This window comes from Haliotis asinina, chromosome 5 (genome assembly GCF_037392515.1).
Source record: "Haliotis asinina isolate JCU_RB_2024 chromosome 5, JCU_Hal_asi_v2, whole genome shotgun sequence".
In the NCBI taxonomy this organism is placed as follows: Eukaryota; Metazoa; Mollusca; class Gastropoda; order Lepetellida; family Haliotidae; genus Haliotis; species Haliotis asinina.
The window spans coordinates 52,192,013-52,311,461 of NC_090284.1; the positions used below are offsets into that span (position 1 = coordinate 52,192,013).

Here is a 119,449-nt window from a genome sequence, read left to right on the forward strand (position 1 = left end):
AACAAGAAGATACTAAAATGCATTAACAATCCCCGAGTACCGCTTAGTGCCAATCAGCTAGCTGTTCTTGTTTCATTTTCACATGTACATATACAGCTGTCTGTTTCCTAATACTTACATTCAACTGATGAAGGAGTATGAATATACTCCGAAATTTCGTGTCCATCACAATAAAGAGGCAGACATCCATAAAATTCTTGCCTTTATGTGTATCGCTTCTACATGTCATTCAAAGACTGTATATAGACAGCAACCTCAGCAGCTTTAAACCAACTGCCATCAATTCGAACTATAACTATTTCAGAACTTCAGAACAGACTGTCGTACAAAGCCATGGATTAATATACCTCCTATATTGGCCTCAGAAATATTATAATGTACAAAATGTGCGGTAACATCGTCGTTCTAATGCTGAGAACTGTTTGAAGTGGTGGCCATGTACCAGATAACATGAAGAGCAAAGTAATGGTATTGACTATAACGGTGCATCAAGTGCCGTATACCATGTCGAGTATATATTCTATACGCGCCCGGTAGCCCCTCAGTGTTAGATGTATGTTCGATATATTCATTAAATGGTGCATGCATTTCAGAGTCGTGCATCATGTACTCAAGTGCAATCGCATTTGTAACTGTCCATCGGCAAATGGCACATAGCAGCTTCCAGTTAGGTGGGGCAGGGCCTACCCCCAGTGTTATCAATCAATGCGCGCATACAACACATACGTAGAAACCCCTTATTCACATTTCTCCGAGTGTTTGGAACTAGGGAGTGTCTGTCAAATATGAGATTGTCGGGTATACCGTACGCTGGAAACATATATTGTGTTAAAACTATGTAGCTCCCGTTATGGTGAACTTTTGACGCCCATGTGCTCTGGTGCGGAATGTACTAATCATAAACTGCACTGTAGAGAAGGCACGTCTACTGAATACATACTTCAATGCTAGCACCAACAAATGCATTATATTCATGTGTCTCCATGTTAAATATCACTTTGGTGAAACTACGCCGTGGTGAAGAGAATCTGTCTTCCTATTTATAATGAATCTATATTTCTATCAGTCATAATCACACATAATTTGTAAATAAGTGTGACTATGGGCCTATGGACTCTCGGATTTATAGGTAAGCAGATTGAGTAAAGGAGTAAGAGAGTGTGGTTTCACCTTCACAGCAGACGACACATGACTACTAACTAGAATACACCGGCCTATAATTAAACTTGCACTTGAAAAAGTGACAAATGTTAACAGAAATAAATATATTATAATAAATGAATATTGCAATATTCCGATAATAAAGTATTAATGCATACACTATTACACTATTGTAAATAATACGAGTTTTTACGTCGATTGAGAAAATATCAAATATGTTTTCCCTGAATCACCACACGCCAATAATCGTCCTATATGTTTCAACCTTATCATCCGTGTTTGTGTACGTTCCCTCTCTCATTCATTTTTCATTCTCTCTCTCAAGCTCTCAAGCGTTCGTAAACCATTATTCGTTTCACGAATATGATTAAATAGCACCAGGTACATCAGAATTTACACTGTAAGGCAATATAAACAAATCAGAGGTTTGGAGGAGGGTCTGCAACCGAACACTTATTAACTTACCGTCTGAAGAGCCCCAGCAACTGTGAGGTACACGTTAAAGTGAGGTATGATGGCAAGAGGATCTGGAGGTGTTAATTAATCAGTGTCTCAGAAATTAGCTGACGCATAAACGATAGGTAGAAGTGTGACTTTCCTGTTCCGCTCAGTTGATGAACGAGGGATACATATGGTCAATGTCCAGCAGCCTTGAGCGAAATAGCCGCTGGGCAGCTCGTGACTTGTTGCACAACGTGTATGCTAATGATGTTAATTAAAACATAAAATCATACAAATTGGCTACCAGCCTCTTCGGACGAAACAGTATCAAATATCGCAAAATTGAATCTTTCAGGGTTGATCTTCAGTATCGGCCTTGAAACAATATCGTATGATCTACATAGTCTATCCCTATTTACTAGTTTGGTAGGGCGGGGAGAGCTACTAAACGTATTATACGCCTCGACCAAATAAGGTTGTTAAGGGGTTAAATAACACCTCTAACCTAACAAGACAGCCCCGAAAATGTTTAAACTCTTTATGCTTTAATATTCGGTTTCTGGTGAAATAGCACTGACGAAAAGATGGCACTAGAATAATTAAAAACATTTTCCAGTGCTATCAAAATGTTACCCAAACCAGACCCCGAATGACGTAAATTTGCGTTCGTGCTCATGCTGAATAACAAAACAGCTGCAGCGGTTCTTTCCTAAGCTGGGTAAATAGTTTTACTGAAGTGCAAGCTTTGAAAAGGTAATGAAGCACGAAACTGACTTAAAAACAGTAGCTCCGCAGTCACTTCCGTAATGCTCCCTGTGGAGAAAAGTGTATCCCTTTATTTTCCGCCCAGCACTACAGTTTAGCTCATTACAGTAAAACGCTTCCACAGCCAATGTCACATGTATATAGTCAAAGTCGAACCTCACTGGATGAAAGTTGTTGTTTAACATTTCGGATTTTAAATACTTTGACTATAAACGTGAATGGTTAATATATATTTATAGCATGGCATTGAAAAGAACCAGATGCAATAATATAAACGTTTAAAACACATCGCATGTCTCTTGTTTAAGGTATATAAACGTGAGTTCCGTTTAGCCCAGTTAAGCCTGGTCTCGGATTACATTAAAAGAAGCACGAACATATATATAAGTTATTATCTAACGGGAGCATACAGATGTGAAGTTGTAAGCGAGTTCTACGTATCAGACAAAAACAGTACATGTGTCCTATGTGCCTCATTGATTATTGCGTTATGTATTTTATTAATGAAATATTGGCTTGTCCTTATATCGTGCTGGTTGGACAGACCATAGACTTATTATATCATTTCCCTGTTCAAACTGAAATAATGCCAGTAATGGTACATTCATTATCTACTGGTCATATATTTAATGTGTTTATACCTTAGACTGTTCCTTGTGAACAGAATACATCAAATATAGCTAACCTCTGCAGTCCACGTGCCCAGCTGAAGTCTGGTGTATAACAGCCTAGAACAGGGTAGGATATGATTTCGTGACGGAATGTCCGTTACACTCAGTGTAAATATTTACTTACACTCCAGCTTCCTGCAACGCTCAAGAAATTGCTAACCGACAGATTTCTTACTATGTAGCCATTCATTCAATCAAGACATAAGTCACATGATTTCGTGCTGGTGGATTGTGTCGAGACAATAGCGAGTCGGGTTAAAGCCTTTTCTTGAAAGCCAGATATACTTCCCGTTCAACTCGAACCCCACCCGCGATTCAAGGTAGGAGCAGGATTGTGGGAGTGTTTAGGTGTTAGATGGACGTTAGTTGGTTCAGCATTACCACAGATCTGACTGCGAGACATATAGCTAACCGATATATAGGTCACAAGCACATGTGGTTACCGGCGAAGAAATGTTCTCGACAAAAATATATCTGCTGTTTCGGACAAGTAAAAAGTGTGTCGTTCATTTACGTCATCCTCTTTCGTTTTTTTAGCAAAAGATAAACAACAAACACTGCAATGAAACTTCTAACCTTTACCTGTGCCCGTTGAAAAAAGCATTGTTTGATAGTATAATATGTGTCAACTATTTATTCAGTCCATGCGTCTGTGGGTGTGCGTCTGTTAGTGTCTCTGTGTCTGTGTGTCTGTATCTGTTTCGGGAGAGAGTCTAACATTACATTTATGTAGTCTTACCTTGTTCAACCTAAGTCCTGCCTGCTGTTTGTGTAGAAATATCCGAGTATCCTTTACCAGTGGGTATCCATTGCTGGTCAATCAACAGGTTATCCAGGATGTCCAAACACTCTGATGGACGATAAGGGCTGTCAATTTGAACACACATATGAATCATGTGTACAAGAAAAATGCGTCTTCAACTTCATAACCCACAGTGTCAGATCTACCCTTTAAACAAACACTGATCCAGTCAAGGAGAGGCTGGTTTCGCCCAGGTCTACCCAACCACCATCTGTGTAGTTTTGGTGATCCAGAATTCAGCACGGAGAAAGAGATGTGTTATGATCACCCCTCCCCCGCCCTGTTGTGAGTTTGACGTTTCCACACACTTGGGTGATGGCCGGTTGGATGTCATTCACAAGTAAACGGATGTTGTCATGGTAATTAAGTGATAAGGATCTCTTCTCAAACACGGTATATATCCACGCCACGGAGGTACGTTATCAGAACGACTGTTTACACCATGTTAATGTCCCTCCTTGTCGGTGTAATGGGTGTTTCCGTGCGTTATAACTGGTGTCAGGAAACTTCTCAACTGTCGTCTGCTCGCACCACAAACTGCTCTAACAACTCCCCAAACCCGGCATTTGATGTTCATATGTTTGTCGAACTCAATACCCTTTCACGCGATCTATTGTGGGGGCTTACAGTTCGACCACCAGGTATGTGTCGCGGTTCATGTATGCCACCACAAACCCACAGGAACGCCACACTGAGATGGCGGGACGGTAATGTGAGATCGAGCGAGGGAGCGAATACCACTCGACCCGATTCAGGGGGATAACTGCAGACGGCCCGGGAGATTCACCCGCTGTGTTTTCTCAGTGTCGGATAAAGGAAAGCTGAAATTTGCCGGTTTGTTTCGCCAAGGGCAGGTGTGTCTCTGGTTATATGTACATTATAAACAACCGGCTTGGTCGTTAGATAATTAACAGCTGATATTACTCACGCACGCGAGTATATGACTGTAGGAGATGATCATATGTAATTTACAATCTCTAATTTATTATGTGTATATAACATGTTACATAATTAACGATCATCTCTGTAAGCGTCATGTAAGTGAATCGCATATAGAGGTATCATATTTGATTTCTTGTTGTTGTGTAAGTCTACGTACAAATACATGACATTTGTGGCAATAACGATAAGTTGATAAAGTTGGGACTAACAGTAAGCTGAGAACAAAGTAAAACATCTACTCAATGTGGCATGCATAATAACAACGTAAGCGTTTATAATATTATGACGTTATTACGTGAGTAAAGAAATTATATAATTACAATGCAAACATATGTACCACCGAGTCGAAAGGAAAGCGTATGCATGATTCCCAGAACAGAATTCTCGAGCCTAGTTTTGAAAATGAAATTTGAAAACATGAATTACTACAAAATTTTCATAAACATTTAATAGAAGTTAATGGCGGCCTTTCACATAAGAGATGACTAAACTGTACCGGCATAAGCACGTCGAACATTCGTACCTGTACCTGGCTTCTTGTAGAGTGTGCGAGTATGGTTTAACCTCGCTTTACCTAATATTCTAGGAATGTCATGACGGAGCACACCATAAACGAGTGAGTCTGTGTGTTGAGCTCAAACTTTGAAGCGTGCAGTGATACCAATATCACAGCGCGATTCACAAACAGACACAACCTGTGTTTGCGCACGCTTCGAGAAACAGGTCATGATTGATTGGAGATTTACAATCAATTACCCGCAAAATAACTGCTGACTTCCTTTACACGTGACAGAGGTTAAACACTAACACATGTCTGTCAACTGTTAGTGGTTAGGCTTCATGTCTGTCCAAGCGTCATTCACGTTAAATATCAAAACTATCTCATGAACCTGTGATAGATTCGTATGAATTCTTCACGGTTTCAGCTCTTTCCATATACATGTGGCCTTCGCTGAGGTTAGGCGTTAAAACCAGTGTACATATTCCTAAAACGTAAAAATGCAGATTAAATAGCATAATAACAACTGTAGACAACTGACTCAGGGCTGTCCATTGACCGCGGCTCAAAAGATTAAATGTACTGACGGATTGCTGGGACACGTGTTTGTGTTTGTACTAGCTTGTTTTCCATATGCAAATATAAATTCGAGAAGTATAGAAAACTTTTGTGACAACTTGTTCCGCATGATCATTCCCCTGATGCAGCGTGCAGTCCAGTCTAAGTAAACTTAGTTTCAGTGTATTTCGTTACACTCCACCACTGAGACTCAGTAGTGGTGTGTAACGAAAAGTACTGAGGATAAGTTTACTTAGACTGCATGCAGTCATACACGGAACCATTGTGACGATATCCAAATTGTGCTGCATATTTAAGTGACACGTGCAACAAGTGCGTTTGTTAGTAGAATTCAGCTCTGCAGACCTACTGTAAGTGTGCCAGAATACTATCATCGTCGTCGTCGTCGTCATCGTCGTCATCGTCGTCATCATCATCATCAACCCGTGGTTGCGACTGTCTTTGTGGTAATTAACTCACATAACCCACTTATAGGGCTGAATAGTCTCTGAAGCAAACATATTTTACAGAAAAAATGTCCATAAAAAAACAGTTATAAAATATGGTAAAGGGGCCCAGAGATTTTCGTCATGACCTGTGGAAATCTAGACTTAACACATATTCTGGACTTGTATGGGCTTTCTTGGATATATTTGTTTCAGGGTCTGTGTGACAGATTAGGGGGAGTGGTGACATGTTACATGCTGCATATTGAGTCACCAAATAGGTGGACGACCGCCAGAAACAGTTGAGCAAACAACTCATGTTTGTGACTGCCAATGATTTAAAACCTATAACACGGTAAACTTCAGTGGTCCGCGAGGAGGAACAACGACACGTGTCCCTCTCTGACACCGACAGGGAGGACATATTCTGGTGGAGGAATGGCCCAATTGTGTTTTTCCAATAATTTCAGAAAAGAGGTATATAGACCACTTGACTGATGGACTTTGTGCAGATAATTTGAGCGACATAGAAGCACACCCTAGATAGACTAATGTATATCCGGGGTGTTCAACAAAGGATCAATACACAAGTCTGAGAAAGAGACAATCATATACAGCCGCGTAAGCAGAGTACACACCCGACACAGTCTTGGGAGTGAGTGAGTGAGTAAGTGAGTTAAGTTTTACGCCGCACTTAGAAATATTCCAGCTATATGGCGGAGGTCTGTAAATAATCGAATCTGGACCAGACAATCCAGTGATCAACAGCATGAGCATGGATCTGCGCAATTGGAAACCGATGTCATGTGTCAACCAAGTCAGCGAGCCTGACCACCCAATCTCGTTAGTCACCTCTTACGATAAGCACAGTCGCCTTTTATGGCAAGCATGGGTTGCTGAAGGCCTATTCTACTCAGTGACCTTCATGGGTCTTGGGACTGAGCAAAGAAAATGAAAGCATTTATGTTCAGATCAGGGTAAGATGTAAAGGGCTCGTCTCCAATACACATAACCATTACCGTACCGTGAGACTCGATCCAAACAAACAACCTTACAGGGTTCGGTATCGCGGCTGCTTCATTTTGAGGGAGGTAAACTCAAGAACAAAATATTGCACTTTTGACTTGCGATTACACGCTTATGATTTTGTTTATTTGGTTTTTCACAATCACCAATGCATTTCATACATCATGAACAAGTGAAATTGTGTTTGTTTTTGGGTGTGTTTTTTTTTTTTTTGTTGTTGTTGTTGTTGTTGTTGTTGTTGTTGTTGTTGTTGTTGTTGTTGTTGCTGCATGTGACCTTTAACAAACTCTATGAACACATTTACTAATGTTTCTTGACACCGTTCTTTGGCCATCGCTTCTGCTAAACTGATCCAATACACTTATGACGATTTCACCTTCAACTGGAAAGCTTATTCCGTTTGATTCTCAGGACTGTGTTCGTGATTTTACGACGCCTCTTATTATATTTACTTTCCAAGTATTTCCAGTTGAAACATTCAGTACAGTTGGTCCGTGGGACAATCCGATTTTCGGCTGCGGAAGAAGGAGAGCGTTGGGGAACTAAGCACGGCAATCGTACTTACATACAAAGAACCCGAGATCCGAAACCAGGGTCTGAAATTGGTGGAACGCTCAAGGGGCACATTTCTCCACTGTGAACTGATACACTCTAGACGATTGGGTCATCCCCGGCTTGGGCTGTGTTGTTCCATGCCATAACAATGTGCATCCTTGAATCACCATGTCACAGAACTCTCCAGCCACTTCATTAACACTAAATTTAACAACAATACCCATGCACCTTTTAAGAAAATAATTTTATTACAAAAACAATTCACACCTTAACATAAATAAAATATGAAATACACAAACCATTGTTTTATGTTCCTAAGGGACACTATCACATTATATGATCATACCACGTTCATTAGGTTTGTAAGTAATGTGTAATCTGCGAGACTCCTACAGCTTCCTCTTTCACTGGGCCTGTTTGCTTTTATTGTTGTTGTTTTGTTTTGTTTTTTCTTGGGGGGGGGGTGTTATTATTATTTATTTATTTATTTTTATTTTTGCTGTTGTTGGTGATGGTGTTTTGAGGTTTTTTTGTTTGGTTTTTGGTGTTCTCGTTTTTCAGTACGCCTTATTATCCTTCATTTATTTGTATCATCCAGAGTTCTCAACACCCAAACAACCATCGTAAACACTGTTCGCTCCCTCTAGTCTGTTTTTCTGACAGGAGTCTTCTTCATCGCAGACCGCTTTTCCTCCAGCTTCTTCAGTTTCTCCTCCCTCGCCTGAAGCTGGTACTCCGCCTTCATTTTCTTGATGAACTCGCGACGTTTCTTCTCGTCCTTGACAGCTTTGTGTTTTATTTCTCTGTCCAGTTGTTTCCTTTGTACTTGTTCCACCAACCTGAAAAAACATGCAATCATTCATCAGATATAAATGAAAGGAAGATCAAGATAGGGACACGTTTAATCACAACTTTCAGTTCTGACATCCTTCGTCTAAAAGGTCTCACCTGTTAAATCGAAATAGATCCGCCTTCTGTCTCCTCCTCTCAGCTGTGTAGAAGCATCTCACTGGAATTTGCTCCAGACGTCGGGGAGCTCTGCGACGGGGAACGACCCCTTCCACGGCGGGGACAGAGAAGGCAACTCCTCCGCTGGACTGACGGTCGGGGACCAAGCCCTCATCTCGCAACTGTTGAAGAATCTCCTCCTCCGATAGACGGGGTGTGGGCCGTGTAACCTGACATTTTGCGTAGAACAGTTCGTGAGGACAGTTGATATTACCATTCAGAGCCTCCTCGGGAGATGTCTGTTTGAAAGGCTTAACCTTGGTCTGTTTGCATCCCATTTTAACAGATATATTTGGCAGTGCTGAAAACACAACTAGTCTGCTCGATTATGGGCGAAACAATTGCGTGACGACACAATAACATGACGTCATAACATAGTGACGCCACTGTCTGGATCATTCCATTAAGTCGGCTGTTCTCAGGCATCTCCATCTTTTAGAAAGTGTTACCAGGGTAGTGATGCCTGCACTGACGATAGTCAAACTCTGACAAGACAACTTGCAATGACGTAGCAACAAATTCATCTAAATGGAGTTTCGATCAGCTGGTCCCTGGCTCCTTTTGTGCATCGTGTATTGTTGTATGAAAGATATGGCCAAACTACGAGTTTCACTACCACAGCTTTATAGAACTTATGCTTGGGCTGCTGAAGGCCTATTCTACCCCAGACCTTCATGGGTCTTGGGACTGAGCAAAGAAAATGAAAGCATTTATGTTCAGATCAGGGTAAGATCTAAAGGGCTCGTCTAAAACACATTTCAACACACATAACCATTACCGTACCGTGAGACTCGGTCCAAACAAACAAACAAACAGTTGGGTCAGCACTGTTACTTTGTTACCACTGCATGTGTCAAGTATCTACAGACCTATCCAGACTTACAGTCGTATTTCATGAGAAGGTCTGTATATAGGTGCATGTGTAAGTGACGACTGTCTTGGCGGCGCCTGCATGGAATATGTGAGTTTCCTGTTATAGAAGTTGTCTTTGATAGCACCAAGATCAAACAATCACGTTCTACTGACAACTTTGTGAATGGGCCGCCTACCAGAGGAGATGGATTGTGTCAAAGAAACGTCAGTACAACTCTGAAACTATACAAGGACATATTTAATGCCACCCGCAGGTATCAATGAGTGCTACTGTATACGAGAATAACGAACGTCGATTTAATGAACATAGAACTCGGTACACAGGTATCTCAGTACAATGAAAACACAGAACAACTTGATATGTACTGAATAGCGAACAGCAAAATCGCGACTGTTTTTGTGGGGTTTTTTCTTTTCCTTTCTTTTCCAGAAACTGGTCCACCAGCCTAGCACAAAAGGGGACTGGGGTTACCATCAAGAAGAACTGTGGACCAACGGCACCAGAGTAGGGTCTCACGTACACATGAAGGATTTCATCCCTGTACCGAATGCCTGTCAGCGTGTCCCTCCTCATGACATGCAGATCAGTTTTTCCGTTACTGCTTAATCCTTCCCGGACAAAGATGGATCCTTCCCTATAACGGTGGTGTTCACTAAAGTTAACCTTTCCCCTTCTCTTCTCCACACCGGTTGCCTTCTGTCAGTGAAGTTCATACAGTATATAGACCCATCAGTAATAAAGACTGGTACCCAGTCGTTATGTGTCCAAGTCATATGATCATGAACCAAATCAAGCGTTCTCACACAGAGTCGACGTCTGTGGGATGCGAACACTTGCCCTCCTGGAGTTGAGGACAGTTGCATAAAGACTCCGAGGCGTTAAGGGGGTCATTTCGGAAACTGGTGGCTGTCCAGAATAGAAGACGTCGGGCCTGAACGGTGATTAAGCGGCCCTGTCGACCTTTGACGACCACCGCCTTGACTCTTTTCTGTCGTACCAAAGATTTGATGCCGGTTCCACCCTCTGTTCACAACTTCAGTTCAGTGCATTGGCAACGTTACGTTGTGAGAGGTCTGATTCGAGCATGCCGACGCATCCCCCAAACTAATCTGTTTGACGTTGAAGAGTGTTAAATGTAATGATAAACATATTGAAATGTCAAATTCCTATCACCAGTGAACACACGAGTGTGAGCTGACAACGTGACGTTCACATCAAAGCAAGAAAAGTGACGCTGCATGCTTATCTCATGTCATGGAATGCACGTGCATACCATTCATATACCCCATTTACATACAGTTTACATGCAACGCAAATCACAACTTTGCAAATTCTGATACCATTCGGTGTGGACTTACAGTAGCAAATTATCAATGATGCAAATTCAGCTTGTAACGGTAAAGTTCTTACGATCCACTAATTTCACGCTGTCAATTTCACAGCAGTTGGGGTGAAAAGTGGTTTCAGCTGCTCTGCTGCGCTGCGCACATAGCGTATGCATGGTGAATAGGTTAATAATCAGAAAAGGGATTTGTTTTAGAGAAAATGCCAATAAAACGTTTTTTTAAAAAAATCAAACAGCTACAGTGAATCCCAAAACAGAGACACAAAAATATTTCGCAAACTGAACATTCGTGTAACCTTGCTGTGATACACGTAGAATTTTAAATGAATTCTCTGCAAGGAGGTTTATCCCAAAACTTTCAAATCCCAAAACATCCACATCTCAATACTACCGCACATTGTTAAAACAACTCCTCCTCTCCCCTTTCTAGATAATAGAATAGCCCAGTTAGTGCAGTGGGCTGAAACAACAGATAATAATCCTGGTCACCTGATTGTTTTACTTGCAATGTCTTGTTTAGGTGTAACTGAATAGTCAAATGACAATGGAAGATGTGCACTTTCTTTTAAAGCCCTAAACATGTAAACACGGAACTTGTAGGAGAGGCTTGTCAAAGTAGAGATTTAGTAGAGTAGATATCAATTAGTTAATAGATCTGAAACATATATACATAAGTTTTGAAAGTGCTTAATTTTATCGTCATTGCAGGTTCAAAGTGGAGTTTGCATTGTCTCAAAACTGAACGCAACAGATCAGTGTGAACACCGATTTGTACAACAGCCGTGTTGTAAGACATTCGTGCAAACATTGGAGTGAGTGGGTTAAGATTTAATGTCACATCGGCAATATTACAGCCATATCGTGACTAAGCCTAGTTCTAAATACATTATACATATATTATTATAGAACCCTATAAACGAAGGACAGTAAAAGTACTTGATTATCACAAAGTGGCATATAAGCAGCTTGCAGATATCTTTAAAAGAAAGAAGAAAACTATTGTTGGACAATGCAATGCAAAGTTGGGCTGTTTAGCGCCAACAACTGACGGTAGATCACCATCCTAGGGCCCATGTGGACTTACATTACTTTTGGTACCTGCATGGACTCTAGCTAGCCAGACACTGGAAATGTTCAAGTACAAAGTATAAGGAGAGGTGTACCACTGCAGGTGAGTTGTTTAGGAATTCTACCGGACACTCCCATCCCCAGGAAGATTCCACATCAGATCACAAGCAACACAAGGAAGAGGCAGATGCACACTTCCAATGATGATGAAGTGGAAGTTTTCATTATGGTCAGGCTATATGAAGGCTAACACAACAGCTTGGTCTGTCTATAGAACCATATCTGTAAGTGTTCTAGATAGACCGGTATTTTAATGTATGTTTGTGTAATAACCATGCCTTACCAAAGTTCACAATATATTACTAAATAATTGTTTGTTTTCAATATTGATTAATGGGAAAAACCAGTCAGAGATAATCAGTATGCCAATGTGCGTGCAGTCAATCTGGAATGTTGTTATAAGCTGGGGAAGTTTTGGGAGAATACCCGCTTAAAAATATATGAATGGCCCCCAAAAGGCCAGATTGAAATATTCGTAGGGATATGAAAATATATGCCCAATGTTAAAGATTAAAGTTGAATAGTCACGTACAGATTCAATATCATTGCTTCATTGTTTGAAACTCAAAGCGATTTAAGAATTGCAGTCCTAAAACTGTTGGAACCGCACGTATAATCACCAACACAAGCCCACAAGGTTGTCAGAAATACACGCAGTTGCCGTTATGTCAATAAACGCACGTTCGTAGTTGAATCCCTCGCCGTCAATCGCATAATGCTTATCAAATCTTCAGATTAGACAGAACAATTCTGTTAGCTACGTTGTCAGTACTTTCAATGTGACGGTATATATTTTTCATGATTTTTGTGCCCCCGTTTTGTAAGGCTGGGGGCATATAGGGCTACCGTGTCCATACGAAACAGGGAATGAACTTTATCCACTTCTCGACTAAAACTGCTATGTGGAAGTCAATGACCTTCTACATGGGCTTTCTTGGGACCCTAATGGTGTGCGTCTCATATTTTGTTTTTACATTTTATTGGGGGTTTCTTTGTAAGTTTTGAGACATTTGAACATAACACATTTTGAATTTCTCTCTGATAATAGAGTATCTGTCTACTTCTCCACAAACACTGCTCAACAGAATTTGATTAAGCTTATAGATATGATTCACTGGGACCCGAAAGGTGTGCATCTCATAGTTGCATAGATGTTTATTCAACTTGAATTTTGTTCAATTCTTGATCTTTAGATGATAATAGGTTGTGTTATCTAACCCATTGTTTATAGTGTTTTCAAGTACATCAGTGGGACCCTGAATGTGTTAACTTCCAACCTGCCGTACTGAAAATGTTCCAGATTATGCCAAAACTTACCACTTTAGCTTCTACAGTCATCTATGGCCTCCTCGATGATATTGCTATTGCTAGTTAATTTACCCTTGTACCATGAACCTTCATGATACAGGTTTAATTGTACAGTGGTAAGTTCATTGTGACATACATTTACAAATACGTATTTACCTTGGACACTCTGGATGTATTTATTTTATAGGCAAACATGATATTTATTTAGTAGAAATTAATCACCAGAGCGCACTCTGTAGGGAACTCTACATACAGCAGCGGGGACATCCGCGTCCATGAACATAATTTTTTCTTGTTTAAACAATAACACAATGCCATAAACGATTGTTTATGATAGCTTTGTCGCATTTTCGCTCTTAACAAGCATCGAGAAGTGGGCAAGTCTTCTTGGAGGTTACGGAAAGGGACGAGTTTTGCCAAATGGATTATAAGGTCGTGGGCTCGAGTGGTCTTATTTTGACTGTGTACACAAAGAAGTAAATAATCTACTCGTTACATTAAAAGCCATGTTGATTGTGGTAAGCAGTCTCTGTTACAGACAAAACTCACTGTGTTTATTGGCACCTGTGTGTCTGCCTACCTGTCTGCTAATGACAATATGCAATATACAACTTCAACGTTTCAGTCTATCGTACAGAGCCTAAAACAATACACCGAGCGTAACCCATGCATGTGTAGAAGGTATAATGAAAGTCTCTGAAAGACCCCCTTTCATTGCATATCATTTTAATTTAAAACCGATGTATATTTCAGAGACTGTCTATCAACGAAGTGGCGGACATGCCAGTCAGAGAGACAAGTTCCAGCTTCAGTTCTGATGACAATCACAATAAAACACATTTGAGGCCTTGATTAGAGTTTAACAAACTCTATGACCACATATACTAATGCTTCTTGACACGTTCTGTGGCCATCGCTTCTGCTAAACTGATCCAATACACTTTTGACGATTTCACCTTCAACTGGAACGCTTATTTTGTTTGATTATCAGGACTGTGTTCGTGATTTTACGACGCCTCTTATTATATTTACTTTCCAAGTATTTCCAGTTGAAACATTCAGTACAGTTGGTCCGTGGGACAATCCGATTTTCGGCTGCGGAAAGAAGGAGAGCGCCTGGGGACTAAACACTGGAATACAGAGAAACTCGAGATCCGAAACCAGGGTCTGAAATTGGTGGAACGCTCAAGGGGCACATTTCTCCACTGTGAACTGATACACTCTAGACGATTGGGTCATCCCCGGCTTGGGCTAACGGAAAGATGAGGGCCAAAGGCTTGATACTGTGTTGTTCCATGCCATAACAATGTGCATCCTTGAATCACCATGTCACAGAACTCTCCAGCCACTTCATTAACACTAAATTTAACAACAATACCCATGCACCTTTTAAGAAAATAATTTTATTACAAAATCAATTCACTCCTTAACATAAATAAAATATGAAATACACAAACCATTGTTTTATGTTCCCAAGGGACAATATCACATTATATGATCATACCACGTTCATTAGGTGTGTAATCTGTGAGACTCCTACAGCTTCCTCTTTCACTGGGCCTGCTGCTTATATTTCGTTCCTGTTTGCTTTTATTGTTTTGTTTTTTTATATTTATCTATTTTTTTATTTTTATTTTTTGTTGTTGTTTTGATAGTGTTTTGGGTTTTTTGTTTGGTTTTTGGTGTTCTCGTTTTTCAGTACGCCTTATTATCCTTCATATATTTGTATCATCCAGAGTTCTCAACACCCAAACAACCATCGTAAACACTATTCGCTCCCTCTAGTCTGTTTTTCTGACAGGAGTCTTCTTCATCGCAGACCGCTTCTCCTCCAGCTTCTTTAGTTTCTCCTCCCTCGCCTGAAGCTGGTACTCCGCCTTCATTTTCTTGACGAACTCGCGACGTTTCTTCTCGTCCTTGACAGCTTTGTGTTTTATTTCTCTGTCCAGTTGTTTCCTTTGTACTTGTTCCACCAACCTGAAAAAACATGCAATCATTCATCGGATATAAATGAAAGGAAGATCAAGATAGGGACACGTTTAATCACAACAACTTTCAGTTCTGACATCCTTCGTCTAAAAGGTCTCACCTGTTAAATCGAAATAGATCCGCCTTCTGTCTCCTCCTCTCAGCTGTGTAGAAGCATCTCACTGGAATTTGCTCCAGACGTCGGGGAGCTCTGCGACGGGGAACGACCCCTTCCACGGCGGGGACAGAGAAGGCAACTCCTCCGCTGGACTGACGGTCGGGGACCAAGCCCTCATCTCGCAACTGTTGAAGAATCTCCTCCTCCGATAGACGGGGTGTGGGCCGTGTAACCTGACATTTTGCGTAGAACAGTTCGTGAGGACAGTTGATATTACCATTCAGAGCCTCCTCGGGAGATGTCTGCTTGAAAGGCTTAACCTTGGTCTGTTTGCATCCCATTTTAAACAGATATATTTGGCACTGCTGAAAACACAACTAGTCTGCTCGATTATGGGCGAAACAATTGCGTGACGACACAATAACATGACGTCATAACATAGTGACGCCACTGTCTGGATCATTCCATTAAGTCGGCTGTTCTCAGGCCTCTCCATCTTTTAGAAAGTGTTACCTGGGTAGTGATGCCTGCACTGACGATAGTCAAACTCTGACAAGACAACTTGGAATAACGTAGCAACAAATTCATCTAAATGAAGTTTCGTTCAGCTGGTTCCTGGCTCCTTTTGTGCATCGTGTATTGTTGTATGAAAGATAGGGACAAACATCTTTATCTGTGTAAAGATCAGCTTTTTTTGGCTCGCATATGACACAACAGTTCGTGGCTGAGAATTGTGCGCCGTTGTCAAAAAGGTTGATTTAATGTAATTAAAGATCAAAATGAGTATTATTCTTTAATTATACTTTATAACAATGAGAATGAGTGATTTATGTATTTGCACCCCCAAGAGTGTACGTGATCTTTAAGTAATTTTGAGCCAGTTCGTGTAAAATCAGTCAATTCCGTTGATATCCAAAATGCATGACATCTGTACAGATAGTATCAGGTATAATAAACAATGAAAATGATTTCATAAACAGATCCTCTTTGTTATGAGACATAAATCTGTACAACCATAACTTCAGCTCACTGAATATCAAGTGTGAACATTATATACTATAGCTGCCCAGCCATTTTGTCAGAAACATAAATAGACTATTAATATTGACTTCCAGATGCCACACAAATAGACATGTAATAGATAAATGAAGCTCAAGAAAGCCAAAACAGAAAGTACAAACCTGTTATTGATTAATGTGTAGTTCTTGCCCTAACTCAACCCTGCAGGGATGACACTTTAGCTGAATGTCAACCATCCTTGAATCCCACTTCTGAATAGATCCTCATCAACCTAAGCAATGGTCACCATGGTAACCTGACTGAAGATCTTCCTCACACACTCATAACAGGGCTCATTCCACAGAAATCTGCAAGTTAGCCTGGCCAAAGAGTGAGTTTGGTTTTACCGTGCTTTTAGCAATATTCTAGCAATGTCATGTTGGGGGACACCAGAGGTGGGCTTCACACTCATACTCACGAGTGAAATCGAACTCGGGTCTTTGTCATAACGAGCAAATGTTTCAACCACTAGGCTACCCTAACTATCTCCCTGGCCAAAGAGTTGAAGGTTGATATGATGCAGCAGAAACATTGAATCAACCAACACTAACTTACTCTTGTCACCGGATCATCTTGTCCTGACTCAGTTATTTACAAACCTCAGTCACACAGCTGGAAAATAGTTCTGTGCAGCAGAAAATAGCTAACAAACAAAACTCACTCACTATAACTATATCTTTTCTCCAATCAGTCCCCTTTCTGCCAGCTAAAAATACTGCTGCGCCAGATATAAAACACAAAAGATGTTATATACACAAAGGTTAAATATTTTATTACCATAGCACATTTGTTTAAACTGAAATGAAAGACAAAGTAAAAGACTGCATGTTGTTTGAACAGAGGGAATTTTGATTTACAATCCCTAGCATATTTTACACCGGATATACACACGTAGCACTATTTTAAACACAAACTCAATGTTAAGAATAAATAATTATTTCATAGTAACATCAAATAGAAATAATGATTCTCAAGGCATTGAATAGTTATACAATGTACTATTCATTGAATTGCAGTTATACTTACAATAAGAATCTCTACCCTTATTCTCGAAACGTTCGTATCCCTAAGAATTCTTAATTTTGAACGTAGCCAATGTGTTAAGAATGGGCTTGAGAAGTTTGTAGCGCTACGAATGTTTCGAGAATAGCTAGCCTGTTTCAGGCTTGTCTCAGGTTTCCATAAGCATGTTCAGGTAATTTTCTTAAGTCAAATTTTTCAAAAACATAAGGGCCATGGTAAACCCAAACATGACCCAACCAACCATAGAGGAATAACCAATTTGACTGTATTAAGTGACCTCTTTGAAAGACTTGGACTTAGGCATCACTATGGTTCTGAAAAAGCCATACTTATGTTAACGGAAAATACTGCATATTGCAATGAAAGGAAGATGCCTGTAATCAAGACATTTCATTTTTTTTCTGTCTATTGAATTGCAGTTATACTTAAAAAATGTGTTTCAGAATATTCTTAGACTTCCATAATCATGTACAGATCATAACTGTAACTCCACATACACAAAAGAAACAGAAACAACATAAATATTTAAATTACTGTTTCATGATCAGTACGAAAATAAATATTCATAAATTACAAAACTTAAAATAATTGTGCAAAAGATATTGTGTACACAATTCACAAACAGCATCAGTAAAACATAAAAGTGAAACATATCTGCAATTTAAAAATACAAAACAAAAACTGTCTCAAAATATAGAACTATTTTCATACATCATAGTAGGGCAATTGGGAACACTATCAACATAGTCAAGTTTTAAAAATTCCAATACATTCCATAAAATCTGTTTAAATAAAATAACATGAAAAATAAACTAAGTTAATGACTTTGTTATAATTGTTCCTGTTAGATATGGTACATGTACATGCTGATATATAGTTTGTCTGACTACAGGTTTACACTAAATCAGTATACATGTAGCTATTCATAGCCCTTGTAAGAGAAAGACATTCGTGCCAGTCAATCTTACATCTATGATGACCACTGAAAGGGGTCCAGGTCTTGATAATGTACTTTGTGCCATTTTAAAACTGAGACCATCGTTTGATGTTATTTGGGCAATGCTAAACAGCAAGAGATCATGACATACAAGAGAATACTTGGTCTTGCAGGCAAACTAAAAAGAGAACAACTTGAGGTGGTGACTCACTCTTAAAGGTTTCAGCAAATTAATAACTCAGGCTTTTAATTTTTTTATCAACTACTTGCATACTGATCATTCTGATGCACAATGTCAAGACATTTGGCTTGAAAACTGTGTAAAATCTACCCATGATTGAAAGGAGAGAAACTGTTTGTTGTCTAGTGCCCCAATATTAGCATTATTATACCACCAAAAGAACTTAACCATAATTACAAAAACATTATATTTATGCATCAATTTAAATATATTATGTAAACAACATGTATATTATACATCAAACATTAATACATGAGCTAAATAATTACGAGTAAAATGTAAGTGAATTACTTTACATGATATATACACCTATTTACAAATGATTGTTATGAAAAAAATTAAAACAAATTTTCTTGCTTTCACTTAAAAAAAACCCCATCAAAATTCATCAATATCAAAAGGCATTAAAATAATTATTTATCCCGCAGTTAATTCCAATCATTCATTTGGAGTTAAAGTTACATTCTAATATTCAAAGTTCAGGAAGTAACCCTGGCCAAGCATGGAACAACCTGCTCACTTTCATCCTCAACACAAAAAGAAACAATCTTACACATTAACTTAAAAAATCATATTTTACTTTGGGATTTATTGAGGAAGAGCTTCAATATTTCTTAGGATATCAAAAAATGTGCTCAGTTGAAAAAAACTTGTGTATACATCAGTCAGTAAACATGTGGAGCCTCAAAATGCTTCAGCTGAATCCAAAGAATGAGGAAATCCGTTCTACAGAAACAGTCAATCCTGAAAATCCATGCAATCACAAACATGAGACCATATGCTCCAACAGACAAGATGGGCTAAATCCTATCCATTTCTTCCAAACAAAGAGCAAGCACATATTATAGTCTGTTTGTGTCAAAAGTGGACCGATGAATTGCAATGTACCTCGAAAACTAATAAACATAACATACTCAATGAAACACTGATCATAATCAGAACATCACACCAACTCTGTGACGTTTTTGCAGAATATCTTTCCTCAAAATAAAAAAGTTGTTTAACAAACTATTATTAAAATAATGACACAGTTCACTGTTGGTTCTAAGGGAAGAATGCTGAGAAAGGGACAGCCAGGTGTGCGAGAAAGCATGGAGACAACACAGCACTGGTTAATGAATATATAACTTTCTCGGCATTTGTGCATGTGCTACTCCAACATCTGACAATTCATCGGTGGGCTTTTGAGCCAAAGAGACTATACAAAAGATCGACATGGAATAAAACAATAACAAAATGGATTTCTTACATTATCACAGGAAAGGGAGCAGTACTAAATGATAAGGTAGAATGAACTGGAATCCATCTATGACTAGGTTGTTTAATCAGTGGGGCTACTCCAATGCCCTACAAAGCTGGAGTGAGTAAGTATGGTTTTATGCCACTTTCAGCATATTCCAGCAATATTATGGCAGGGCACACCAGAAATGGTCTTCACACATGGTACCCATGTGGGTCATCGAACATGTGTCTTTGGTGTGACGAGCAAACACTTTCACCAGTAGGCTACCCTACCTCCTACTCCTACAGCTGGAGTATATGTAATGTATAGTAAGTGTTAAATTTATCATCAATTCTGTCTCAGTGGTCATGGAATATGTCCAACTCACCAAGTGACCAGTTGGACAGTTACTGTTCTTCTTTCATGTCAGTCATGATAATCCAAACAACAGAAAATGTACAGTTCATCATCATACTAAACGTGATTAGAACATACATCAGCAATAAATTCTAGAAATGGAAAAAAATATTTTAACGAGGCGAAATGGAATATTTTAGCATTACTCATGTACAAACATTTACAAATCCTACTCAAGTATACACCTAAAAATGAACATAACTGAAAAAACAATGACATACAATTTCAGATTTTATCTAACAATGTCTATTTCTCTGAACAATATGAACGCATTGATAAAATAGCAAAAAATTTAACCTACACATGAGCAGTTTACCAAAGCATGTTTCATCCTTAAACTGTTAAATGTTCCATATCAGCTTCTGCCAACGTCAAAATGCCCCTAAGATAAGTAAATAAAATCAGGGGACATAAATATCCCTTATATACACTTACTACATGCAGTGACTAAAACATGGCAAAGATTAAGAAGTAGCAACCGTTCAACAAAAACCATATCACATCCTAAACAATATGAAGTAAACAAAGCAACCTATCACTGTTGTTAGCAGACATACACCACACATGTACTAAACATCCCAAACTGCACTACGACAGTCAGAAGATATTGCATGGGGTCATGGGTATTAACTTGTGAATATGTACAATTTCTGACAAATTAAAAATACTGTTTATGACAAGCCACCAATTACCATGCTTCAGTACAGCAAGATATGTATTGATGAACAAGTTGGGCAACAATAGCACTGATAATGTAAAATCAGGAATGTAGTTCCACTCACTACTACTGAAACAAAAACGATTGTGTTCCTTGTTTCTGGCGAATTCTTGTGCAGGACAGTGGAAGCTGTCTCAACCGGCACTCATCGGGACTGAAGAAATAATCCATTTTAGATAACATGCCGGTTTGGAGAGCCCTGAACTGTATATTGATATCACATAGATGATGATTTGATATGATCACGGTAATTGTAGCATAGTACTGCGGTACAAAGTTCACCTAGCTCAGGATGTACTCACAAATGAGAGAGGGAATTATTTTTAAAGATATACAATATCCAAGGGGCCAGTCTGCTCAACATGATTACAGACAATCATTAACCAACAACCAAACCACACAGTGAGGACAAGTGTGGGATTTTAACTCCATCCTGGCAAGCAGATCCTGGTAGCTAAAGGGGGGAAAACTCTGCATGTGCATATCAGTCAACTAGATTACTATGCCACTGTGTTTCCTGATCCAGTTCAGTATACTTAGATCATTTCAACCAAATCACTGAAATCTTTAAAACAAGGATTAACATGACAAACAGTAAAACCACAGAGTTAGATTATTAGTTTTCAAGCTCCTGAGTCATTGTTCATTTCAATGTTAAATACACTCTCAAGATACAGGATGAAATGACATGAACCACATTATATGAATTCACAACAACCTGGACCATAAATAAATGCCCATTAGTGTGTTTAAGCTGATAGTCCTTCGCACTTATTCAAGAGAAGAATATTGTGGAATGAAGATGGTAATAAAAAAATAAGAGAGATAATCAACCAACAACAAAAGCTCACTCTGCTTTGTGATATTAAAACTGTACCAAAATAACAGTTTGTGTTGATGCACTGAACTAAAAAACACAAAGCACAAATGCAAGAAAACACTTGACAGTACTCACTAATTTTCAGTTTACACAACCTCTTGTCATGGTCCAATGGTGAATAATCACAAGTGTGTACAGTCAGTGAGGAACACATAGGAAAACAGAAACATGAAAACTTTGAGAAACCAGATGTTTGTTCCCTCTGTTCATCATGATGTCCTCCCATGTTCATATAAAAGACAGATATCAAAAACCCTAACCTCAAGCTTCAACCATGTAATGAAATAGAAGGTGTTTACTGAACATGCAAAGCATGGTATCTTCCATCCAAACGTATCTTACCTCACACATGAATGTCGTTTTCTGATTGGCTAAGCGCTATTCGATTATTGTCAATGTACCCCACTTACAGGCAAAGTACTATTTTCAATGTACACCGCAGGGAATTCTGAACTCTTCTGGTGCTTCATGGTAGTACTTCTTTACCTTGAGTGACACTGAATCACACATCAAGATCGGAAATAACCGATGTTTTGCAATTGAAAATCGATGGAAGGGAGATAACTCTAAATCAGTTTAACTTGTGTCGTCTGCAAAATGGCAATTCGCCTCGCATTCAACAGAAGTGCTTGAAAGAGTTCAAAATAAAAATTCAGATGTTGGGTAAGATAAGTATGTTGTTCACTTGTCGTGAGGTCACGTGAGGTACCCCGTGGACTCGGGGAAAATAAACAAACCTCAAGGGTACATGAGCCCAGGGCCCCCTCTCGACCAGTGAACAGCTTATAATGTAAAGTATACATGAAGATGCCTTAAAGTTCTTTCGATTGTATGAAGTCACAACAAAAGTTACCCATTCGGTATCTATTTCCAAAAATATCCCAAACATACTTTGCAACAACAAAACATTTTCAACTCCAAACTCATGTAATCCCTAACCATGTTTAACAGTAATTGTCACATTCAGTTCAGTGAACTATAAAAGGAAGTGCTTAAAATTAAGTACAAATCAGAATTACGTAAAAAGACAATTTAACACTGAAAATGGTTACTCACATTGAATTACATTATGGGTGAATGAGTGTGACTTTATCATCCAAAATTGTGTTCCACAGGAGATATCGCTTATGGGAGATCAAACAATACCTCCTAGGAAATATTGATTTGACAGTAGATTTTGCACAATGCCCAGACAATGCTATGACATCATGAACTTGATGATGTCACAATGCTATGACATCGTTTCACTACAAATCTAATGCCAGTGCTGTGTTCAGAGATGTACATTTTTCATTGAAAACTAATGAAGAATGATTTTGGATGATAAATAGAATCTCGCCCTCGTGTCTACTAATAACAATTATATCAACACTCATTGATAAAGGTAAAGATATCCTGGGCAAGCCTCAGATATTTGTTACTTTTATCAACTTGTGTTGACATATTTGATATCAGTAGACACTTGGCTGAGATTTTCTATTTACCACACTTTTAGTAATATTTCAGCAATATCACAGCAGGGGACACCAGACATGGGTTTCACACATTGTGCCCATGTGGGGAATCAAACACGGATCATCAGCACAACAATGAAATGCCTCAACCACTAGGCTATCTTATCTTCCCTCAGATTATGACTTAATGCCAGTTTGAACACAACCTGGTCAGTACTAGCAACACAGCAACACAAGTACAAACACTTGGCTCCTCCAAGTAGCCCTATGAAATGTCAGCAGATCAGTGATGTCTCCTCTCAGCTCCAGACCATGTCAAGGTCTGTCCTCTATGTAGGGTGGCAAGGGGTCAGCTATGTCATCATACTTGGGAGGTAGGACCATAACGGTTGGGTCAGATTCTGAACCTCCGTCCGAGTCTAACACAACCCGGGGATGGCCAGGAGGGAGGGGCATCAATACAAGGGAGTCATATGCTGGAGGCGGTTCACCACACCCTACCTGGGTCAGCTGATCTTGGGATGGAGTGTAGATAACTGAAATTACAGTTATACATGACTAACATAGATGTCCAACAGGATTATCATATTTATGATGAGTACAGCCATGAAATAAATCTTGAGAAAATATTCAGAAATATAATGGATTCTAATTTCTTAATTTTTACAGCCTCTGAATTCTTAACCCTCTAATATAAGAAAACAACATTAACATGTTAACCACAGCTTGCGTATCTTGGGGAAATGTTGCAAAAAATGTACAAATTAGTGACTTACCATTTATTATGAGGGAATGGGATAAGATATCGTATATTTGCCACCCAACCCATGTAATTATCCCTCCCTCTCCCTAAAATAAATTATCAATAGTATTCAATTTATTTACAAAATTAGAAATGTGTTGGTTTTTTTCTGCACCTCTCCCAGATGTGACAAGGTTTGAATCATGTTACATGGAGGGAGGTGCTTTATAATGAAATGTTTGACAAGGAAGAATACTTTATGGATGAAAATAGTCTTGTCTACCTGAACATGTATGAAAGCAAGCAGCTGGAGGATGCTCCAGTTCCCTCCCTTGAGACTTCCTCCATTTTCTAGATATAAACAACTTGCCCAGGATAATTGTCCCAACAACAATTATCAAGCCACAAACTGCAATAAAAATTATAACTCAAAATATCAAATATATCGATAAACATCAAAACAATAAAAAAATTTATGTCTTACACAAATATTTTACGTGCGTGTGTGTGCACACATATGCATGTGTGTTTCAACTTTCATGTTAACACTAATACATCTTTGCAAGAAAGGAACATAGTAGTTAACTATTACTTATTTTTTCACATTATACATTTGGACTACGTGTTTACTCATGTTTCTGTAGATGAAATAACACTTCACCATGACCACGATGACCATCACCATAGTCAAAATCTTTATCTGTTTTATCCATTTTCACTGAATTTCACTGATTTCGCAGGTACGAAAGGTGCCATTAGAATATATCTTACCTCATACATAAATGTAATTTTCTGATTGGCTAGGCGTTCTTCTATGATTTCAATGAACTCCACTTACAAGTGAGGTACATTTCATTATCTAGCTTCATGTAAGAATTCGAGTTTTGATTGGTCCACGTGACTCTGATAAAATACCATGTACATCCATCACGATCCATTTATAAAAGTCGTACACTCCCGCTGTGAAAGTCATATCACCCCGCTATGCCTCGGTGACGACGCGAAGTAAGAAAAGTGTGCATCGACAAGCCTTTAGTAACATGCGGTGCACTGAGGTCAAACGATCAGCTGGTGTCAACATTGCAGCAAGTCAATTCGATGCGTGTTGTTTTGTTTTGATTTAGTGAAAACATTCAGCTAGATAAATGCATTATCACATCGTGTTGAGGGAAATACAGCCGTTTTATCAGTCCAGAGTAAGGCTGTATTCCCCAAGCCGGACGAGATAAAACCCTGTGTTTCCCTCGACACAATGTTATAACTTGAACAAGTACTGAGGGTAGATCAACCCAACATGGTCACATGTCACTCTAGTGAACAACTTACAATGTAGATTTTTGCATGATTCAGCAACTTTCAAGAATGATTGACAAGACACCTCTTCATGTAATTGCCACTGAACAATTGAATCTTTATGAGACAATAAAGTGACTGATATCATGAGCATCTATTTATGCAACTGTAAAAATCTGACATGTCTCTGCCAAGTCATCAACGTTCACAACCCAATTCCATTAGGTAAAAAAAAACAAAAATAAAATATTTCCTTGGCGCATTTTTTTTAAAAGTGATGAGGGTGGTAGGACTTTGCTTTGAATTTTTCTTAGAAAAATAAGTGACATATTTTTGGGGGTTTTTTTTACCCAGAAATACAGTTTGGGAAGTTTAGCAGCTGCTAATGGGTTGAAGATTCATGCACACTCGTTCTTACAGACACTCACAGTACACAAATGGATGATCAAGACGCGGCCAAGTCATAATTATTTTTCAAATGGCAATAAAAAATTGTCACATGCACAAATAAAACATTTCACTTGTTTACTTAGCCTTAGTTGCCTCTAAGCATGGGTTGCTTAGACCATCTCAAAACAAGATCTTCAAATAAAAACAGAGAATATGGACTGACTGAGGAGGAGGCATGTTCAGTCATGTTCCTGCTTCAGTCAAGGCCAAATGTTGAGACAGAGTGAGCAACGGTGAGTGTGGAGGAAGAGGCATCTTGAAATCATAGGCTAGAAAGCATGCTGTGGAACTGTTAAATAGGAACGGAAGTTCACGCCCAGTACGTTGAGTTTTTTTTAGGTTCAGTGAAAGTTAACTGCCAATGAAATGGTATACCATGGTATTAGAACCACAGCATTTTGTCTTCGGTTGGGTGCACCGTAAAGCAGTAAAAAAATTCAGATGTTGGTTTTTGGTTACAGATTAACCTTTTTAAACCTTTTCTGAAATGTCCAGAAAACTATTCATTTTGTCAAATTCTATCCCTCTCTGTAACTGTGTGTGTGAGGATTAGCTCTTCTTGTCAGTTTTCTGCACTGCGATCACATCTCATATAACAAACCAAACCGATGGCTTTGTACCACAATATGTAAAATTGTATTGTGGTAACAGCATACCGTTTTACCTGTATAAATGCTTTCACCTTGAATCAAAAGTAAACATACTTACCCATGCCCATGACACACAACATGATTGTTGCAGAATACTTCAAGGAAATTGCTTCTGAAATGAAGATGCTTCCAAGAATGAACATAATGAAGCCCACACATGCCGCACAGATGAATCCTATCACCATTTGACGCCACAACTTAGGTCCATCAGGGTCCTCGCGTTTCAGGGCCAACGCCCTCTGTTGTTCAACATAGGCTCGATAAGACCTGGCTTGAGGTCTTGGAGATACTGGTGAAGACTGTATGCTGTCTGCACCTGCCATGTTGATTTATCACTGTGTGTATCTACCAATAGAGTAGATAAAGTCTTGAGGAAGATTATTTCCAAACAGATCTTCTCTGCTTTCTAGTTAGGTCTCATCATCAAGACTGTAAAATCTGAAAATAATAATAAAGTCAATTGAAATTTTTGGTTCAAAAGCAGTTGAAGAACACACAATTGTTTTGCATCACTATGGTTAATCTGTCATGCTATGTGCAATAGCAAGATGCACCTTAGTACATTCAGTTTCAAGCTAAACAATGCTTCTCCTCATATTTTCTCATCCACTAATGAACTTTATGAGTGTGATTTGGGTGTTCAGCATATTCATGCATGGCATACACCAGTTTCACTTTCATTACATATGAGAATAATAATGTGAATCAATGGTGATTTCAAAACTGATATAGAAACCTTTAGGAATCAAATTCACATGCAAACAAAACCTTACACATCAGCAACCAAAAGAACACACAATTATCCCAACCAAACAGTATAAGGGTATCAAACCAGGGCCTAGATTTTCAAAGCTCTCTTAGCACTAAGATAGTCATAAGCTACAGTCCATTTTAGCCAGAAATGGACCGATGAATTGCAAATTTTATCATTGTCCAAAATTGCAACATAAGTACAAATAGTAATTGTTTCAACACGCTGTGACAGAAAAAAAACTTTTGCGTTTTCAATGATGATAGTTTCTTTAACAACTTTTTAGGTGCAGTCCAGAAAATATTCAAATATCAGAAAGCTGTTGGGTATCAGTAAATGAAAAACATGTACTATTTATATTTATGTGGCAGTTTTGTACAATGATACAATTTGCAATGCATCGGTCCATTGCTGACTCAAATGGACTGTAGTGTTAATGTATGGCACTTACGACAATTTTAGCGCAAAGAGAGCTTCAAAAACCTAGGCCCTGGATAACAAGAACTGTTTTTTTTGTTAACATTATTAGCCAGCACTCCATGTTCTTTATCAAGTGATCAGTATCCCATTGTTATCTTTATCATTTATACTGTACATATCTGCAGTAGCCATTTTGCACACTGAACTCTAAAATTGATACAAATGCTACAGATTTCCTCACATTCCATTGGAATAATTCAATAAAACTGTGAACCCTTACTGAATAACCTTCAGTTTTGAGAGGTAGTACCAAACTTTAAACAGAGAGTGATTTATTACCGCTTTATATGCAATAATCCAACAAGGACACCGGATACATAATGAGATATCGCACATAAGTGGGGAATCAAACAAAGGTCTTCAATGTCACAAGCAAAAGTTTAACCACAAGGTTCACTGCACCAAACCCAATGGATCAAGAAAGAGTTAATTCAGTGGCACAGTTATTATGGGGTGTATTGGTTTGTGCATAATGAAACAGTTTGGAAACCTTAAAAAATTGTGACCAGGTTACCAAAAAACCACGACCAGCATTTCACTTTGCAAACTTATTACAACGTAAGACCCATGAAGGTCCAGAGTAGAATAGGCATTCAGCAACCCATGCTTGCCATAAAAGGCGACTGTGCTTGTCATAAGCATGATAAGAGGCGACTGCTGAGGTAGGGTGGTCTGCTCGCTGACTTGGTTGACACATGTCATCAGTTCCCAATTGCGTAGTTCAATGTTCATGCTGGATTGTGTGTTCCAGGCTCAATAATTTACAGACCTCTGCCATACAACTGGAATATTGCGTAAAACTAAACTCACTCACTCATTACCATGTAAACTAGCTTGGGGTTATAGCTGAAACGGTCCCACAACTGAACTGGTACAGGTACAGATAATATATAAACATCTAGCATGTCCGGTGTAGAGTCAAAATGTAAAATATGAATTACATTAATAATCTGGTAACAACAGCATGCATCATGGTTCCGGTTTCAATGAAAAGATATTTTCTGTGCTGTGACTGTTTTTCGGAAATGATTGTTGTTTGTCACAGCGCAAGATCAAGAGCAAAACGTTCGCAAAAATGAATATCTGACATCGGAATAAGATACAACCAAACATATATCCCTCCAATCCATTGATGATTCATGCGTGTCAACAATGAAATGACAGTGGCAAGTGCAGGGGGATGTTTTATAACATTTGGCCTAGTTTTGAACCCCACTGATTTTTTCATTTCTCGATGACCACTTACGAAAAATCACTATGCAAAGTGAAACTTTGAGCAAACGGTGTGATTAAAGATCGCTGGAACAACAGAACCTACTTTACTAATGTCCTGTTTCATTCAGCGACTCTCGTGCTCCAGTTTTCACTGCCTCCATCTTGTAAACATTTTCGCAACGCCACCTGTCAGGCTTCGCAAAACGAAATATTTTAAAGGTTGGTTGTATTTCCGGAAAAATATGCAGAACTGAAAGTAACTAAAACATCACTTACGTGTACATATTTGGTGTATAATGTCAATGTTACACAGCAATTAACTCACATATTTTTTGTTTAGCAGATGCACGTTGTGGTTCGAGGATAAACGCAGGATTTGATGACGTCAGGATTGTGTTTACGCAATACTAGACAGACTTGATAACAAAATGTCGCTGAATACAGCTCATGCGAACGGCGGAGTGCTTATTTTTGCTGGGGAAAGGTAATATTTGGAACGTCAACATGTTTCACGTTTTAGGAGCAGTCTTTGGAATATTCAGAGTAATAGTGGTGTATAAGCTACTTGTGACTGAAGCTAACGTCAGTATGATCAAACACATCTATCCAGCAATTTCGAAGTTCCTGTTTAGTGCTTGACTTTGGACGTGGTCACAGATGTTGGTGATGACAAGTCATCATCACGAGAAATGAATCTAATTTCATATTGGGACTCCGGTGATTGTTATGAACTCGAATTATTTTGTGTTATTGTAGTGAATGTGACGGTAGAGGAGAGCCTTGACGGTGTCCAACCATTGGGTTGATGCTGGATTATAGATGATATTTTAGTTAATGAGTGAATAAAGAAATAATGGAAAGATTTCCGTCCGTGACCCCCGTTTATTTTATCATTCTATGATAAAGAACAAATGTTTATTTATCAAAAATCCTTAACATTAACCATTACTCGAACCCTAGACCACATTCTTGCCCTAAACCTATAGCCTCAAAATAATCCTAATAATCCAATAAGATACATTTCAAACATTTCAAGCGTGGGTTACTGGCTGAACTCTTGCCGAACTAATTATTGCTAACAACTTCTGGTTTATTTAAAATAGCGATGTTTCAATGTTGATTCTTACAACATCATCAAGTTTGAGTGACGACAATCAAGTGATGAGGGATAATATTATGTGAACTGAAAAGAGATCATAGAAAAATCAGGTTAATATAGATGTCATCTCTAGTGATGAGGCCACTTTGTGACTGCAAAATCACAGAAATTTATTGGCTAGAATGCAGTTTACTGGGCACAAACACCACCCTTTACGATCCTTAGGATTTGAGGTTAGCATAAGGTGAATACACCCGAACTGGCCTCTGGATATTTACTAATTTAGCCCGGACCGGCCCCTGGATATTTAACCCAAACCGACCCCTGGGTGACGGTAACAATGGTTATGGTAATTATCTTTAATGGCTAAAAATTACAATCTATTCCTTTTCGTAAGACTCAAATGACAATACAGACATATAAAGATTTCAATTCATTTGTTATACATAAAACATAGACTTTTTTTTTTGGTTTAAACATTATTTGTTTTCCATTGATGGCAGATCTGAATAATTTTACAAAGGACATGGTTTTGAGAGATTGGCAACAGACAAAGTTGCCCATATTAATGCCTCTCCCCCAATAATATGGATACACACTCAGACATCACACATTAATTAAGGAAAGCGAAACACATCCCGACTGATGGTGGTGGCTTCCAAGTGAATTTTCTTGGACTTAGACTGATAATAATGGTACAGTTTTAATAAGGTTGTTAAATATCAGTGTTCAGTTCTATATTTAGTGAATCGATTTTTTTCTTGAAAAAAACATTATAGACTGATGTTGCTAGATTATTACCTTCAATGTTATTAAATCGGCTATCATTGTGCAGAATAGTTTTGATGTCAAATCCTTTGGTGTTAAACTTAAAGTATTTGCTTAGTCTGATATGATTAAATCGAGGACACACCAGAAAAAATTCAACGTATACATACAGACAAAATGATTTAAATTAATATATGTTTTTTTTATAAAAATATACGCAAAGGGGAAGATAAGAATATACAGTAAAGCTGACATTGAGTGAACATGATAAGTGTCCAGTAAAAGCATATGCTTAAGACAACATGCATTTTTTCCCTCATGATAATCCATTCAAAGAAATATGAAAACAACTCATGTGTTATTAGTGTTTAACATTGTATCATTTTTGCAATCAACCCGTGAAGGTCCCGGGGTAGAATAGGCCTTCAGCAACCCATGCTTGCCATAAAAGGCAACTATGCTTGTTGTAAGAGGTGGTTAACGGGATCGGGTGGTCAGACTCGCTGACTTGGTTGACACATGTCATCAGTTCCCAATTGGGCAGATCAATGCTCATGTTGTTGATCACTGGATTGTCTGGTCCAGACTCGATTATTTACAGACCGCTGCCATATAGCTGGAATATTGCTGAGTGCGGCGTAAAACTAAACTCACTCACTCACTTGTTTTGCAATCAATCGTTTAGATTCTTACAAGAATTGCATAAAATTTCCCCTACCACAGTATTTCCATGATCAGCAGCACTTGCATCTTCGCTCGCCTCTCATCGACACTAATATTCACAAATGTATATTTTCCAACATTGATATTACATGTAAAGACATATAAATAATATATATTTCAACATTTATCTTAAAGGAACTTCAATTTATATGTCAGTGTAGAAATGTTTACTTCTCAGGGCCGGTTAGGGTCAATTATCAGGGGCCGGTTCGGGTCAAATATCAGAGGCCTGTTCGGCTTGGGGACGGCTCGGGGGTAATTCAGATGAGGCACCCTTTACGATCCTTAGGGTTTGGGGTTTGGGGTTAGGGTCTGGTGTGGTACCCTTTCCATTGGTACCCTTTCCAATCTTTACAGAGCGCTATTTAGCCTGAAAAAGTGCGCCTGGTAAAGTGCAATACTCCCAGTTGATTGATTCATGACAAAAATTGACAGACTTTGAAACAATTTCTTGATTGAACATTAAGCAACTAATGAGTGAAAAAATGATTTAATGAAAGTCAGGAAGTATAATGAATGAAATTGGGAAATATAAACTTATTATATGTTGGAAATGGTAACAGCACTATGAATATTACTGTGAAACTGGAGGTTAGAATTTAATGGAGAACACATGATTGGAAACATGGTATTTTGTCATTATTGCTGTTTGTACCAGTTAAAGGAATTCAACTGATAGACTTTTATCATGATGAATAATCTGAAACAAATAGCATAGAGACAAATGAATGAAGGTAGATATTGTGTAATACTAACAAATAAAACATGCAGTCAGGCCAGATGTATATCAAAGATCAGGATTAAACATTTCTAATAAAGGGAGTTATGTCATATTTGCCACTTTACTTATGTTTTCACAAGCTAAATAGAGGTGTTTCAGTCAGGTTATATACTGTAACCATGGTAACGTAAAATACCTATTGTTTTATTCCTGGTTGATGGATCTGTCAGTGTCACAATATCGTCATAAGCTGAGATGCTATGTTCATCAAGAAGCAGGCAGTCATGATTATAAAGGTGACAGAAATACTAAGATATCCGTGTGTAGTTGATCAAATGACTTAATGAGAATATAACTAAGATTGTTTTGTGTACGATGAAGTTTGTTGGACTATCCAACAATTCAGAGTAAACTGGAATTACTATGTAACTAAATGGCAACAAGCTTGAACAGTAACAACTTGCAATTCATTTCCTTTCTTGGAGCCATTTTTTCACCACATTTCGCACACTACATATTTATCTTTAATGATGAAGACAGAATTGATATGAACAATACTGGCCAAATGCACAAAATTTACCAACTGCAAAGTCACATAGTCTACAATTGTTTTAGTATATAATATAAAACTTACAAAAGGAGATTAAGCATACCCTACCAGATTCATATGAGTTTAGAAAATGCCACATTCGTGGAATTGCCATACATTACTTGATTTTAGTGAGTCAAGTCAGCAGGTTAAAATATCATATCCAACTTGGCGTCATTAAGTGTTTCTGACAAATTATGTGACTGCTTCTTAGCCAGTGTAAATGGTGGAACACTGGAGGTCATTGTACTATATAAAGTATCTCCATACTGCTGTAATAGTACTCTGTCAACTAAAGTTTTATTTTACCAGCATTTCTTAATCTAAGATCTGATTGGTTCATTTGGTCTTGTTTCATGCATGGGAGGAAATAATTTCTCAGCAAGAAAGAATCATGCTGCACATGGATATCTCGGCTAGAGAAAAACTTCATAATGTTGCATGACACGTCATAACTAAACCTCTGCCTACTATAATCAGACAACTAATTCCTATCAATTTGTGGGGTTTTTTTTAATTCTTATAGTTGTACAAGGTCAGATTGAAAAATAATTGCAGTCTCATACTGTCTCTTAGATTATAGACCACACGCCTCTGGCTGTAAGAGCAATTTGTCATTCTTAGTATTAGAATAGTAAGAGGATAGATCATTTTAGAAAGAATTCATTCATTGTAAGTACATTATAAGTTTTCTCATATCTGATCACAGTAAGTATTGACTTGGACTTGTCAGGTTCTTGTTCTTTAAACGGTCGAAAATCAAGAATATACTGTCACCAGTATTAGCATTGGTTTGGTATGAATAGCAGCGTCATTTGAAGTTTAGGTGTATTGCATTGCTTTCTGGTTATTTTCAGAATCCTGATCTTTTATGATGGAATTGAAATGTCCTTTGATGGCCCGAGTGGTACGCCTCACTTCAAAGGGAAGAAGAAGGGGAATGTCTACCTAACTACTCATAGGGTAAGAAATGATTTTAAGTCTGTTTTCAAAGTTCTTGAGGGCTTATTTTTTTATTCCTGTGCAGTTTTTGTACCATTGGGATAGTCATCATGAATCGGATGGATGAAGGCTGTGCTATTTTGGTGTGTACCTCAACTAGACATTTGCAGTAGTGCATCAGAATCTGTGTTTATTTTGTTTGTTGTTAGCATCATGCTCAGCAATAGTATAGCTATATGTTGGAAACCTGTTAATAATTAGGGATGTCACCATTCACCAGTACACTGATGCGTGATTTTATGTGATGTTATATCCATTCATTCCTTTTACAGATATCAATTGCTATTTTCAGTCATAACACATTTGTGTCTTCTATTTTTTACACAAAATGGCAAACATGACTTGTTGAGAGTGAGTGATGGGTACATGGCTAATGGGTAGTAGTCCTTTATCTATTAATCTACAAATAATTATCCTTTCAATGCACAACACTACAAAAACAAAATAAGTCCCAGTAGTATGTGGAACATAATGTGGAAAATATTGATGACTGAGTAGGATCATGCAGGTTTGTAAAAACTTCTGTACTGCCAAGAGGATGTAATGGAGATTTGTACTGACTATGTCTGTTTTGTGACAGGTGATTTTCAACTGCACTGACCCAAAAGACCAGATGCAGTCCTTCAGTATGCCCTTCCTGAGTATGCGAGACCTGGAGCTGGAACAACCCATCTTCGGTGCCAACTACATAAAGGGCCGTATCCTGGCAGAGGAGGGAGGTAGGCAAACACTTTGAAGTTCAAAGAACAGAACAATTATTGCACTGCATGTGACTATGATTGATGGTGATATATCAGTTTTGTGGCTTGTTAAAATATCAAATGATAATACTCCTAATGCATATTGTTTGAAGATTGAGGTGATATGAGAGTACCCATTCAGTGCTGCTGCTGAATAACAATGAATAATAAATGATTCTACATCATTCGAAGGGAATAAAGATTGATATCTATGTATGTCAGATACCATTTACTTTAAATTAACTTCAGAAGCAACATCAGGCTAGATACCTTAAAACAGATTGTAAGGAAGGTGGTATCTGACAGACTTGAGTGCATAATAAGCGTAGTGTTTCTTCCACAAGAAAATCGTGTTGTTTTAGCATCATAACAACAAACATTTTATCTGTTCTCATGGTCACAGTGGCACATAAAACCTAGCAACCATTTCACAAACCTCTTGTAAGCATAAGATCTTGTAACTTTACTCCAAGCATTCTTACTTTTTAAGTTACAACTCTGAAGCCAGCTGACAGGTCAGACACAAATGGACGCCTGTACTAAGTAAGGGAGATAACTCTAAGTGAAGCTTTTGGACAAGGACATAACTTTCGAGCAAACATGAACTAAGAAGAAAACAATGCATCCGGGAATGCTGACACTTTGACCTAATACCTGAAGCAGGGAATCAAGTGCTGAGAGATACGGCAGTCAGTTAATCAATAAAAGATAGGGTTAAAGTCTTTAACTATGTCATTGGAAGGGAACTGTTTCATGTTTCCACATGTTATCCACATTTGATGATTCATTCATCTGTGTTGTAGGTAACTGGACAGGTGAAGCTAAATACAAGATGTACTTCACAAATGGTGGAGCAATAGAGTTTGGTCAAGCCATGATGAAAGCTGGGCAACTGGGTTGGTATTTATATGGTCATTCTTCCAAGCCTATAAGCAAATGGGTTGCTGATTTAGATATATTTCTTAGATATTAACAAATCTTCTTTATATACATGCTTTATGAGATTATGATGATACTAAATGATTGATCTTCATGAAACTCTGGTAATTCATGTGCCTATATTATATTGTACATCATTTCATCTACTTTTTATCCAAACACTCCAGGGTTTTAGTAATTAAATATTAACGTTGATAGTTGCTATTAAAATGTGACTCCTGTGGTTCAGATATGTTTTCTTAAGAGATATTATGTTGTGAATCATTTTCACATTTAATGTTACTTGGACCTCAATTCGTTTCAGCTTCACGCAACAGGCCACCTCAGCCACCACCTTACACTCCACCAATGGGCAATGTGTACCAGGCCCCACCCCCAGCCTATGCCCCACCCCATACTCCATACTATGACTGGGTCCCATATCAAACATTCCCTACAGCTCCCCCACGTAAGTACTGCTCATAAAAACACTTTGTTACTGAAGTGCTTTATCAGTTATTATTTTTATCTTATATATTTCCTTATCCTGACTCATGCTTAATTGCTTATCACCTCTTCCCTGGCGAAGGTAGTGGAGTACCTGAAATCACTTGAAGTTCCCTTCTAAAAGAAGCAGACGTAAGAAACACTCACCCATGAGTAGTCTGCCCTTTCCCACATAATTGGTCAGCTGACCGACCATGCTGGAGTTACCTGGGGTCTACACTATGGCAATAAGTTTTTCAACTATTTTGGTCCTATAACTATATTTATGTCGAATACATATTTGGTTTATGTATATATGTCACAACTCATTTATTTGTGATTATTGTGTGTTGATATAGCACATATTTTGTCAACCAAGACTTAATCTCAGTGGATGAAATCGTGTTTACAGTGTAGATTATGGTTGACCTGCTCTTAGTTTTTCCAGAGTGTAAGCCCTTATGTTCTTCCACTATTTCCTGAGAAATTTGCAGAAATTTATCATGTTCAGAATTTATTGTATAAATTTGTTCCTTTAACAGGTGTGCGAGGGACAGGCAACGCCGACTTTCATTAGTCATGCATGTCTAATCGGGTGATTTAGCTTTGGGTTACCCTTTCTTCATTAACTGCTGAATTTCATTTCACTTACCAGTCAGGCGTCTCTCCGGGGTTATACCTTGGGCCCAGCGAGTCATCCCCTAGACCACAGAAGAGTACTTCATCAGGAACGGGGCTGTCGCAGCCTAAGAAGTCCAGATCACCATCGTCGTCGTGGATGCAGTCGTCTGCAATGAAGTCGTCGCAGAATCAACATTCTTCAACGAAGAAGTCCTTCGGTGACAAGATCAGCCCTCTACAGGAATGACATTTCTATGATAAGTCGGCGTTGATGCTACTCTTCGTACAGAATGTCAACTGGCATAGACAACTCCAGGTTGTCAGACAACGTATCCTTTGTCAGCAGCCACGGTTATCACCGCAGATATCTCTATGAGTTAGCCATGACTGCACTCAACACAGCCGTTTGACACAGATGCCTTCATGCAACATGAGTCTGGAAAAGGTCATGTTGAAGAAGAACGAAGACTATAATCTTAAACTACATCGACTGATACTCCAGGTGAGCACTCAACTAGATCTGCTCTCACTCCAGAGGATGAAGAGGAGGCGTATGCACGCACATGTTCAGGAATATTGTCACCGTCCTTATCATCCCGTCGCAGTTCAGAGAGAGATTCTCCCACGTCGAGTGAGTGCACAGGCTCACGTGGGTGAGTGCTCTCACAGGTCTACTCGTCAGCCGAGAAGATCTTCAGCAGTCTCCCCAGCTCATTGAAGACGCCGTCAGCACTTGTTGTCCGCTTCAGACCTGGACTCACATGAGAAGGATCATCGGCATCCATCAAATAGTCACACTCACGGAAGGATGAAGACAGATATTACAGATCGTCTAGGACTCGGAAGTCACATCGTAAATCACGAATAGTCTGGACTTAAACTCACCATCCAAGGACTCCAACGAACCCAACACTTATAGGATGAAGAAGGAGGGCATACGTTTACGTTTCTGCCGATAGATCCGATATCTACGATTTCTGAGAAGTTATCTACGGCATTCAAGTGAGCAACCAAGTTTCAACAACAACCTTTGCCACCTTTCAATGCTCCATCAGAGCACCATATGTAGACGAGACATACAAGATCATCAGCAGTCCCCACAACAGATCTTACAAGATAAACAAAAAGCGGCATGCTCAGCTGGACACCTCTACGAGACACACCTTTTTCGGATGGGCTCGATTTAGAGCCATCAATGAGACTCTCATTTCAAGTTCAGCAATCATGTGAACGAGGAAGAGTGAATGATCCTATCAAATTTCGCCACTCAGAAGAAGGATCAGGAGTTTACGTCAGAACACCTTGTCTCAACCTTGCGGGACTGAATCTACTTCAAGATTGAAGAGCTAGCAGAGATGATCGCCCAAGACTTCAGAGAAGTCATGATGATCAAGTCCATCTACCTTTTGACAACGGTGCTCAAGCACACAAGTCAGCGTTACACTGACAAGTCCAAGTTCAGATAACGAGAGATAAGAAGTCTAATACCAGAGCGTCCAGGAGGTAAATATTGAAGATCAGGGTCGGAACGACTGGAGTTTTCCACCCTCAGCCGTTCCCATACAACCGTCTCCAGTGTTGGGATGTCTTCAACTCGACTGGAAGAATTGGGGAATTCTCAACGATGAATACGTCATGAAGATTCTTCGAGACGACTACAACATACCACTGCAAATGACACCTCCGATCAGTTGTCTGCTACACTGGTGATGTCACGGCTACAATCTGATTGGTCCCCAAGAGACAACGCCCTACAAAGAAAGCCGGTGACGTTACATCTACAATCTGATTGGTCCCTGAGAGATAACGCCCTGCACAGCCAGCTATAAATAGACTTCCTTAGAATGTCAACTCGTTCATAATGTACAATGTTGATGACCTGAAGATGGAGAATGACGCATCTTCACAGCATACAGGCTCAGCATGAGAGAAGTCACCTCAGTCTACAGTTGGACTTCACCATCAGGCTACTAACTCAGCTCGGATGACTTGAGAATCTAACTCCTAGGGATTTGATTCATCACTACGTTGAAATGCATCGCTGTCCCAGAGGATCGGTGGTTATCTACGTCAGTGATAATGGCTTCTCGAACTGCTTACGTCACCTCAGGATATGACTAGACGAAGAAGCCTACTACTACATCTATGACAGCGGTTGCTGTGTCACTGTTTCACGTCATGACCGGTTTACGACGCTGGACATCTTGAGACCATACCCTCTATGGTAGACTCGCCAGTCAATGTCTGCGCAGGAACTTACATGTTAGAGCCGGCATTCAACAACCATCTTTAGGGAGGCACACCTCTCCAAGGATGGAGTGCCCATCTGAACAATGAGGTTGCAGCAGGATTCTGGAAGAAGGGAGATCGAACTCTTCACATCAACCAGTTGGAGATGAAAGTGGTGATGCATGTTATTCCTCATTGGTCGACAACACTGAGAGAAAGCTACTGATGATCCACACAGACAACTCAACAGTAGCCTTCTACATAAACAAGGCTGAACGAGACCTCCATCTCGACTACACCGGACGTTTCTACTCTTCGACATGGTCGACAGTCTGAATCTCCAAATAAAAGCATCTCACATACCAGGAGCCCGCAGCATCATGGCAGACACCTCGTCGTCTTCGTCCATCGCCAACGGAGTATATGCTGCATCGAGAGACGTTTCAACTAATCAGCTGGAGGTCCGGATCACTGCAAGTAGACTTATTTGCAACAAGGCTCAAATAACAGACAGCAACCTTTGTGTCACCAGTATTAGATCCATTAACTTGGGCATCAGACGCTCTCAGCATCTTGTGGGAAGGACTAGATGCATTCACATTTCCACCTCCAGTGCTGCTACCAAGAGTCATTGAGAAAATCAGACAGCTGCCAGATCAACCAGACAGACAGTTCTGCATACCGGCCTTGTCTTCAATCGTCTGACCTCATAATACGCAAGACTTATCATTATGTCCAGTCAGAGCATTGAAGATATACATTGCCTGTACCAAGTCTAGAAGACGAGGTTTCAAGCACTTGTTCATCCTTTTATCTACTGAGACACCTACGGAAGTATCCCACAACACTACCTCAGTGTGTATCAGAGCTGTTATACTGATAGCCTACAAAGCAGCAGGATTGGAACCTCAGCAAGCCTCCAACCCACATGGAGTCAGAGCCTTGGCCTCTACACTAGTGCCACATGGGAATTGCTCGCTATCAACTTTAATGGAGAGCTGCTTTTGGAAATCCCTGTATATGTCAACCATTACCTACAAAACATAGTCACAGAGGACATCACTGGCATTCACCAATTTGGGCCTCTTATAGTTGTGCAGCAACTAACGGCTCCCCGGAGGCACTCAGTTCACTGACCCATTTTGTCACGTGACTGGTGGAACTCTGCGGAGTATAATGGTGGAGAGTCCATGCACACGTCTATAACAGACAAGCATGAGTGATTATGACCCTGTACTCGTAATGAAGATACTTGTACATGAAGAAGGGTCTTGATGGGAATATCTTCACATTCAGTTGCATCAGACTCTAGCAGACCGCTACTTATTTTGGATACCATCACATTCCAGTCAACGAAGCCTTCTGCAGAAGATAAGTTCGACTGGATGTGATCCCCCCCCCCCCCAGAATCTGCTATGAATATCAGAAGAACAGGACCGAATTATCGCCATAACAAGTTCCTGTTGGGGGGACAGCCAGCAGAATCCAGCGTTGCCTGACCCACCGCTGTTTCTGATGGATTCTGTAAGCAATTAAGCATGAATCAGGATAAGGAAAAATATGTAATTTTCTGAATAAAACTGATATTTTATACGTATCCTGACTCATGACAAAAGCCCTCCCAGCCACCCATCACAGGCACGCTGAACTCCTATGATTCTCGTGTCAGGCGATTTGCAGGAGAGAATGACAAGCGTGGTCAGTCAGCTGACCAATTTCGCGGGAAAGGGGAGGCTACACATGGGTTAGTGTATTTTTACATCCACTTCTTTTAGAAGGGAACTTCAAGGGATTTCAAGCATTCCATTACCTTCGCCAGGGAAGAGGAGATAAGCAATTAAGCATGAGTCAGGAAAAGTGTAAAATATCAATTTTATTCAGAAAATTACATTATTTACTTGAACTTGTGTATTTGGGAAATATTTTCTGATAAACACAACAGAAATAAGACTTATATAACCAGTGTATCAGACATGAAAACATTAATTGGCTGAGAAACTTTCACAATTAATAGAGAACCCAAGAGACCATTTTCTGATGTTGCAAAGGACATAACTCTTGACAGTGTTTAATTGTCAGTGTTGAAAGTTGTAGCAGTAACCTGTCATTCTTTGTGTCTCCTTGTTTTACTCCATCTTTGGTTTGTGACAACAGAGAATGGAGTGTACATGTCAGAAGCTCCCCCACCATACCCTGGAGTGGACCCCAATGCTGCCCTTTACCCCCAACCTCAGGCTAATGGCCATGGTATGTATTACATATGCTGTTTATGTAGTGACTTTGTACATTGTAGGCTGGTAGGGATGTTCCCTTCAGTTAAGTAATAAGAGAGAGTCATTGCTTTGAAGCAGTGTGTGAAATTTTCCAAAGTTTCCAAATTTTGCTAGCCAGCCAGGATAGTTATGCCTGAAAGTTCCTAGCCCTCAGAATAATTCACTAGTCCAACATTTGAATGTAGAGACACGTGTTTCATCATTGAGCATTTTAATTAGGCCATAATCTTTCATGATTTAAAAGTGTATTATAACTTAACATGTTCCCTGCCATGATATTGCTTGAATGTTGCTAAAACTCACTCACTCAAGTGCTCACTGAAGAGCAGTTCTAAGATGGAGTCATCACAGCTTCATGAAATATTCTCTTTTGATGGAACCTCATGGGTGATACTCTGTTTCATATGAAGTGTGAACTAAATATTCTATGTTGGTACTTGGATATCTAGAAGATAGAACTGAAATCCAGACACTGGGCAACCAATGCTATGTAGTACCGTAGAGACTAACGTCCGATGTGTCTGTTACAGATGCGAAGGCAAGGGAGGCAGCTGCCAGTGCGTACTACAGCCCAGCCAATCCCCACAATGTCTACATGCCCTCGGACCCTCCTCCATCATATGACGAGGCATCCAAGAAAAAAAACTAGATCACTTCATGGCTCAGAGTAAAATGTTCTCTGGAAAATCATGACTGAAATTAAATGAAAGTTGTATAGTTGCAAGGTGCAAAATACTGTAAACAGGAAATATTCTGTGTGCGTGTATATTTTGCGAATTTTGCGTTTCTCTTCCCCACGCAAAAAATTCTCTGCATAGTAATATTACGTGACGTAAATTTACTTCAACAACTATTTAGACATTCCTTCAATATTTATCTATACACACACCACAAAAGAAATATTTCTGATGACTTATATACTTTATTCCTTAAATACACCGACAAATTCTACACAAAATAATAACAAATTGGATGCAGCACTCCCAGACAGTTTAATCAGTGTCACATAACAAATACTTTAATTTTGACAAATAAACTTACTGGTGGATTATCGCATCGAGAAGACCGGATGCCCTCCTTTCACGAATGATTGAGTCTTTGTTTTTCTTCACACCATCCAAGCTGGACAGGATCCACCTGGCATGGAGAGGTTTCAATGTGCTAATGCGTAGATCAACATGTTGATCACCCCCGTACTTTAGATTCTTGGCAACACAATCAGCATACCTGCTCTCATTAAGAAAGATTCTGCCCATGTTTTACTTAAGGAAACACGTTTAGTAATGGTTGTGTCATGACTACCACTATTTAAAGACTTTGTTCAATGGTCTGATTAACAGCAGCCATCCTCTTGGCCTTCTCTGGTGTCGAGGCCTTCGAGGGATCTGGTAGGCCCATCTCTCCACACTTCTGTACAGTTACAAACTTCCACATTTCGATTTTGTGAGAGATTGACCAATCTGCCGTTTATAGTCACATGCCGACTGACACTGAGTTGATACTGTTCAGATCAAAGGGATCAACAAGAAGCGATGTAGTTTAAGTTAACAATGTTGGTTTTGCAAAGCCTCCTACTCACAAAAATAATACGTCGCAGAACAGGCTGGTGGTATGTTGACGCAAAATTTTCAAGACGCAGAATATTTCCTGTTTACAGTATGACCTGGAAAGATTGCAAGTATTCATACTCTGGTTTTGCACATTAATGTGATATGAGAAATAAAACATTAAGATATTTATCAAAAGTATTATTTAGATTGTCCTTTACACCTGTGATCTGGTTTCCAATTCTCATCATTGTATACTTACATGTTTAGTATGCTGATATTCTTTCTTCTTTAGTGACAGCATCTACTATTTAACATGCACTAAAATGCAGTCTCGTTTAGTGTTTGCTGTGTATTGTTCCATCAATATTTCAATAATTTGATAAAATGAACTGAATTTTATCCTAGATTCTGTTCTATCTCTTCTTGTTCATTTAGTACATTTATTACTTTTAAACCATTCTCTATTGTATAATTGTTTATTGTTTTGGCTGTTGGCCTGTAGGGATATCTGGATTAGCCCACCTGTTGTCGATGTTGTACATTGTGTATATATGCCTCTGTACATTACTTTGTTTGTGTGACACAAGTAAAAGTATGTACACAAAAGACCAAGATTCCTGAATTACTTGTAAATAATGCTGTTAATATTTTCTGCTTTTGTTGGGTTAATCACAATACAGTTTGCGAAAATAGATCCAGTAGATTATGTCCAGTCATTGCCTTTTTAGAGATTTAACTTTGTGATCACTTGATTGATAGTATAGTAGATGATCTTCTTTATCAAATACAGCAACAACACAGAATATCATCCGTATCTTCCGCCTATTGAACACTTGAATTTATATAATGAAATCTTTGAGTTTGACCTAAAGTTTGTTCATGCTTTTTCTATTGTGTTTCTAAGTACTAGTTGTGTTTGTCAAATATAACATGCATAGTGAATTCAAGGGCTTCATTAATTAGTATTTGCTGAGCCTTTGTTTCCCATTTTTGGAAATAACTGCATCAAAATTAACGTCAGGAACTCATGAAAACCTCACATATACAATACATGTGTCTATGTCATAAGCTGTGACAAATAAATGCTATTGTTACATGATGAATTCATTTTTTTCTTATAGTTGTTATTTGAGCTTGTTGATGTTATAAATCAAATTTATTGTCAAAATCGTACAAAAAGATGGACATGCAATGTAAGAGAGGTTGTAGTTACTGCATTAACACCCTGACTTGACGCCCGATTCCCATGGAAGCTGAAAACTGGGTTACCACCTGACCTGTGCTTTGATGATGAATCATGGTGTCTAACACACTGTAATGGATGACAGTGCGTCATTCCATAACTGTTATAACCATTGCCATGACAACCATAATGCAAATATCAGTCTTTCGGTGCATGTAATAATGTTTTCATACTCTTCTGTCATTTTTGAAAATATTTTCTGCAGGAATTAACACCAGCACTAGTTATCAAATTTGATGTGTGTGAAAAATGATAACATGTCATGTTACATTATTATTATTGGTGACGTGTGAAGTAACTAGGTACCAGTTGAGTCCAGCTCACTGTGCCCACCCCTGCACCGACTTACTGAAGCTCATTATTTTCTGTGTCATGTCAGAAGAAGAATTGTTTGACAACAGTTTCTTTCTTTTTGTCAAATAGTTCATTTGTAATTGTCTGGTTCAGTAAATGACTATGTAGTTTTTGATATCAGCCCCAAATTCTTAATGCATTTTTTTAATAGTTACTGTAAAATCATCTGTTTTCATAAAAGACAATGTAGTTTTCAATAATGCATAGAGGTGATCTGTGTGAAAACATTGCATGTTATTGTACACATCTTGATGTGCCTTTGTTGATATTCTCAGTAAATGTGACTGAAGCTGAATTACCTTGTTGTTTACATAACTTAATATTTTGCTGAGTTGGTTTGTGAGCTGTTCCATATTCATTTGTTTTTTATCACAGGTTTCTCTGCACCATCAAGCATTACCTCTCCAGGGATTTCAATGATCCCCTTTATGGCTTGACCAGCATGTGACGGTGAAGGTAGTGCTAGAAATACTTATATAAGACAAATGTTCTGGATGTCATGTTATTTTTGGTTTACACGTTTCTCGGCTATTCCTTGCCACTTCATCAGGTGGATGGCTTACCAACAGTTAAACAGGATATATATACTGGTAATGTACATGAAGCAAGAGTTATGATTTTAAGCATGTACATACAATAAAAAACAGCAGATAAAAGAGAATTAAAATATACAAAACTCGGTACGGTGTTGTTACGGTGGATTAAGCATTAGAAGCCAATGTGTCTGATTGGGGTACAATAGCCCTCACTAGTGTACACCAATCAGACACATTGGGAAAACAAATCATCTTGTAGCAGAGGAGGCAGTGTCGATACGTTCCTGGATGTCACTGACAGGTTTGCTCACTTCCATTCAGGACTTTAAAACGAGAGGCAGAATACAGCTACGAGAGACACAAATGTGGCTAAATCAGTTTTGGCATCTGGACCTAAAAGATGCAAATATTCCCCCCCAACATAATGCATCAGGAACTCTTATGGTGGACAGTTGACAGCAACATCCTTTCGGGTATCCACTTGAGTCATCCCCCTCCAGAGGTCATGATTTATTCAGACACTTCAACCACAGTGTAGGGCATTCATTTGAACTCTCATCAGGTTCAGGATCTTTGTTCTGTGGAAGAGAGAAAGCTACATATCAACTGTCTCAATGTGTTGGCTCTTCAGAAGGCTCTTTCACAATGATCCTGGAATCTGCACCTGAAAAGTATGATGTTAGTTACGGACAACAGTGCAGGAGTGGCGTACATAAACAAAGATGGAGGAACGAGATCTTATCAGCTTCTTCAGATCACCCAGTAGTTATTAAGAATAGTGGACAGGATGAAATGTGTTATCAGAGCACATCACATTCCGGGAAAAATAAACATTTTGGTAAACTCGCTATCCAGACAAGATAGGATTGTGTCGACAGAATGGACACTCAATATGGAAGCATTCAAGCTTATTTCAGACACTTGGGACACTTCATCGATTTTTTTTTCTGTTGTTGTGTGTTTGTGTGTGTGTGTGTGTGTGTGTGAGAGAGAGAGAAAAAGAGAGGTTCCTCGAACAAATGATGGGTGACATAACATCAAGTGAGGTAACACTGTAGTGTAGGTTAGGATTACACCAATAGATAGCTATGACTTAGGGTTAAAATGGTGTAAGGAATTGCCTGCTTATATCTTCATTCTTACACACCTACAATTCCGCTCCCCAATACCAACACAATTTTGATATGAGGTATAATAATAATAATAAACATAATTTATTACTGTGTCCTATGTTACATGTAATAATAAATGAAACCAGATTGTCAATGGGAGGAATTATTAAAGATCTTTGTACATGAAGACTGTCATTGATAAAATTCACCTAAACTAATGTGATGAAATTAAAGATAATTTTACACAATACAAGAAGTTATGTCTCTTTGTGGACAGCTTCTAAAACATATTCAAGATGCTACCAAGATGATATCCAGACACAAATATGGCACCTCTCACCAGTGGTGTAGACTATGTTTTCTTTTGGACGTTTTTAACATTTTGGTAAAACTTTCTTCTCAGATATTTATCAAATGTGGATAATTTTTTTATGAATGGTTATTGAGTGAGTGAATTAAAATTTAGTCACTTTGGCAATATTTCAGCCATATCATAACTAGAATGGTTGATGATCTTTACAGTTAACATTGATATGCCATCTCGAACAATAAGCATGATGCTACTGAGGATCGACTCCATGCAATGTATCAATGGGAAATCAAACAGTGTAACTATGTGACATGGACAAAGTGTTAATTTGTAGGTAGTCTAAACGTTTTTAAGATTGTAATTCAAAAGTATGGATTCGAACTCGCAATGGGATTGTTCAAAGACCATAACTGTTGAAAGCCAGCAAAATTACTAAGTTACCTCCCTTACACCGTGGGGGCAAATCATGCTTCATTTTTTTCCCCCACGTACTGACAAGACACCAGCATTACAAATTATTTCAAATGAAAATTGTTGATTTATTTACCCAGTGTACATGAGAAGCATCATCTGAAGACATATCGCACGTAAATACTAAACTATCACAAACAGCTTTACTTGGAACATCCAAGATGGCAGCCTCCATGGTTAACATGCATGCCAGACGAATCGGATGTCAGTTTGTGAGGTAAACTGTCATTCAAAACTAAAAAAGTGGTGCATATCTTTTCTAGGACTATTTCAATACTACGTAAATGAGTCCTCATTAATGACAGTTCTGTATGTATTCAAAGGTGGCACTGGCAAGTTTGCAAAAGACACTACAGCAGTCAAAACTCCAGGAACATATTGACGTTACACGAAAGAGGTATTTTCCAGACAGTTTTTCCAGAAGGAAGGTAACGTTATCTCGTTTCCACAGAGCATGATAACAGTTCGAATGTAATTGTCATGATATCTGAAACTGGGCAGTTCATGAAATGTTGTATAAATCACTTTATCATGTTTATCTCATCCTGATCATGGATTTTATGACACCTATAATCATCTCTGTTGTCTCAAATATCACGATAACAGGGCATTGACTGTTGCATTTTTAAAAGAGAACAAAATGATTTGGTAGTACTTTATTGTATTGTATTGTTTATGTTCTTTAAGTTTAACCTTTAAAGTGTAATTTTACAGCACTGCAGAATTGCTTCGTCGTCTGTCAAGCCAACAGTGTATATACTGTGGCTTTGACCCAACAGCAGACAGTCTCCATGTTGGGAACCTTCTGGCTATCACCGCACTTATTCATTGTCAGAGAGCTGGACATACTACAATTGCACTGGTAGGTCAATGCAGGAGTTATTCCCCTCCAGATGTACAGTCAAGTCCCGTTAATCACACTTCCATTTATCCGAAAGTTGGCTTTTTTCAATGGCTTTGTTGGTAACAAATTGAATCAACTAAATATAATCTTGTTAATCCAGCATTCCTGTGTTCCAATTAAGAACTGACTATCATAATTACACAGTAATTAGTCCCGTTAGTCTAACACTGAGATTAGCAGCACATGTGATCAGATACCCATGAATACACTGTCACATGTCACTCAAGATGTTGAGTTTCACACTTCACTAATCGTTTGAAATGACAAATGTTTAAAGGTATGAAAGGATAAAAGAAAATATTATGTAACTAGGTAAAGTTCATATAAACCTAGTTTCATGTCAAGTGGTTTATAAATATGTGAGAATGATTTACCTTACACAGCCAGCAAAGTGTCTTGTTCTACTCCGACCAAGCATGTGAGAGCAGAGTTAATGCCATAGAAAAAGTATAAGGTTAAATGTCACATGCAACCAAAAAAATCAAACATAATTAAGACACAGTTATCACATTTTCATGATATATGAAATGCATTGGTGATTGTGAAAAAACAAGCAATATTATAAGCGTACAATCACCAATCAAAAGTGCAATATTTTGTACTTGGGTTTACCTCCCTTGAAACAAAGAAGCCGCAATACCGAACCCAGTTATGGCCAGTGTATATGCACTCTTGTGTAATGATGCCTTGTCATTGGCCAGTGGTTCATTTGCCGATACGCTTCGCCGGCTCTTTGTTTATGGTGTATAAGCATGACAGGTTTTAATTTCAAATTGCAAATAGTCAGTTGTGCATTGCATATTGTCATTAGTAGACAGGCAGGCAGACATATAGGTGTGAATAAACCAGACATTGAGTTTTCTCTATGACAGAGTCTGCTTAACAGAATCTACATAATTTTTTTATGTAACGAGTAGATTATTTACTTTTTATATACACAACCAAGATTAGACTACTGTTCACGACCTCATACTCCAAGAAGGCATACTGTTTCAAGCTCCGCAAACCTACTCACTACGATTACACGATGCCATTTAGAAAGTGGTCAGATGCAACATATGTCATATTTGAGATTTCACTTTCTTAGTAAAGTACAAATTCTAGTACTTTTTTTCGGTTGAGTCCCATCCGGGATTCATGCGTTATGAGCACAGCGTAGCATAGATGTTGAAACCAGTTTTTCCCCCAGTGCTGCGGGAAAATTAGTGAATCATTTGAACTCCAATTTCAAGGGCTTTTTACATCTCATTTTATTTTTTCAACTTTTTAGGTTGAATTGGCATTTTTGATGATTTGTTTCGGTATGTGCATACCAAAAGTTATCAGAATCTGCAAAGTTATTTTTTACGACGTTGCATGTGACCTTTAAGTCAAAGACATCTTTAATAAGAGTGACTAGTATGCAGCGTAGTGTAGTTACAGAAGTTTGTATTACTATCAGTGGAGAAACTCATCTGAGTAAATGCCATTTTTAGATGGATTTACATTGGTTTTATTGATTAAATTTACATGCTATGTTAACATTGAAACTGGTCATATTGTTGTGCATTTTTTATATGGCTAATAAAAGGACCAGAATTCTGAATTAATTGTTGTTTTAGTTTTATGTCCATACACACTTGAATCACAGTTGTCCTGTTTTTCACCATGAATGTGATCTCTACTCAGAAGTCAATAAACCGACATCCTTGTTAATCCAACAATTTGTTGTGCAACAGGCAATGTCAGATTAACAACACATAACTGTTTTTAGGGAAGGGATACTGAAAGATATGATATACAGAATCACAAATAAATATTAGTACCTACTCATGCCAAACAAGTTATTAAAAAATGCAAACCAGAGGGATTTTAGTTTAACTCACATATATTAATAACTGAAAAGTAACTCAAATTTCAGATAATGGAATTCACATAGATTCAATCCCTGCTGACCATGAAATTTCTGTTCAGGCTGAAATCATTGATATGAACAAATTATGTCTATGTATTTGTGTTTCTTGAAATATAGAAATCACAATATTTGAGGGATGTAATAGTTAAGAGGTAGGTCAACAGCTTGTGTGTCTCACAGACCCAAACTACATTATTTTCCCAACAGCCTAGCCCTTTACACAACAGTTGTTGAACAAAACTTACTAAGTACTGACAATTAGCACTGTAGAGTTCACTAATGGTTGTATATACACCAGGTTGGAGGTGCGACGGCCCAGATTGGAGACCCAAGTGGGAAGACAAAGGAGAGAATACCAATGAAGCTTCACCAGGTGGAGGAAAATGTGGTTAAAATAACTGAAAACTTGCAACGCGTCTTCTCCCACCACCAAAATCTGTTGTGGAAAAATGACAAGCCCTTGCCAGAAGTAAGGTAGGATGGCAAAGAAGCATGACTGACTCACAGTTTCAACAGGTTCACACTATATATGTTTCTTGGTTTGTCAACACTTTGTGCGAAAATAACATTTATGATTTAAGAAGCATAACATTGATATTTATCCTAAAGACCTGACTGACAAGACCTAAATCGTTACATGAATGCCCTGTAAATCTTATGGGTTTTGTTGTTTCAATAATGTGTGAAAATAATTTGAAGATAATTGTTACTATCTTGAAAGAGTATGCAGTCCAAGAAGGTAAATTGCACAATGTACAGGGAACTAAAATTCCTGTCGACCTATCAGGAATCCAGATTGCACAGACAATACATTCTTGCACAGTTTCATTACAAGTGTTGTATCTATATGTATAAATACGGATGGAGGGTGTATGTCAAAGCCTGTTTTGTTAGTTGCAAAAACAACATGCCTTTCCATATTTACAGGATACTGAACAATTTGGACTGGTACAGAAATGTGAACATTGTAGACTTCTTATCAACAACTGGTCGACATTTTAGAATGGGGCAGATGCTGTCCAGACACAGGTACATGGTTGTCATGGTTACTTGGTATATATCTGTAAAAGCTGATAAAACACAAAATATCAGAATTTGATATTAGAGGTATGGTGACTGTAACAAAAACACTGAGGGTGAAGCTAATCCTGTTGCTTCACAACACTATTGATGTGATGGTAGTTACCTCCCTTGGACCATTGTTTGATTGCATGATGATAACCATTAACAAACCTTTGAGTGTTTGATATTTCACATTTTTAAAAAAAGGGTTCATTAGAGAGACAGATCTATCAATTGACATATGTAAATTACAACAGGGAGGGAAATCACCTGGTCTTGTCTGCTGTTTCAGTGTGAAGAACAGGCTTAAGAGCGCAGATGGAATGAGCTTCACAGAATTTACGTATCAGATATTTCAGTCCTATGACTGGCTCCACCTGTACAGACAATACCAGTGTGCAATACAGGTAAATCTATTATTAACTGATTAAGGTTTCAGTACAGGTAAATCTCTGATCTAGGTTGCAGTACAGGTAATTTTGTGGTGTTGGTTGCAGTGCAGGTAAATTTGTCTTACACACTGTAGTACAGGTAAAACAGTCATATAGGTTGCAATGCAGGTATATCTATGATATAAGTTGCAGTACAGGTAAATTAACCTAGAAAGTTTTATTATGAGAAACAACATTTCAGAGAATATCCTTATGAGATGAAGGAGTATTAACTTACTCCTTTATCAGGTGAGTGAATGGTATGAAGCAGAGAGACTATAAATCTACATGTAAGAAACACATAGTAGTAAGACAACAGGCTAAACCATGTAGGCCAACAGTTAACTGGCTTTGATGTGTGACTGACAAAGGAGAAATTAAACCTGCATTAACAGTTGATTAGCACTGAATAGATGTTACATATGTGATAGGTTAAATGGTGTTGATAGGTATTGAACAGTGGATAGAGGGAAGCAGGGATTTAGTTATAGGGCATGGACAAAGGGCAGATGGGATGTATCAAGTAATAGCATTAATATTTAAATGCAATAGAGATTGACAAATTGAGGCCAGAACAAAATAATTAGTACCAATATTGATCAAGCAGTAAATACACACAACAATCAAACACGATCAAGGCAGAAGTCCCAGGTGCTGGGTAGGTGTGTTCCCTGGTCGTATTTCACAGTTGGGATTATCCTTTGCCAATTACACATAAACACCAGTGAACTGTTGGCTTCCACTGTTTCTTTGTTGTCTTATTACTTTTGTTGTATACAGTGACACCCTGGATACCTGGAGCCCAAATATACTGAGTCAAAAAAGAATCTTCACATTTTTTCGCCAGGGCACTATAGAAGAACAAGAGATGGTATGATGGTTAAACTGTTATTATTGCATTGCTGAGATCTGTGTGATGTACTGGATACACTGACAATGCCACAATCAGTTCCATTAGGCTACACCACCATTCCAAAACATGGGTATACAGAATGTCAAGTCACAAGAATAAACATTCGGATGGAGATTGGCAGCCCGCAACAGATTTTGAATGGTCTGTGAGGACAGTTGACCTCTAAACATATCAGCACTGGTTCGTGTAGCCGGCAGAAATCTGTCTTCCGGTCAATTCTTCTGAAAAAAACAATCTCTTGCACTATAAAAGAGACCAGCTATAACAGATATTTGGTTTCCCAACGATAAATTTTAGAAATGAACCTGCTAAATCAACACAAAATTGATCTACTGCTGACCATGTGAGTGAAGCTTTTTGAAACAAACCAAGGTCTGATAATCCGTATTAATGACTGATCAGCAGGGTATTGGTGGTGATAAGGAAGGCTATCTGATACTGAGTGAATTGTAATTGGCATATCAAAATGACCACGTTGTTTTGGAAGTGATTTTAACCAAGAAGTGTGTACTTGCTACTGATTCAATAATGAAGCCTGGGTGACAGAAATCCAGATTTCCAGATATTAGTGTTCCAGACTAATTACGCAAAAATGAATGTGTCCGGAAATCCGACGTCTCACTGTATATGCTCTGCTTCATACTATTCATTCAAATGATGAAGAAGAAAGAAAATGATTTCATGAATTTGTATCTCATAGATAAGCCGAACCCCTTCTACAGATTGTATTTAGTGGTCTTCAAAATTCGGATTGTACACAGTAATACACGGTACTCTGAAATATTGTGTTCCTCATAATAATGAAGTTGACATCCATAAAAAACCTCTTCCTTACGTGTATCATGTCTAAATGCCATTCAAAGACCAACTATATCCCTGGTTGCAATATAGGTAAATATATCATACAGGCGTCGGTACTAGCAAATATATCACGTTCCACCCACAGAGAGGGGTGACTGAAATGGCGAAACGTCAACAGTTCTTTAGTTGATCATCATGTTTTAATATTCTACAAAATGGCATAGATGACAAAGATGTCTGACATCATTCTGTGACGTCATATTTTGTGATGCTAGCTGAGACAACTACTTATCACTATAGCAGACATGTAACCCAATTGCAAGCTTCTGCTGACTTTTAACTAGATCAGTCAGTTACCAATTTTTTTATGGGGCACCTGACATAGCATAATTTAACTTATACTTACTGAAAATATGTATGTCAATTCTACAGGGCTAACTGCAAAACAGTTAAGTCTATCATTTAGGCTGCAATACCGGTAAATTTGTCATCAAGTTTGTAGTATTTGTAAGTCAGTCATATCAGTTGCAGTTCAGCTACCATTTCCCAATCCAGATTATAACAATACCATGATAATCTTGTTCAGAGACGTAGTGGGACTTAAATGCCGATTTGATTATGTGATTTGATTGTCCTTGAATGTGACCTACTTAAAAACTGTATGGATGCATGTCTTTCTTGTATTGGATAAATTAAACTGAGCACTTTCAGAGCTGCTTGGTGTCTCAGGCAATGTGTTTCTCACATCACTACTGTCACCTGTTATTGCACTCAGCAATATTCAAGCTCTGTGCAGGTAGTCTGATTTTGGACCTGACGATCCAGTGATCAATGAATAAGACGACACTCACTGAAACAAATTTTTACTGCTTTGAGACATATGAAAATCACAGGTGGTTAGGTAACTAAGTTATAAGCAATACCACGAATGATGACACAAGAAATGTGATTACCCTAGAATTGTTTAAAGGGGTGTTGTGATGAAGACCTGTTCTTTTGTTGATAGATCGGAGGAAATGATCAGCTTGGGAACATGACAGCAGGATATGAGCTTATTTCTCGCCTCACAGATAACCCAGTGTTTGGTAAAATCACTTCTTCTTGCATTGCAATAATTTTAATTGGTTCCACTCTTAACGTTACTGTATATTGAGATTCCTCCTAAATGACAAGTTCTGTGTTGATATCTGAGTGCCTTAAGTCTTGCATGACACTGAAAGTTTATAACAGATAACAACAGAAAGGACATTAAAACATATTAGATACAGCTTGCCATATCAGTGCAGTTTTGACCACGTGCAGGTTTGACTGTTCCCCTGATCACCAGCTCCATGGGAGACAAGCTAGGAAAGACAGCTGGCAATGCTGTGTGGCTGTGTCCCACGAAGACCTCACCCTACCTGCTGTATCAGGTGCAGTGCTAATTGTAACAATGTTCCCCACCCTACCTGCTGTATCAGGTGCAGTGCTAAATGTAACAATGGGCCTCAGACTACCTGCTGTATCAGGTGCAGTGCTAAATGTAACAATGTTCCCCAGCCTACCTGCTGTATCAGGTGCAGTGCTAATTGTAACAAATGTGCCCCAGCCTACCCAGCCTACCTGCTGTATCAGGTACAGTGCTAAATGTAACAATGTTCCCCAGCCTACCTGCTGCATCAGGTGCAGTGCTAAATGTAACAATGTGCCCCAGCCTACCTGCTGTATCAGGTGCAGTGCTAAATGTAACAATGTGCCCCAGACTACCTGCTGTATCAGGTGCAGTGCTAAATGTAACAATGTGCCCCAGCCTACCTGCTGTATCAGGTGCAGTGCTAAATGTAACAATGTGCCCCAGACTACCTGCTGTATCAGGTGCAGTGCTAAATGTAACAATGTGCCCCAGACTACCTGCTGTATCAGGTGCAGTGCTAAATGTAACTATGTGCCCCAGCCTACCTGCTGTAACAGGTGTAGTGCTGAATGTAACTATGTGCCCCAGCCTACCTGCTGTAACAGGTGTAGTGCTAAATGTAACATGTGCCCCAGACTACCTGCTGTATCAGGTGCAGTGCTAAATGTAACAATGTGCCCCAGCCTACCTGCTGTATCAGGTGCAGTGCTAATTGTAACAATGTGCCCCAGCCTACCTGCTGTATCAGGTGCAGTGCTATATGTAACAATGTTCCCCAGCCTACCTGCTGTACAGGTGCAGTGCTAAATGTAACAATGTTCCCCAGCCTACCTAGCTGTAACAATGTTCCCCAGCCTACCTGCTGTATCAGGTGTAGTGCTGAATGTAACAATGTTCCCCAGCCTACCTGCTGTATCAGGTGCAGTGCTAAATGTAACATGTGCCCAGGCCTACCTGCTGTATCAGGTGCAGTGCTAAATGTAACAATGTGCCCCAGCCTATCTGCTTGAATAAATATCTTAGAGAGCCAGTTACTGGAGGACAATACACTAACTTATAGATAGATGCTTAGCATGTCAACAAATGTGTGTACTTTTTGTTCCAGTATTTTCTGAATCTCCCAGACACAGATGTTGAAAAGTATCTCAAACTGCTGACCTTTCTTCCAGACCAAGAAATACAGGATGTTTTGAGAAAACACAAGGCAAGAGTCACCCACACGATATGAGGAATAAAATCCCACACGTACCCACTCCCGAAAGTTGTTACTGTCAGCATTTCACAGGCCCCTTTCCTCTATAAAAGATGCCAGTTTAACATACTTTGTAAATTTTCTATTACAGCAAATGGTTCATAATATTTGTCATCTGGATAATTCAAAAGAAATATGCTGTAAATAATAACAGGGGAACATATGATTTACCTCCCACTTCATGCCTGACTTGTGTTATTTCCAGAGGAACCCAGAGCAGCGTCCAGGGCAGAGGAAGATCGCAGAACAAGTGCTACTGTTGGTGCATGGTGGTAGGTACATTGTAACTTGTACGCTTCTCTCAAGGGAAATATGGTCTCGTGTGCGCCACTTTGTAGCAGTGTCACCCGAGTCAGTGGGTGAAGCATGGCACTGCTACAAAAAGGTGTGCAAGACACATGCTTGAAAATGGTTTCAGAAGCTAAACTGAAACACTGCTAATGTGAAAATAAAGAAGTTGGTCATCCATAAAGTTTTGTCATGTCACTTGGTTTTGATATTTTGATATACCATCTTAGGATTGTTGATGTCACAAGTCAAAGACCAGTGTGTTTTTTTCAACTTCATATGAAGCATAGGTGTCGTGGTAAGTTTTTGGGATATGGTTATGCCTAAATAGTTTTACATGTATCTTAAAATATTAAACAACTTGCATTGTTGCTTTGTCAATTAAAGTTGAAGGTCATCTTTTAGGTTATTGTGAAACATGTTTGTATGATTTATTGCCTAGTGTACTTCATAGTTTACAAGTGAACACACTTTTGTAACAGTCCTATAATTGACATCATACACACTTTTGTAACAGTCCTATAATTGACATCATAGCCTTGTGATATCCTTTAACTTGTATCTTTTATTGGTGCAGAGCAAGGCTTGTGTGAAGCTATGCGTTGGACAGATGCTCTCTTCAGTGGCAACATTGAGAGCCTTGCACGTCTGACTGGCACAGAACTGCAGCAACTGTTTAACAACGCAGACACCACTGAGATGCTGTTGGAACCGGGCATGTCTGTCCTCGACGTCTGCATGAAGGCTGGCTGCTTCGACAGAGATGGTGAGTCGAAGCATGCAACATCTTTTGACGTCCAGGGGATGAGTACTTGCACTGGATGGTCACATATGTCTTTGTATATTCGTATTGTGAGTCGGTGGCGATGGGGTAGCCTAGTGGTTAAAGCGTTCGCTCATCACGCCAAAGATCCGGGTTCGATTCCCCACAGGGGTCCAATTTTCTGGTGTCCCCAGCCGTGATATGGCTGGAAGTGGCGTAAAACTAAACTCACTCACTCGTATTGTGAGGAAAGGGGTAGATAGAAGTACAGTCCTACATTAGATAATAATCACCATGAAGAGTGAGTTTTGTTTTACGCCGCCTTTAGCAATATTCCAGAAGGCATCTATCATGGCAGGGGACATCAGAAATGGGCTTCACACATTGTACCCATGTGGGAAATCGAACTCGGGTCTTCAGCGTGACAAGTGAATGCTTTAACCACTAGGCTACCCAACTGCCCCAATCAGGGTGAAGAAAGCATGGATGTCTTGTCAAGTGCAGCAATTAGATGTGCAGAGTTTTGTCTCCTAGGCAGGTCACTGACCTATGATTATGGGTTTGAATCCCAGTTTGCCTCGATGTTTCTAGGTTTGTCAGCACCATACCCTTGCTTGTGAGTTTCACTGAAGTGTCAAATGTCCAACATCTGCCTAACCTCCCTCATTAAGTTGACATTCCACTACAAGAATACTGTTCAAGGCAGTGTCAAACCCCAAACACTCACTTATTATAAGTTTGTCATACAGACCGTGAAACTAATACACCCGTGAAGGTTCAGTGTAGAACAGGCCTTCAGCAACCCATGCTTGCCATAAAAAGCTACTATGCTTGTCGTAAGAGGCGATCAGGTGGTCAGGCTCGCTGACTTGGTTGACACACGTCATCGGTTCTCATTTGCGCAGATCATGCTCAGGCTGTTGATCACTGGATTGTCTGGTCCAGACTCTATTTACAGATTGCTGCCATATAGCTGGAATATAGCTGAGTGCGGCGTAAACCTAAACTCACTCACTGAAACAAAGAAGTCCATGCAGGTCTAGAATATGTGTGGCAAGACTAGATTTCCAGAGTTTCTGAAAACATAGAAAGACTCAGAGCTTTTTTCTCTCTTTTTTATTGACTGTTTTATCTGTAAAATATATTCATTTCGGAGACTACTTGTTAATTTTACTCATCATGGTGAAGCTTAGAAGGGAGACAACTCTACACTGTTATGGTGATTTTGGTCCTGCAGAGATCTTTCTTAAAAACTGGATCTTTCTATTAAAAGCAAGTTAAAGACAAACCCAGTTTATTCCAGCTATAACGGCAGTCACTAAATAATCCTGTCTGAACCGGACAGTCCAGTGATTCATGAGCATTTACATAGGTTTATATTGAAAATAACTAAGTTGCCTCTTACAACAAGCATGGATTGCTGAATACCAAATCTAACCCAGATCTTTGAGATGACAGATGATGGAATTAGAATAGCCCTCGTGTTGATTGGAAATGGACACAAATGTGATTTTGTTTGCTGAAGTTCAATAATGAAGATGTCCTAAACAAAAAGGTTCCATGTTTGATCCCTTTACACCTTGTGTTGTGTTCTGTCCACAGTTGATGCTGAGAGAATCATCCAAGCTGGAGGCGTCCATATCAACCACAGGAAGGTTCAAAAGCCTGACTATGTCCTTATAGCAGGGGAACACATCTTACCTTCAAACATCACTCTTATCAGAGTTGGTATGTTCATAGGATTCTCCAGCTCCTTTCTACCTCCAAGAACTTCTAACCTTTGACTTTGTCAAATTGTCATTTTATGAAAAGGTATACGTAGGTAGAAAATAACAGGTTTCATATCATTCAAAACATATTTATTGACCTGCAGTATAAATTATTGCACTGTTTATTAAATGTGTTCTTTTTTTCTGCAGGTAAGAAGAACTACTATATTGTGAAGTGGGTGAGGTGACGTGTCAAGTTCTGTGGAAATGTAAATAGGATGAAAATAAACAAAATATAAACATTACATGTATTTGCTTTCTGTCAATAAATAAGACATAATAAATCTCTTTGTGAAGAGTCTCATTATGATAACTGGTCACACAGAGACAGTTATCTGCAGACCACCTGGATATTGCTGGACAAAAAACAGTTCACTCCATCTTCAACCTTAAACATACATCTGTGGTAAATAGGACTAATATCCAGGGTAGATCATGACATCTAAGTGAGATAACTCAATCTCTAACTCTGAGATGTAGGTATTTCACATATTTATTTTATAGTCAACTAATTACTGAACTTCTCAACACTAAATCGGGTTCGATTCAAGTGGGTTCGATTACTGACTTTGTGACCAAGTGACTAGGTGTCTGTCTCCGATGGTGAGGGTTCAAATCCTGGATGGGTCTCAACTTAACAAAAGTACTTGAATCTGTACTTAACCGAGAAAGCATAATCTGAGATACATGTATAACATATGTTAGATAAAGGTATTTTTCAAATAGGAACTGAAAAAGCAAAATGACAATGGCTGATATCCGACCATTTTCTTGATTTTTTTACATGTTCCAAAATCAACACACAATGAAACCCCATTAACAAACTAAGGCTTATATTACACAAGACACTGCTTGTCGCTTTACACAATATTGTTAAGTACATGTATACAGTTGATGTTGGTCAGTGGATTAATCACATTAGCAATGTCCAATGGAATGAGTCATGCAGGATAGCTCAGACACTGTTTCAAGATCACACAACTACAGCTGCGCGGTATCCCAGATACCGCTGGCTGCTGTAAATATCATGATGTACATCTGATGAATGTAGGGGCAGATAACCGTGTTACAAGAGACCCAGTCAGGAGTACTTGAGTAGAGTTTCAAAGTTTGGTGTACAGATGAGTCGGTCTCGCACATGGCCAAGTATTGTCAAGTGTCCTGAGTTGCCCTCCACACGCACTGACACCAAGTCCTGTAACAATCACCACTTGTAACATGTGTTTGTTTGTTTGCACCTCACTGACACTTTTAGTAATATTTCACTCATTAAAAGTAAATATTGCAGTCTGGAAGATATAATACAGTGGTTGAGAGTCCTAGCAATGATTCACAGTATCAGAGTATGATGACCCTGTATCAAGTAGGGGTGAAGGGGTAATCTAGTGGTTAAAGTTTTAACTCTTCATGCTGAAGACCCAGGTTTGACTCCCCTATGGATTCTGTGTGTGAAAGCCCATTTCCGGTGTCCCTTGCCATGGTATTGCTGGAATACTGCTGACGGGCATAAAACTAAACTCTCTCTCTCTTTCTCTCTCTCTCACGCTCTCACTCACTCACTCAACATATGCAAATCACCAGTCATGACTCCCAACCTTCACAACCAACACCAAGGAGTCTGACGCATATTTACGTATATTTCACATTACTATATTTACTGACCTGGAGAAATCCACATGGTGTACCAACAGACACATCCAGAGTGACATTGCCCAGCACAAGTTCTGCCCGACCAGATTTACGAATCTGCAGCTTGCCAATAAAGCCCTCTGAGAAATCTGATAGAGAGCATGTCTTCACCTGAGAAGCAAGTTTGTCCTGCAACAAACAATAATGGACTATGCATGAAATGAATGATAAATACAGCAAAGTTTATGGGTTCAAAATCAGTCCACAAATAGTGTCAAATTAGACGTATTCCACCAAAATAAAACTACAATCTCATGTGACTAAATGCACGCAATAAACATTCTACCTCTTCAGACTTTGATTCCTCCTTCTTTGCTTCTGTGCCTGGCTCAGTCTTGATCTTTGTTTTGGCAACCTCGTCCCGACCTGGTGGCAGGCCAGGCAGGACATCTGGGAGCTGGAAAAACAGCAGTCTATCCTCATCTGCAACATTGAACATTCAGATATTTACCATAATCACACCCTTGCAAGACATTAGACCCCAATACATGGCCTTGACCTTCAAAAACATTTCACCTTAATACCCTTACCTAATACCTTTCACCTTTACCTCACCCTGCCAAGACATTTCACCTCCCTACATGAATTCACCCTACAGCATTTCACCTCCCTACATAAACTCACCCTGCCAAGACATTTGACCTCCCTACACGAATTCACCCTACAGCATTTCACCTCGCTACATAAACTCACCCTGCCAAGACATTTCACCTCCCTACATAAACTCACCCTGCCAAGACATTTGACCTCCCTACATGAATTCACCCTACAGCATTTCACCTCGCTACATAAACTCACCCTACCAAGATATTTCACCTCGCTACATAAACTCACCCTGCCAAGACATTTCACCTCCCTACATAAACTCACCCTGCCAAGACATTTCACCTCCCTACATGAATTCACCCTACAGCATTTCACCTCCCTACATAAACCCACCCTGCCAAGACATTTCACCTCCCTACATAAACTCACCCTACAGCATTTCATCTCCCTACATAAACTCACCCTGCCAAGACATTTCACCTCCCTACATAAACTCACCCTACAGCATTTCATCTCCCTACATTAACTCACCCTGCCAAGATATATGTTCTTACTATTGTACCATTCAGTGGTTCACATTCCCCTTAAAAACAAATGTGGAGATGTCTCATTGTCTTCTTGTGCATTCCCATGATTTTCCCATAGAATTACTGAATGGCAAACTAACACCTATTCAAGAGGGTTATTCCCTACTAACTCATGAATTATCTCCCCTTAGAACAGATCAGGGCTTGCTCTTCAAGCAATCATAATCATAAATCATAGCAGAAATGCATAGCAGAAAATACAGGAAGTACCAGATTTGTTCACTTTCATGTAGAGTTATGTGCCCCTGTTACGTCCTAACAAAACATGTTGGCAAACAAGGCATACTACTCAGAGTTTCACAATGTGAATAAGAGTAAGTTTATGTTTTAACTGCGTACTTGATCTTGATTTCAACTTTCTTGTCACTTATTACAAGAGACTGACACTACTGCAACTTGTTAACTATATATTCATTTTGCAAACTCAAGAAGAAAAAGCCTTCTCAACCTGTTGCAATAGTATCGCTATTGCAAGAGTATCTTGCAATATTATGTTGAAATCAAAAGGTGTTTCCCCCTTAATGGTCACCCCTTCCTAGAGTAGCACTATGATCACTTTGTGTGTATTGTCTGCTTTGTGGTCCTCTTTCCATACTAAATGTCCAGGTGTTTACCTCCACCAGAAAATTATTTCCTTGGAATATTTTAAAATTGTAAAGTTATTATACAAATAGAGCATTACAAATATTGCTACCTGAACTACTGCATTTTGACAGCAGGTCTTTACATGTAAACACAGCATCCTCCATTTTGACCACAGAAATATCAGCAGAAGCAGATTTTGGCTTCTCTGCCGCATTTCTATCAGGATAGTCAACCTCCATTTCTGTGCCTGGTTCAACTGAAATTATAACCAAGTGGTTTATAGAGCAACCAGTCTGTGAAATCTCATTAACATATTTCCTTCATTATCATGATTGCTTCTTTTCAGTCCCAAATAAAAACCAGAATTTGACAGAATCTAAATTTCGAATTCTCCGTGCCTTGTGATTTCTGGCACAAAAAAATTATCTCATAGACTTTGATATTATACTGCTGCTATTATCAATTTGGAAATTTTAACTATAAATTGTACATTTATATAGTAATTTATATAGTGTTAACAAGCTATGTGGTGTACGCAATTTTCACTTACTTTCAATCAACGGTTTTTTTCATGTAATGAGTAGATTATTTACTTGTTTATGTACACAACCAAGGTTAGACAACTGATCATGACCTCATATTGCGGGCATGCATACTGCTTCAAGCTCCATGAACCTACTCCCTGCGCATGTGTTATGAGCGCAACGCTGCGTAGTTGTTGAAACTAGTCTTCCCCCCAGCACTGGGGGAAAAATAGCAAATCGTCTGAACCCTGATTTCGCTGGCTTTTTTTCATCGCATTTGTTTTTTCAACTTTATTGGTTGGATTGACATTTTTGATGAGTTGTCTCGGAAAGTGCATACCAAAAGGTATCAGAATCTGCAAAGTTGTGTTTTACATTGCATGTGACCTGTAATATGCCTTGAAATCCTCAGAAGACAATCAGGCACACATCTCACAACACTTTTTCCAAGTGCGCTCACCAATACAATCCATGCACGAAAAGTAAGGGTCTATCATCAACCAGGAAGCTGTCCTATAAGGGGACCAGCAGTGTGATGGGTGATTGGACAAGGAGGCATTAGGAAGAAGTTTTCAGTTGTTCCATTCAGTGTTGAAGTAAGAGAGCGAAATGCAAGTAGTGAGGTACATTACAAAAAATTGAAAGAAAATCAGAGTCTGATTGTTACGGTTAAGAATTTGACTTAAGAAATCCCATGTGAACCAGCAAAACAGAATAAAGACATTAAGAAAGTCTAAAACATTCAAATATTGTATTACTAAGCAAAGAGAGCAAGTTATACAAAGTCACAAGTCAATTTCACAATACTGATTTCAAATACAGTACAAATGAGACAAAATCTTCGGCAGTGGGTCACAAAATGCATAGCAAATTCACCAAGGTCTTGATTTACACAGAGAGTGAGAAACAGTTATGCAGAATGTAAAAGTGAGCGTTCAGGCACTGGCTATGTAGATCAGGCATTGTCAGAGGCAGTTTGTTCGGAGGCAGAGTCATCCATTCAGCTTTTCATGTTACTGGTAGTCATTTTAGGGTTTCTTATCAGCAGAAACAAACATCCAGTTCACTTTTTCAGTTTGACACCTACCCTTAATACCATCAACTGTGTCTTTGACCTTTTTCCGCTCTTCCTCCTTAACTTCCTTCTTGGCAACCATATCTCCGGCAGCAGAAAGAGGCAACACCACGGGGATGAGATTGGGATCATCATCATCCAGATTGTCTGTGTCAATAAACTGTAAACAAAGTAAGAATTGGTATTCTCAACTCTCAACACCTTTACCTTAATCCATTATGCTATTGTGTTATCAATAAGGCTGCAACAATTAGGTCTGATTCATCAAAAATTGAATCTGACACCTTAGTTTCAGTATTCGATAACCATATTATCTATTTTGATTTGATATTTCAAAATCTAGATACTTGTAAATTATTTCCACACAAAGAGAACATTAGTTTTACACAAACTCTAGCAGGTTCATGAACTGAATAAGGTGAAACATGATTGTTGATACTAGGCTTATAATCCAATGAGAAATGTTGTACATAGACATTGCCAAGTTGACAATGGATTTCACGCTGACAGTCTGACCCTGAGAGTTAAAATGAAATCTGATCTTTTAACATACAATATAAACTCAATAGAAAATGATCAAAACGAGGGTCCAATATCGTAAATCAAATTGAGGTCTGGATGAATTGTTGCAGCCCTAGTTATCATTGATAAAGTGACCCTCTTGATACGAAATATTTTCCACAAAATCAATCCGGTCTCAAATACACATTAAATAAAAGGTCTAAACAACTTTTTCCTCATTAATTCCTATGTTAATTAATACTGAATGTTTGTAATATTTCCTCACATCATCCCGGAGGATTTGATCCAGGACTCTCTTTGAGTTGTCCTTGTCCGATTTCTCCATCTTGATACTCATCCTGGATGTTGACACTCGATCACCACTGTCCCATGACGAGCCTCCTACAACAACATCGCATTCCATCATTTACTGATGTTGGAGTGAGTAGGTTTAGTTTATGCACTTTTAGCAATATTCCAGCAATATCACAAAGGGGGACACCAGAAATGACCTTCACACATAATACCCATGTGGGGAATCGTGCCTGTAGCCTCAGCATCATGAGCGAATGCTTATACCACTAGGCTACTCCAATGCTGGAGTGAGTGAGTATAGTTCGATGACACTGACACAGATAGCCCAAAGTCAAGCTGACCAAAAACATTGATATCTCAATGGTATATAACCATTTGGATTTAAATGTTTTTTTTCAAGTTGTTCTGAAGGGTCCATAAAAAACAGATATTCTCGGACACCATTGTTTCATAGCACAAACACAACCGGTTCGCATAAACTTTTCATGCTGCTCAAGACTCTGTGCAACATTCTATGATGTACAGTTGACAAGTGTTACATGTTGAGTTGTAAGCGCTAGCAACAGGTGAATAGGTAGCTCTCTCGAAATGATATGTTTCAAACTAGAATAGCAGAAATAGAATTAAAAATAGGCATATTTAAAACAATTACACACTAACATCTAACATTTGATAAATAGACAGTTATTTTTCATATTAAACTTAAATGCTTGTATGTATAGTTTGCACTTCTCATGACATTAAAAAGGGAATTCAGTATAAGTAAACTTAGTCTCAGTGTATTTCGTTACACTCCACCACTGAGTCTAACAAAACCTAGTAGAAGGTCGCGTCAGGTAACCTTTGAGCAACCAATGACCGTCCAATCAAACGCAAGACGGTTAAATAGATTTATCCCATAAATCAGACAACGGCTACTATTGTGAGATTGGGGGGACTTTCAAAATATTCAGGTCACTAACACAGATCTCTCCTCAAACAAAAATCCACATATAACACAACTATGCAGTAAATGGGGTTTGGGGTTTCTGTTGACATGGTTACCATTAGCTAATGTTCCCACAAGATGACGTCCTTGAATATTGCCAAAAACACCATTTTCAGCGACTGTTTACTCACCGCTATCATGGTTGTACGTACGCCGTGCACATCACCCGGAAGCGAGCATACGCTAAATAGCATTCAGAATCGTTCGGGTATGAACATTTTTGAGATAAAAAGTTCAAAAGGTATGTGTGAATGTCCACTTTCACGATTTGGTAACCTGTGTTCTAATTGGTCAATCTTAAAGGTTACCTGACGCAACCTCCCATAAGGTTTTGTTAGTGGAGTGTAACGAACAGTACTGAGGATAAGGTTACTTAGACTGAAAGGGGGTTTTATGTTCAGTTGGTCAAAAAGGGGACTTCACCTTTAGATGGTTGAAAGGTAAGTTAAAATTATGTAAGTTTTTAAGTTCAATTTCCACTACATACCAGTTATTTGATTTAAATACTCTCAAATACAAACAAATCTTAAATGAGGCATTGTTAACATTTAAGAAAGACAGTTTGAACATTTGATGTTCCATACAGCAGATAAATCTGATAACAACTGACATCTTAGACTGCATGAAAAAAAATGTTTCTCAGGCACATTTTTTTCAAAAGTGACGAGGCTGGTAGGACCTTTTTTTTAAATTTTTGATAAGAAAAAAAGATGACAAGGGACGAACACATTTTTATTTTTTTCTCTCAAACAAAGCTTGGGAAGTTTAGCATGCATTCATGAGTTGTAGATTCAGTCACACTCATTTTTACAGACGTTCATTCTTATAGTGGACAAAAATGGCAATAAAAAATTCTTATGCATTCAGGATACAAACCCAAGATATTTGCATGTGATTTCTCTTTCTCAATCAGCTCTGTGTAGCTTAAGTCAATTCATCATGTCTTCCCCTTGCACAATATTGAGCTCATTTCTTGTGTACCTAGCCATGACAAATGGCAAAACACCATACTCACTTACTCATCCACAGACATAACATGTTCATGGCTGTCCACAAGAATTCTTGGTGACAACTTCACAAGTCCAGATAGAAGTACATTATGTTACATACCAACTTTAGGAACAAGTCTATCTGCAGGTCCTTGCTCAAAGATAGACTGAGACTGGATGACATTGTCATGACCTCTTCCTCGACCTCTACCCCGTTCACGACCTCCACGACCTCTGCTTCTCCCTGAGTCTTTGGCAGTAGATTGATGTTTTGGTGTACCACTGCCAGAGTCACTGAGAGAAACATATTACAAACAAATCACAAACAAATCACAAATGGTGCACCGAACAAAATATATGGTAGTTGACTCCAGTTATTCAGCATTAACAAGGGTTGTACAATAGGACGGGGATGGAATACCCATGACAGGAGGGTAATGAGATGGACCCAGGTACCCATCTCAATACCCAGATCCGTTATGATCACATGACTAATGGATTAAGCAATGTAATATGTTATTTTTTCATGATTAAAAGGCTGTATTGTCTTTGAACATTTAGACATAATTACAGCTTGTTCAGCTTGACCTGATTAACTGAATACTGCTTGGGTCTATTATTGTGAAGGGGTGAAGAATACACTGCCATTTTCTACAAATTTCATGTCAGAAATTCAAATAACAGATATCCGCGCTGGTTGAGGTAATAGGGCGGGGTACACGGGTAGACAATGTGGACTCGTCCTAGCCCACAGTCCACTCAGTGCATTTAATTCAAGCCAGAAGAAATAGGAATGCTTTGTAACTGGCATCAAATTCTGGTCATGCCAAAATGCACTTCCGTGTAAGTACTAGAGACAGCCATAACCCTCTGTGGGGTCAATTCAAATAATGTTTATGCCATGTGCAGCATGCTCATGTCAGTACACTTACTCAGATATTTACAGAACGCCATTATACAGCTGGAATGCTGCTGAGTGTGGTGTTAAACAATAAACACACAAAACACTTTTTCCACATGTGTCAGATACAATAGTAAACAATAAGGTCATGATGCACCCAGGCATTCACTAAGAATAAAATCGGCAGAAATAATATGACTACAATACATTTTCATTTTGGCAGACTCACTACACTAAACGTCAGTAGATCTGTGCTGTGATCATCTTAATGTATAAATGATTTCATTTAGTTTCAAGTCCACAGGATACCCAAGAAAAGCAGAGTGCACTTTACTTTCTTCACTTTACTTTCTCAAATTTATCTCAAATTATGGCGTTAATGTGCCAAATTAAAATTTGTGTCGTAGTGAGTGCCCCATTGCTTCTGTATCAGTCGAACCCCATTGTCTCGAGCTCGGTTGAGACGAATTCTCAGATGTGTCGAACTGACATCTCGGTCCCTGCCGATTTCCTTATATTTATCATTATTTTTACCCTGATGTGTCGAACTAGATGTGTCGAATTCCCGGTTGTGTCGAACTCATTTTAGGGTCCCCAAAGGCTTTAACATGTACAAATTTACCCCTTTGTCTCGAACTGTCAAAGCTGGTTGTTGCAACTGAAAACTTCAGTCGCGCAATCGGAAGTCATCCTCATAAATGTGCTACCTAAAGATCAAAAGTAACGATTAACGGACTCAGCAATCAAGTGACATGTTTAACTACGCATCTATACACACATTGTCAGCACACTTACCAACTGAACTTTACTCAAACAATTAACCATAATTAAGTTGTTACCAGTGACACGTTGATCACGGACCGACAGGATATCTCTAAACAAACAATGGCGCATGTTGTTGTCATGTGACAGTCTATGTTAGCGGTCATGTGATTTCCTTGAAAATACAAAATGAGAAGTGAGGAAAACGGAGTTGGATTATCTAAATTGATGTTTTGTTTTTAGTTTAGTATTTAAGGTATAGGATGAATTTTTTAACCAGTACGGTTAGTAATATGGCAGAGCGATTCAGCGAAGGACCCGATCAGCCCGGGGGGATAACTGGATCGCATGTTACACCCAAAAAGCAAAAATTATCTGTGAAGACAACAGAGACAAAATACGAGGCTGTCATAGCTGTGGAGTCGGGTGGAAAATCCAAAGCAGAAATTGCAACTGAATTTGGATTAATAATGCTGATAAAATCAAAGAGGCATTTGTTCAGTCAAGCTTTTCACCTTCTCGTAAGAGAATGCGTACTGCTAAATTTGATGACGTTGAGGAAGCACTTTTGAAATGGTTCAAAATGGTTAGGGATTCCGATTCCGTTTGTATGAACTATACAACTTTTTATACTGACTGAAAATGAATTAGTGCTGTCAACTAAATGGGATCGCTTGTGAGTTTGTTAAATTATTCTTGTTCTTATCTTTTTGTATGCATATTTATTTGCCATGACGAATGAAGTGATTGAATTGATTTATATTTGTATCTGTTGTAATTTAAAGATCAATACTGCCGTAAACGTTTATTGCAAAGATATATTGTTCGTATGTGTATCCTACTGCAAAATAACGATGTGTTAAGCACCGTGGTCGTGTTGGTTCTTGGTCTTTTCAATGCTGACGGATGTGTCGAACACTCGGATAAGTCGAACTTTCCCCTTGGACCCGACGAGTTCGACACAACGGGGTTTGACTGTACTTTGGGTGACCACTGACTGCTGGATTTTTTAAAATATACATTTCACAAAGATGTGCTTGCACGAAAACAATGCTGAATTTGAATGAGTAGGCTCAATTTGACTGCTCGCTGGGTTGCACTGAATCTTCCACTTATTAGTTGTAGTGTTTGTATCTAAAGTACAACACTTTCTCAATTTTCAAAGCAGACTAAACAATCTCCACTTCAGGAATAGTCATAAATACATACTCATCCTTTGGTTTATCCCTTCTTGATGGAATATTAGGTGTGAATACCTTCTTGGGCACACCACCAAGAGTTAAATCTCTGGGTCCCCTCAGAGATGGCAATCTGAAATTTGAAGTAGAAGAAAAACAACATCACTGATTGGGTTTGTTGACAAGGGCCTAGATTTTCAAGGCTCTCTTAGTGCTAGATAGTCGTAAGTTAATGTTAATGTATGGCACTTACGCTAAGAGAGCTTCAAAAATCTAGGCCAAGGTTAGTGAAAGAGTTGGTTTTATGGTTACTAAGAAAAGCATTTCAGATATGTCACTGCAGGTCTACTTATGGGTGAGGTGAGGTGAAACGGGGTTTAATGTTGCATCTAAGAATATTTTGCTAATATGACAATTTGCATGTGATTGTACGTTGGGCTGCTTGTACTAACCCAGACTTCTGTTGGTTTCATTGTGTTAGCTCACTGAGATACCATGCCTCAGGTAAGCATGAATACTGTACTAAGACACATTATGCTGCCTCCAATCCAAACAGTCCTTCTTGTAACTATTAATGTCAGGGACCAACAAGTACCATATTTTAATGTCTTTTGGTATGATCGAACTCACAACCTTCCGCTCTCATAGTTGACGCTTAACTTATGGGAGAAAGTCCAATCTGATGCAGGTATCAAATTTTCACTTTGGTGAAATCCAAAGCTTAGATATGGTGCAGACAACCAAATAATCATGGCAAAACCAGGACTTGAACCCACAACAGGCTTCTGGTAAACCTTAGGGATGCAACTCTGGACACCAGTTTGCAACACATTTAGTTGCGTCACCCTAACCCTCAACTAATTTAGCAGCAGGATGTTAATCAAATCATTACATATATGGCATCAACACTTGTGGAACTTACTGTTTATGATAGAGATGAGGATTTCTTAATACTAATATGAATGTCATAAACATCTCAATATGAAGTTAGTCTATATAATTAATAAAGAACAAATGTTAACAATGGTCATTTGCTACATGATTTGAGGAGGTTTGGTTGAAACAATAAATGGGGTACTGTTGTCCAATATAAGGCCCTATTTTTCTCAAACATCAAGACATCTTTCAAAGACAGTTTTGCAAGGAGTTCCCATGGCCCCATGGCTACTATTTCAGTTTTCACTCATCTCCCCAAAAATAAGTTTAAAATCAGCTATACATAGTTGTTTTCTCACAAAATGTGCCCAATTATTAGTTCATATGAATGAACTCGTATTCCAGCCAAGGCTTACATCACCTTGGCATAGTGCGAAGTCGTCTAGTTATATGCTGGACTACCCAATTATAAGACCCAAAATAAGCCGTTCATGGATTGATAAAAATATCTACCAAAATGGAATATCAAAGTCAACGCCTAAAACAAGAAGAGTATTTAGTCTCCATGGTGAGTACTGTAGCTGGCAACTTATCCTTCTCGTCTACAAATCCATGGTCATAATCTGATTGGATTAGTGCCACTAATTGACCTATTCAGACTGACCTTCTTCCTCTCCTCCATGTAGAGGCATGCATCATAGATGTCATTTAATTCTATTTAATCAATTTTGTTATCCAAAATCTAGCTGTAGCTTGTTATTTTTAAAAAAAACTAGCCATAAGCCACGACAGTGTCGCGGCCACCTGAACATACCTTGCTGCTTTGCCTGTAGGAGCACCTCTCCTCCCAATCAAGCCCCGAGGCAAACCTTGGTTCTTAGAATCATCAGACATTATCTCGTTCTAAAACTAAAACCAGAATGTAAACGTTTCGTCATGGGCTGTATCTTGTCATCAGCTTAGTGACGATACTGTCATTAAAGAGTCCAATTTAGTTCAACACAGGTCTTTTATTTTCAGTAACTATGAGAACGAAAATACATACACTTCTTTTCTCCTGACTTAGTGTAAATGTGTCATAGTGAACAGAAAATGATATGTACACTCGACTATTTCATGCGATTACAAGCACCTGCTCCACCATGTTGGTTAGCATTTCTAAACGTAACGTTCATTGGCTTACATATTACTTGAGCCAATGAAACGTCTTGTAACAAAATCAAGAATGATAACTCTTGTACTGCACGTCCTGGAAGTGTTTTTCGGTAAACATCCCAAACGTCCCTTGTATGAGAACGTCAGTTCACGGTGCTCATGGCAAATCCGCGTGGTTCTATACAAACAAAGCGGAAGTCCAATCAACTGATGATATTGGTTCTCACATTTAGCTATGTTCCAATACCGGTTTGATATGCCGTATGCACATATTATCATTCTAAAGTGGATCTTTAAATTGACGGAAATTGTTATTTGAGGTCATGACTCAAATGAAAAATGTGTTCTTCAAGAGTGTATAGAGTATGTGCACACTACATGAGAAAATTGGGAATGCTAGTTTTCAGTCTTTAACGAAAACACATACAAGTGAAACCAAAATTCGCAATGACTTGAACAGATAAACAGCCACAGTGGCTGCTGACCTTATACGGTATTTAATGATTAAATTGAAACATTGTTTTAAAGTGGCCTTTTCTAAACTCATGTTTAGATCAAGGAAGCGTTTAATGTGATGGATTCCGTTGGTTTCAAATGTTTACCAGTTTTGTTAAGTGAGTGAGTCTGGTTTTACGCCTCTTTTTAGCACAATATTCCCGCAATGTCACGACAGGGAACTCAAGAAATGGCTTCACTCATTCACTTGTAGACAATCAAACCCGGGTTGAGGAGTAACGGGCGAACGCTTTACCCATTAGGCTAGCATGAGAATTCAAAATGTAGCAAATCTGCAGATATCTTGATCAAATTATAACAAGGAACGTAGAAAACATGGTGAATTCAACAACCTCTTACAACAAATAACAAATAATCGCGACTGTTTTAGATGTGTAATTAATACATTTACACGTAACATAGTGTGACAATTTATGTATCAGTATATTTATATATTTTACGGTCGTGATACAAGCATCTATATACTTCCTATGATGTTTAATAGATTAGAGTATACTGCAGGTTACAGTGGACAGTTAAGATTGTCTAAAGTAGACGTGGATATTGTTGATTGTATACACGACATTGTGTGATGCCCATTTTATCTGGCCGATAAAATTTTATATTGTAGATGAGCGTGTGTATTGTGGATAATATTGTATATTAATTGGCTTACATTGTAGATTTGAGGTGATTTTTAATAGGATGCATGTATATTGCAGGTTATATTGAATATTTACGATGGGTGGATGATAATGAATATTTTAGATATTGTTGTATGTTGTACATAATAATCTTCGGAGGAAATGTTGTATCCTGCCGTGATATAAGTGATAATCTACGTAAATAAATGTATAGTGTATGTCACATTGTTCAGTGTAGCCACAACCTCGTACGGTCCGTTTGAGCCAAAATCGTCCAAATGAATTACACTCTAACCCAATTAGAAATAATCATAAATGAGTCAAACGTAAATGGGTAAAAACACACCAACTCTGCAGAACTTTGGCACAATTTTTGATCTTCTTATTCTCTTACAGCAAAAATATATGCCTATCCTTACGCATAATGAAAAACGAAATGGAAACTTATACTTCCCTCTCAGTATCTAAGTGCCATCATTGGAATTCGAAATTGCTTCATATTGGAATTTGAAATTGCTTCATAAGTTCGGGGATGCGCAAGACACGTGGCCGGAATCCATGAACTCAGCTTCTGACAGCCCTCATTCAGTGGCAAAGTTCAGCAGAGTTGGTGTGTTTTTGCTATTTACTTAGGCGTTGGTTTGATTTATTTACGATTATTTGTATATCATTGGGGAGATTTTGACTCAAACGGACTGTAAGGTGTGGATGAGACGTACACGTTTAAAATAACATGTCTATAAATGCGACACGACAAAGGCACAGGTTCGAGTCCCACAATGTGCGAAACCTATTTCTGGCGTGCCCCGCCGTGACAATGCTGGAATCGTGATAAAACTCACTCATTCACTCACATATTAGGCACTGTGTTGTTAGCGTGTGCATCCTGACTGATTTGCATACAGATGGGCTTGTTTATACAGATAACAGATATGAGACACTACGGGTACTGTAAACCCCATAGTGGAAGTGAGTATATTTTCAACCAGGGAGACTATATATTGTAGATCATCCCCGATTCAACTCATGTTTTTTACGTGACGCTTATCCATTACCGCCAAAAGACGGTTGAAGATGGTACTTGTTCTTACGCTGTCTGGTGTTTTTGTGTTTTGAAAACATTTTATTGTGATATAACTGATACGTAGATATAGGAAGCTTCCATTCAGTAGCCATGACCTTCACAGCGTGCATTCAAGCGTTAATGAATAATGCAACGAGCAAGACATATCTGTAAGGGCGTATATACTGTATGGATTACAGCCCTTTGTCGGACCAGGATAGGTGTCCCTTCACAAGTATATACCCTCCTGTCAATGAATGTTCCACTCAAACTGAGATACATACACAGCAAAGGTTGAATTTGAATCCCCTTTCGAAAACCAAAGCCCCGTCCTTTATGTCTCCTTTCGCGGACAGCCATAAATGACACAGTCTTTCTTCCACGCTAAACGCTCGGCCTCACTGGTACAGACCTGCAACAAAAGATGACCGATATTGACTCGCTTTCATATTATTCGAATAGTAAGCATGAAGAACTTTCGGTTTGTGGACAGGACCTGCAGGTTCAATATCTGTACTACCTGGGAGCGGGAATGGAATTCTTGTGCCTCATGTTCTCTTTGTTCATACCTTCACGTACTACTAAATGTGTGTGCAGACCGTTTGTGTCCGGACGCTTAAGACAGGCACAGACATCAATACTACCGACATCTCTCTCTCTCTCTCTCTCTCTCTTTCTCTCTCTCTCTCTCTCTCTCTCTCTTTCTTTCTCTCTCTCTCTCTCCTTTTGCACGCATGCATACATACACACGTAGGCGCGCACATACAAGCGAAATACACCTTTTCGTCCAGCCGGGAAGAATGACTGAATAAAAAAATCAAAATCATAAATTTTAAATATTTAATCGGAATTGAAGCAAATAGTATTTCACGGACGATGTGGTGTTTGATCATCAAGGTGTTTCAAGGCCGTGGGCGATCTGTCACAAAATCATCACATGACCCGCCTCGTCACGGTTGTAGATGATTTATGACTCGAATGTTTATACTTCAATAACCCATGCACCTATAACCCGTGTGGGTTGTTGTCACTGACCTCGACGCCACCTTCTGACGACATTTAGATAACTATCAGTATTTCCAATGTTCTTTCAATTCATATACACACTTCACATGTCGCCATTATGTAAGGCAGTGTATTTTTATTTTTGTTTCTTAATGATAATGGTTCACGTTCGGGTTTCAAATGAAGGCTGTGTGATGCATAAACACATTAATGTATATCTTCGTTTGGTTTAACGTGTACCGCCAGTCACGTAGAGACACTCATTAGGGATAATCTATCAACAGGGATAATCTACGTACAGCATCCACGTCCGTCTCATATTCTCCCTGTTAGGGGTATATAGGCTATCAAATGTCGTATGCGTGTACCAGTGTACGTGTTTTTCAATACCGACATATAGTTAAAGAACCAATTGCTAACTATATTATTATTTACATTTTATGATGAACAGATTTTGTAGAATACAGAAGAAATGTTTGTTGTTAGAGTAAATTTCACATACAGGTTGGTCTTGAAACATGTGTAAGGTTAACGGTGAGACTGAAGGACACAATTTCGAATAAGGAGTTGAATTAACTCTCTTTACATGTTGATTATTTGTCTGGTTTTCAAACCACTTTTTTCAATCGACCTAGTAACGTCTAGAGCTTTAGGAAAAGAATGGAAAAAACACTAATTCGTGTAGATAATGTGTATACTTCAGGAAGGTGACGTCACCATTCACTATCAGAGGAATATATATCCTGGAATCGTGTGACAATTATGCCACTTCAACACAAATATCCAGTAGCGAGGCTCCTTCGACGTACGTGTCCCCACTGAAGGTCAATATATCAATATAATAGTAAGATATGCATGTCAGGGAGCCTTACTGTAGTAAATGAAAATCAAACTGTTTAATGATCACTGTTTTTTAAAAATATTTTTAATTATTTTGTGATCTCAGTGACCGTCATTACCATCATTAACTTTAAAATTGCCGAAAAAAATATGACACAAGTTATCAAACCCTTTGAGGAATTAAACAAGGAAGACAATTCAGAACATTCCATACATCGGGATTAACTAGAATATGAATGTTTATTTCTCCATCATGATCGCGTTGGAAAGTCGGTTTAATTCCATCAATTATGTGGAATAGACTTCGTGTGTCTAATACTTGAGTACTACAAAAGGCAGACAGTAGATTTTACTCTTTTACAACTAGTGATGAATTACAGAAAAATGTGCATTTTGAGCTGATATTTTGTATGTACATGAGAAATATGACCAAATTACGTAACGCATCTCTAAAACACAAATTACTTTTTCTCTCATTATGTCAGAAATTATGCCCTTTTATGCTAAGAAATATGTTTGCGTCATCCAGGAGTTTCACAGGAAGTGGATGCATCGCGCCTGCGTAGTATGTCAAGCAACCAACCGATGGAAGTAAATAATGGCGGTGCTAGGGTCAAAATGGAACGAATTATAATCGGACGCATCTATCAAGTACAGTCCGAAATAACCGAGTCTGTTTAGTACCTAGCAAAGGCTTAATGTCTTAGGTTTCTAATGAGACAATTTTTGTGAAGCCTACACAGAACAGGTAAGTGAGGCGGCTTGGATTGTAACGCAACCCTTTCTGGTAGTTTTTGTTTATCAGTGGAAAATGTTTCTCCAGCGACCTGGTTGAGAATACCTAATTATCCCATTCCCGTCTTGTTTTCAGCGGAGATGGAGCTTCGGGTTGGCAACAAATATCGTCTAGGGCGAAAGATAGGCAGTGGATCATTCGGCGATATCTATTTGGGTAAGTATGTGTCAAACTGCAGTTTGACAGATCAGACGAAGGTGGAGCTCTTGTCTGACTGGTAGCCATTGTCGAAACAACAGATGATCGTGTAGACGAAATATTACTCATGTTCAGATCATTCTGTTGCAACCAAATCTATTTCTTATGCGTAATCATAACCTTATGGTCGTCAAGTTAGTTATATATTCAAAAGAATTGAATCATAGATGGAATGTGGTATAATGTTGGTCATTTGACGTTTGTTTATCCCCGGAGGAAACTCACTGGACTGTTGTCAATCTAGATTATGTTTCCCTCGCGCATGTTTTAACAGGAGGTCAATGAAGGATTGGTATTTTGCGCTTTTTTCTTTTATACATATATATTAGAAATAATCATGTTATTCTAACTTTCTCAAATTCTGAAAAAATAGCAAAAATTATTATGATAATGTGTAAAGCTTCCAAGTCTAATTGCTTGTCCAAGTGTCATTCCCCTTATTATGACAGCTGTCGTGTACAATGTAAAATTTGAAGAAAACATTTTTTCTTCAAACTTGCTCCTGTGCATGACAGCAAGAACTCGTTCTTTGTTTTCTCAGCTGTTAAAAAGTAAGTGGAGAAAATATAATTTAAGTGTAGGTCAGATTATTTACAGGGAAACTAGCCTGAATTGACGGAAGAATTGCCCCTAACAAGTACTTACCTTAGATACTTGTAACAAGACAAAATTCAGTTATCCGAGTAGCAGGTTGTGGAAATTGTTTTTTATATTATTCAGTAATTACAACAGTTTGATTATTTCCTGGTAACCTATGCATGTGAAAAGTGCTGACTAATTTCATTATGTGTCCACTTGGCCTAATACTGGATTTTATATTCAGAGGATTTTTTTGATTTACTTACTGCTGTAACAAAGTTAATGCAAAGAAAATCAAAATTATCCTTGGAACATTTCGCTGTCAGCTTACTAATATTTTGTCACCAAAAATGAACCGCTCAAGACTTGACAGGTACCAGATTCTAAGAGTCAGCATCATTTTTCCAGAACTTTATTAGTCTTTAGGCCAGGAGACTTGTGTGAAGGGTCAGTATCCTGACAGTTCGAGTTGTTTCGTAAGTCATGCACAAATGTCACACCTTTAGTTCATGCACAGTCCAGTTCTCCAACCAAACCGATACGGTTCTCCTTAAAGTTATTGCAGAGTAACTCTCTTCAGTCACGATTTTTATGGAGCCTTATTTGAGAGAAAATCTGTGATTTTGTCCTACAGAGAAATTACTATATATTAATTGCAAGCTCAATTGGATATGATGCAAGTGTTTATCAAATCCTAGATTAGAGAAATATAGCATAAAGTTTTATGAAGATTGCTATATTAACTGCCCATATCCTGAGTTGCTTGTGACCGACCTACTACCTCTACCACATATTCACATTTTACACAGTCCTTTCAAAGTACTGTACATATGGTGATAAACAAGTTATTTTCACTTTAGTGAGAAAATGCCCTCGAACGAGTATATCCTCAGGGTTCGAAATTAAAATTTTGGGTTAGCGAATTTGCCATTTAAAATCCAAATTTGCTATCTGAAAGGAAAACACAGTAGCACCAACTTGCTACCTGGTACCCATGCTTGCCATAAAAGGCGACTCAGCTTGTCGTAAGAGGCGACTAACGGGATCGGGTGGTCAGGCTCGCTGACTTGGTTGACGCATGTCATCGGTTCCCAGTTGCGCAGATCGATGCTCATGTTGTTGATCACTGGATTGTCTGGTCCAGACTCGATTATTTACAGACCGCCGCCATATAGCTGTAATATTGCTGAGTGCGGCGTAAAACTCAACTCACTCACTCACTGCTACCTGGTATTTGTTTTAGTGAAACTGGATGTGTTCATCAGTTAGCCATCATTTTCAAAGGATAGATCTCCACTTCACTGGAGATGGATTTTGGATTTTGCTACCTTTTTTTAGACCAGGTAGCAAGTGCTTGCCACAAGCTAAAAAAGTTAATTTTGAACACTGATCCTTTAGTTGTATGACTGCACATGCTGAAATCTCTGCTCAGAGCTACGGTATGATTTCTTACACATGTAAAGCTTTATCAGTGTACAATAGTAATTACATAATTCCAAAACAATAAATGAAGCACCACAAAAGGCGTGCATTGGGAACATTAGTTTTGTATTTCAGAGTAGGTTTGTTTACAGTTTGGAGAAAGGTCATGTGATAATCTGAACCCGTGATATTGTCTGGTGAAAGAGCTTGAAAGCAGAGCAAAATGAACTTTGGAGGTAGTTGGCTATTGTGTGCGAACTAAATGTTATCGGGTACACTTAGTTGCCCTTTTTTTTTGAAAGTTTTGTAATTAATGTACTGGTAATGACATCTAGAGCTCTTACTGTGTACTTGTAGAGCAAAAGAATTACCTTTAAATTCTGAAATAAGTATCTGTTACATACATGGTTCCCCTTGTAAGGTTAAACTTTTGTATTAGATAAATTGGCAAGTTTCAGTTTCTCTTCCTGTTAGAAAAGGGTCATGTACATTGATCTATGCACAATTTCAATACCATGAAAACAGATGTATGTGTGGATTTGCCATTGTATTATCATGAAAAACATTCAGTTGTGTAGGTTTAAAAGCAAACCTTGAGCCAACATAGACATAACAATACCTTTTCTTATCTGTTACATAGTTTCTGAATGACATTATTTTCCCTTCTTTCCTTTTTTACTTGCTAAAGCTACAAATGAAGCAAGTGTAGGTATCTTCAGGCTCTAAATCTCCTACATCACAAGGGCTCCTTTTCAATTTAATCCATTTAAAAGGAATTGTTTGCTTTTATCAAGATTATATATTTTCAGAGACTAAACATTATTCTATACTTGTTAATGATACCCGTATATAGTCGATACCAAAATGTAGATGTTCTATTCCTTTGTGCATGTTTGTCAACTACCCAGACAAACAGATAATGTACCCAATCACTTAAAGGTATACCTTCCAACTTACCTCAGACTAAATTAATGTTATTGAGAGCTTTATTTAAGGAACATGATTTCAATGGAATGGATGACAATCTCTGATGACTGTCATCATCAACTCACTCCAGGGTTAACTACTTGTATAAACTCTCAGTCAGATATCCACTAAATGTGACCTCTGTTTTTTTCTTTGCATGCAAGAACAAAAGTGGTATTGAAACAGAAGTAGCCACCAAAAGTAGCCACTAAAAGGTGATTGGAAAACATCCTGAATTCAGTTGCTTAAGGAATGTGCGTTTTATAGCCTTAGTCGCATATAGTTGATTCTCCTTGTCATATGATTGGATGAAATCTCACAACTGATGATTGCTTCATTACCAAAGAACAATCATTGAAAAAAATATTTAGCGTTATTTTATTTTTCTAGTCCAGGTTGTTATTGCAGATATGCATAACATCATGCAACATGCTACTTAAAAGTGATGACTCAGGGATTGAGAAAGGCAGGGGCCATGGGTCATTTTGGACATTGTAATGAAAAATGGCCCATTGAAATTTTGAAGTTTACTATTGATACAAGGGCAGTGGCCCATTCTAAATTCAGAAATGCCTACTAATCCTGAAAATCCTCTAAAACCATAATTGATTATTGATGTCTTCTGTCAATCAGTTAATCAATAAATGATTGATTACAAGTGTGGATTTACGAACACAAGACCAGCTGATGGAACGACTGCTACATGATCGCTTGAGACAAAGATATACTTTATGACACAAGATCATAAACCATTCTTAGAAATAGCATTAAATAACACTTTGACAAAAAAATATCAAAAGTCATGGAGTATTTGACAACTAGAATTTAGATTACTATTTTACTGTTATTACGATACGTACATCAATTATTTGTGTGAACAAAAATTGAGAAAAGATGAACTCAAAATCAAGATGTCAAATTTAATACAGAAATTGAACGGCTGTGCATCTAAGAGTAGATGTGAAAATATCAATAATGCAATCCATTTCCAACCATGTTTGTGATTTCAACGTGAATTGAGACTTCACAAATGCAAAATGATTTCTCAAAGCAAACGGTCAAAACACAAAACAAGTGCAAGAAAGCTTGCATTTTGTTGACGGTCTGGCCAACCATTCAGATGGCTAGTTTTGATCACGTGTTATGTTCCCAGAAGTATGCATTGTTTTTAGAACCATGTTTTCATAGCAAAACTGCAATTAAGAAACATTATCCAATGCTTGCATCTTCAAACATGTAATTAAAAAACTGTTATTATTCTGTAAGCCAGTACCTGCACAAGAAGAAAATGATTGCTCCCATGGCAAGCTATAAATAGACTTAACTTTTTGTATTGTGACTGGGATCGGGAGCATATTTGATCAATTGGTGCAACACTAGTGATGACTAATATGTCATGAACATGAACTTTGGAGTCTTCAAGACATTTTCACGTTTTCAGGCCCTGACAACTTTGAAGATATGTTCCATTATCAAGTAGTTCCAAAGATCAAAACAGTAGTTCCAGAATCATTTGTGTTCAATTGTGAGAAAATTTGATCGATTGCTTGGTCGTTTGGTCACTGTGAAGATGTTTGATTATTTCAATTACTCGTAACACCCCTAATGATCATTTAGATTTATCCCTGTAGGTTTTGTGATAAATGAAAGTAAAATATTAATAAAATACCTGGACTTTTATCTGGAAACGTTCATAGCCCTGATAATTGTTGATTTTGATCCTAGTCAATGTTGGAAGAATGTGTTAAAGAAGTTTGCTATGAACATTTCGAGAATAGTTTGCCTGAAGCATATGCATGTGTAGTATGTCAACTCAAGGATTTTTGAGATGATTCATGAGGATTTATCATTCCATATTGGTAATAATTGGGGGAGTGTTATTATTTCAATCCATGGTACATGATAGACTCTAAGACAATAGTTTTTTTGTCTCCATTATCATTTTAGTTGAGATCTCAAGTTTGACATCCAGTGTCAAGTGTTTTCTTCCAATACTGAAACAAACAGCAACATCGCCAGTTGTTACAACTTAGGCATGGCACCTTAGAGACAAATGGAACATTTTGATTTTCCTACACCTATTACAGTAGTAAGTCATCACTTCAGGCATTCCTCCCACATTAAGGTGACACACGAGTGTAAGAGAATGCACGGCTTTGAACCCAGCTCTCATGGTCTGACAAAAAAAAAGAGTGATATTAATGGGAAATATCGTCAGTGGAAAAAAATAATTATCAATCATCACTACAAAATTGCCTCTCAAAGATGTGATGAAAATTGTCTTTGATATTCTTATTCATAAACTGATGTGATGAAATTATCATTTTAATTTACTCACACAGTACAGTAACTTGTGTCTTTATTCATAGGCTGCTATTAAACAGTGTTCAAGATGGTTTGTTTGTAATCCAAGCCTAAATATATCTACATGTTGATTTCTTTTAGGTTTTGAGTGGGAATGTTTGCTCAAAGTTACTTCTGGTTTTAATCAATATTCAGTTGATGATTATTGATCTGTATGATCTATGTCAGTAGAAATCCCTACAGAAAAAAACATCTTTTTATCATAAGAAGCATTTAGGTGTATGAATTTCATGAACATTGTGAATAAGAGAAATTCTGTTCTTAGCAATCTTGGCTAAACTTAGAGGCTGTTAGCTCATATTTGGGTTCGGTTTCATGGTAAAGACTTTCATTGGTGACTTCAGCTGGTGACATTTTCAAAGGTTAATTTTGTTGGTGAGTAGAGTTAGAGAAAGGGATTTTTCATGCACTAAATGAGGAGTGAGCGAAGTTGACATCAATTTGAGTGTAAAAGTACATTCTTGTAATGTTTCATATAATTTTATTTTATTGTTGTTTCAAACAGTTTACATTCAGCCTTACCAGGGATTTATCTTGAGTCCTGTATTTGAACGTCCTCATCTCATCCTCTCAATTTTCAAGGGTCCAGGACTACAAGATGGGGTTCCCAGATGCCAATCTATTTCGTTGCATTCATTGTCAAATTTTATGCATATAGGATGCAGGAATTTGTGTCTTGTAAATCCCTGCTTACAGACAAGAATACTTTGTTTTTGTTGTTTTGAACAAAAATTTATGCCTACAGCAATCATAATTATACCTCTGCTATGTGAGGTAATGTAACTCTTTGATGCAGAACAACTGTATCTGATAGTTCTGTCAATGTTTGCCTTTACACTTAGTGGCATCTCAGACATAAGTACATGGCAGTATATTATTTGAATAAAATGCTTATGTGTATTTTGCCAAATGTTGCCTGTGAAGTACTTTAAAAGCCATACAATTGTTAACAATCAATTGCCCCACCATGTGACACTACAATAATGTCTTTGGGGCACTGTTTAGAGTAAAGTTTTGTTTCAGAAGTACTATGTTATGTAATCACATGTAGTTGTAAATTTGCCCTTTATGTACAAAACCCCGAAAGTTGGTATTTTTGTTCAGTTATTTCTTTGATTCCATTCATTTTGACAGCTGTATATCAGGAATATTGCTGAGAATGGAGTTTAACAACCCTAAACCCACACATTTTGCAATGTTTTAATTTGACATGATTCTGTAACACCTTCTAGCATCAATGCGTTTTTTTTTGTTGATTAAGCCTTTTGTCTTACATGATTTTTACAGTATGCAGTTATGTCATTAAAAAGCGAAGGAAAATATCTGTTATCAGGGAGAGTATAGCTCAGAGCAAAAAAAAAGAAATGAGGGTTGAGGGAGGGGTGTTCTGTCGCTGTGTGATGAATTTAAACTTGTTTGGGTGATAATTTGCAGCACTGACACAGTATGACATATTTGGCATTATCTCACCTTTAATTGGGCCAGGTCATGTGATTACGCTGTGGCAGACAATTTCCTAGTTACTGATATGTCGCTTTATATGAAGCAGGGTGCAGATCAGTTCAGAAGTTACAGGAAAATATTTAGGCTTCCTCGGAGTACCATTTACTGACTTCTTGCCCTATTTCAAGCTACCGGCAGTTTTCAGTGTAGGCTGTGATTGGGACGTCCTTGCAAACTTGGTGGAAATGAAAGGTGATGATCCGCACAACTGGTGGCGGTGCATCCAAACCGATCAGGTAAAACAACTGGGTGAGCATGCCAACCCTTGAAGGAGTACTGGAGTATCTGAAGGAACTGTAAGGCGGAGTTTTAAAAAGAAGAATTGTGAAGAAAGTGAGGACAAAGTTTCTGTTCATAGTGCAAGAAGAAAAGACTAAATTGGTGTGAGCAAAATGATGACGTTGACTTTTCAAACTGGAAATTTACAGATGAATCGAAATTACAATTTTTCAGGATCACAAGGGACAAGTGGTGTCAGAATGAAAAATGCAAAATAATGTGCCCCAAGTTCTTCCCTTCAGTGATGGTGTGGGGTGGGATCAGGAAATCTGGGTTTATACCAGTTCTTGAAATTACAGGCCACATTGATTCAAGGAAGTACTCTAAACGTTTGCAAGAGGAGATTCAAATGTATGACAGTGGAATTCCCTGTGTAGTGCAGCAAGATAATGCCTACGTTCACTCATCCGCCCACACCAAAGCTTGGCCACGTCAGAACTGCTTTCAGGTAGTCGAATTTCTGGCTACTTCACCAGATCTGAATCCCATAAAAAATGTCTGGCAAATCATCGAGGACAAAGTGGAAAATTTGGAACCAAAAGACATTGCAGATAGGAAACGAGTGATTCATGAAAGGTGGTCCGAGCTAAATGAGGACCTCACGGACAATCATATAAATTCCATGCCTCAGCGGATTGAAGAGTCTTATCTAATGAAAATGGTTGACTGACTGACTGATTGTGAATGATTTAGCGTAAATTTTCTATGCAATTATTGAATCAGGATGAATCAAAACTTGTCTCATTTTTTTTTTTTTTTTTTTTTTTTTGCTCAACACTATACATGTAGATTTTGACCTAACCATAAATATAATGTTCCTTAGTTCAATATACGGGTTCTCAGGAAAAGTATTGCAATACAGATAGTTTGAAAAGGGTATTGTGGTATATCGGTATACCAGTAATACTGAGCAGCCCTAGCAGAGATACTTTCTTAGTGGCATATAATGTCCTGTTTTCAAGCTGATAAATGCTTAAAATATTTAATGATACTAATGAAAACACGAAGTCACAAGACATTAGAAAATGCACATTAAGTTGTGAGAAACTATATCAAGTCATTCAAAATATATCAGCTTTACATCTACTTTATTGATGTTCCTATTCAGATATATGATACATGGTATAAGCTGTGGTCAAGTCCAATTTTCATTACTCGATACATTTGTAATCATTAATATTAATTACAGTCAACCATCCCTAGTATATTGATTTTTAGGTTAGTTTTAGTTTGTAGTTTGGAAGTGACATCTGTTTCTTTGTAGTGTTTAAAAGTTACATTTTGCTTACTTTTTCTCTCTGTTTTTAAGGTACTGACATTTCCAATGGAGAAGAAGTAGCTATCAAGTTAGAATGTGTGAAGACCAAGCACCCACAGCTCCACATCGAGAGCAAGATTTATCGGATGATGCAGGGAGGTGGTAAGAGTTTCTCATTTCTTTGTAGTGCTGCATGGACTAACCTTAGGGTGATCTAATCAATGTTTTGGCTGGATGGACTGGTGACAGCCTGGACCTTGGCAGCCCGAGAGGCAGCATTGGCCAGCCCGTTACTGGAAGCATGTCAACGCTTGTCTCTCTGGTCAGGATTAATTGGAATATGTCAGTGGCCAGGAATTCCATGAGAATACATGTTAATTTTTTTTATTACATGTTTACAGGGTTGGAATTATTATTTCTGTAGGAAAGAGTTTGGACCAACAAACATAGCAAATTTATTTATCTGTGTATTTATTTTGATGTAATGGTGAGATCTTTGTGAGTTTGTCCTGTATTTAGTGCTGTCTTGAATAAAATATTGATCAAAATCTCAAATGCAGTATAGCTTTCTTCAGCAAGTGATCTATGTAACCACACTCTATTAAACAGTTTGTGGGTACAGCTTGATTATTTTTCTATGGACAGGCTATCATGAAAAAGAGCCCCCAGATGTTGTTTATTTTTTTTCAAAAAGAATTTTGTCTAAGAATACTAACATTGTTCGCATGTACAGTCGAACCCTGTTTACTCGGACCTGACCCCACATATCCAGAAACTTACGTTCATTAATTGTACTCGCTTCACCGGACCCGCGCTTCTGGATGCGGACAATGAATTTTCAAACTGTTCCTATAGATTTCCCTTGAAAGATTATCCAGTTATCTGGATGGAGAGGTCTGTGCAACATGCATGTGTATGTGTCACGTCACTACCGTTTACCACACAACTAGGTGATTTCACTCTTAATCTATCGGAAGGTATTTGATGTGAACTCATTATTTAGCCATCAAAACACTAGGGAAGCGTGTCACTCAGGTTGTTCATTAGGATTTGGCGCCTGTGGGAACATCTCATCACTAACGAAAACACATGTTAAGTAGGATTAAGGTAAACTACACTGTAATTGTACTGTATATAACAATTATTTATCGCCCTTTACTATCTGTCGCGGTGCAGGTTAAAAATAGCCTGCTACATGATCTAAGTCGTGATCCCATCCAGAAGTTTAATTTTCTGCAGACAGCATAAGTTCGACGCTGTGTCATATGTTTTTGGGTCACTTAACATTAAAGAAAGAGATTATGCAGTTGTCAAAAAAGAGATTTTTTTTTCATCGATTTACGTTTTTCATCTAACTTACCACCTGAAGCTCCACGCGCTACATGATTACGTACGAGACAGCCTGACAAATGGCAACCTGCGTGTCCATGTATTATCGGTACACATATATGTTATGATGATTTGCTGTTATTGCTATTGACTGTTGATTTATTGATATATGTACATGAAAGCTTTTTTGCTTTCATTTAATTTTCACGTTTTGCTTGTTTGGTCCAATTAACTGGGCGTCTTGCTATCTGAACGTTTTGGTTTCACTCGAAAAACAGGGTTCGACTGTATTATTAAAGCACTTGAGGAATTGGGAAGGGGATGGGGGAATACAAGATTTTCAGCAGTTTTCAAAACAGTTTTGATATCACTGAAAAAATTTGTGAACGGCGTGCTGATAATTTCATTTTCCTCAGTTGCTTGTGAATAGGTTTTCAATTTTGCATGAGCGATTTAGCATGAAACAATTCAAGATGCAAAGTAATTGACAGGATGATCCACGTAAATGTCATAGCATTTTTGTGTATATTTTGGTTAACATTTATTTAATATTGCATTAAGTTTCAATGAATGGTTGTCAAATGTAAAGTCGAAGCTTCTTTCAAATTTATTTACATGTTTATTGTATCAATCTCATAAAAAATATATAATTTGTCTGCAAGGTCTGAAACTTTAGATTGTTGTTGTTTGTTTTATGCATTGATTGTTGTCCAGTCCCCCACATTTCCTATTAACTTGAATTTTTGGTTGTGCATGACATTAACAGTAACAAAATCATTTATAGTAAGAAGATAGTAAGAAATAGTCATTAGATAGTAAGAAATAGGAAGTGTATGTTATCATAATTCTTCTTAAAGTAGATTTGACAAAGGAGATTTTCATTAGTTAATAGGAATCATTAAGTGAAGTTACTATTGGAACATTGATGTGATATATCTGATCACCATTTATGATTATTTTACACTTAGACTCACAGTCAGATGTTTTTGTAATTGTGATGCTATCTGTGACTTGTTTGTTACTATTGTTTATTTGTTATTGATTAGTGGAGGAATGCATTCTATTCTTATGAAAGGATTGTTTTGGAACATGTTAATATCTGTTTTTGTAAGGGTGTCCTCATTTGTTAGTTCCTGGTTATGTTTGATTCAATTCATCATTACTTCATGAAAGAATTGTCCTTATACTCCTCCCAGATAAATTATTCCATACTCCCATAGATTTTCATTGATTATCCTTTCACAAATGCTTGTTATATTTCCTGTGGAATAGTCATAGGATCGGGGAAACCTTCCTTTTCTTGTATGAGGATATCACAAAATTTGTGTTCATCGCTTGATATGTGGCCATGTAAATGGAAACTATTACAGGAGTTCTTTGGTTGAAAGTTTTTGGTGTCTGATCTGTCAGTGTACCCGCAGTCATTCATTTTGTTTGAATATCTTTCATGTTTTTTCACTGATGTTTGTAAGGTACGTGAAGCATGGTCCGCTTGACTCTGTTTCAGTGGGCATACCGACAATCAAGTGGTGTGGGGCAGAGGGAGATTACAATGTCATGGTGATGGAGCTTCTTGGTCCAAGTTTGGAGGACCTTTTCAACTTTTGCTCACGGAAGTTCAGTCTTAAAACAGTGCTATTACTGGCAGATCAATTGGTGAGATTGGATATTTGTTTGCAGACAGCATTACTGAACATTTTATAAAAGGTTACTTAAAAGAAATTTTTTAGGATAAGTGGTGATGGAAAAGTATTTTCGTTGACGTTTAAATGACCATTGAAGTAAAACCGTTGAAGGTATGTCAGATATGGTTAATGCCTTTAATCAGAATGGTCCTGTTTTCTGCCAGTCATCTGGGGGTCTAACCTATATGGACAAGTGAAACCATGGGTTGGCATGAAGAGTTGCCGCCCTTATCAGTGATCTGATGTAAAGATAAAGTGACACTACTGCTTGACAGGTATTAGATGAGCCAGCACAGTGAACGCGTATGTAACAAGCAGGCGGGACAAGTAATCCAGACGAATACACTTGGTTGTTACAGGTAGATTGGCAATTAAGCACATGCAATACATGCTGACTGGCGTGAAATCAATAAAGCTGGTATTTAACATGTTTCTTGTAGAGTAATTTAGTTGAGCAAAACACCGTCACAACACAAATTGCACGAGGACATTGAATGTTCCAATATTTAGATGACAACCTACTTCCCTCTTGTTTCAAATGGAATGTTCTGGAGAGCGTTCCCATATATGCAAATTCGGGTCATTTGTCAGATTATGACTCGTCTAATGCTTGTCAAGCAGGAGTTATGATAGGTGTGAAAATATCTATAAATCAATTAATGTGTGCAATATAAATACAAATAAATTAGACTTCATTCTTTTGTCCAATTTCTACATAGCATTTAAAGTCAATACTTCCAATACTGGTGTTACCCATATCAAATCTTGTGAATTGATCAGGTGAGGTTATTGTCAGTTTACAATGTATATTGCAGCTGTTTTACAGCTGCGGACCATCAAGTTCCAGAAACTGAATTTAGAATGACTGTTATGTAAACCACTCTTTCATATACAAAGAGCTGCATCCTGAATAGTGAGCTATTTTCAGATTGAAATAAGTTTATTTGGATGTTATAACCTTTGCTTCATTCTCTTTTTTACTTAATTTTCAGATCAGCAGAATTGAATACATACATTCAAAAAATTTTATTCATCGAGATGTTAAGCCAGACAACTTCCTGATGGGTCTTGGCAAGAAAGGCAATCTTGTATATATTATAGACTTTGGTCTTGCCAAAAAGTATCGAGATGCTCGTACACACCAGCACATACCGTACAGGGAAAACAAGAATCTCACTGGAACTGCACGATACGCCAGTATAAACACACATTTAGGAATAGGTAGGTTCCAGTTACTTAAATATCATACTGGTGTGATAACAAAAAAATAAGTTCTCGTCTTTCCATTGTGTTTCACAAAATATTAAGAGTATGGATTTCTGCCACAAATAAAGCCATTCAGTGTTGTAAATATTGTGGATACATCAAAACTTTCAAATGTAGATGTATAGTTAGGTGATTTTCAGTGTTGTCAACTATCATATATATTTTTTATTTTTTCTTTCAGAACAAAGTAGAAGAGATGACATGGAATCATTAGGATACGTGTTCATGTATTTCCTTAGAGGAAGTCTGCCCTGGCAGGGCTTGAAAGCAGCCACCAAAAGACAAAAATATGAAAGAATCAGTGAAAAGAAAATGTCTACGCCAATCGAGGAACTGTGCAAAGGATTCCCTTGTAGGTTTAATTGATCATGTTGTCTTGGGCAGTTGTCTTAAATTTGTTGTTTGTTTTATAGGTATCTTTAGTGTTGAAGTTTTAAAGCAATAGTTTTAGAAAGTAACAGAAACTTGACAATTTGAAACTACTTATTCTTCTGTGACATGGATATAGTTTGTTTCTCCATATCAGTTCATAAAAAATAGATATCTTTTTTTTTTCTTTTTCATTTTTTTAATAAAAAATGTTGGTTATTGTGATGGGAATGGTTATGGAGGTAGAAACAAATGTAATGCTTATGTTTTGACTTTTATACTTTCAGCGGAATTTGCCACATACCTGAATTTTTGTCGGTCTCTTCGGTTTGATGACAAACCTGACTATTCATACCTACGGCAGCTATTCCGTAATCTCTTCCACAGACAGGGTTTCACATATGATTACGTCTTCGACTGGAATATGTTAAAATTTGTAAGTGTAAGTTATATCATTCATTACTTTATTCAACCTTCAAGTTCATAATTTAATCATTAAATTTCTATCCATGAGAAATATCATTACCTGTCGTTCACATTTATGCCTAAATATTAAATGCTTAATGCCAAAAAGGACTGAAAACCATATCAGTAAGATAGAAATTCCTGGAAAACCCAGTTGTAATGCTATGTTCACATTGTCACGATTTACGCCACCATTGAAAATTTGGTCTTAAATAGCAAAATGGTCATGGTGATCCTATTGGATCATATCAGATCTTGAAGTCAGTCTTTTCAATCATGTTGATTGTAGAAAATATTAGGATCACATTGCATCATAACAAAACTCAACATATCGCTGCTAATCATGCTTCCAAATTGTGGTGAATCTATCATGGACAAGACAAACACCACAGTGGTTGTGGGTTGTATTGTTCACTCTGAACAAGTTGAAAAAACAGTCAAGTCCATGGTCAGTTGCATTGTGTAAATACCTTTCTGGTCCAGTTGTAACTCAAATCATGGTCATCACGATCACAATTGTATTCAATTGCAAAAGTGTGCATCAATTTGTGAATAACATATTGGACCGTACCTGCACGTACCTGAACATCCCAAATTGGGAACCCAGATCATGATGATCCTATCATATAGGAGCATCCTATCACAATGTATAGTGGTGGATATCTTGTGTCACCTTATTTGACCACTTGTGACAATATGGCTTCCAGCCACAACAAATTGTATGAGACCATGTTGACACACATCACCTCGAATCCAAAACTTTCAGAGAAGTTGTAACTGATCGCACGACAGTATGAACCTAGCATAAGTAATGCCATGAAATCAAGCTTTTCCTCATTCCATAATATATATTTAAATAGTAAGTCACAAACTTCATATAGTATGTGACCCAGGGTAGAAGACCCAGGGTAGAATAGGCCTTCAGCAACCCATGCTTGCTGTGAAAGGCAACTCAGCCTGTTGCAAGAGGTGACTAACGGGTTCTGTTGGTCAGGCTCACTGACTTGTTGGCACATGTCATCTGTTCCCAATCGCACAGATTAATGTTCATGCTGTTGATCATTTGATTGTGTGGTCAAGACTGGAATATTTACATACTGCCACCATATAGCTGGATTATTGCTGTTGCATAAAACTAAACTCACTCGCTCAGGCTGTTCAGGTTCTTTTGCCCCCTTTGTCATCTTCGACAAACAATATTTATTTGTGTAATAGACAAAACTTTGGGCCACATGAATCTGTAATAGGTAAAGTCTTGCATGTTCATTCAATTGTTTTTAGGCTATTCTTACTGCGTAGCATTTGTTTTATAGGGAGGTCGAGGAGCTGAGGACCTGGATAGAGACAGGAAGTTACATAGCTCAACATCAAGGGCATTGCAGGGCACAGCACTTCCAGGTCGAGTCCGTAGTGATCAGTTAGGAGTTGGGGCAGTGCCACCTGCAGGGGATTTCAATTGTGAGTACCAACATCCTTTCTGTATTCATGCATGCTACATAATCTTCATACTCTATTTTCTCAGTCTGTCATTAAGTACACACTTTGTGAAGGTCAGATTATGTTCATCCATCAGATTTTTACTGAATCGCTAAACATAACTCGTCATTTGTATTAGCCTCGGTGAGAGGGGCAATGGTTCTGTTCATATGTTGAACTTGAGCTAAGAAACCTACTCTTGCCATTATGTTTGTGCTGAGAAAAAGGTAAACTTTGTACAACTGCTCAACTTGAAAGGAAAAAAACGTTATGTCAATAAGAGCAGAGCATTGAGGATAACTTTCAGTTTTCTGTCTCTAAGGTTCAGTGTTTTCTGTTTTGGCATGTTAAAACGTCTATACATTGCAGTTGACGAATCTGACCTTCATATTAAGATATCAAGATACTTTCAAGCACATTTCGATAGTGCTTTACTTCATGTGCACATACTAAGTGCGTACATCTGATACTCATAAATTTGCTGACATGTTCAATTTTGAACATTCCTATTTTCAATCAACACTTGAAAAATGCATCTAAATGAAATATGCAGCAGCACATACATTAAACTACAGTTATATAGGAGTTATTCTTGCACTTCATACATTTAACTGTGTATGAGGACAAAATTTAAGGTATACCTTTTTTGCTGACATATGTATTTTTCCGCTCATCAGCAACACATCCCAAAAGAAAGTGATAGCGTGGCCTAGCTATCATCACATATTAATTTCATTTTGTTACAGCTTTCACAAAGTTCATTCTATAACTGAACAACCTAATATAGATACTTTTGGCAATGAAGTTTACCATGGCTGCCACCAGACATTTAATTCTAAAAAACGTATGTTACTCCGTGTGTCAAGAATATATCTTTGGAAAGAGTATCAGGAATACCTGTACTTGCTAGCAACCAGTTATCACTGAGGGTCTGTTTCCTACATCCATCCATCCCCTTTTGTAAATATTGCCAAAATTATCAATAGTCGGAAAAATAGTTGATGGGAAAAGTTATCACTGAATATCAAAAAGAAGAAGAATGTTTCATTATTATGATGGATTAAATATAGTACTAGTGTACTCACTGACTACAAATGGTTAGGTCCTTATTCATGGGATGTTTCTAAATCATGCTCAGAACGCTGTTTTGTTAGTATTCCATGCTTAAATAGGCCCCTACTCGCTAGTGATATGAAATAGGCACATGATTTGGCAATGGGTCCAAGTTGTCAAAAGTAAAATAACAAGGTTTCTGCCAGAGGAAGGAAAACATTTTCTTATGTAATTAAATGTACAAAATTGTGGAATCGAATATTAGAAATAATATTAGGTGTAATCTGTGTAATTGAAATGACGCCTGTGATCACATCATATGCAGTTCAAATGGTGGTACAGTTAGTCAAGGGGGAAGTTCAGTCTCCTCCCTCTCATTGCTTTATGACAGAAATACGGGCAAATCCTGAGGAGTCGAATAGCTGGGGAACAAGTAATAGATTTGACTTGCCAATGTATTCAAGACATAGGTATGTCTGAGGGTAGAAAAAAGATGATAAAATATTGAACTATTCCTATATTCAGCACATTGTCTCAAAATATAGCACAACAATACATTAGGTGATTGAGAGAATGAAAACAAATATAAAAAATGTGAACTCGTTTGAATACTATCACAATGAAATGCAATGTTTATAGATCTCACTAATCCGCCTTTATGATTATGGGAAGGCATGAGCCGTACTGGTTTGTTAATTGGATCAGTTAGTTAAGCCAGTTAACTTCTCATTGACTTTGCCTTGTGTATACAAGATTTCTGTTGTTTGAATCTCATGGGACCAAATTTCCTACTCGTATCCTTGTGTATTTATATAACGGATTTTTGTAACCGGAGATCAGATGATGATAACTATAACAGGGAATGGCTGGGACTGACATGTACTTCGAGTGATGCATAATATTTGAGACGTCAGCACTCGACTCGTCAGAATTTGTACATATTCACTTAACTGTCTTGAATGAAAATGTTGCTTTGCTCATTAATAAATTAATTAATTAATTTAATCAGTCATCCGTTCTGATGACTTTGTATCAATAAATATTTCATAAACAACAGCAAGTCGTTAACTGGTTGCTAGTAAGTATGAGATAAAATTAGGTACCTAAAATGAAGTTTAAGCTTCTTTAGGATGGATTTTATTCAGATCTTATAGCAGCAAAGAAATCTGGAAACTGGCATGTTCTGATGCCGTGAAGCATGTTAATTTTAAGTTCTGTGGAAAGAAAACATACTCTTAGTACTCAAAGCATGCTGTCTTCATCATTAGTCATGGTTTTCCCAATCTTGATTTTGATAAAGGGAAAGAGAACCATCCACAATTGCCTTCATTGTTTTGAAATTAATAGAAACATTTAGGTTACTGAGGTATTGTGTAATACAAATTTTCCATGAGAAGGTTATCCATTGACATTTCATGATCATTGTTTCAATTACAAAAGTAATGTTTCATTTGGGTCCATATGTTTTAGTTCAGGGAACGCAACATGGAATGTCAGTCAGTTGTTCTTTACCCATGGATGCAGCAGATACTTGCAGAGATGTTTCTTTTCAGTGATATTGCATTGTGAATTACTGCAATTGACCATATCTGCTGCTTGAGAATATTTTGTATGATTTCAGTCTTTTATGTCACTATTGTAATATAAAGAAGTTACCAATACTACATATTCAGTTGGTTTGAAGGGGACAAAATTTGTCCTTCAACATTCATTTTCATGCATTTTTGTGGAATATCATAAAGATTTTAGAGGACTATCTTGAGTGATTGTTGTAAATGGAACCCAAAGTAGATTACATGCTGACTTCCCATCCACTTTCAAATCTGTAATATGCTAGCTCAATCATTTTGCGAAGATGCAGATATGTTAGAAACAGAAAATTTGCAGTGATACAGAGCTCCACATAAGCTGCTTATTTGCATAAAATACGCTATAAAAAGGTGAAATACACAAGAATAATAAATGCCAGCATATGATAAAAAAAACTTATTTTACTTACGTTTACGCTTTGTCAGAATAACAATGTGTATTTACCCAGTACATCAAAATCATGTTAAGTATCATATCAATTTAAGCGTATCAAACATAAAGTTTTTCCATCTCTAAATATTCATGATTAGAAAGCTTCTAAATGCAAATATAATGCACAAGAGATACATAATACCAATTGTGGTTTGTTAACCCTTCAAATGATAGCCCATCTGTAAATAGCAACCGATCAAATATCTGTTTTCTTTGTGTAAACAAATTGATAATGGTGAACAAGTGCAACTGTGGCAGGAAGCTTCCGCACACTCATAGTAAAACACCTAGTTTTTAACTCTTTACAACCAGAAAGCTATTTCATTTGAGTACTAGACGAATTAATAGGCAAGTAATGTGTGTCACAATCAGAATCAGTTGCCGGTGATATTTTAAATGAACTTTAGCTATTCTGGGCATGGAATTGAAACAACACCATGGGAACAGGGATATTTTTTGGTGAAGAGTGGTCTTATATAATCTGATATCCATCTTGGTATCTTATTTTACATCAAAACAGATGTAGACTAAGACACATTATTTCTTAAAGCACAAACGGACAAAGCTGTATTAGCTATAATTTTGTATTGTTGGGAGGATTTATCTTATTTAGTGACTGAATAAAAATGTCGCAACTTTTATGCTGTTATAATGAACACCTGAATTTTAAAAATATGGTGGGTATCTAAAAGGATAGATACCCACTTGAAACTACCCACTTAGTTTCAAATGTATGGGTACATACCCATAGGACCAAAAGCTTATTTGGAGCTCTGAGTGATGTGTTTGAGAAGTATAACAACCCTTTTTGAGTTCACTTGACAACTAAAACAGTAGTTCACTTATCATTACAGAATGTGTGTAAAAATGAGACCATAAGTGAACAATTGTAGTAATAACTGTACCCAGTTACTAAAGGACATATCTTGTATGGGGTGTATTCGACCCCAGTTTCTGAATCAGTTCCCAGAAATTCTGCATGGCATGTACATGTACTCATCATGATGCATCATGCCATCACTACACATCCCATTTCATCCATCCATTACATTATTACATGGGATAGAACACATATTGAAGATACATGCTTTCAGCACATTCTGGTATGTCGATTATTGAAATTACATGTTGACTCTTGTTTATGCATAAGAATGAGAAGGTGAAAATATAAGGTGCAAAATAAGTACTGGAGTGTTACTTTCAATTCAATTCAATTATATGTCTAAATTTTTCATGTCATTTTCTCAAGATTTCTCATTATATTCTTATTGGAGCTGATTCAACACCTCTTCAGTCACCATTCTCCAGGATTTGCTCATCATTTTGAACATTTTTTTAATGGGATGAATTGTGACTCGATGACGTGAGCAAGAAGACAATTTTGAGTGTGAATTTTGAGTGGTGAATGCTAGGTTTATATCAGGAGACATTTTTGTTTTTAAAGTTGCTTCAGTTTCAGGTAGCTTTTGTTCAAGAGAAAATTCTTATGTATCTTGCACAGGTTTTTGCTTTTTCTGCTTTTATTTTTGTATTCTCTTATCTCCGGTAAAAAGGGATGACCAATTCTGGAATGTCTCAAGTTTATGCTGCAGAATGAAAATAGGTTGATAATCCTTTAGTTGTCTGTTGTGGAATGTGTTTTTTATTACTGTAAGTTATTTATAAATATTATGACAAAACCCAAAGATATATTTGTACTGAAGTATATCTTACATATCACAGTGAAAAGATTTAACTGATAACATGATCCAAGTTTCAAGGTTTTAGGTGGTGAGGTTCATGTTTGGAGAGACGAGGGAAACTTTTTTTTTTTAAGCTTTCTGGGATGATTTCTCCCCCAAAATATCTTGCTCTGTAAATTACTTTTCAGTAGTCATCTTTTAGCTTCATTGCAGTTTATCAATTTTTACGATGAATCATCATTCACTGTCATCATCAGCACAATCATCATAGTCTCTTAACGCCTTCCTGCTGACTTACAGCATATCTATCTATGATGCCGGCACGCCTTGCATGGTATTGGTGCTTGGTATTGCTTGTCTCTATTGCATGCACCCTATATTGCTCAATTTCTTTTTCTTTTTCACTGCTATGCATGCTTTTTTCAGTACCTTGTTTCCACAAATCTTATTTCTGCAGTGGCACATTATTTCATGCCTATGAAGTAAGAATATAATGTTTCTTTTGATAAAGCATTTATTTTGCCACAAGTAATGTCATTGTATTTTGCATAAGTGTGAATTATTTTGGCCAGTAATTTTGTTTATTTCTTTATGATCCAAGTAAATAATGGCTAAATCTTTCTTTTCCTTTCTGAGACTTTTTCGTCAGCTTTGTAAGACTTGATTTCTCTCTTTCCTCACTCAGACATTCGTGGTCTGCCGTCTCGGCCCAAAGATAGGCTGCCTGCACGGTTGTCACTAGCAACAAAAGGTTCCGAGTCACAGGAGGGCGTTACAGACAGTAGGGTCAGTGATAGGTTGGCGACCCCCTCATCTGGAGGGAGGCTTAGTATGAAGGGGTCAGGACTGCCTGTGCCTGTAGGGAGTAGTGCTGATGGCTCAAAAATACGCCGGGTTGCTGCAGATGGGAGGGGGCGGGGTGCACCGCTCAAACAAAGACCTTAACCAATGCCTTGCTGAGTGAGTGAGGGTTTGGTTCATGACTACTGACTTGCTTGTGGCCACTGTGTTGACAACATCATCCTTCTACAGTTCTTGTTTCTGTGTTACATGGTGAAGGAGGTATCTTAGTGGCAACATACAATCCAGCATTCATCTCAGCTGTCTACCTGTTTGTCTGTCTGTCAGGCCCAGGTCCAGTTTTGACTTCAGGTCAGAGCTACAGTTTCAAACATCCTGTACAAGTGTTGAATTTTTACCATGCCACTGAACAGGGGAAGCCTGTCACCAAAGTGTTGTACTGAGGCTGATCAAGCTTACTCAAGAAGTTTAATGTGCCAGATGTACCAGAATTCATCCTTTGTCAAAGATTTTTTATTTATTACAGGATGTACAAAGATGATTCATTGTATGGAAGGCATTTTGAAAGATTCTTCTTTGCATTTGTGAAACAAGTTATGAAACCTTTTAATCTTGCTAACAATAATGAAATGAAGTTTGTAAAGTAAGATATCATTTATTTTTCTTTTCAGCTCTGCAGGAATGATCTGAATAGTTAATTGCAAAACATTCATTCTGATTTGTAACTGCAAGTGACTAAAGAGAATACATTGGATAGCTGTATTGGCTTGTACTATTTTAATGTAGACCAAGTGATATTTTATATAATGACTAGAAAGGCTAACAATTTCAATGTTTCCTTCATTGTTTTTCACTGAAGGCTTCTGTTGCATATTGTGTGCTTGTGAGTACAATCCAAAGAATGAGTGTTTGTGCTTGGAATTGATGGATGATTTGTCAGTGTTTTGTGCAAAAGACTTTGGAATGTATGAAAACAGAATTTGGTGTTTTCGAGATTTCTTTTGGGTTAGGTATAAACAGTAATCTGCACATTACATTTGGACCTTTCGCGCATTTCTTCATGATCTGTTTTCAAATTTTTATTAACATTCTAAAATAAACATGGAGATCTGACCCTCCCGGGGCAGGCGAGCCTGCAGCTGGTACACAGTAATTAACTATATGTGGGTAGAAAACATTTGTGTATTGAAAATAACTTCTCAATGGGGATTAGAACCTTATGTTGTGAAACCTGTATAGGCTTGTATAGATTGTGCAATATTATTATATTAAATTTGTATTATATTCAGTGTGATTGTGCTAAAAGAATTTTATTGTGTTCTTATGTAACATAGTGAGATGGTACAAGATTGCTAATTGATCAGACCTAGTGTAAGGATTAAGAGTAACAACAGTGATGTAATTTTAACATTGTTCGTGAACATGCTTTTTCTCTGAAAGTGACTGTATGAGGAATCATGGAGTCCGTTTCTGATACATTGTCAGTTCAGTTTGTTTACATGATATCTCCTTTAACGCTAAAAAAGTGATTATCACAGATGTGTTGATGGCAAAATGTGCGCAGCATTTGTACCAAGAAAATTATTGTATAATATGATGAATTTAGTATGAAAAGTATTTTTTGCAATCAGTGGTAATCGGTGCTGTGAATACCAAAGGGTTAGGCAAGTACATGTCATTTTGAGTATGTCAATGCTTTAAATTTAGTGTCACAATGTAAATGACAGTATGTGTCAAAATGTGATGCTCAAACAATTGCAATTACTCACTTAGTAATTTGAAGTTTTATTATGGTGACAAATCAATTTTTAGTTGTTAAGTAACTTCAGCAAAGTAGAGAATTTTTTTGTAATGTTTTGTTGAATTTTATTATTTTCAAAATCCATTTGTCATAATCATTAACATGAATGTGAGCATTCTGACCCTGTCCTTTAAAATTTATTTTCATTACCATGTTGGTTACCAGACATACATGATCTTTAAGATACGTTACTTTCATTCATTTTACTGTAAAATGACGAGTTAATCTGGTTCATTTATATCACTATCTTCGAATACAAGCCAAAAACAATGCACTTTTTGCCAGATAGACTTTCTTGTATCAAAAGTGAGTACAAAATAAGAAAAAACATTCTTTACGTACTTGATTTTTGTTTGGTAGCTTTAGATTCAAGTGAGTCTTACCTGTGGAGGGTTTCATGCTGTGTTTGAGCATGTTGATACCATGGAGACAGGATCATAATCAATCAATTTATTAGAACTATGGCCAGGTAATGGAAGATATACCTCAAAATATTGTTTGAATTCATAGACAGTGTACAATCTTATTAAGTAGAGTATGAATGTTTCCCCCTTATCTTTGATACGAGAAAGTCATTGATCTCTTTTGTTACAAAACACATTTTCAGTATGTGTTGTACATTATGTATTTGTGCATTTTGTAAATAAATTGTTTCTATATAGCTGTACAATTTGTGATGTTTACCAATGCAGATTATTCTTTAAGTATTGTTTCTAACACCTGATGTCTGTTCCTGACAAGGTAATCATGTTCATTGAAGATGTACTAGTTTGTTATTTGAATGTAAAGATGTTTCTGTGATTGCCATGAAGCTGTGTAAGGACTTATTACCACAGGTTGCCTCTTGTAGTTTATATGAATGAACAATCATGCTTGACACATAAGTATCTTTTGTAATGATTTTATGTTCAGCAGAGACATGGTGAAAACATTCATTGTACAAATATGGGAACATTGAGAAAAGAAATTCTCAGTTTTAGATTATTTCTGATCAGGGTTTGTATTTATGTTTACATAAAACTTCTTTTGATTTTTCTCCTCATATTACAGATTCATGAATGGTAAACAAATTCTGACTCTTTAAATATCAGAACATATGTTGAAAATTTATATTTTGAATACTTTCCCTGGTAAGGCACTCATGTAACTAATATTCAATGTGGAGCCTACAGGTAAAGTGTCATTAATGAACATTAATGTACTTTGGCTATAATGTGGTAGTGTATAATCTACTCATGGATGTCAAGATGAATTTTGCTAATTTGAGATCTTTTTTGTTTCTGTTCAGCCACCTCCCCAAGGCCAATATCCCGAGAAAGAGAGAGGCGCACCAGCACCAAACTACACAGAGGTATTCCTACCAGTGAACTTCAACGTGAACACACTCGCATGTCCTCAGTCCAGATGCAGCAGGGCATGATGACACCAATCAACTCTGGGCTCAGACGAGGGAGTGCGTCAAAAGAAGAAGTGCCTCCGCGCTCTGGGTCATCTCGCCAAATCCGCAAATGACTAGAGGCCTGCGGGGATGACGGACGTTGATCTCTCAGTCACACTGAACCCATTCCTGCCAAAAATCGGGTCCGACATTATATATACGGATGATCTGTACTACCCAGTGACACTGGACACTTTGACTTCATGATGTTTCTTGATTGTGCCATTGCTTGGGGAGTAAAGTGAGCTGACAGACCTTGTAAGGCTGTGGGAAGTTAAAGCTTCCACTAATGTGTGTCTATAGAGTGATAGACAACTTCATATACCTACAGTAGTATTCTGACTTTGGTATGACACAAGCTTATGTGATGAAATGGACAAGATAAGTTGTACTGAGGCAGTATATCTACTGTCACTTATAACAAGATTGAGAATACACATGAGTTTACCGTGACCAAAACAACTTAATAATGTCACAACCAGCCATGAGCGCAAGATTCAAATTCAACATGTGCGAGTGTGAACATTTGACGTTTTAACTACCTGTGTATATGCCAACTGTGTGTGTGGATGCTTGGATTTCGATCTTTGTGACTGATTATCATGATTATGTAATTTTAATATTGTACATAAAACTGAATTTATAAATATCATCCAATGACATGATTATTTAAGGCTGGCCTGTATCTGGACTACTTGATTTCTTCTTTCTGTGCTGTCATTGTCTACTGGGAGTCTGCTCAAGTGTAGCAATCACATCGCTTCATTCATTGTTGATCTGCTTTGTACATTTGCTCACAAGAAATCCCTTGTGTCTTAAATTTCATTGACAGACCATGCTCCAAGTTTTGTGACTTGAAAATTGATTATTAAAAAGGGCCAAATTTTATTATTTTCCAAAATGTTCTTACTTCCATGTAACTGTATCTGTTGGTGATTTTACTACCAAGCATGCCAACTGTGGCATGCACTTGGAATCTCAGCTAGATCTAGCTTGGTGTATTAAACATTGCTAACACAGATGTACATAGGACATGTCTTAACTTTCACCTTAAGATATCTATTTGAACTACACTTGTGATTTGTGATCTAGTCTTGTACCTATATTGCATATAGACAAAGTATTAAGGTTACGCATATCACCCTCATGGATATGATTATTTAAACCTTTAATATACGTGTTGGGCTATGCGTTCTTGGTAAGATTTAGTAAGATATGTATTCTGACTAATGGTTTCCACTTTTGATGATTAATATGAACCCTTGGAACACCTTAAATGAATTTGTTGTATTGTGCTAAAAGTGTCTTTGAGAATGTGATGTTGAACATTATCAATCACATAATGAACAACACACACTATAGGCTGTAATCTACACTAAGGATATTGTCTGTCTTCATGTGTTGGCAGTTCGAGTTTGAAGATGTTAGAGACTGTTAATTAAAACTAGGTGTCATATTTTTCATTACCTAGAATATTCCTGAAAAATCATTGAAAAAATTTTAAAACTGATTTTACTTTTTTATGAATAAATTGTAAGGTTATGAAATGTTGCTGACCTTATTGCCAAAAACATCTCCATCAGTTTCTGAATATAGACACTTCCATGCTTACAGCTCTTAAAATTTGGATGGTTTGGAAGTTCAGAAGGTTTACCTGCTAATAGCTGCAAATGAGCCAATTCATGTTTCAAAGTACTGTGAGGCTAGAGTCAGTTTATACTCCCATAAATTCTTTCTCTAATCTGTCTAAGTCTCTTCTTCCAGAATGTTGTGGACAGTCTGTTCTGGCACTATACAATAGTAGTAAAGTTAGAAATGTGTAGCAGCAGTGATTATCTTGCAGAATGTCCACTACCTGCATGCACGTAGATTATGCTTCATAGCTACAACATAGTACACTACAGTATGTTGTCATTTTATGCAGGGTAATCAAAATGTTTGTAAGATGAGTTGGTCTTTGAGCAAAACAGGAGCCTTGTTTACTACTTTATGAAATTGTAGGTAACTTAAAACTGATAGACTGAATCTTGCTTTTAGGGGTCATGGTATGGAAACTGCAAGAATTTCATGAATATTGTCGATGAAATCTTGTCTCACCAGTGTTGTACAATAAGGATCATGATAATTCTTGATAAACCATATCATTAAGGCAATGATTTGATCTTGATGTTTTATGTTATTTTGGCATGACATAAGGGACAGAAGCAAGCTGTCTGTATGATATATTTAATACACTATATTTCAAGATAAATGTGCCTTAGGGGTCATGATAATCTAACCATGCTCTGCATGCTATTTGCATGTATGATGGATGTGTTGGGTTGTCATAAAGGCATAGCTATCTTGAGAGAGGCTGTAGGGCCATGACACCTTATTATTGCTACACTGCCTGTGTTCCCTTTTGTCATGTCATTGTGTCAGTCTGTCCATTACATTCCCCTCTGTTTCTTCTTGTATTATGTGGATGGAGTGTACTACAGTCTTGGTCTGTCATGTACTCATTACTTACTATGTGTTTTCTACCCCTGTATTAATATTATATTGTAAGATATCAATAAACAAATTTCACTGTACATGGTTGTTGGTCTCTATTTTTTGTTCATGCCAAACAGATTACCCGAGTTTTGAGAAGAAAATGAAAGAAAGGGAAAAAAATCCCATATGCATATTTGAAGAATCTTGGAAATATGTTTCGCACATTAAAGCGTGGGAAAGACTTGTGCGCATATCTCTCCTTTCCTGCCAAATCATCATAGAACTAACTCTCTCTATCTCGAGTGATTGAACATTTAAATATGAACATTTTATTTAACTTAGCATGAAAGTTGTTTAACAAACGATCATAGTTTCAGATCCAAATTATTGTGTTATTACAAGGGGATATGCACATTAAATGAATCACCAAGAACAAGTATGTTTGGTTGTGCATGTTTCACTGCTCCAACTTCTGGGCTTATCTCCTTGTCATACAAACCAATATTAGCGGTCGTTTTTTAAACAATTTTAATCCGTTGTTGAATAAAATTTTGAGACTAAAATGGTCAATTGGCAAGGTAACTTTTTAAAGGTTCGCAATCTTGATTTCACTTTTTTCATGTAAAGTTTTGTAAGTTCAATTAATTGGTTACGTTTTCGCTGTAAACAGACTATTGTCTGCTTGATTTTGTGCTAATGTAAGACTGACCATTTTGCATGATCTGGTACAAGGTAGTGTGTAAAATTTGCGATGATACATGTAATAATTTTGGCAATTTAAGACATATTCTCCCATACTTTTTTTTCAATACGTCTGAGTTAAGAATATTATGATACATTTCCATAAGTTAATTCAATGATTAACTGCCTTCGTTTTATTATTTATCACCCAAAATAAGAAATACCCTTTCAATGAATGATTGCAACAATAATATCATTATTTTAACATTTTTCCCCATATTTTTTATTGTTCCCATTATAGTGAGAACAAAGATATGAAAAAGCATTATAGTAGAGTAAGTGTACATACAACAAGTGGGGTGAATAGAGTAAGTTGAGTACATTACATATGCCAGTGTAGTGGGTACAGAGCTTTAAAAAAACATACAGTGGGTTAAGTGTACATTAGATGTCAGTATCAATATCAGTATTAGTGGTATGTATTTGTGGTCGTTCAGGGTTAATTCATGGACGACAGGAAACCATCTGGCCAAAAATCTTCCAACATTATTATTTCTTCTGGCAATAAAAGCTAAAATAAAATTATTTAAACATTAACCACACCGGTTATCCCCTCTAAAATCGGCGAATATGTGTATTTAACAGAGAAATATGCCCTGTTGCCACACATCCTTCCAGATAAATGAGTATACTCAACTACCAACACTACATATTTACAGATATTAACACATGGACACAAAAAATACGTTCTTGTAACAATACCAAACTCCCATGAGTTCCCAGGCAGCAATCCATAATTCTGACCCAGACAGTACTCTTACTGACATTAGGAGCAGCAAGTTTTGGTGCGATGAGAGCCAAGTCACTGCGCCAGACAACTTGATTCTTCTAGTACAGTAAAGCCTACTCGCCAGGAACTTCTGTTGGGCTTGAGGGGTGTTGGTATTGTTTATTGGTTCATATGTTCGGTATAAGCACTTACATATATATCTTAGTGTGTAGCCAGTCGGATGTGCTGTGTGCCAGAAGATAACGATTCATTGTACCCGGTAATTAAAAAAAAATTAAAATAAAACGTTCGACAGTGAACTGGCGGTTGTGCTCAACACATTATCGAGATGATCCAAGGGAAGGAACTCTTCAGGTTTTCACATCTACTTCATTACATACGCTTCAACAACAACTTATCGGGTTCTAAAGTTCACTGACACACGGTGACTGCTTTACTATGCATCCATCGTCAGAGCTGAACGACCCATCTTCTATTTCTGAAAATACTTAAAATACCCATTACTGTTTATAGAAAAAGTGTGCTGGCGATTTGGTGCAAGGGTGTAGGTTCGAACCCCAGATGGCAACCAACACCACAAAAGTACTAAAATCTGTACTTACCTAAGAAAGCGTAACCCCAAATATAACATATGTCATCGGCTGTCATTGTGTTTGTCACCAATGCGATTAGACATTTCTTAGTCCATAGTACGGAGCCTTTGCGACCTCTCGTGTTGTTCCCGGACAAGCCGGTTAGCAAAAGCGGCGAATGCTGACGAATTGATGCAGGGTAGCGAGTGTTACTCATGGATCAACAGGTGATAAGGGGGAGATACACGATTGATATTTGACTCTATGTATGGCGACAAGAAGAGGAGTTGACAGTACTTATGCATACATCGTGTCATGTTCAGATTTTCACGTGAACATGAAAACAAGAGAAGCCTCTATGGTACTTTGTTGAAATGTTTTTATACTGAGACTTTTGTTGTGTACAAACAAAATTAAAATCACCAGTCAAGAGATAGTGCAAGCTTGTTGCGTGTTAATATTTATATATTTTGCGTAATCATCCCAATTTGACTGAAAGACATGATGAATATGAAGGTCTGCGGATTGATTTACTGATTATTGTGGCTGTTGAAATGGTTTTATTTTATAAGTGTATGTTTTTCTATGATGTCAAGACGTGTATTTGTTGAACGGAATAAAATTAGAGGTTGCACGTTTGTGAATACATGCGTTTAATTTTGTGTGTGTGTGTGCGCGTGCGTGCGTGCATGCATGTATGTGTGCCTGGATGGGCTGATGCATGGATGTGTGTATGCATTGACGTATGTGTGTGAATGTATGGATTAATGTATGTGTGTGCGTACGAAGGCATCTACGTACGGATGGAAGGATAGTCATACATGTATGGCGTGTATGTATGTATGCATTGATGTATGTGTGTCGATGTATGGATAAATGCATGCCGATGGACGGATGTACATGTATGGATGTATATACCTAGACAATCTAACCCACAAAGGTGTAAAGACACCACCACCCTAAAGAATGAATAATACGTTATTCAGCTAAGGTCTCCAGCTCGACGAATGTTGTGTTCATGCATTTTACTATCGTAACGGACAGATATATTCACACTATAAACACACATCCCAAAATACCCACGAACCTCTACACAACAGAAACACCAACCAACCAACCAACCAACCGTTTCAGTCTACACATCCTTGTCGACTAACGTTTACAGTCCCGCCCCCTATATAATGGCGCAACTGTGCACGATCCCAAACGCGGAAGTAAAGTCAACATACTCAGGTATACGCAATTCCGGGCCCTCTTCCTCCTGTTGCAAATGTATGTTACACTGAAAAACTGCGTGTGACTATGACGAAGCTCAAGCAAACCCTCTCAATAACCAATATCGGTGTCTCAGTGTTCTTTACTGTGACAGATACGACGTTCATCTTTTATCAGTCTGAATATAAGACAAAGTTCGGTCGAATGATTGTATATCGCGTTTGATCGTGTCATCTCATATCATCTTGTGACCAGCAATCAGGTTTGTGGTTTGAACGACTTTCCCTGGGGACTCACACATACAGCCGACGCGAGCCGAGTCAGCACCATGGTGTTCAGGTGTGTTGTTTTTTTGGTGCTGGCTTTACGTTGTGCCCATGGCGGTGTGCTAGAGGACTATGTGAATAGGTACGATCCCCACTATACGTATGAGGTGCTGAAGGACCACACATACAGGGGCCCCGACTACACCCTGTATGTTCTCAACATGACTTCTCAGAAGTGGAAAGATGGTAAGACTTAATTACTCATTTCCATATCAGGTGCTCCTTTCACGAGGCAACCTTTACTAAGGTTAGCCTGAACTCCCATTCTGTAACACTGCGCTAAGGTTACCTTATACAAAGATTTACATGTGTGTGAGTGAGTGAATATAGTTCCCGCCGATTTCATGCATACTCAAGCGATACGAGGGGCACCAGAAATGGGTTTCACTCGCTGTTTCCCGTTACAAGCGAACGCTTAACACTTACACCACCCAACCCACCCCACCCCCCTCCGGCTTAGAGTCTATCACCTCTCCCCACGAGGATGTAGCGCGTGTGATCCAGGGGATGATAGCGCGAGTACAACCATGTACAATCAGGGTTTTAACAATCAAGTGACACATGAGTGAAATCTTACAGAAACCTAGCGTGGTTCCTTTGTAGGTTGGATGGTGGACTAGCCCAGTGGTGAAAGCGTTCGCTCGTCACGCCGAAGACCCAGGTTCGATTCCCCACATGGGCACAATGTTTGAAGTCCCTATTCTGGTTTCCACTGCCATGATATTGCTGGAATATTGCTAATAACGACATAAAACAAACTCACTCACTCCTTTGTACGTTTCATGGTGTAGTGTCTGCCAAAATGAGTTTAATTTGTTTACCATTTTACAGTTTATTGACTCCTGTCCGTGTTTCAGAGACCGTGGTTACCAACCCCATTTGGTGGCACTACCTGACAATAACAGTTCCTGATAAGCTGGTATTCAGAGACTCAGCGTTCATCTTGATCGATGGCGGCTCCAACCATGATGGGTAAGCTCCTACGGGAGTAGAGGTTGGGGGCATGCAGGGGACATGGAGGGTGGTCCAGTGGATACGTGGCTACAAGTGGCCGGTGAGAGTTTATGTCTCAGCTGCCATGAGCATTTAGTCGAGAGTTCGAATCTACGTTTGACTAGATTTTGTTGTCAGTGGTCTGTCTGCATAAGACGGATAAACGCTTACAGCCTGTGCCACTTTGTGACCCCTATTCTACAAGATTGTGGCATATCTGCTTGCTTTGCGCAGAGAGGTACAACGAATTCACGGAAGGTCTCATTGATCCTTTTAGACATAATTAATGTTCTAACTACAGATACCGCGAGTTCCTACCGCCCTAGTGGTATAGATTTCTGTCTCTATTTTTGTTGTTGTGTTTGTCTCTTAGATTCAAATAATGTTCTTATTTGGAGGTCTTGCTCGGCTCTGCACCTGTACACAACCAAGGTATATAGTACATGCACGACCTTAGAAACAGAGGCCAATAAATTCTGCGTCTGCACACAGTTCATATTGCAATGTTGTTATCACATATTTGGCAGCCCTGTGTGAAAACAAATACAACAATGTTATATTTTATGTGTCGCCCTCCCTGTGTGAAGGACAGTTTTACAATGTTACATTATTACAATCAAACCCGTCCCATGTAAAGGCAATATTACAATGTAACGTTTCTATAATCCAGCACTAAAAGTGAGAAGGCAACAATACCATGTGACGTTTCAATTATCCAGCCCTCACAGTGAGAACGACAATATTACAATGTAACATTATTATACTCCAGCCCACCCAGCGTGAAGGACAACTTTGTTTCTCTCACAACCATGATGGCAGCCAGTACAGGATGTATTGGGGCAGATCTGAAAATGATACCAAACCAACCTACAACATTCTTGGTGAGTACATATAACAAAGTATTATCACTCCTGAAAAGAATGTGCCCACATCCAAGTAACATACCCCACACATACATACGCACGCACGCACGCACGCACGCACGCACGCACGCACGCACGCACGCACGCACGCACGCACGCACGCACGCACGCACGTACACATACGAGCACACACATACAATATCAGTCAATCATTATTTCCCTTGTATTGGAGGCCATGGGCTCAAGCTGCGTTTCAGGATTTCAGGGTGATACATTTTACAAAATCTACAAAAGGAAACATACAATATGAAAGGATCACTCAACAACGGACTTGTCATGCAATATATATATTTCCAGGCCGACCCGACCCACAAAGCACGGTCAGAGGACGCTGTGATAGCATGGACATGGAAGACGTTTGTGCAGGTCAACTCTTCTGATCCGGAATTCCTACTCCGCTTCCCTATGACTAAGGTAATGGATGCACCATATATACCAGATGTGCACAAATCGATCATTACTGTTCGTTCTAGGCGCCGTATCTGTGTGTAGATTTACGTCCCTTAGTCATAACGGGATCAGCTAGTCAGTGGCTAGTTCTTCTCAGTCACTACTTGATTGCCAAAGGTTCTGAATCACTGGGGCCCTTTTCAGTTTAAATGGGTTTATTTGTTATTTCCAAAATTATATATATTCAAGACCTAAACGTTAGTCTAGTCACTGACCCGAAATTCAGTGTCAGTTATATAACTGAGATTCTGTGTTCAAAACGGCGTGTACTCCACTCACAATATTCTTGGTCTAAACTTTCAATCGTCAAGCGGAAGACCATTGTATTCGTGCAATGGAGTCATGTTTCGTAATATTGGTGACCAGCAATAACAGTCACTTATTTTGAATTCCTGTTTGATTACAGTTAAACAATTTACTTGTTGAAGCACGTTTAACTTCAGTTTTTTCTCTTCTCCTTTCCAGGCCTCTGTGAGAGGGATGGACACCATAGCCAACTTTTCGCAAAGTCTACTCAACATTAACATAGACAAGTTTTATGTTGCCGGAGCTTCAAAGGTAAAACATGCAATGAACATTCATGCTGATATACCATGGTAACAGCAGGGCTCAATTTAAGTCTTTAGAACTTGTACTCTTGCTTGCACCCGAAACTGAGACATTCAGCCTCATATTTCTACCAACTTGCACCCAGTGCATGTTAACCCTATATACATAGTGTCTTATATTTTCATCAGATCTGGTGGGCTGGTTTGGGGTGTAAATTTTCCAGTAAATAAAATTTTCCATCTGCTTAAGATTTAAGAGGTTTATCTCCCACTACCGAAGCCGAATAAATTACCTAATTTAAGTTTACTTACCTGCATATTGCAAAGCTGCAACATAAATATAAATAGTACACGTGTTTTTCATATACTAATACCCAACAGCTCTCTTATATTTCCCGGACTCCACCAAAAAAGCTGTTTAAGAAACTATCATCACTGAAAACGCAAACGTTGTTATCTGTAGCGGAGGGGTGAAACCAAAGAAACGGAACAGCCAGTCATGGCTGGGGACATCTGAAAATCTATTCCGGGAGAACCTTCGCTTCCTCGTCTGTCGTAGAGTCATTGTCTCAACTTAAAGTGATGGCATGTGGTGCCACAGTTGCCTGCCGTAAGCCATCCGGAGACCAGTAACCTTGTTCAATGCCGTTAGCTACCTTGTTGACAGTTTTGCCCAAATCCCTACGTCACGTTATCTAGAAGCTGTGTTTAATCTGGCAAGTTCTCCTTTGACAATACCCCATATCATTTCAATGGGGTCACAGTGATAGGGTGGAAGTCGCAGAATATCGTGACCCTTACTTTTTATGTAACTATCAACTTTGTTGAAAGGTTTACGTTTGTGAGTTTTTTTTTATCTCATATACCTATGGCTTCGTTGCCTTTGAAGCCCGTGCGATCTGAAATTTGTCGAGGAATGATATCATATCACCTTTTCGACGGTCGGGGCATTGCACGCTGTAGTATGGGGCATTATCCATTACGATAAAAGATGGTGCCAACTTGTTTTTAACCTAATCGAGGAAATCCGCACCATTCATCTCGGAATGGTTGTCTCTGTTATCTGTGAACTGTTCTCTGAGCGACCAGCATGGAGATTCATTAGTCTCTCTCCTTTCCCTATATGCACCTTTCTATGTGACCTCCTATCACCCCCGTCGGGTACCCACTGACTGCTGGCAGTGTGCGAGGCATTGACCCAGGTCTCGTTCAAGTACACTGGCTCGAACCCTTCCTCGATCTTCTTCTTTATTACCCTGAGAAAATTATCTCTCAAGCCAACGATATCAGGGCGTTCATAGAGTACTGACCTATTCTCCCCCAAATTTTCTTATAAGGATGCCCGAAAAGAGTCACCAGAGTGTATACTTTGATACTCCGAGGTTGTGTTCTTGATTCAAATGCTTTGTTTTAATTTTCAGCGACAAGTATTTGTTTCAGAATAGAGCTTGTTGACAGATTGCCCTACAAGCTTATTTTCAAAGTTGTCCAAATGTTTTAATTTGTGTGATTTTGACACGACCCCTACCTGCTTCGCATCACCCTCACAATGCTCTTGTTCCAGATCATTTGTCGGTACCCTTGCTGATAATAGTAAAACTCTTGATGTCCGCTTACGGAATTTATAGATGGCATAAAATTGTTTGCCCCTTTCGGCTTCAGCACGGAAAAAAATCGTACACTTTAATTATCAACTGTTTCACGTCAGCATTCAACTTCATTTTTTATCAAACATGTGTATCCCGTGCACAACGATTTAGTGGCTGTTTCGTGTCTGCGGTTTCACCCCGCCGCAACAGATAGCAACTGTAGTTTCTTAAACAATTTAGTTTTGATGGAGTCTGGAAATTTTTCAGATATCCGAGAGCTGTTGGGTATTAGTAAATGATAAATATATGTACTGTTTATATTTATGTGGCAGTTTTGTACAATGATAAAATTTGCAATTCCTCGGTCCGTTTGTGACTCAAACGGGCTGTAGGCTACACTCGAAATGTTTCTTCAAAATGTATAGCCTGTCCATCTCAGAGACAGATATACCTTGGTGATAGATGTATATATAAACAGATGTCTACCGCGTTCGCTATAATCATGTCTGCTGTATATTTTTTGTTGCAGCGTGGGTGGACGACGTGGACAACCGCAGCCGTGGACCCCAGGGTGATGGGAATCAGCCCCATCGTCATGGACTTGTTACATATGGTCAAAGTATGACTTACAGGACCTTCTCAAACTTCTGTGTCCCCGTCGGGGTGTTCCCCCTCAATGGTATCGAGTAAGAATAAAAATGAGTTCAGACTGTTTTGTAGGTTAACATTAGCTGTGTTATACTCTCGATATTCGGGCCTCATGTGCAGATGGGGGAACAAGAGAAATATTTTCATGTAAGTAACCACTGCTCCCTTTGAGTGTGCCAGTGACGACAAAAGTAGAAACATTTTCTCTTTGTGTTTCACGAGTTCAACAACACTTTGAATAGTGTTTCAGTTTGATCTCACTGTGTCGAATTCGTGTAGAAGGAAATCCCGTAGGTGTCATGGTTTGGGTCATATAGGAGTTGCTGTGTTGGGAATCCTAAGGCTGTTCTGGTTTAGGTCACGGAGGAGTTCCTGAATTGGAATCCTAAGGCTGTTCTGGTTTGGGTCACGGATGAATTCCTGAATTGGAATCTTAAAGCTGTTCTGGTGTGGGTCACGGAGGAGCTCCTGAATTGGGAATCCTAAGGTTTTTCTGGTTTGGGTCACGGAGGAGTTCCTGAATTGGAATTCAAAGGCTGTTTTGGTTTGGGTCACGGAGGAGTTCCTGAATTGGAATCCTAAGGCTGTTCTGGTTTGTTCTGGTTTGGGTCATGTACGAGTGTGAGGAAATCTTACAGTGAAATGTGGGTCCCGACAAACTTGGAACATGATTTGGAAATTCATCGCAGGTTTCTGGCACACCCAAGGGAAACAACTACCAGCATCCAAGACGTCTCTTTTTCACCTTTTTTTGTATCCTCGTCATGTTCCAGATGTCTCCATGAAAGAATGCTTTGCTTGTTTCAGAATCTTCACCATCACTTCCGAGCCTATGGAGGATGGACTTTTGCGTTTAAGGACTACTATGAATTGAACTTTACGGAGTCTTTAGACAACCCCAACACCCAAAAGATGGCCGACATCATAGACCCTATTTGTAAATATATCCTCATGCTTTATAACTGCAATGATCTTTAACGGGACCTTCATTTCACCTCAAGTCCATCCATTCATGTAATTCCAAACAAAGATGTCAATATGATTCTAACAGTCGTATGTGTACATTTGCTGATTTAGCAAATCATTCCAGTGGAACCGATGCTTTAAAATACTTCTCTCACTGTCCCAGTGTGATTTGATTACATTATGGAAACAGCGAGTATCCCTTGAGGAAGTATATTACACAATATATGAAACTATAAAATGTGAAATATATTTAAACCAACACTGACCGACAGTATGCTTTTAACAATATTCCAGAAATATGACGGCGGAGAAACCAGAAATATTCTTCACACAGTTTACCCATGTGGGGAATCGAACCCGGGCCTTCGAACGCTAACCTCTAGGCTACCCCATCGCCTAGGTTGACACATGTCATCGGCTCCCAGTTGCGCAGATCGATGCTCATATTGTTGATCACTGGATTGTCTAGTCCAGGTTCGACTATTTACAGACCGCCGCCATATAGCTGGAATATTGCTGAGTGCGGCGTAAAACTAAATTCACTCACTCACTCATAAACGTAATTTCAAACCACGCAATGTTCATATTGTCTGTATACATTCCAGCGTACAACGACAAGCTTACCATGCCAAAACTGATCATCAGTACAGGTGGGGACGAGTTCTTCCTTCCCGACGACTCTCACTACTACTACAAAGACCTCAATGGACCGAAATACCTCAGGTGAGTCATATAACGTCCTGGAAGCTTTATGTGTACCCCGTTTAAGTTTTATATAAATGACTTCATAATGCTTCTGATCACTGAATAGAGACATAGGTCGTAAATACTGTACGGATTTATGCCAGTAGGTCTTTCTAACAATCCACTGGACCATATGATTAAATAATGATAGAAAGACGTGTGTTTGCTAGATGAACCCCGCGAAGATCTGGGTAAGAACTGATCTTCAGCAGCCTATGGCTGTAAGAGGTCGACTGGTCAGGGTCGCGGACTTGGTTGACACATGTCATCGTATTCCCACTGCGCAGATCGATATGTTGTTGATCACGGGATTGTCTGGTTCAGACTTGATTATTTACAATCCGCTGACATATAGCTGGAATATTGCTGAGTGGGACGTTAAGCAATCAAATAAACAAAACTTGCTATATGAGAAGAAAAGATCATTTGTAAGTACAACGCACTATACCTCGCCCAGAACAGGATCAGTGTGCACTTATTGTAAACATTCTCATTATGTTGATCGTGTTATATGTTTGCATTCCAGAATATTACCGAACGCTGAACATAGCTGCGCTGGACATGAGATCAGCTTGTTGTTTACCATGCGAGCTTTCTTCATGTCGATTATGTCGGTAAGGATTCGTGAAGTGTACTGACTTGGTCATAACAGTTCTGAAGCAATATGTGCAAGGAGCGACCAAAGGGATCGGTGGTCAGGATAGATACCTTGGTCGCCTCTAATATAAAGGAGCGGGGATGATGAGGATTGTGGATATCGATGACTGTATTTTCTGATCCAGATTTGACTGTTTTTAGGCTGGAATAATGTAGTAATGCTGAATGTGGAATCATACAGGAATCATCGTGGAATCAGTTTGACATTGTCCATGTGTAAACTGACGAAAATATTACCACACGGGCGTGTTTCGCTTAGAAATGGTCGCCAGAAAGACATAGAGGTGTGTAGACCTTACCCTATTACCATATAAAAGGTCCTTACACATTTATAGCGTACCCTATACAAAAGGCTTATAGTAATAGGGTAGGGTCTGTACCCCTATACATGTCTTTCTAACGCTGTTTCTAAGTGAAACACGACCCTACTGATGTTTCAGCTTACAGTTATCGGATCATGTCGGAAAGGATCGAAAAATTCACTTTAACCAAACACTCAATCTGTTTAGCTTAGATATTAGCTGATTAAGGAAAAAGACACTTTTCAGTACTTACACGTATGCATTGATGAATCCCGCAATGTCGTATGTGGCAACTACACTGTGATTCTCGCTTAATATACTACACCAACAGCCTATGTACGTCGTAAATTTGGTCATCATATTCTGTGAGTATCGTTGCTCATACCACCAGACACCGTCTTATAGCTTGAATATCATCACGCCAATAAACAACTACGGTAGATTAACCATACCAAAGATTTAGAAGCCGGTGACTATTCTACCTACTCTAATGTTCCCGATGAAAGAACTGTCTCTTGATAATCATAGGATCATTTAGGGCACATGTGGTGACACTGGTAGATTCGAATACTTTGCTTGCTTTGTTCTGAGGTCTACTTTGGTATAAAACGGTTATGAATATTTGTATAACGTTAACGGGTATTTTACTGTTAATAAGAACGAGTGTCTTTCTTTTAGGCGACTCCACTACCGAAGTTTTCCTGGGTTCGAGAACTGGTGAGTAGAACTACTATACTACAAGGAATCTAGATAAACGAACAGATTCACCATTGCAGTATTTTATATTGATTACGTAACTGTAATGGAGGGAACAGTTTCCCGTTAGTTATCCATGCACTTCTTCTGGACAACACATGCTGTACATTGCAGACCGCCAACGGAGGCAAAATAACCGTGACCACGGAGACGGAGCCTTTGACTGTGACTGCCTACTGGGCCAAGACCATAGGAGGAGAAAGGTAGTCCACGCCATTCTTGCACATTCCCTCATTCTGTCACACAGATATAATCTATGCCTATAATTAAAAGGAACATTTTAACGGTTACCTCCCCTGAATGGCTGGGTGCATATTCGACAGCTCTCAGGAAACAAGAGCATAATCCAATGTATCTACCAAAATCAGCTAAAACATAGCATTCCACTGAAAAGGAAAATAACCATCCAGATGACAGAAAGTGGTGGTTTTCCCACAATATTCAAACTATATTACTGGCTCACCTTCATATCAGATGGTATTGACCAATGATAGATTCTCTTTTTGATGGAATGTCTTTACAAGAGAGTGTTAATAAACATCGGGACAGTGGGGTTAGCCTAGTGGTTACCGGGTTCGATTCCCCTCATGGGTACAACGTGTGAAGCCCATCTCTGGTGTCCCCAGTCGTGACATTGCTGAAATATTGCTAAAAGCGGAATAAAATTCACTCACTCAATAAACATCAGACGCCTAATTTTAAAACATCTATGACAACATAACACAGATTCGGCGTGTTATATTATATTCCAGGCGTGACTTTCGTCTGCTGGTGGGCACCCCTGGCGACCCCGACAAACCGTTCCCCCATCCAGTAGTCTGGCACAGTCAGTCCACAGAATATGCTGTAAGTGTTGTCCATGTGAAGCCCACACAGGGGATGGAATGATGTAAACCTCACGAAATGTCAATTATGCCATTAAAAATTGTAGGGGATATTGTATTTTGCATCCATACCACAAGCCGCTATCAATGCACTGAATGCATATGAGATAAAGTAATACGTATATCCATACAGATGAACCGTTTCCAAAGGAATGGAACAAATTGTCGAATTTTACTTTAATTTCTCATCATCTGTTTCCTCCTTGGCTTCGTCAGTCTTGTAAATTCGACATCCCATCCCTTCTTAATTAATTATATATATGTGTCTGTGTGTGTCTGTATGATTAATTCGTGTTATTTTTTTAAATGACTGGATATAGATGGCGCTGTTATATTTTTTTAATATTTTATATATTTTCATGAAATGAAAGTAACATTTATTTTAATGTAGCACTTTAAGATTTTTACTGCTGTCCCACGGCAAGATAATTACGCTAGCTGCATAGTGACTGGACTTTGTGACACTTTCTGACAGGATTGGTGTGTGTAAAGCCCATAATAGTCAGTGAGTGGTTTAGTTTTATGCCACACTCGGCAATATTCCAGCTGTAAGGCGGCGGTCTGTAAATAATCGAGTCTGGACAAGACAATCCAGTGATCAACAACATGAGCATCGATCTGCGCAATTGGGAACCGATGACATGTGTCAACCAAGTCAGCGAGCCTGACCACCCGATCCCGTTAGTCGCCTCTTACGACAAGCATAGTCTCCTTTTATGGCAAGCATGGCTTCCTGAAGGCCTATTCTACCCCGGGACCTTTACGGGTCAAAGCTCCCAATAACAGCACATGAAAGTATTAAACGCAAGTTGATAAGGAAAAAAAATATGAAAAAGGATATTAAGCCTAAAATGTAAAATCAAAACGTGAATGTGATTACTGTGACCTTTGTGCAAGTATACATTTATCCTTCGCTGCCGAAACAGATTCGTAACAGACAGTGATTGTTGTGATTGAATCACTGCAGACACTAGGTGTTCGCATTATCGCTAAGAGAAGTTCCTGCTGTACCGGTATACTAGCTGCTGAGTTGTCTGCATGTTTACCTCTTCCAGGGTAACAACACGTATGTGGTAGAGTTTGAAAACCCCGAGGAGGGATGGAGAGCTTTCTTTATACAGGTACGTATATCCACTGAGTAAGTGAGTGAGTATTGTTTTACGCCGCTTCTAGCAATATTCCTACACTGTCATGGCATCACAAAAAGAGAATATATAACTCGCCAAATTTGCTTCACATTGTACCTATATGGGGGAATCGAACGTTGGTTTTCAGCGTGACGAGCGGATGCTTTAACCATTAGGCTACCCAACCGCCGGAAATATTCAGGAAGCTTTAACAGGACTCCAATTAACTCTTCGTAGGCCCAATTCACTATATTAATTTACAGTAAGTCAGAGGGCACGAGGGAGGCGCTTCACTTCCACCAGCTGAGCACTTTTCATTATTGCCTCAATTTTATCAACCAACATGGGTCCAACCAGCTGACCACGTCGTCATTCATACGTCATGTGCAATGCCTTGTATATTTTGTGCTGTCTTCGTTTCGTCTTCTAGACTAACAGCTAGTCTCTGAAATGAACGTATTTTACTGAAAAAACGTTCATAGTGAAAAAATAATAATATAATGAAATGGAGCCCTGAGACTTTCTTAATTTTCCTGAAGCTATGGAAATCTAGACTTGCCACATTTTCTAGACTTGCGTGGGTTTTCTTGGATATATATACTTCAGGGTCTGTACGACAGACTATTTCGTCTTCCACAACATGCAGATGTCGGGATTCATTACGAAACAAGTGAATTTTATTTGCTGATTATTTCCATATTTTGAAATTGCATTCTCATAGCTTAAAACGAGGAAATTCTTTCATCAAATGTATTTGGATAAGCAGTGGTTCATTTCTGAAAAGTAAGATGTGCAATTTATGATGCATAAATGTACCCCGAATGATTTCTTAAAGGATAGGGGCTGTGGGGTAGCCTAATGGTTAAAGCGTTGCGCTGAAGACCCAGGCCAGTTGGATTCCCAACATGGGTACAATGCATAAAGCCCATTTCTGGTGTCCCCCGCAGTGATATTGCCGGAGTGTTGCTAAAAACGGTGTAAATCCATCCACTCACACTTACACACCGGTATGAAAGTTTTTTCTCCTAGACTGTAAGGTACTTGGAAAACAACTGCCTTCTCCTTAACCAGTCCGAAGCTAAAATCTTAATATCAGACAAATTAATAAACATTGTGTTCTTTTTGTGTTACCCTTATTCACGAAATGGGGTAATTTCCATGTAGTACAGAAATGGTTAATAATTATATACGTAACCATTTTCATATTTACGAAGAGTTGCTTCATTGCGGTGATGTTGCAGCTGACGTTTCGTGGTGTCAACGACTCTGTGCTTGAGTTCACGACTGAGAGCCAGATCATCCCCGATACCTTCCCCTTCCCAGACTGCAGTGGAGAAAGTTGCCGAGGAACACTTGTCTGACGGCCTAAAATGTTTGATAACCTGATAGTGTTTCGACTATTACTTGTCGACCTGTTTGTTTTGTGCTATGTTTAACGCCACAGTCCGCACTATATTAGGTTTTTCTAGTCGACTAGTCACTGAGCAACAATAGACGACATTCGAGTGCTGTGACACACATCAGTCACTGGACCTGATCACTGGAACCATCATGGTATCCTTGAAACAATTACACGTTACCAGGAACCTGTTCCTGCCTGGACTCTCACGATGTGATGTGTCAGTGCCATATGCTATGGTTGTGTTATTCGTAGACTAGGGGTACCTTGGAATGAGCCATGGTTGAATCTACACTATCCACATGAAACGGTTATCTAATTTCAATATAATTATTGTTGAAATAAAAGAATAGGAAAATGGCAAAGATATTTTTTTCGTATCCATAATGAGCATTCAAGAAATTATATCACTTAATTATGTCAATTATACCATCGGTGTTCAGTTTAAACATGTGCTTCTTAAGAAAAAGAAGGGAAGGTCCAGCCAGCCAGACCGTCTGTGTGGGATATAACACATAATGGCACAAATAAAGGACTTGTTCAGACATTTGGGCATCGGAGAAACCTACACACTGAAGTTCTAAAGAAGTCTTGACGTTTGTTAGCATGGTCCATTACTTCGAGTCGTTTAGCAGGTTTGCTATTTTCAAACGGGATATCAGGATCTTTAACATGAAGGGGCAACAACCAAATCTGCTGATGTGTGTCAGTTAGCCGCAAAACGTTCATGGTGATGTCAGTAAATCCTGCATGTCTTTTCCACCAGTTCGACGCAGCACACATTTTGACTCATGGCTGTACGTACCAGTCAGTTTCTCTGTCGCTGTTTGGCCATATACTCTGCGTGCTTCAAATAACTGACTTCGTAACTAATGCCTCTACGTAAAACAGTATCTTCGTTAAGACTCAAGACTCCGAAAACCTTCCAAAAGATGTCGATTCCGATCCTCCTCCAATAAGACCATGCCCGGTCTTGGAATCACTTTCTGAGAATATATCGCCCATTTTGTTCAAGTTGGTGAAATCATTCACACTGATTTCCCGATTGCCTAAAGATTCAAACTGAAATCGGTTAACTGCTACCCGTGGTAATAATGTGGAAGAACACAGATCAAGCAGTCAGAATTAGACTTGATTGTTTACTGCCCTGACATGTGACAACTATAAAAGTACCAATCACTTGGTTGTCTTGCCAAAATTTGATTATTTTAATAAGGGTCCTTATGACCTAGCTGGAATGCTGCTTGTCAGGGCAGTGAAAGGATACAACGAACGTGAGGTGCTTATCTTTACTAAAATGGATCCTAGGTGACTTCTACTAACTGTAACAAAGACGGGATCAGACAGTTACAAAGGTTATATCCTTTAACATTGATGGTGAAAATGTCGGGTTCATATTGTTCATACCATGACTTATGGCAAAAATCACTTCGTCATGGCGACAAGACATCATGAACAATGCTTTGACGCTGAATTCTACATGCGGCAACTGTGGATAGGCAGCCTATGTTGGAAAGTAGATTTGGGTGTGTTTTCCTAAATTTAACAACTTTGAAAATGTACAGATATTAT

At 38.4% G+C, this 119,449-nt stretch overlaps 8 protein-coding genes across 16 annotated transcripts; 4 read left to right on the plus strand and 4 right to left on the minus strand.

Annotated features, from left to right (window-relative positions):
- Positions 1-8,279: 8,279 nt before the first annotated feature.
- Positions 8,280-9,152, minus strand: LOC137284687 (uncharacterized). Its single transcript, XM_067816600.1, has 2 exons — positions 8,815-9,152; positions 8,280-8,705 (listed from the first exon to the last, which is right to left on the minus strand). The coding sequence occupies exons 1-2, from the start codon at positions 9,150-9,152 to the stop codon at positions 8,510-8,512; spliced, it is 534 nt and encodes a 177-aa protein (XP_067672701.1). The 3' UTR covers positions 8,280-8,509.
- Positions 9,153-15,310: 6,158 nt separating this feature from the next.
- On the minus strand, positions 15,311-15,965 carry LOC137283910 (uncharacterized). The gene is made up of 2 exons (XM_067815586.1): positions 15,619-15,965; positions 15,311-15,506 (listed from the first exon to the last, which is right to left on the minus strand). The coding sequence occupies exons 1-2, from the start codon at positions 15,954-15,956 to the stop codon at positions 15,311-15,313; spliced, it is 534 nt and encodes a 177-aa protein (XP_067671687.1). The 5' UTR covers positions 15,957-15,965.
- A 1,464-nt stretch (positions 15,966-17,429) lies between these two features.
- On the minus strand, positions 17,430-29,365 carry LOC137284757 (uncharacterized). The gene is made up of 4 exons (XM_067816724.1): positions 29,251-29,365; positions 26,760-27,139; positions 24,592-24,717; positions 17,430-24,102 (listed from the first exon to the last, which is right to left on the minus strand). The coding sequence occupies exons 2-4, from the start codon at positions 27,022-27,024 to the stop codon at positions 23,882-23,884; spliced, it is 612 nt and encodes a 203-aa protein (XP_067672825.1). The 5' UTR covers positions 27,025-27,139; positions 29,251-29,365; the 3' UTR covers positions 17,430-23,881.
- Positions 29,366-29,377: 12 nt separating this feature from the next.
- LOC137284763 (WW domain-binding protein 2-like) lies at positions 29,378-45,142 on the plus strand. The gene is made up of 7 exons (XM_067816730.1): positions 29,378-29,631; positions 33,905-34,010; positions 34,630-34,768; positions 35,593-35,685; positions 36,033-36,176; positions 41,198-41,290; positions 41,847-45,142. Exons 1-7 carry the CDS (start codon positions 29,576-29,578, stop codon positions 41,963-41,965), a joined length of 750 nt encoding a protein of 249 aa, XP_067672831.1. The 5' UTR covers positions 29,378-29,575; the 3' UTR covers positions 41,966-45,142.
- Positions 45,143-47,028: 1,886 nt separating this feature from the next.
- LOC137284760 (tyrosine--tRNA ligase, mitochondrial-like) lies at positions 47,029-58,607 on the plus strand. Its single transcript, XM_067816727.1, has 13 exons — positions 47,029-47,109; positions 47,216-47,320; positions 47,607-47,754; positions 49,989-50,164; positions 50,618-50,719; positions 51,045-51,159; positions 53,904-53,982; positions 54,200-54,309; positions 55,396-55,494; positions 55,748-55,814; positions 56,408-56,596; positions 58,196-58,321; positions 58,513-58,607. Exons 1-13 carry the CDS (start codon positions 47,054-47,056, stop codon positions 58,548-58,550), a joined length of 1,410 nt encoding a protein of 469 aa, XP_067672828.1. The 5' UTR covers positions 47,029-47,053; the 3' UTR covers positions 58,551-58,607.
- On the minus strand, positions 58,284-71,088 carry LOC137284761 (DNA-directed RNA polymerase III subunit RPC4-like). 2 transcript variants are annotated; one of them, XM_067816729.1, is made up of 10 exons: positions 70,924-71,088; positions 70,693-70,787; positions 69,034-69,135; positions 66,283-66,455; positions 64,156-64,271; positions 63,381-63,528; positions 61,879-62,025; positions 60,338-60,474; positions 60,025-60,180; positions 58,436-59,557 (listed from the first exon to the last, which is right to left on the minus strand). In XM_067816729.1, the coding sequence occupies exons 2-10, from the start codon at positions 70,770-70,772 to the stop codon at positions 59,444-59,446; spliced, it is 1,173 nt and encodes a 390-aa protein (XP_067672830.1). In that variant the 5' UTR covers positions 70,773-70,787; positions 70,924-71,088; the 3' UTR covers positions 58,436-59,443. The 2 variants fall into 2 exon arrangements, with proteins under 2 accessions (XP_067672829.1, XP_067672830.1); XM_067816728.1 differs by having other exon boundaries at positions 58,284-59,557; positions 70,693-71,077.
- A 4,548-nt stretch (positions 71,089-75,636) lies between these two features.
- On the plus strand, positions 75,637-102,405 carry LOC137284754 (casein kinase I-like). 8 transcript variants are annotated; one of them, XM_067816721.1, is made up of 10 exons: positions 75,646-75,828; positions 75,952-76,032; positions 84,497-84,607; positions 87,282-87,430; positions 88,452-88,680; positions 88,907-89,077; positions 89,382-89,530; positions 90,873-91,017; positions 96,478-96,684; positions 99,683-102,405. In XM_067816721.1, exons 2-10 carry the CDS (start codon positions 75,957-75,959, stop codon positions 99,904-99,906), a joined length of 1,461 nt encoding a protein of 486 aa, XP_067672822.1. In that variant the 5' UTR covers positions 75,646-75,828; positions 75,952-75,956; the 3' UTR covers positions 99,907-102,405. The 8 variants fall into 8 exon arrangements, with proteins under 8 accessions (XP_067672820.1, XP_067672818.1, XP_067672816.1 ...); XM_067816719.1 differs by lacking the exon at positions 96,478-96,684 and having other exon boundaries at positions 75,637-75,828; positions 84,497-84,604; XM_067816717.1 differs by lacking the exon at positions 96,478-96,684 and having other exon boundaries at positions 75,642-75,828; positions 84,497-84,604; positions 89,382-89,536.
- A 3,106-nt stretch (positions 102,406-105,511) lies between these two features.
- Positions 105,512-118,242, plus strand: LOC137284759 (autocrine proliferation repressor protein A-like). Its single transcript, XM_067816726.1, has 14 exons — positions 105,512-106,077; positions 106,749-106,863; positions 107,654-107,765; positions 108,105-108,221; positions 108,723-108,815; positions 110,924-111,013; positions 111,850-111,979; positions 112,614-112,731; positions 113,279-113,366; positions 114,390-114,428; positions 114,582-114,670; positions 115,220-115,313; positions 116,407-116,472; positions 117,720-118,242. Exons 1-14 carry the CDS (start codon positions 105,894-105,896, stop codon positions 117,837-117,839), a joined length of 1,455 nt encoding a protein of 484 aa, XP_067672827.1. The 5' UTR covers positions 105,512-105,893; the 3' UTR covers positions 117,840-118,242.
- Positions 118,243-119,449: the final 1,207 nt, after the last annotated feature.

Coding starts and splice junctions, on each gene's coding strand:
- LOC137284687 (XM_067816600.1), bottom strand. CDS start 9,152: ATGGGATGCAAACAGACCAAGGTTAAGCCTTTCAAACAGACATCTCCC. Junction 8,706..8,814: donor GATCTATTTCGATTTAACAG/GTGAGACCTTTT, acceptor ATGTTTTTTCAG/GTTGGTGGAACAAGTACAAA.
- LOC137283910 (XM_067815586.1), bottom strand. CDS start 15,956: ATGGGATGCAAACAGACCAAGGTTAAGCCTTTCAAGCAGACATCTCCC. Junction 15,507..15,618: donor GATCTATTTCGATTTAACAG/GTGAGACCTTTT, acceptor ATGTTTTTTCAG/GTTGGTGGAACAAGTACAAA.
- LOC137284757 (XM_067816724.1), bottom strand. CDS start 27,024: ATGGCAGGTGCAGACAGCATACAGTCTTCACCAGTATCTCCAAGACCT. Junction 24,718..26,759: donor GTTGTGTGTCATGGGCATGG/GTAAGTATGTTT, acceptor TTTTTATTGCAG/TTTGTGGCTTGATAATTGTT. Junction 24,103..24,591: donor TTGCTTTCATACATGTTCAG/GTAGACAAGACT, acceptor CTGTAATTTCAG/TTATCTACACTCCATCCCAA.
- LOC137284763 (XM_067816730.1), top strand. CDS start 29,576: ATGTCGCTGAATACAGCTCATGCGAACGGCGGAGTGCTTATTTTTGCT. Junction 29,632..33,904: donor CTTATTTTTGCTGGGGAAAG/GTAATATTTGGA, acceptor GGTTATTTTCAG/AATCCTGATCTTTTATGATG. Junction 34,011..34,629: donor TCTACCTAACTACTCATAGG/GTAAGAAATGAT, acceptor GTTTTGTGACAG/GTGATTTTCAACTGCACTGA.
- LOC137284760 (XM_067816727.1), top strand. CDS start 47,054: ATGGCAGCCTCCATGGTTAACATGCATGCCAGACGAATCGGATGTCAG. Junction 47,755..49,988: donor GACATACTACAATTGCACTG/GTAGGTCAATGC, acceptor TATATACACCAG/GTTGGAGGTGCGACGGCCCA. Junction 50,720..51,044: donor CAGATGCTGTCCAGACACAG/GTACATGGTTGT, acceptor CTGCTGTTTCAG/TGTGAAGAACAGGCTTAAGA.
- LOC137284761 (XM_067816728.1), bottom strand. CDS start 70,772: ATGTCTGATGATTCTAAGAACCAAGGTTTGCCTCGGGGCTTGATTGGG. Junction 69,136..70,692: donor CCTACAGGCAAAGCAGCAAG/GTATGTTCAGGT, acceptor TTCAAATTTCAG/ATTGCCATCTCTGAGGGGAC. Junction 63,529..64,155: donor ATCAAATCCTCCGGGATGAT/GTGAGGAAATAT, acceptor CTTTGTTTACAG/TTTATTGACACAGACAATCT.
- LOC137284754 (XM_067816721.1), top strand. CDS start 75,957: ATGGAGCTTCGGGTTGGCAACAAATATCGTCTAGGGCGAAAGATAGGC. Junction 87,431..88,451: donor TATTACTGGCAGATCAATTG/GTGAGATTGGAT, acceptor CTTAATTTTCAG/ATCAGCAGAATTGAATACAT. Junction 89,531..90,872: donor ACTGGAATATGTTAAAATTT/GTAAGTGTAAGT, acceptor TTTGTTTTATAG/GGAGGTCGAGGAGCTGAGGA.
- LOC137284759 (XM_067816726.1), top strand. CDS start 105,894: ATGGTGTTCAGGTGTGTTGTTTTTTTGGTGCTGGCTTTACGTTGTGCC. Junction 106,078..106,748: donor TTCTCAGAAGTGGAAAGATG/GTAAGACTTAAT, acceptor TCCGTGTTTCAG/AGACCGTGGTTACCAACCCC. Junction 108,222..108,722: donor TCCGCTTCCCTATGACTAAG/GTAATGGATGCA, acceptor TCTCCTTTCCAG/GCCTCTGTGAGAGGGATGGA.